The following is a 121896-nucleotide window of genomic DNA, read 5'->3' as shown; positions in this document are numbered from 1 at the left end:
CAATCCTAGAAGTAAAACAAACAACAAGAAAGTAAACAACAGAAGTAGACATAGCTGCTGACTTATGAAAAATCAGCAGGATGTGGCTCAGTAGAATTAGCAATGGACAGCAAACTGCAAACCATGGTTTCCAAAGGTGTGGTGCTGCTTTTGTGCCAAAACTTAAAACATGAGTAGAAATGAAATTTAATTATAATGAAAAGCATTTCTGGTTTCTGTTCTGCTTCTCAGCATTGTCATACTTCTCCCCCTCTGGTCCAGGCTGGGTACAGCACTCCCAGGAAATGTGGGAACTGATGGAACTCCTTGACCTGCTGTGGGACAGCGTGTTGCCAAGTCTCTGTAAAATCTGTTGGGTATTAACATACTGGTCAAAGGCGAAAGCTCCACCTTCTTACAGATATTCAGAGGATTTTGGCAGATGCACTCCTTACTCCTAAGGAACTCAGGCTGCAGTCAGGTGGTGAAGGGAAAAATCTGTGTGGGATGAGCAGTGGCTATTTGGAAAAAAACCAAACCTGTTGCTTCCGGCTAGAGGTTTTTTTTTTAATATGTATAAAGATATGAACTTGCTTCCAGTTAAATATTACAAAAATGTAAATACATAAAAATGTATTAATAGCATGTCCCCTGGAAAATTACAAAGGGTACTGGAGAATGAAATCTGACACTCTGTCCTCCTAAAAACGTTCAGATATTGCCGTGGCAGTGGTTTGGCCCAGACCAAAGAGGAGACGCCAGTTTGAGAACCAGCAGGAGCACAGGAGTATGCACTGCAGGCAGTGGGGATGTGGCCACCTTGCTTTGAAGGTGGAGCGGATTGTCCCGCCCCAGCTGAGCTCAGCACCACGTTTAATCTGTGGCTCCAGAGGCAGGCTGCAGTTCCAGGCCGGCTCCAGGGCAGGGTTTGTTAAAGCTGCCGTCAGATCTCTCGGGGCCGGGCAGGAGCTGCCCACGAACACGGGACTACTGCGTGTCCTGGTCCGTGATCCTTTCGTTGCTCTTAAGAATTTGACAGCCGAAACCACTGGTTTTCCTCACTTTGTTGGCACAAGGTGTAAGCAAGTTCGTATACATTTTTTTACGCTCTGAACTTCTTGCAAGATCATGAACCAAAATTAGCAAGTAAGTGGCGTTTTGTGGCAGGGGCATAAAACAACTTAAGCTGCAGCAAAATGGCCGACACAGCGGCAAAAATAGCAAATCCTGCCGTTCTCTTGGAAAAGGAACAAAATTATAAAACTGTAAAACAGCGGAGAACGTGCCAGTGCCGGAAGTGGCCGTGCCAGGAGTAGACACCTGCCAGCATCTCCCGGCTTGTGCCGGGACCGCCATGCCGGGTGTGGGCACTGCCAGCACCGCCCATGCCGGGTGTGGGCACTGCCGGCCCAGCCCCGCCCGTGCCGGGACCGCTATGCCGCGTGTGGGCGCTGCCGGCCCAGCCCCGCCCGTGCAAACACCGCCCAGGCCGGGTGTGGGCGCTGCCGGCCCAGCCCCGCCCGTGCCGGGACCGCCATGCCGGGTGTGGGCACTGCCAAGCGCCGCCCATGCCGCGTGTGGGCACTGCCGGCCAATGTGCCCCCGCTCACATGGCTGCAGCAGCCAATGGCCGCTCAGAGGGCGTGGCTATGTGCGGAAGTGGGCGGGGCCGGCGGAGCGCGGGAAGCCGGGACGCGGGACTGGGCGGGCTCTGGTCGGGGTCTCGCCGGGTCGCGTCGGGCGGAGCGGCGGGAGCGGGACTCGGGCGGTCGGGACAGGGCCAGAGGCGGCCCTGGGGCGAGGGAGATGGAGTTCTCCAGCCGAGCGAGGCAGAAGCATGCACGGCTGGCTGGAGACCGGCGGGAGCAGTACCCTCACAGCCTGCAGTTTTATCTGGAGCCCCCGATGGAAAGCATCTCCTTGGTGGAGTTTGAGAGCTTTGCCATTGACCGCCTGAAGCGTGAGTAGCGTCCCTCCTTCCCTCTACCTTCCTTCTCCTCCTCTTCCCCACCCCCCCCTTCTTTACCTTCTCCTTCCTCCTGTCTCTTCCTCGATGCTTTGAATCCTTCCTGCCATGGCTGTGTATATTTCTGTCAGGCCTGGATGCTCTGTTCGCCTGACACAAACGGGAGCTGGGCTGGCTGCCGGTGCTGCCGTGAGCTCCCGTTAAAGGAAAACGCGTTGCTCTGCGCCTTTCGGAGAGCTGAGCCAGATTCCGCTTATTGTAGCTGTCGGGACTGTGTAGTTTTGGTTTACACGGGAGGTTTCTATGAGCACGTTTCGCATTCTGTAGATGTTGTGACATGTTTGATGTCTCAGTACTGCATTTCAAGTCGTTGTGGCTGGCAGCCAGGGGACCCTGAAGTCCTGAAAACTGCTGGATCCAGGTTTCCATTAGAGTTGTAACCATAGTTCTGAGATGGATCCATCGGAGTTAGCTGTCTCTCTTCCCTTGTTGACAGTATGGATTCCAGATTTGGGCCAGCTGTTCAGGACTTACAGGCCACATTTTATCCTCCATATTTCTTACCCTTCTCCTCCTAATAACACTGAAAGCAGTTCCTGTGGCCTTACCCCATTTTGTGCCTTTCCCAAGCTGTCATACATTTAGTTTGATTTCAGCATGTTGTCTCTAACATGGACCTTTTCTTTTTTTGCTCAGTGCTTAAAGTAGTTGAAAATCTCGGTGTGAGTTACGTAAGAAGTAGTGATACATACAAAACTAAACTGGAGGGTGAGCTCCGGAAACTGAAGTTTCCATACAGAGTAAGTAAAGATCAAAACACTGAATTTTCTTGTAAAATAAACTCTCTTTATTTTCTTTATGCCATTCAAGAATAACAAATAAAAGCAGAGGTCATGAAATGCTATTTCTAAAACTTTAATTCTGTCATTTTGTTAGAGGTGTAGTTTTTTCTTTGAAGGTATACATTACTTTCTTTACAGTAACCCTGTTCCCCTATAAGTTGGCATTTGTTGTCTAAAAGATGACTGCAATGAACAGCAATGGTAAATTGATTGTGAATTTTTAATATGAGAGAGATAATTTCTCTGAAATAATTAGAATATGTTCTATAGGCTTTGGCTGAGGATGATTATGAGGCAAGAAGAAAAGATCATATCTCTCATTTCATACTACGCCTTGCCTACTGCCAGTCGTAAGTACTTTTTGGATTGTGCCGTACACTTACTATTAATTCTAAATGTATACAGATACTGCAGTGCTTTACTATAGACGTTACAGATGCTTCAGAGTTGCATGGCTACTAATGAGAGGCTTTTTTTGCTCAAAATGGATTTTTTGCTAGGGATCTGATTTCAGCTGTGATGAAAAAGGGATATGTGGAATCAATACCTGGATTTTATAATAACTAAAAATTTTACAAAATTTTGGCTTTTAAACACATACAATTGATTTCAGTCTCTTGATAGCTTTTTTTTTAAATGAAAGCATATCAGTATTAACTGTTTGTCAGGCATTTGCAGTGATTGATAACATAGTATAACTTCTGTATATGCTATGTTGATAACTGACCGAAGACCGGACTATTTAAATAGGCTTTATATTATTGTATAGAGAGCACTGTTTTCTGACCAACTAAAAATACCATCTGAGTTTGAGGTTTCATCTACTGCCTCTGTTTTCTGTCCGTATTCATTGCTGTGGCTGGTTGCACTGCAATTTTTTTGTTATGTGAAATTTCAATCAAAAAGTTGTTCCTGTAAACCACATTCTTTTTGTTTCCCCTGTAGTTTTTGGGTGAAATTAGAGGTTGTCAGTGCTTCATGTCTGCAAGTAGTTTTGTTATACATTTGTATGAAGTCTTTACTCCATACCACTGCAGTCTTTTTAGAATTAAAACTGGCAGATATGAAGCGTATTGAATTGTTAATTCGATAACCAAGCCACAATACAGTTAATTTTAATTAAGTGACTGTGATAGAATGCATATTATAATACTGTGATAGCTGACATGACTAAAGTGCTGCTATGGATATAGATTTGTGAACAAAAACAGGGAAGGTGAGTAGTTGGGATTGTGGTCTAGCCCAGGATATGGAGCTGGAATGGATGGGGCTTTTCTTTGAAATGGCTTTGGATTTCTGCTGTGGAACATCTGATCAGAGTAGGAAGTAGCAAAGGCCTCAAAAGCTTGCCTTCAGATGGATGAAACCTCACTGGAACAGGCCCTGGCTGACTTTTAAACACTCTGAAATCTTCCAGATCATTCACATCCCATCCTGTTCTTTCAAGAGACATCTGGGCTGTGCTGAAGACAGTTTGTCAGTGTGTGTGATCAGTGAGACTGCTAGATCCATGATGCATGTACAATGAGGAACAAGTTGTGGATGTGGAGATCCATACCAGCTTTCACTGCAGTGACTCTGATAGTGTAACTCGAGATACTGAAAGAAGGGAGCAGATTGAATAATAGAATTGCAACTGAAATCCTTTCTCTGTTTTACATACATAATTTATGATTGTGAATGACACGTTTAATATTGCCTTCTTTCTAGTGTCCAGGTTTGTTGTATTTTTATAAACTCCCTTAATCATACTAGTCCTGCATTGTATTGTAAGTTTACCAAAACCCCTAAAAGGTAGTATCCTCAAGTAGTCTGGGGTCTAAAAGGCCCCTGAAAGCCTAGTGGTTTGTATTAGTAGCATTTTGAATGATCAGTTTGGCTTAATTCCAAAGCCAACACTTTAAACATTGAGTTATTATTTAGATTATTCAGACCATTACTTTTTTTGTGGGAGATGAGATGCTTTGAGGGTGTTGGTAGTTAATAAAAATTTTGCTCTTGTGGAAGGTAAGAATTTGACTGAAGTTCTTGCTTCATAATAAACTGGAGATACTGTTCAAACCCTGTGTTTCAGGGAAGTATCTTAAACATTAGACTATAGGCAGGGCAGAAATGGGCAGCTTGTTGAAGGTGAACTGTTGTGCACAAATGAATACAAGCTATTGTGGGCCATAGAAGCAGCAGGAAAGAGCCTGGCTTTGTAATCCTGGTGGGGGAAAAGACCTCTTTAGAGGGAGGAGGGGTTTTGGATAAAGCTCTGGGATGCCCTTTGGACAGCTTGCAGATGCCGTTTTTTGTTCCGAATTTATATGCACTTGCTGCATTTTGATGAAGTAACTTTTAGTTTCTGCTTGTACTTTCAAAAGGTGGATTTAGTGCTTACTCATAACATGGAAAATAGCATTCTAAGAACTGTGAGGTGAGCCTGTACCCAGTGTTCCCTATTCACTCTTGAAAAGCAACTACTTTGGGGTTATTTCTATCATCTACAACTGGCAAGTTACCAAAAGATAAAATTGGAAGGCAGAGAGAGTATACTGTACTTCAAGTTTTTATCATACTAGGTCAGAAAAAATAAGGCTGACAGAAATCATTAGGTTAATTGAAGAAAGTTGTTAAGGTAGGAGTGATTGAAAAAATACACTTAAATAGACATAACTGCAAACTAGGTTGAATTCAGTTCCTGAGGCAGCTGGGTGTACATGTGTTTACATTTTCCTGGGATAGTGGTTTTCAGTTTTTAGTTGGCCAACAGTGCCATCCAGGGGTAAAAGTTTATATTGATTTCTCTTTCCTAATCTCTTATCAGTCCTCACCTGTAAATTGGATTGTTTTGATTTGGTTTTCATATGATCTGAAGTGGCCAGCTCCACCATTCTGGTCAGTTGAATTTGTAAGGTAGTCATCATCTCTTGACTTTCCTTCTTCTGCCTTCTGATAGCCAAGACTTTGAAGCCTATTCCTGTTTGATAGGGTACTTACAGTCTTGAGAGAACAGTTTCACACCTCTTCTAATGTCAGTTAGATCTGTCAAGACCAGGAAATAGAATAATCTTGTTTCATTTGCTTTCATGGCAGATGCAGATTTAAAGATAATTTCATTTGCTATGAATGGGGGATTTTGCTTTTGTCTACTGCATCTCTTGTCACTTTAGCAAATCAGCTACTAAGAACCTTGAAAGTCACAGGAGCATAATTTTCACTTTACTTTCTTAAGATGGAAGAAATTAATTTTACCTCTGCTCTGACAGCTAAACTCTTCTTTCCAGGAAACTTACAAACATACTTTTGTGCCTTTTAAAAGTTTTTTTGTGTTTGATTTGTGTCTGTGTCACATAACAAGGACATAAATTCTATTTCAAACTTAGCAAGGCCTGTTCACTACTCCCTGACATTTCTTTCTGTATGATAAATTAGATTTCACTGCTAAAATTGCTGCCTCTTTATGTTGAGTAGCATTTCCTTTTGTGTGTTATCTGTACCCATGTTCCCCTTGCTGTCTAGTCTTCAAAACTGAAACTCTGAGTTTTCCATTGGTGTTGGTTGCCTAGTAAAGCAGTGATTTGGCCCATGCCCAGAGTTTTCATAAATCAGTGGTAAGTTGTTGGAACTTTTGCATTAATTGTGTAATGTGAGCTACTAGCCTTAAATTCCAGATTTACAAGTATCTGCCTTTCCTGAAGTACTTCTTTGTTCATGCTTCCTAACAAGTATGCTGATTTTTCCTACCCCTTCTTGGGGTGAAGAGTATTTCTGTTCCAAACCCAGCCCCTCAAGTGCTGTTCCCTATATGAAAAAGATTTTTTTTTTAATATTATTTTTATAATTGGGTATCTATGAACAGGTTTAAACTGTTGGCTAATCTGCACACCAGGAAGTTAAGTGGCAAAAAATGAGGAGATATTCTTAACATATACACTTCAATGATCTGCAACTCTCAGCTTCAGCAGCAGCTTGGTTAGTTATCTAATGACAGTGATGTTGCTTTTCAGTTAAGCCTGGGGTTTTGATAATAAATATTATTACTTTGTATGAGTTTGAGATGAGATTGTACAATTCTTTCTGTGTGAATAGTGAGTATAAAATATGGTTTAGTTTTAGAAGTGATGTAAATAATGCCCTAATGATGATGATCCTAGGAAAGTCAGTTTAAAAGTATTTGCTGGACATACACAGTAGTGTGAAGTAGCTTGTCAGCTATTTTGTCAGCTGCAGGAAGAATCCACATAGATGTGTGTTTAACAGAGAAAGTAGTATTTTTCTTGTTATGGTAACTTAAGTGGGTAGGTGGGATTACAGCCTTTGATCTGCCTTCCTGAAGGAAAGGAACAACAGACTGGCTGGTCTCCAAAGCAATTATATATAATTGTGTTTGTGGTTTGTTTGTTTTTTATGTGTGTGTTTGGTGGTGTTGTTGTTTTGTTTGGTTCCCTCCACAGGAAAACAAATGCACTGTAAATCAAGGAAAACGGAAAAAATTGCCACATCCCAGGATTTAACTATAGTCCAGGATGGCCAGAGAAGAACTGCAACAGATCAGTCATTAAAGCATTAACTTCTATTTTAGGTTTCACTGATTATTATTACATCCCAAGCACTGGCACTGTCCACAGGATTATATTTTACAAAGCACCTTAACAGCCTTTCTGTTTGGCTGTTTTATGTAATAATTACTTTTCTTCAAGCCATATTTCAAGCAGAGGTTTTGTCCACAAAACCACAAACAGCTCTGTTGTGATTCACGTGTTCCCTATGGGAAAAGATGCTTAAGTATTGTAAAGAGAACGTGTAAGAGTGCAGTATTTCTGTGCTCCATGAATTCCACTGGTAGTGGTGCCCAGGGTAGTTCTCAAAGGACAGTTCAGGAGAGTGCCCTGTGGTAGTGAGATACAGCATTATTTGCATTCTGTGCTTGCACATAAAGGGTTTGCACATAAAGACTGGCACTCTGGTACCTACTTGCTGTGGCTTTGAGTAACATGCTGATGCCTGAGAATCTGAGCACTAGGATGTGAAGAGTTCCATGAGTACTTGGATTGGCATCAGTGTTCTTTTATTTTGTCTTCTGACTCCTGTCCTTGTGTTCCTGTTTGTTCTACTTGTTCAGATGCAGTTGCTAAGCCCCTTTTTCTCTTTTGTCAAGAGTTAAATGTTCTGTTTGTGTTCCTCACCCAACTTCATTGCCATATATTTTCCTTTTGCCTGTTTCCAGGCTATTTGTTGCCTAGAATAGAGTGCACTATTGTCATGTTTTCTGAGATGCATGCATATTTCTTCAGCTGAAGATACACCAAAAGTGACAATTAAAAGAAGTAGCCTTCAAAATATATTTGACTCATCACATTATTTGTGATGTTAATTGTACAAAGAAGAAATATTGTGCCATGTTGTAGAAAAAAACTGTCCTTTAAATACCAAGGGAGAATGTTACCTACAACTGAGTATTTTTATCCAAAACAAGTAAAAAGTATTGTCTCTCCACAAGTCTTTTCTGATTGAGTGTGCATTGCTGAAGGTCTCCTGCCTTCACTTCCAAGCTTCTCTGTGGGTCACATGCCCCAGTCAGCATTACTGTTGTGTTGACTAGGTTTGCAGTCTAGTTCTCAAGCAAAGAAATAATGTATATTCAGAAATTTTTTTGTATATATTTTTTTTACAGCGAGGATCTCAGGCGTTGGTTTCTTCAACAAGAAATGGATCTCTTTCGATATCGCTTCAATCAACTAACTGAAAGTTTAATGCAGAAATTCCTGGAACATGTTAACTTATCATTTGAAGCTGTAAGTGTGTTACTCTCTGTATTTATATCTGTTGTTTTTTAAAATGCTAATTAAGATAGTTTTAGCAATTGTGTTTAAAAAAACAGAGAGTGCAGTTATGGTTTACAAAAGCCTAATCACAAAGAACTTCTAAACTTGGGGAATAGTGTGCGTGAGGATAAATTGATGTAATTTTGTGCTACAGTAAGAGAAGCTCGGTCTGCTTCAGTCTACAAACACAGCTGAAAAAATGTGTAATTACACAGGTAAGTTAACAAGGTTTGCTAAAGCTAAGAAGTATTTTTGAACCAAATTTTTGAGTGGATTTGATCATAGGTTATAAAATGGTTTGGGTTGGAAGGGACCTTAAATATCATCTATTTCTGACTCCCTGCTGTGGAAAGGAACATTTTCTGGCAGACCAGCTTGTTCAGAGTCCCATCCAACCTTGCCTTGAACACTTCCAGCAAGGGGACATCCATGACTCCTCTGGGCAACCAATTCTAGGACATCACTGCCCTCACAGTAAAGAATTTTTTTCTTGTTTAAATTTACTTCTAGTCTAAACCTACTCTCCTTCAGTTTGAAGCCATTCCCCCTTTTCCTGTCACCACATGGCTGTTGTGAAAAGTCCCTCTCCATCTTGTGGGTTCCCTTCAAGTGCTGGAGGCTGCAATTAGGTCATCCCAAAGCCTTTCTCTACTGGTTGGTAGTTCACAGGGTTTTCTCTAAGCTTTTTTAAAGATGGGTACAATGTTTGCCTTTTTCCATTCACCTGGGACTTCTGACTGCCATGACTTTTCAAATATCATGGGGGAGTGGCTTGGCAACTACATCATCCAAGTCTCTCAGGACTCTGGGATGCATCTTACAGGGTCCCTAGTTAGTGTTATTCAGATAAGAGCATAGTTTGTGTTCTTCAGATAGTTTGTGTTCTTCTTATCTGGCCATCTGGGCCAAATAACACTAATGTTAAAATTACCTTGGTTTCATGGTGAATTGTTTGATAATTCGCCCTAAATGTTTCAGTAATAAGAAAAGCAGTGTCTGTGTTTGATTCTTACATGAATCGTATGTGCAGTCTGTTCTCATCACATTGACTTCAGTTGAAAAATAATGGTGGTCAGAATATGTTTTTATTCATAAACTTTGCCCTAGAATCTTTGCAATCTACTAATTAATTTTAAGATGTGGTTTCTTGCTACAGAAACCTCAGAAAACTACAGTGACCTGGGGACTTTGTACATTGTTCCATTTGTGAGCACTGACATCTGGAAAACTATGGGCAAAGGAAAAATAAGTGCATTCAATGTCTGCTTATGATAGCTGTTGAGGATGTAGTTAAAATTTAATAATCCAAGTATGAAAATCCTGTATGGATTGCACAAAAGTGTAGCTTTCTGTGTTCCTGTCTCCATGGGGACACAAGGTTACATGTTTGTGCTTGCTAAAAACCATTTTGACTCTTCTTGTTTGTGCATATTATATGAGTTACTGGAGCTATAGGTGTATAACCAAGACCCTGATTTAGCTTAAATAACAAAAAGTTAGAGGCTGGTGTCAAATACTGTAGCTACAAGTTGTGGTTAAGGATTTGTTTATAATTTTAAGAGAAATTATGTCCCATGAAATAAGTTTCATTGTAACTTAGACTTGCACTTACATGTAAATTATCCTATTTTCTTTTAATAGACAATCTGGTTTTTGCCCATTAAGTACATGCTATGGAAAATGCAGAATATAAGTTGTCCAAAATTCTGTAAATGCTCTTATTCCACAGTTGTTTTCTCATTATAACTTAAATTCAAAACCTTTTCTATTTTGACTTAAATTCATTCTATTTCTTTTGATGAAAAACCTTGAAAATGCAATACCTGTTGAGACAAACAACTGTTGGTGTTTTAGGGATATTACAAAAGAGTAACTGCTGTTATAAACTGTTTTGTTTAATCTGTCTGAGTGGATTAAAGCAAAATGTCTATTGCAGTGTCTACATTAATGAGTCTAACAGTATTTCTCACTGCTGCTATGAACTGTTGGGAAGCTCCAGCTTTGCCTGTAGCTCTTACTGTAAATTTGAGTGAATAAAAATTAACATTCAATCATCACTCCATTGAGAAAGCCTTTCTCTTAAAATACCTCTTACTAGAATAACTTAAATATTCTAAGATATGTGGCTGATGTACATTATATGTTGCTGGACTGAAATACCTGGTATCATTGCAGGTTGGTAAAATAGGATTTGTGCAGTGTTACTCTCAACACAGACTTTCCTGTGTCTTTGACAGACTATTAGAAATGCCATTCTCTGGTTCAACAGACCTTTCAGTGAAAGGGGTGTTTGTGGAGCTGTATTTTTGTTGCTTATTCCCCAGCTTCATATTCTCCTGTCACAGTTTCAGCATTCAGACTTGTAAGAATAAATTAATGTTTGCAGGTTGTTGGAAATAGCTAGGAGTATGGCTTGGTTTGGTGCTGCTGAATGTGCCTTCAATATGTCAAAATGATTAAGAACCTTACCTCTGTTGAGGCAAAAAAAAGCATCACTTCATTGAAAATATCCTTCCCTGCTATTGCTTTCACCCCCTGCTTCCAGTTCTCCTGGGAATTTAGGCAAAACTAATCCTTCCTTGCACTACCATGTATAAAACATTTGAATATTACTAATGAATTCCATATGTATTTGTCAAAGGTCTAAATGCTATGGAGCTATGTAGAGGCCACTACAAAAGTAAGGCCACTCTAAAAGCAGTATTCTTTCAGTGTTCTATTTGTAAAAGGAAATGCTTCCTTTGAAAAGGAAATCAGGGTGAACAATTCTCCTCATGTTTCCTTGTTAGAAGTTACAATGTTTTCATGCCTTACTGTGCATGAAACAAGATGGAAATCAAACTTTGTGCTCTACCTGTTAGAAAAAGAGATTGTCTTCAGAAAAAGGAAGTAAGTTCTGATGTTCCGTTTTCTATATGGGTAAATGGATAGAAATTCTATTACAAAGCTTTTGATTGCTTATGATGCACTAAGAAACTCCTAGTTAAATTTCTTTAACAAGAGGAGAGGTCCCTTGCATTTTCTGCATACTGATTCTGCTTTTAGAATCTGAGAAAGGCCAGGGTTGTTAAAGCTTGACCGTGGCATAGTCTGGCATAGCAATGTTAGCAATTCTAAGAACCACTGTAAAATGTGATGCTCAGTATTTATTGAAAGAGCTGGTCAACTCTTTTGTGGGGAGGAGGAATAAATGGATTGTCTTCTACAGTTTTTTCACAGTTGTCTTCATTTACAGCACCAACAAAGTGAACCTAAATTTGGGAATTCAATAACTCTCACCTCTTACCTTTTCTTGCTTGCATGCATGAGAAAGTGATACTTACATATATATTTTGCAGGGGTTTTGCAGACAAAATTCTGAGATTTTGTGAATTGTGGATTGAGGATTATTGCTTAATAGAATCAATAAATCTTCAATCCCACTAATGGATAATATTTAAGAAGTTATAAAGATCTTTCCGTATTTAAGATATTTGAATACTTAATAAAAAGATCATATTTAGCAAATTCTGAAAAGACTGAAGATAACTAGAGGAAAAAATACCAGGTTTCCAAAGGTTTTTTATATGATGGTCAGCTGTAGGGAGTTGGATATGATAGTTCTCTTCTCATGGTTCAAGAAATTTGTAATCAAAGAACAAGAGCTTTCTGTAGTTAAAAATAGAAATGGAATTTAAGGAAAACTATGTTTTAATTTTTTTAATAGGATTTCTTATGTCTAGTGACTGACATTTGTATTGCTGATAGAGCAAAATATGCGGCACAGTGTTTATTGCAGTTAGTAAATGCCTGCTCTGGGGAGTTTTGCCTGATAATACAGATGCCTTTCACTTGAAAAAGGAAGACTGTAAACTTAACAATATTCAAGCTAAACATGAGGACTTCAGTATGATGAATATGTCTGAACATGCACAGGATTATTGAAATTCAAAATTTTTACAATGTTTGTGTAAATAAGCTGTAATTATTTTTGTACTAGGTGTTGGTAAAGCAGTATAAAGATGACATAGCATGTCCTCATCTGCTTGGAAGCCTTCCCAAATATTTTTGAACAAGCAAAATTTAGTCATGCATTTTTTTTCACCAAAATGCCAAGCACTTATGCAAATGTTTCATATTTCTAAAGATCAAGCAAAAGCAATCATCAGTGCTTGTCCTGATTGTCAACTTGTGCAGCTCCTGCATCTACAAGAACTGTCAATCCACAAAGATTGCAGTCTGTAATTACAGCAAACAAATATCACCAAATATCCATCTTCTAAGAAATTAAAAAACATTCATGTATTCGTAAACACCTTTTCAAGTGTAGTTTTTGAATCCTTACATACAAGAGAAATATCCAAACATGCTTGTCAATGTTTTTGCAAACATTTGCTTCATTAAAAATACGTCAGAAAATAAAAAACAATAGTCCTGCTTACACAGCTCAAAAGTTAGCCACATTTTTAATAAATTAGTGTTTGCCATACATTTACCATTCCTTATTCACCCACAAGTCAAGCAATAATAAAAAAAAACACATCACACTTAAAAATCTCTCTTAAGTAAAGAATTTTGTCTGCTTGGAATTCCCATATCTACATTTAATACAAATCATGGGAATTTGAGGGTTACATAAGTTCTTCCTTGGAAAGTTTTTACAAAGCTGGCACTGGATTAAGTTAGTCCCTCTTTAGTATTCTGTAAGAAGCTTCTGGGACTTGGATTTCTTGGGGAAAGATCCTTTTTGAACTACTAACATGCAGATTGCATGTTAATCACTTGTAGGAGTAGCTTTGGCTAGTCTCTTCTCTGACAAGTGTGGAAGATGCCTGGGCAGGTGCTGCCCAGCCTAGTGGAACATTGCTTTGGTGCTCAAAATTTTACAGTACTCTGAAATCTTATTGTTTATACCTACCAATTTATGCTCAGCATGAGCAAGAGGTACAGTGCATGATATTGAATAAAATGTGGAGAAAGGATGAGGGTAAAAGGAATGCAAGAATACATCTGTGCTTTAAGAGTATTTTCCCCTGATACCTTTATTGGTTTTCTGTCACAATAAAAGGGGAATAATGGAATGGTTCTGAAGGTCTTTCAGAATGTTTTTAGTCTGTTCTATACTTTAAATATTTTAAAAAATGAAAGATTAAGCTATTTAAGGGACAGTACTACCATCATCCAGATAAATATGGAAGCTTTTTATGTATGGCAGGTAATTTTCAGCACTCAAGGCATATTAAATAATCTATGTGCAAAGTCAGTCACGTAGGGAGCATCAGAAATCCTTAAGCAGCACTCAAGAGGAGTAAATACTGACATTTAAGGTGACAGAGCCCATCAAAGAGAATATGGAAACACAGGTGTGCAGTTGAGATTTACATCAATTTGGGAGATTAAAGTATTAAAATCTTGCTGTAAATGAGTAATTACATCAATGATGCCTGACAGTTTCTGGCAGTAAAGGCACTAACAGATTTAAAGATATTTAAAGGGAAATTTGTGAATATTTAGTAGTCATTGTAGGAAATATTTTAATCTCAAAGTACGTTTTTCAGGATATGAAGGAATTATATAAAATAAATGATTTTACAGGTAAGTGATATTTAGGCTTCAACTACAAAGCTGTTCTTGACATGGTTAGAAACACCTCCTTTGAAGCCCTCAATCTGGGTTTCAGCCTTTTGTCTCCTCTGCCTTGCATAATTTTTTAAGTCTCCAAGTCCTGCCACTTGTTCTTAGGCATCAAATGGAAGATTAGTCCTTTTAGCAGCTGCAGCTGTAGGGCTGTGATACATCTTGTGCTGATTTGGAACATTTAATGAACTTCTGAGTCCATTTCACTTGGTTCTTGTGAAAACTTGCCACAAAACCTGTTCACCTTAACCAGTCACACTTTCTCTCCCTGAGGATGGTCTTAGGGTGTCTTCTGTTCAGGTGGACAAATTGTTCTGTGGTTACTTTCTAATTGCTGTGTGGGGTTACTTTGTTCTATTTTTTCTTTTTTTTTTTTTTTTTCTTTTTTTCCTTCAACACTCTAAGCAGCATTTTGAAGATGACAGTAGTTCCATTTGCCTTGCCTGTGAAAATGTTGCAGCTTTGCTTGCAAAATTCTCTGCATCTGTGTATTCAAGTCTCACAGTGGTGGTTATCGTTCTGCTGCTTTACTTTCCTTTTAGCTTTTTTAAAAATAACGTCAAACCAAACATATTTCTTCTTATTCTATCCACAAGTTGAGAAAGGTAGGGCTTTTTTTTTCCTGTTTGTTTGTTTTTTTCCATCTCTTTGTATTTGCCTTCTATCCATCATTATACTTTCTTTCTTTAAGCCTTGCTTTGTGTGTTGTTTTGTCATTTCTGTGAGTGTCCTTTGCCGTTTTTACAGCCTTCAATTTTAGATCAGATTTTCTTCTCTATCCCGTTCTCTAGAGCTCTTGCAGTGCCCCCAGCCTCATGGCATTTTAGTATGTGATCTGTTCCTGTTTTAATATACAGGTTAGGAACTGAAGTATTAAATTTTACTTGGATTGTGGAATGTGGTTTAAGACATCCTTCTGTTTTGAGTTCAGTTCTTCCACAGGTGGCTTTTCCAGTGGGTTTTGAACCCAGGTTATAGAAGATTCAGTGGAACTGTTTGGTCATTTGCATGTGAAAGTGTCTTTTGGTGACTTCAAGGGTGTTTGACACAATATGACACCTGCTTTTCTTATGCCCCTGAGGTCTGTGCACTGTGATAATGGCCGTGAAATCAGCTTAACACAGTTGGGTTTTTTTACACAGGTGGATTGCTGCTTGTCTCATGGTTTTTTCCTAAGTACTGTTGGATGCTTTGATTTTTTTGCTGTACCTGTCCAGGAATTTAACTTGCATACTGGAATATGGAGTGAAGTAGAATGCAAAATTGAATTATGAATTTATTTTTTGGTGCTATTCTGGTCGTCATTTTGACTGCTCCGGTTTCTTTATCTTCAGACTCTTGGTACCTCTTTGTTGCTTCCAGAAGAAATGAAGATTAATAGTCATTACCATGTCTTCATCTGTGGTGTAAGGATGTTATATAGTTGGATTTATATTTCCTGCAATGCTTCTGTTCACAATTATCTTTCTGCATTGTGCAGAAGAAATAAACTTCTAAGTGTAGTGTATTTCATCTTGAATGCATGTTTTGCTATTTTCACTCCACAGAGCAGAAAAAAAATCATGTTTAGATTAAACTTTCTTACCTCTGGACAGCCTCTTGAAATTTAAAACATATTATGACCTTTTAAATAACTTTTACGTTAGATACCTTATTTTTTGGGTAACAGCCAGTTATTTCAGAATCAGATGTCCTGATTTTTAGATGCTACTATAAAGCACATTATTTTAATAAATGCTTTGGATCATAGTAACGGGGAAGGAATGGCAGATGGGAATAGTCAGTTGGGGGAGCTCAAGGTCTTTAGTGCATCTGCAGACATTTGAAGGAAGGAATAAGAACTGCAAAATAAAATGGAAAGAGCAAAATGCATTAGAGATGGATTTTTTTTTCCACAGTAGCTCTTTGATGATGCAGTTGAAGTGCATTTTAGTTGCTTTAAGCAGTAGAAATTAAACTTCTTTAATTTCCATTTTTATGATCAGAGTAGTCCTATGAGAGACTTTCTGATATCACTGTTATGCTTTCTTCAAAAACATTTATCTTGGCAGCTGGGCAGTTGTATAAATATTTGTAGTTCAGCTTCTTGAAAAAACACTTAATGACTGCCTTTATTTGGTACAGAAGATCCTAAAGTCAGATGTGGATTAATGGGAATGGGGACTAGTTTGTGTCCCTGTTAAGGACATACATTTGAAAGAATATTCAATGTCATGTCTAGCCACTAAAGGGCTCTGACTATAATTATTCATTTTGGAACAGGTGTTAATCCAGAATGTCCTTCTGATAAGGTTTATGGCTTTTCATTTCAGGGCCATCAAATTATATTTCTTCCTTTCCCAAACAGGATAGGGATAAGTAGAAACTGTCTGGAATCTGTATTACTGTGTGGAAAGTTATGCCAAACTAAGATAATAACTATGCAAGTAGGCTATGGTTTGCATTTGCTAAGGAAATGGTTCTGAATTATATCTTGCTTTTCCACTAAAATATTGTATTTGCCCCTTTGCTTGAAAACCAGTGATGCTTATCTTACAGTTGACAGCAAAGGTCGTAAGTGATGCATGCCTAAGTGGGAAATGTACCTTATTGCCAAATATATAAGTATTCTGTCATTTAACTCCATGCTTAGAGTCATAACAGAAACAGAATTGTGTGTGGAAAGGTTTGGGAATAGGGTGTTTTTTTTAAGTGCTAGAGTTTGTTAAATAAGACAGTGAAACATGTACTATTAATACTTGAAAAAACGTAGTGAGTTATTCTCATCTAAAGGTAATTGGGTTGATTGCCAAGCAGCCTGGATATTCTAGTGAGCTAACATTCTGAGGGGTGGGTAGATGGGATAAGGTTTGATTAAAATATTTAAGCTTAAAATGAGTAAATGAGTGGTAATATTCTCTGACAGACTTCTAAAATAAAGCTTTATTTTAATTTTTTTTTTTTTTTTTTTTTTTTTTTGGGTGCACTGGCAGGATGTATGGGGTGCCTCTTTATTTACTCTTCTCTAACAGATCCCTGAGCTGTAAGCATTACTTTGTTATTAATTATGGAGAAAACTGGTGCATTTTGCTGCAGTAATTCTAGTTGCATATATTTATTTGCGCATATGGTATTGGTGATAGTCTATGAAATTGTAGAATTGAGTAATAGATGTGATTAAAAAATATATAGCTACTGGGGATTTCCTTTTTCACCTTCATAAGCATAATGAACAACAGTTTGTAAATGATGCAAAATGCTAATTAAAAGTTTTAATTTGGCAATCATCTCAGTTTGATTAGAAGCAGATGCTGATTATCTGCGGAAATCTAAATGGACCCTTAGAAAGTCTTTCTTATTGCTTAAAATTGACTTGTGGAAGTAAAGTCAAACTACAGCACCAAATGTACAGTTACTTATACCCCTTTAGAGCACTGGGGCACTATGATTCTTACTAAATGCTTTTGTGTACTTCATCATTTGAGTTAATTAGGAGCTTTACAGTCCACAGTAAGTCTGAGTCCTAGGTACTATATGTGCTCTTTCTGGATGAAGTACATTCTCTTTACTGCTTTGAGAAAGTTATTTGCTTTGAAACAAAAGTTGTGGGAAAGGCTGCAGTAAAGATACGATGAATAAAAACATTCTTCTTCTTAATCTAGCTGAAAGCACCTAGACAACAATTGGAATACAGTCTGAATCCTGAGGCAGATGTTCTGCTGTAACTCTGGATTTCTAAAATAAAATTGAAATGGCAGCTGTGCCAAAAATGTAGTGGAAAATAGGATCTTGTACACCAGGATCATCAGCTTAAGGTAGAAGGAGTGGAAAGGGGACCCACGCTGCTTGTGTGATAATGTACTCTAGCACTTAGTCATTGACCAGGTCATACCTGACTGCCATTCATCTAAAGACTTGGAAAAGGTGAAAAAACAGCAAATCCTCACCTCATCCTTATAGATTTTCAGTTCTTAGCAGTTGGTAATTTTGGATTTTGGAAGAAACTTAGTATGGACAAGCAGAAAGGTGTCATCAAATGACACCTTTTTTTATATAAGTATTTTAGACAGTCTTATGGGGAATGAGAAAAGAGAAAATTGGGAAATCAATAGTGTATTTTTAATAATTATACCCATATCTTGTACAAGAAGAAATTTTTTTTTAATAACCAAGTTAAGTTCTTTTATAGTGGTTGAGGTTAATAATGTTTGAAAAATGAATTTATTTTTTACATAGCAGTGAATGCAGTAGCTTTGGAGTTGTTTATATTGTTCCTTAATACAGCAGCATAAAAGCTGGTAGGATGGTTTCTGCAGGATGTAATTACTCTCCAAGTAGAATTTACTAGCTGCTGTTTTTGGCATAAACTTCAGAAAATGATCTGCCAACTTTGAAACACTCTTCCAGGCTAATCCTGTGATTGAATCTAGAGAAACATTTGTTAACAAGTTTCTTTAAAATTGCATCTGATGTTATTATCCTGATTTGTAAATGAAAGAATCTTGTTGATGCATTTATCAGAAGGGTCTTCTGATAGCTCTTTAGTCATGTGTGACTAACATGATTGTGTTAGTGTTTCTAGGTAATCCTGTAGTAATTGTTTTGTTCAGCTTTTCTTTAAATTGATATAGGGAAATGTTTGTGAGGGATGTGGGAGTCTGAACCTGTATCACTGAGTTTCTCTGTGATTATGGCAAGCTGCAGTACGTCGGAAGATAAAATTTCCTTCTTAATTAATTGTGCTTGGCCAAAATGAAATTGATAATCATCAGGTTTTTGAATGACAGATTTATGAGCCTTTGGAATGTTTTCTTTAAGGCTCAATCCTTTTAATTGGTAGGAGAGTTGGGAATGGTGTCCTTTGTTAATCAAGCCAGTATTCATTAACTGGCTGATTACACTTTAAATTTATATTCTCAAATTTAATGGTATCTAGGTTAATACTTTGGTATTCTAGTACTAGCTTAGTTTGTAGTGTGATGAGTGGCAATGGAGAAGATTGATTAGGAAATGGTTATTTTTTCTGCTTTATGCCTAGAGTCACAATTAGCAAAGTATCGGTTGACACCACCTGTTTTTGGGAAGGATGTTGTGCTATTAGAGTACTAGCTGGTCTGCAACTAAAAGCAAATTTTAGAAAGTTAACTTTCTAAGGACATCAGTGCACATAAATACCTGAAGATGAATTTTGGAAAAGGAAAGGACTTGTGTGTGGAGTTCTGGTTCCTTACTGGGAGACTTAGAGACAGTAAAACTAAGTAGTTGCACATATATAGCACTATAATATGTGCATGCATCTTTGTCTCTTCATTAAAACAGAGTGGGGATATGAAATTTATTTTGAAGTTTTTGGACTACCTCACTGACTGTGTTTGTTTAACCAAGCCCTGCATATTAAATTATTCATATTTTAATCTAAATTTATGTGTCTTTGTGTTTCCAGGACAGTTCTGTGATTAAAAGTCAATGAATAAACTGCAGGTAGAAAGCAAGAAAATTAGAAATAATGCAGCTTCTCCTGAGTACTTGCTTCTTTCACTTCCTCTCTTTTTGAGTCTATTATTTCTAAGTCTCAGGAATTTACAATGAGTTGTTGAATTGTTTCAAGCTATGCTACCTGACCTATGTCAGGAGAGATCCTTTTCCTGGTGTTCTTTGCTTGTGCAAAGCAGTCTGACATAGTGATAAGTGGATTATTAAACTGGCTGCAAATGAACGAGGCAAAACGAGTGAATTGTTTTCTTTGAGGAGAGTTTAATCAGTTCTGTGTGGTGGAAGGTCAGATGGTCATCAGGTGAGACCCTCAGAAGAATTCTATACTTACTTATTTATTTTTTAATATTTTGAGCAACACATTGTTTTATCTGGTGAAGATCACCAAGTTTGGTCAGAAGTTAAGCAGCCTGTTTATCTATCCAATCTCAGAATCCTAAAAGCTGTATTTAATTGTATCTCATTTTTTAATGATTACTGGAATGTGTTTTTGCAGGTGCTATTTTAGGATGAAATTATTAAATATACAAACTGTAGTACTCTTATTTAAATAATTAAAAACACCCAAAACAACAGTAAAAAATAAACTTTTCTAGCTTCTGTGAACCAAGAAAAATTGTGATACATGTTTCACGGTGCTCTGGATGCAGTGATACAGGCATGGCCTCACTGAAAGCTTGAGTCTGACTTTGGTCTATGAGTAGTGCATTTCTTTGCATTGCAGCTTCAGTTGATTTGATGAGAAAATGGTGAAATCATTAGTGCCAATGGAAGGTTATTAAAAAATAAAATTGGCTTTCCATTTGCCAATGGAAGCCAATTTTATTTTTTAATGCATTCTGGAGTAATTTTCCAGCTTTAGTTAGGGGTTAGGATTATCCTTGTTTCCTCTTTCTCTCTATTAGCTGAAAACATGGAGGTCATGTGAATTTGGTAAAAAGGCAAGGAGCAAGGTGTTTGTGGGGCTGCTGAATGTTTGCTTAACCTATAAGATACTTGAGGCTGTAAGAAGGAAATTATTTAACAGCTTTATGTATATTATTTATGTATACAATAAATAGTGCTTTGCAATAATGTCTGTGTTTGCTTAAAAAATACGATTTCTGATAAAACTGGATTTTTGGTCATACTGTCCACAGTCTTACCTAAATCTTTAGTCATGGTCCATTAACCTGTTTTTTTGAGGGTTCACCAGGATCACTTTTACCCCAACAATGTTAAATTTTTTCTAATGACATGCAGGAAAACCTAAGATGACTGTCATTACATCTGTACAAAATTGAGATGGTCAAATTACTAATAAAGGAGGAAGTAGACAACTTGTGAAGTTTGGAATAAATTCCCCTTGAAATAAAGTGTAATACTTAAAAAAAGGGTTTTGTTGATGAAATTGAACTAATTTGTTTTGGAAGAACAAATAAGGAATCCTTGCCTTTCCCTCTTCTTGTTCTCCTCCCAGTATTGCTGGCCTGTCTGTTAAACAGTTTCTGGACTTCTTTAATAGCTCCCCAGGAAAAAGCTCCACTCTGTCCTTGGCTTGGCTTGATGGAGTTATTTTTAGTAAGATATCCTAGAAGAAATAATGGAATTGTAACCATCATTGCTATACAACGTATTGTGCTGTTTCTATATGGTCAGTGAGGGTTTGGAATGCCCTAGTGCACAGATTCTCCAAAGGAAATTCTACTAAGAATGCATAAAATGATTACATTTAAAAATTGAAGTCACTGTTTTGGAATTAAAATGAAAACTTACGTCTCTGGTAGGTGAAAGGCAAGCTTGCAGGCTGTTGCAGTGACTTAGATTTATACTTACTTAGACAAGAAATAGATCCTCTGGAAGGAATAATGGAGTGTTGTTACCACTGTGTGAAATTTGCATATGGTTTCAGTGTGTCATGTTTGAAAAGCAGGAATTTTTCAAAGTCTAACAAGAATGAGATTGTTAATGAGAGTATTTTCTTGTTTCATTTATAGAAACACATTTAATTGTTTTGATACAGGTACTTTGTTAAAGAAGAATGCTTTCTTTTACAGGCTGCTGAGCTTTACATTTTTACATGCAGAAATACAATACTGTTGTGTATTTCCTCCCTCTTCAAAGCTACATTCTTCTGCCTAGCTGGCATCTTTATTATTATTTTTTAAAGCTGATTTTCCTGAGAGAGTACTACAGATTACATCAAGATGCAGACAGGGTAACCATAAACATTCTCAACATTGCTGCCTTGGCTGTTTCATATTCATACATCAAATCCCTGTTTTTCTCTAAGCTACTCCTTCAAGTTTGAAGTTAAATGGTTTATGACTTCCAGGAGAAGTGTGTTTTTTGGGTTTTTTTTAGTTTTCTTGGGTTTTTCAATTGAGAAGGAAAAAAGTCTTGTTTAAATGCCCATTTAACTGCATATCAGTGTTGGTCAACAGATTAGATATTCTGCTCCATTCAGAGAAGAAAACTAGAAAACTGCTTAAGCTCATCCCTTTCCTATGGAGAGGAAAGACATTGGGTGACTTCATTTTGCATTTGGAGTCTGTATATTTATTGAATGTGATGGCCTGGGTTTGGTTCCTGACTATTCCCTTAGATCTACCTTGACTGCAACCTTGTATCAGCTCACTTGTAGGTATTGGAGCACACATCCAGTTTGTGGAGAGCAGTGTCATGTGTTGTGCTTTGGTGACACTTCTGTCCCTTTGTATTTTGAGAAAGTATTCTGCCTTCCTTAACATTTTAATTCCTTTCTGTCAGAGACTACTCCCATTATACTTCATCAAAAGCATGTTATGCAAATGTGTGCAGATTTGGGTGCCACAATATAAGAAAGACATAAAGTTATTAGAGAGTGTCCAAAGGAGGGCAATAAAGACGGTGAAGGGCCTTGAGGGGAAGCTGTATGGGGAGCAGCTGAGGGCACTTGGTCTGTTCAGCCTGGAGGAGACTGAGGGGAGACCTCACTGCAGTTACAGCTTCTTGTGAGGGGAGGAGGAGGGGCAGGCACTGATCTCTTCTCTGTGGTGACAGTGACAGGGCCTGAGGGAATGGCCTGAAGTTGTGCCAGGGGAGGTGTAGGTTGGATATCAGGAGAAGGTTCTTCACCCAGAGGGTGGCTGGGCACTGGAACAGGCTCCCCAGGGAAGTGGTCACAGCACCAAGCCTGACAGAGTTCAGGAAATGCTTGGACAATGCTCTTGGACACGTGGGGTGACTCTTGGGGTGTCCTGTGCAGGGCCAGGAAGTGGACGATCCTGATGGGTTCCTTCCAACTCAGCATATTCTATGATTCTATGAATTCTATGGATCCTGAATATAAGATTAGATATAATTTTGTTAAATATTTTGTTAAATATGTATTTAAAAATAAGCTGAAACTGTTCTTTTTGTTAAAATCTGATGAGGTCAAGTTCTTGCCAGCTGTAATTTATTCATCTTGCTTTGTTTTAATGCATATCTAGAGACAAGCAAAGATTGTCACAAGTTTTATTTTAGAGATGTTGGCTTCTAAAAACTATGTTTTGCAGTTCTTGCTAATGCTTAAAATTATTGTAATTTAAAATCTGCCCTTTTGCTTCAGAGGGAGGATTGCTTAACACCATTGACCACTTGTGTTTTGCTGGTTTTTGCTTAATTAATTGGTAGTGATCGCTTGCAGTATATATAGCTCCTTTTCTCTTTTCAGCTGAACTGATAATATTACAAGTTAAGTAATATTTTAGGTCATGCTAATAAAATAAAAAAGCCTTATCTTAATGTATTTCTATTTTTAAAACAAATTCTTAATTTTAGATTGGTGAAGACCTGAAAAATGAATTGGCTTATGAGTTGAGTGTGTCAACCCCTGGCTTCAGTCTGCCTAAAGTAAAAGAACAAATGTTCTATAAGGTAAGTAAAAACTGCTGAGTCCCACAGATCTTTGTTTATTCTCTGTCAGTTAAATGCAAAGTTACTAATTTTACCTAAGAGTCACAGTAAATCCAAGTATGTAAAAGACTAATGAGAGTTCCTCTACTTCATGTGAGTATAGGGGTGGAGGGAGAGACTGGGAAAAAAAAGGAAGCTTTGAACTACTAAGAATGTCTTCTGTCCTCTTACTGTCATCCCTTACTTTTGCCACAAAAATGATGTTGAGTTTTAATGTTTCCCAGACAAATGATTTAATTTAGCTGGCTGTCGTATTGTTCAGGATGGAGACATTCTCAAACATCTGTTGCTGAAATCAGGTTTGGTCTGATTTTATTAGTCAGAAATTGTTTTGCAAGAGAAAGGGAGAGGAAAAAAAATTGTAATGTGGCCCACTGATTATTTGAAGTAAAGTTGGTTGGGTTCCAGATCTGTTCGCAAAACCTTTTGTATGTAGCTTACATGAATCACATATTTCCAGACATTTGAAAAAGAAATTAATTTTCAAATAACAAATCAGTCAGTCATGCAAAGCTACATAATTGGGTCAATAGTTGTAGACACAAACTTTGAAGTAGCTTATTTTACCTAGTTGCATGACTTTCTGTAAGTAAGCAATATTTTCCCACCAAAATAATGATTAGCTATTCCAAAGTCAACATTTAATTTCACAGTCTTTGAGTTTTGTCTCGAGTGTTAAAAGAGAGAAAATGACTTAAAGTTTTACTGGTCCACCTTGAATCTTAGGGCTGTAAACATTGTTGCTGTGTTATTTTGCTTTTCCACAATGTGGGTTTTTCTTCTTTCTCAGGTTGGACTTGCAGATGCTGTGGATTTATTTAGAGCCAGAAAAGTATTTATTAAAGATGGCTTTGCATATGTGCCATTTAAGGAGATTGATGTCATTGTTTTGAATAACTATAGGACAAAACTGTCTAAAGCACTGGCGGTAAGTCAGATAAAGTCTGATTTTTATAACTCTTAATGTATTGTTTGGTGACACTCTTGGACAATAGCCTTTTTGGGTTCTAAATTTATATGCTTCTATCTGGAGAATACCAGAAACCTTATTCCAAGTACTGGCTGCACTAAAAAACATTCATTGTGAGCTGAGTGTTCATTAATTTCAAATGGTATTTAGCATATAATGTGAATTCTAAAGAAATTTGTGCTAGAGGATTTTAGAAATTGTTTCTCACAGAGATAGTAATGTGCCCTTTCGTTTAACATGTTACCCCTATGCACACAACTGTTTCTTCTACTCATATTTATCTTTTCTCCTATGATATTTCGCAACAGTTTTTTTGTTGGAACAAGTGAAATAGTTGTGGGTTTTTACTTATGTTCTGTTGGTAAGAACTGAGATTAACTCACTTGGTTAGAGCATGGTGCTAATAATGCCAAGGTCATGAGTTCAGTCTCTGTACAGGTCACCCACTGAAGACTTGGGGTTGATGGTCCTTGTGGGTCCCTTTTAACACTGAATATTCTATGAACTCAAATGAGGATGAGCCAGAATATGTCAGGTAAAGGTAAAGTTCTTGTTGTATGAGTATTTGAGTTATCATACCTGGTTAGGATATCTGAGATAAACATGGTATGTGAATGTCCTTCTGTTAGTAATTTGGTGATCAGTTCAGGAATTGCTTGTTTTACAATATGAGACTCTTCACAGGGTTTAAAAGTGGGTGGTCATGTCTAACACACAAAACTTTTGTCCTAGAAAATGCAGCATTGAATTACATGAAGGCAGTTTGGATTGCTTTTCACAAATGTTTTCAAAGCCTTGTATTGTTATGTTACATTAATGCCAAGGTTGACCGTGAGCTTTTAGTAAACAAACAGTGGGAAGCAAAAATGCTTTCCTTTATCAAATTAAAAAAAGCCCCTTGTCTTTTCCAAGGTGCTCTGAAATTGTACACCTTATGGGAACGTGCTTGTGTTGAAGATGCTATACCTAAGTCTCCAAAGCATTGAATGATTTGGGTGGTTGCCTAGCCTTGTTACATTGGTCACAACATTGCAGATGCATGTCACCATCCTGCATGTTAGAGTGATTCTAGTTGAGGTTGTAAGGGAGGAATGGAGTGAGAGCAAATTGATGTGTTGGCACTGAGCTTTGAAAGAACAGTGAATAATTCATAGCACTGACTTTTAAAAAAAGTTTCATGTTGACAGTGGCAGAAATTCAGTTCAGTCAGTTATGCTTTAATCACTTACTAGTCAAGCCCATGAAGCATTCAGATGTTCTCTTTCATCATTTAAAAACAAGTTTGACATCCCAACTGTGGCTATTTCTTAAGGCTTTATAATAAGAGGAGTTGGTATTAGTCAAGCCTTCTTGGCAGTTCGAAGTACAACTGAAGATGTTAATTTTATGTGCAAAATCAATACTGCAAAGGCCTTCTTTATGTATTCTCTGACCCATTTGATAGTAAATAATTTCCTTGTGCCATTAATAATGATTAAATTGTAGAAAGCTTGAACATTTTCTGTAACATGTGAGCTGTAATGTTAGCTCAACAATTGTTTTATAATGGAACACCATTTAAATTCATAGAAGTTTGCTTAATGTTTTATTCATGAGGGTTTCACAGTGTTTACAGTAACATACAAAATTATGCATCTCATATTTGAGGAATGTAGTTTAAAATTCTGATTTTTTAAAAAAAAAATATCAGAAGATTCAGCTTAGTGTCATGGCTCAGACCCACAGACCCATATCAGAGCTATGCTGGACCCAGTACTGCACAGAAGAGGATTGCTTCAGAGAAATCTGAAGTGGGACAAAATGGGGAGAGGATAGAAGAAGGATCTGATGCATGGATACAGTATGGAAGGATGAACCCTGAAGCAGATGGAGAGTTCCTGAAGGATCCACAGCCTGTGGAGAACTGATGCTTAAGGATTTTTGTTTTCCTGGAGTGCATGCCATGGGAGAAAGCCCATGCCCGAGCAGGGGGAATCGTGAGCAGCAGGAGCTGTGGAGAGGAGCTGTTCTGGACCGAGCACTGCTGTGCCTGCTGTCCACCTGCTGCCCTGGGTGGAAGCTGTGGGAATCTCAGGTGGAGGAGCACAGTGCAGCTGATCAGAGAGGGAAGCAAAGGCATTGTCTTGTTTTTCTCTGCTCCTCACTACCTGAGTCTTATTGACAGTAAATTACATTAATTTCCCTCACGTTGAGTCTGTTTTGCTTGCAGTGGTAACTGTTTATCAATCTCCCTGCCTTCATCAGCATCTGTAGTAATTTGGCCCTTAGGTTGGGGTGAGTTATCTGTGGCTGTTCTAATATTTTGTCATGAGGCTTGTAGTTCTGCTGAGGTTGGAGGAAAGGAGGTTCAGCACTCTGGTTCCAGCTCACACAGCTATGTTAGCTTCTGTGTTTCCTGGTCTCTTTCTCTAAAGCAGCTCTCTGATAAATTCAAGGTGTGGGGTTCCTAGATACCTAAAAACCTAACTCTGACTGGGATGCCTCCCAGTAGTGTTTGAATCAAATACATTGAATCTTTATGTCACTTTACCTTAATGAACATTACATTCAGAAAATGCTTTGTCCTAAAGCTTTAGTGTTTTTTGAACAATATATTTTAAAGCCATAAACTGATGCTTGAGAATGTGTAAATATTCCTGCTGTGTGAGTGCTTTTATGGTGTGCTGACAAGTTTATTTTACAAAGACTTGTAATTATCCATGCATAACTGAGCCATAGATTTATTATACTTTTTTAAAATACTTCCCCTTTTTTTTGCCTAGCAATTGAAGTAATAACTGGGCTGGTCTCTGAATTGTTGCTTTTGTGAGCACTCTTTGTCAGAACATCATATAAGATCTTACTGTCTGCAAATTAAAATATAACCTTGAAATAGCACTAATTGGTGCCACAAGAATTTGATTTCAGTATTAATACATACAATCTTGATAGAGCATTTTTTTTTCTTAATACCAGCACTTTTTTACTTTGAATTGCTATCTTGTGTAATCTGAAAAAATGTCTACAAATAAAATTGTTGGTTTTGAGGACTCACTGCAAAAGGAAGACCTCACTGGTACTTTCTAATTTTGTGTATTTTTTTCTTGATTCCTTTCCTGATTTGGCATGTAATATTTTAAACAGTTAGAAATGGGAATCAAATAAGTTGCATTACTAATATTTGTAATGATTTATCTTTTAAAATGAAATATTAGTCAAATAAATACGCTATTTTGGTTGACTTATGCTATAGGTACAAAGAGCCTCCTAATTCAGAAAAGTATTGGTATACATAGCACCATCTGTGAAACATTTTCTTCCTAAAACACCTAAGTTTTTAAGCAGTGGAGCAGAAGGCTTTATGTGGTGGCATTAATGGGGAGAAAGTATGATTGATGATGGTCTTGTCACTTGAAATTCATTTCAGGTGTTGTGTTCCCAGTGTTAACTCAAAGTAATTCACTGTAACATAAATGGATGATTTTTATAATATGCACATACAAGGTTAGTAAGGTAATAACTTAGGCAGTGTAAGGTAAAACGTGATTACAGTGACTTTGAATCTCTCAGGTGAAGTTTGCAGTGAGAATTTTGCAGAGGAGCAGCTGGTCTTCATTTCTGAGTATTACAAGGTCATTGTCTAAGGCACAGGTCACCTGAATAAAATGGTGATATTCTGAGTGGGAGAAGTAATATTCAGGGAAATTATTTAGAGTGCGTGTGTTAAGAGAAGACTGAAACTTGTATGTTGACTTGTTACTGGACTTTCCTTTATGGCTTTTTTTTGGCTGTTGTCTCATTGCTGTCTGTTTTCTAAAATCCATCCTTCAGTGTTTTATCTCCTCTGCTAATTGAAGTACATGTGTTCCTTTTAGAGACCACATAGATTGCTAGCATAAAGTAATTATAAATAAAGTTAGGAGGCTAAATTAAATTTGACTGTATTCAGTATTTTTTTCTTTCTATTTCTTCTCATGTCTTCTTGCATCTTTCATACAGAGTTTAAGAGTTTAAGTACAGAATTTGCAGCATATGCAATTGGTGTGGTCTCTACATAGTCCTGTCTGGTTTGATTTGTATGAAAGTGCTTCAATCTTCACATCGATATTTCATGGTAGTCAAGCCAACAAAACAAGATTTGCAGTATTTGAAGCACGTGGAAGGCTTGCCTAACTAAGTTGTTCAGAAAATTTCAGAAAAAAAAAAAGGAACTGAATATATTAGTTGAAAGTACAATTTTATTTCTTTGTTGTGTGGTAAATGTGATAACCTGAAAATTCAGTTAATATGGCACCTGTTAAATGTCATTTATTAATATGCTGGTAACAGTGATTTGCAAACAATGGACTTTAGTCAGTGAAAAAGAATTGTAATAGCATATGCAGTTGGTGAGTAAACAAAAGTCTGCATCTCAGGATGACACTGTTACACATTTGCATTTTTCCTGATTATTTTCTCTTGGTGGCCTGTGACCCATAGCCATTTGCAATGTGATAGCTGTAGCAGTATCTATCTGGAGTTAATTTCATCCACTGTACTCTGGCTTAGCAAGTTTATGGAGCAGGCAAAAAGAAATGGCTTGAATCACTAAACATTGTGATGACAACCTCTCCAATTACATGATATTTTTTTCACACATTTTGCATTAAAATATGGAGAATGGCTGTTCTCCTTAGTAAAGTGTTATGGTGTCCTAAGCCAAGGCATGCACATTGCACATATGACATTAATTTCTTCTTGGCATTGTGGCTAATGAAAAACATTGTCTGACCTTTGGGGAAGGGCTAAATCTTAAATCCCTTTTTTAGGCAGAAGGAAAAATGGGAGATGACTGTCAGTAGATCAAAATCAGACACGATATAAATTGAACACCTGGTAGTCATATCAGGTCTTGGCAGATTAACGTATACAATCTTTTTAGAGTTTGGAGCACTCCTTTAAGCTGTGAGTGTCACAGTAAAGTATGCACAAGTTTTATCTCAGCAATGCCTTTGCCAAGAGGTGTAAAACTAATTTTAAAAAATCCCACTAATTTTGCCGATACACAACTCAAGTGTTTTGAACTCTTTTAAGAAAAAGCTAGCAATATGCTTTTTGAACTTACTGAATATTTATTTTCAGATTTTTAAATATAGATGAAGTAAATATTTTTAGAAATGCTTGTCACTGTTAGTATTGCTGCAGCTAATTTCTGGGTGGCCTCCTTGTATGACTTTCCATCTTACTGCAGTTTCCCAAAGGGTATTTAATCTGTTAATGTATTACTCCTTCAATTAATTGCTCATTTGCCTACCTATGCTACAGAAGAAGTGGGCTTTTTTTTGTAGCTCTTGTAAATGAAAATTATTTGTCAGAACAACTTTTTCCTAGTATTAGGAAAGCAGGCACTATATTTGAACATAATTCTTACAATAAAATCACCCCCTGGTGTCTTATGGACAGCCTGTACAGGCTATCACTAGAATTCTTGGAGTGCTTTCTTCCTGATAAATATTTGAAACATGATTTAATTAGGCTGCAGATATGAGCTGGAGTACTTAAAATTTGGCTGTAGTAGCATTGGGCCTGTTGGTGAACCCTATCCAGCTGTGCCTTCGTTTTCACCTCTGGCTTGAAAAGAAGCAGGTCCCTGCTTGGATAATGACTCGTCTCCAGGAAAGCATCAGGTGCCTGTGCACTGCCTGTGCTCTGCTGCCAGGCTCCTACTGGATCATCACTTTCCTTCTAGTGGCCATCGACATACCTGCCCCACGAGTCTACTGCTGTACCCCTGAATGTTTTGACTGCAGGGATGTTTTAAAGGAGGGTAATCAGTGTCTTTTGCTCAACTGATTCTGAATGGTCGGTTCATTTGGGGTTTCTTTTGACTGGATTTCCTGTTGAATTATTGCATAGATCCTATGTGAGTTATGTACGTTTGGTAGTGTCAACATACATAAGTGTTTTGTATCATCTCATTGGTCTGATGATAGCTCATTTGTGTGAGGGAGCAGGCAGTAAAGTACTATAATATAGATATTTTGTTGTAAAAATGGATTTTGGAAGGTGATGGTGTATTTGGAATTCTCCAGTTCTATGTGAAATTTTGTAAAATCTTGCACGTGCTCTGTAGATTTTTACCGGGACACTGAATTAGCTGTCCACTGTTTGAGTTGTAGAAAGGCAGAAAATAAGGTGAAGTATCAGGGAAAAACAGACCAATGAAGATACTCAGTTTCAATTTACATGGAGCTTGTGAAAGCTTTCTTTAGCTATAATTTTTTTCTGTATTTATGTAAACAAATTCCTTTTCATGTAAATACTAGTATTTCTCTGTTTGTAAGGATTGATGTTTAATTTAAATAATCTGTGTTCTTGAACAAATATCAGAAGGCAAGGGTCTCTTTATTACCATCTGTCACAAGTTAAGCAAAATGACATGGTTTATTAATGATTGCAGTCTTTGTTATATATGTACACATGAAAAAAAATGGATTAAATTTGGATGTACTCCTTAGGGCTTTTTCAGTAACAGAAAAACCCATGAGTTTTCCCTGTTGTTTTTGTAGTTACGATGGCAAAGTGAGGTGAAGGTTGTTCTGTGACTGTATTTCTTAATCCCAAACATTGTTTATGTTTCTTTTTACTCCACCCTTTTCATTTATAGACAGTGAAAATAAACCTAAATATGTGGAAATCCCAACACACTGCCCCCCAGCCTCTCTGTTTAAAACTAAAGTGTGAATCAGGGGAATCTTCTTTGAGGATGGTGGAAATATAGAATTACTTTTTTTTCAAAGTGAGTAGAATGCCACCAGGTGTCAAAGTGAATGAATAAAACCATTAATCACTTCTTACTCCAGATGACAGGCTTTTAAAGTAATTTTTTGAAGAGTTGAGTCTCCCAGGCACTATTGTAGAGTGCTAGGCATGTGACACCCCTTCTTGACAGAAACCAAATATCTGTTTTTCAATAAAAGTTAATGATAGCTCATATTGCATGAGAAAATAAATAAAAGAAATGTAATAGGTGGATGTAAATGAAAAAATAAGGACTATAAATTATGATATATTTAAATTTAAAATCAGTCTCTTATCTGTCACACACAATACATTTTTCTGTGTTAGATATTTTAATAAGTGTGATTTCAAAGGCAAATTACCTATTTATTTTGAAATATAATTCTAAACTTTACTGAAATTTACTCTAGATTGTTGTTACTGAACAAATTAAAAATCTTGGGGTGAATCTGCTTTTAAATTTGATATGTTCTCTGATGTTCCTCTCTATGAAAAAAAAGGCTTTGGAGAGAAGGCATCTTCATGCCTGTAGTTACGTTTTCTTTCTCCCCTCTCAGTGCTTTTATTGCTCATAAAACTAGCCAGTTTTAGACTAACAGTTTTAAATAGCAAATCCAGTTGGACTTTTGATCTTAACTTATTTCACCAGGTATGAAGGTGGGGGGAGTGTAAGTGGATCATCTGATGATGTGGTTTTGCCAAAATTTAGGCTGGGGAATAATCCTGAGTTTTCATTATCAGTCCCCTTTCTAGAGGAAAACTAGACAATTCTATTAATTATATTTTTTTCTTATGTCATAGGATAATGCTGTTAGAGCCTGCAATAGGAGCAGAGATGATTGAACTAATAATTAGAGAGGCAATAATAAAAAAGTTTTTCCAAGGTGCATATTTTTCAAACCATCACTGTGTTTAGATCTGTGACTTTGGGATTTTATAATGGTTCCAAGACAATGGGTAATTATTATGAAATTAGGTCCACAGCCTAGTACTTGGCTCTTAAGAAAGTTAGGTTTTTTTCAGGCACGGATGTGGGATACTTGAGTTCAGTTGGTGCAAGGGAGAATACATCAGACAGGGCACAGCCTGTGCTCTGCTGCTGAGGGATTAATAAGTAGGTGTGGGCTAGTGGCAAAGGAATGCCCCTGTGCTGCTCGGTGCAGGGTGCTCTGCCAGCACTGCTGGCAAATCTGTGCAGAAGCTGTGTGAAGGTCATTGTGAGCACTTCTTTCAGGTGAACAACTTTTCCTCAGGCATGAATGCTACTACGAGGAAGAGAAGGATATGAGATATTTGAAGAAGAGAAATCCATTTTATTTTCTTTCATAACGTCCTTTGCCTTTGTGACAGTGTCTCGAAGCCACAGATAATCTCTCAGGAAAAGAAGCAGCTTTTGTTTTAGTGTGTGTTGGTTTTTTGTTATTTTTAAGACATGGTTACCACTGAAGCATAATACTTCGTATAGCAAATGGTAACATACTCTCATCAAGTAATTACTCTGAGCTCAGGATTAGTTCTTCTTTTTTCCTTACATTTTTTTTCTGAATATTGGCTAGCACTATAGAAATCTAAGTCACCAAGATTTTCCCTGGCCACTGATGTGTGTTCCCTAAGCCACTTAAACAGTGTAGCGAAAGCAACCACAATGGGATTATGTGGTGCTGTTGCTTAAATTTTCAGTACAAGTGCTGCAGTTTGGATTGAGTGTAGTTCACATCTAAACAAACAGTAGGCTCAGCAAGGTGCCCTGGCAGCAGGGAAGGTTGACAGTACCTTGGGCTTTATCAGCAGAAGTGTAGTTAGGTAGGTGGAGAGAGCTAATTCCCCCTTTACTTTATACTTAATACACCACATTTAGAATATTATGTCTAATTTAGGGGCTCACAGCATAAGAAAAATTTTGATAAACTGGGGCAAGTTTTGTAAAATTTTGCCCTCTGTGTTTTCTGCCTGTCTTTACTGCTGAAGTTGAACCTACTGCTTACTAGACTGTCAGCTCTTTTCTGGAAGAGCTATTCTCCAGTGAGTTGGCCATCATCCTGCACCATTCTGTCCAGAATGGTACCAGACTTGTCAGTTGTGCTTGGTGAATTTCAATTACAATTAGTCACCTAAATTGCTTCTGCAGCCAAAGAATAAGAGTGGCACAACACAAGCCCAGGCAACATGTGCGGTGTAGCACAGTCCACAGTGCAGCAGAGGCTTAGGCTCAATGTAAATGGGATCCTTAGCTGCTTGCGTTTTACAGCGAGCAGTGAGCTGGTTAGTATCACTCCAACCTTCTAAAAGTTTTTCAGCCATCTAATTTAACCTGGACTATAAAGTTGCAGCTTAGATACAGGGATCTGGTATCAAAAGTCTTATCAAAGCCAAGGCAAATGACACCTGCTGTTCCTTACTCACAGATGTACTTGTTTTTGTGACAGAAGGAAGCCGTTGGTTAAAAACAAAGAAATTAGAAGCGCATTTCAAGAATACTAACTTTATGGCTTTCCTGGGGTGTGAAGTAAGACTGCCTGGCCTTGTTCCCCACTCATCCTTATTGCTCCATCAGAAGATGGATGGAGGACTTGCCTTAAAGCCATCAGGAGCCTCTCCTGATCAGAATAGCCTTCCAGCAATGGTGGAGAGTGGGTTCACAAGTTCAGGTCTCAGTACCCTCAGTTACCTCCTGGAAGGTTTCACATGAAACCTGCATGAAACCTTGCATGAGAGGTCATTTCTTGGTAGATCTCTTACTGAATCCTTTTTGACTACTTGGTAGTTCTTTGCTTCCTTAAATAATATTTATAATGTGCAAATGTCTGGAAGTTTATCAGTAGAGATGAGCGAAAAACATGAAGGTTAGAATTGCTCTCAAACTTGCATTCGTCTCTAATTTGTGGCGTTACTCTTAGAAGCTAAAATACTTAAGATCTAATTAATTTCTGTTTACTTTTGGAAATTTGGGAAGTCATTATGTAATACTCCTTTCTTTGTTTACTATGTCCTGTCACTTAGCAAACATAATTAAACTGTGCACTTTTAATATTATGTGGAAATGCTATAGCAATTGCATTTCAGTGACTGCATAATTGGACTCAAAATTTTCCTGTGTTTGCAGGCTTCAATAGGCAAAGTGGGAATTTCAAAATAGTTTTGGGTAATTCTGTCAGTTTTCAAGTTAGATTGTTTTGCCTTCTGACAGTCTTTATTCATCTCTTTAAAGTGAGCTCTGTGAATGCACTGTTTTCTGGGTTGGGCTCGAATTTAAGGAAACTTTCAGAAAAGCAAGCTCAGTACTAGAAATACTAGAAAAGTACTAGAAATCCAATTCTTTGTATGAATTTTCAGTCCAGGCTGCTGCAGTTCCACAAGTTACATCATGTGGTCCAATTGGACATTTGACCCAGCAAGCGTGGCGTTTGGAGTAGATTTCTCAGTTTTGTGTTTTGTGAGCTGACTCTGTTTATGAGCTGCGGTGGCAGGTTTAGTTGTGGTCAGCACATGGGAGATGCAGTGAGGTCTGGGAGTGCCACTGAGCCTGGCTTAGGCAGGAGGCAGGACCTGCCAGAGTGTTTTCCTGTTTTCCCTGCAGGCCTGGGAGCTCCCTGTGGCTGCACCTCCTGGGCACAGCCAGCACTGGGATGCTGTTCCTGGGGCCTCTGTGTGTTTGTGATCTGGAGCTCAACCTTTTACACCGGGTGCATTCAGAGTTTTCAGTGCCTTAGGTAATATTTTGTTTTGCCCCTGATGTTAAGACTATACAGGTTAATCTTTCAGTCATTAAACTTCATTCCATAAGATTTAGCATCAACTAAACCAAGCATCTGACCATAAATGAGCAATTACATTTTTCTTGTTAATTATTGTTGAGGCTGCTTACAAATGATTTCTAGGTCAATTCCTTGTACTTATTTTCTTTCCCTAGTGTTTTAGTTAATTTTCTTCCTGATGTCATTGTATTCTTAATAAATGGACGTATGTTCCTTTTTAATAATCTCTGTTAAAACTTCCTGTCATCTTTAAAAGATGAGTGGTCCTTTCTCTCTGAATATTTTTTACCAAATAGTGTTGATTCTGGAAAATAATGCTATCTGGATTTACCAAAAAAGCAGAAAACTGTGTTACTAATTAACTGGCTACTCATTTGTTTTGAAAACTGCTTGTGTTTGCCTGTCTTTTCAGCTTTCTGAGGTCATTGCTTGGGCATTTTCCCTCAAGTCCTCTATAACCTGAAATACTGCAGATGTATCATCATCAGTGGACAGCTGGCTGTAAAAGTCACCTGTGTTTAGAGCTTTGTTTGTGCCTCAGTGTGGTTATATTCATCACACCTTACCTTAATATGACCAGTATTCTAGTTTAACATCTGTGTGTTTGATCTTTTTCTGCAAATATTGTGTATTGGATCTCTGTAGATACCATTTTACCATCTGGATATTTAAAGCATTGTCCTGCATTCAATACTGGAAGAAGAGAACAGCCTATGCCTGGTACTCTGGAGCCACAGTGTCACAGATTTTTATTCTTGTCAGCACTGCTATGAAATTGTGTATCAAGTTCCTTTTAGAAAAGACGTATTCTAGGTTTTAGCTAGTATCTCAAGGTTATGTCTAAAGCTTTTCAAGGAGAGGATGTAGCATCTTACAATCTTATTTCTTCCAGACTTGTGTTCTAGTTGAATTATCTTCATTGTCAGATCTAGCTTATGTTGAGTTGTGTGTTCCCTGCCTGGCAACAAATCCGATTCTTCAGCAAGCTTAAAAAAAACAAACCACAATTCTACTATAGGCTGCTATAAAAGTAAATAGACAAACCATGTTAGTTACTCTTTGTAGAGCCACAGCCTTAAAAATAGTTATGCTAGGTGCTAACTGTGCAGCTTACTGCAGAGGTAACAGAATTATTGACATGTGGCTCTGTTGTTACCTTCCACAGCATACCTGTGTTACACCAAGCTATGACTGAGAAGTAGATGAAAGCAGCAACAGAGTACTATGCTAACAGGATGATTTTATCCTTGGGACTTGTGGTGATATCTTTAGTGAAAGCTGTATGCGTTTAGCACATGTGGGGGGGAGTACATTCTGAAAATCATTCTACATATTGTGGCTTTTTCTGCGTGTGAACTTAAATAGAGTGCAAACATAGTTCAGATTTGTTCCTACTTCAGCTCACATCTACCTGATTTAAATGGCTATATAAATTTAGGTTGTCTCACACATCAGGAACAAGCTGAAACCCTCTTACTGTCTATGTTCTAGCTGGTAAACCAATGAAGAAATAGAGTCTTGATAAAAAAAATATATTAGTTTGGAATGCTTCTGCAGTTGCCTGCTCTTGCAGCAAGATAAAGCAATAAAATAGCTTTGAAAAATATTTGACACATTTTCTGACATAATTTATCTGTAAGCAGCAATCCCTATATAGCTCAGTTTTGCTGTTTTCCTCCTGTAACAACATTTCCTCCTGCAGTTTACAATGGTCTTTCTCAAAATAGTAGAAGTAATAAGAGGTATAGTACTTCCTGAGTAGTAGAGATCTGACTTTATAAATCCTAACCCTGTTGGTGATACCTTTGTGATAAAAATTCTTTTCTGAGTTTTCCTGGACTTGCAATTTTAAGCCTTGTTTGTGAAATTTCAGTCAGAATAGCAGTGTTGTATACACTTTTGTGCTGTGTTGAATTAAAAATATAGTTTAATCAACTCTTATGATCTGGTTATGCAGCATTAAGTTAGCAGGCCCCACAAGTGTTTAGAAACAGGCATAGGTTTAAAAAAACACAGCTGGAGATACTTTGAGCACTTGTAAAGATTTTTTCATGCCTCTTGCTGGCCACAGACCCATGAAACTGCAGGTCTATAAAGAAGAAGAGCAGTGTCAGGTATGCTTACTTACTTTTCTTTTTTGAAAGATTCTGTTTATTTGCAAGATGAAATAAAAGATCTTTGGTATATGAAGTGATTCTAAACCACCCTTAGAATTGCACTGTATGAGTTAAAACAGGTATTCTAAGTTTCTCAAGCTAGTCCTAATAAATTACATTTTTCTTACAAAAAGGTTTATTGCTGTTTGTTGGTGTATCTTACAATGCATTTAAGTGCTTGTAATGACTAACTAATGGAGTGTGTATATATATATATATATATACACAAATAGAATGTTTTTATTCTTGTGTGTAATTATTTAAAACTTGAATCAAAAGAATATGTAAATTTAGGAAAATAAAACAGACCTATCAGTAGTCAGTAAATTTAATTCACTGTTAATTAAAGCAGAAGATACATTTCACTGCTGTGGTCAAACAGTCATGGAGAAGACATATTCACTTTGTGTTTGAATATTGAAATTCTGAATGTGTCATTCCTAAAACAAGATTTGCCTCATTAGTGAACAAAGTGAATGGTGAGAATGGTTTATGTTTTTGTTGGCTTATTTTACCTTTTCAAGTTGCCCATCAGTCCTGAGTACTTTTCTCAAAAAGGGTGAAGATTTATTCAGTCTCTGTTGTATCAACTGAGTCATTAAAAATTCTCAGGAGCACATAAGGAAGATTAAATCAAAGCAGAGTATTTCAAATTTTCAACTATTTCAACTAAACAACTTTTCCAATGTAGATCATTCTATGATTTTGTGAACTTAAAGTTTATGGGGTTTTGTTAGAGATTCCTGGGTTTTTTTGTGCATAATAGACTGTTATGTAAAGCTCCTTTTGTTTTGAGTGGAGGGGTTTTTGGTTGGGTTTTTGGTGGATATGTTTAAGTGTACTTGGTTAACCATTAGGACTATGAAAAACAGTTGTGTTTTTATTGAAAATACACATGGGAATCGACAGAATCTTGTTTCTGAGTATTTGGTGATATGCAAAAATTTAACATGCTATTTTAAACATCTTTGCTGGTTTTGGTTCAAAAAGAACTTGAGATGTTTTTTGGATTTGAAATGTAATATTTGAGTTAAGCAATGATGTTTTATGGAAACTGTCTTGGTTTATATTTTAAATTTTGTTGTGTCTAGACTTGACTGTTTAGGTTGCATAACTTGTGTTCTATCACCGTTTCTACCCAGAAGCCCTGATCGGATTCTGTGACTTTCCTTGTATGTTGCTTCTGACCTCTCTGATCTCTTTTGGTCTCTTTGATACTTGTTTGGTGCAAGGTCTTACTATCCAGTTGTATTTCCATAGTGGTGATAGTCTTGAAAAATCTGTTGAAAATTGCTTTAGCAATTGTCAGCTCAAGAGCAAGGCAAATGCTCCCATACAATATCACTTTGTGCTGTAGATGAAGGGGGACTAGTTTGGTGAAAATTGTCATCCTTGTCTTTATCCAAGCTTCAGACTGTCTCAGGCAAACAAAATGATACAGTCCTTGTACACATTGCCTTCTTCATCTGGAGTACTTTATAGATATGACATTCAGTGGAGAGCAACTGAAGTGGCCATGGTTGTCAGAGACAGAGCTGAAGTGGCTCTTTCTGAAAATAAGAGGTATTTGGCCTTACTTGGCCGAAAACAACCTCTTGCTAGATGTTACAAAAGAGACGGTCATCTTTAGTACTGCTTCACTGGTAGGAAGTTTTCTGTACTTTTTGTTTATAAATAGATTATTTCATTGAAAAAATATGGTAAAAGATAAATTAATTGGCGAATTAAAAACAAAAAACACACTTGAAAAACCTGCATGACAATTTAGTGTGTCTTTTAGAGCATATGGTTAAGAACATTGTAGTCTCCTAAAGGACTGCACACTGGTTTTGATTTACTCTTTTCATTTTCATTTCACCCTATACCATTTGTTAGGCCTGGGTGATGAAATTGGGAATACTGAATTGGAGTGAAACTGAGCCTTGAAAGAAGTGGAGGGTCACAGCAAGGTTGCATTTTGGTTTTTTGTCTTTGTTTCCCGCCACCCAAATCTATTTTTCTTGCGAATACATGGACTTTTCCCCAGGTTAAGTCTGTTTTTCCCATAATGGCAATTGATAAGTAATCCATGGACTTGTAGATCTAGTCTACCACCTTCCCATTGAGGAGGGGAAGTATCCAAATGGTTGGGTGGGAGTCTGGCCCTTTGCCAAGGTCTACCCACCAAATGGTTTTATGACCAGCTCTCACATCCTTTGAAGAAAAGACAGTTACATCAAACAAATCTCCTCTTGTCAAGCTGTGACTGGTTCCATGCACTCCCAACAGGGCACTTCCAGCAAGGGTCAGGTCTTGGCTGGTGGCTTGGCTTCTCTGCATAGTGGTTCCCTCTTGGGCTCAGCCTTCTGCGTGTTGAATGTTCATGAGTGAGTCACCGCCTCCTTTTCAGGGCTATCATTTTTTATTTATTTGTTGCATTCTAATTTAGGCACTTAGCATAAACTCTCACTGGCCTCCTTGGTGATGTTGTTTCTTTGACCTTTTCTATATCTAAAGACCACCTGCTGTTGTTCCTCTGGGGTGCTATCATTGTTTCGCATTTTGCCTCAAATGTAAGAATGCAAACTCTTATGAGTTCATCCATTCTTGTTTTTGTGCTGCTCATACCTAAACCATTAGAACAAGGCACATGTTTTTTGGGCCAGCTTATACCAGTCATCTGTGCTTTCTTCACTTTACTAGTGTATATTGGTATGATCTAAAGAGCTAGAGCTGGACGAATGTAGTCAAATTCTTATCTTCTGAATGATCCTTCTACTTGGACAATATACAGTTGTTTCTGCCACTTCTTGAAGACATTAGGGACAGAAGGATTGAATAAAGGAAAATAAGGATGATGTGTTGCATGTGTTCCTCTATTTTGACTTACTGACTTTAAAGAAGAGATAATATTTTAGACATATAATTTCTCATTTAACTTCACTTTCTGGAACAACGTTCATATAGGCTGAGGAGTGACTGTGATTGCTTTGGCATTTCCTAACCTCTTCCATTATCTCTTGCACATAGAGCAAAGCAGTATGATTTTCTTGACTTTGGTAACCTTACTGTCCCAAATAATTTTTCTCCTGCTTGAGTGTTCTGTACAGGCTTAGTCATGGTAAAATCACAAGTTGTGTGGAAAAGAAGCTAATTTTCTTATGCAAAATGGACAATGGCCTTTCACATGATTTTCAGTAACCATTAGATAAAGTGTGGTAAAAAGCAAAATTAAAGAACTGTGCAGGTTTGCAATCTGTGTTTTTACGGTCATAAGGATGATGTGATGCTGAGTGCTGTAGGAAGTATGCTTAGTAGGACTTGCAAACACTTTCAAGAAATACGAAAGTAGCTAATGGGTGTATATACAAAAAAGGTGTCACTGAGTTCACCTGGTCCCAGTTTAGTGAGGGCTTTGGAGCTGTTTTGGTGTCCAAGAGTTGTGCCAAACCAATCTGCAAAAGAATTAGTAAGGTGACTCTCACTGCTAAGTGACTTTTAAAATTTTTATTTGCTGTTGTTGTGTTGATAAACTACCCAGAACATGACTGATGTGATATGTATTTGGATCTGGTAGCTTCTAACTTTGAATTGTGTATAGACCTTATTTTTATACTATATTTAACAATGGCTTTGCTGAACTATGTAGAAAGGAGCTTTTTATGTGCTTTATGTACTCTTCCTCTACACGGGTTATTTTCTGTTATGAGAGCGTGCTGCAAGTAATTGTGAGCAGCTTAGAGATCCTTTAGGGCTTTATAATTACTCAGCAGCCATGGTGAAACAGATTTGATGCTAGCAGCAAGAGTTCCTTGGCTAATATAAATACTTGAACTACTGATTACAGCCACTGATCCTCTGCCAGTAGTAATTACATCCTCTCTTTCTCCACCCTGAGGGTGCTGAACTGCTGTAACTTAGGAAAAACCAAACCTCTGCAGTCTGTTGCCAGACACTTGGCCAATACCATTGTATATTTTCATGCCTCCCGATGGATCATAAACTGTGGTTTGAAGAATGTTAGAATGATTCAAGAATACAAAGGATATTTGCTAATAGGTTTTGCTTAACAATATGTTGTTCTTGCTTCATAATATTGATACCAGATCCGTTCAAAGACTAATGTTTGGAGAGTACATGCTTCATAAAAACTCTTTTTTAGTGCTTCATGTATTTGAAGGCATTATTGTAAAGTAGCTTACCTTATCTTCTGAAATGCACTTGCAGTACCTGATTTAGTATTTATTTGGATTGGTTTTCCTTTGCACGTTCATCTGGCTTCAAACAACTTCTGTCTTTCAGTCCTGTACTTTTGGTTGCTGGACTCCATAGTCTCTTGGTGCTGTTTTTGTGTGTGGAGTTCCTGAGGTGGCCAGCAGTGTCTGCACAGTGTGTGTGCATGAGGAGTACATGGTCAGCCTGGCTGGGGTCAGGGGCAGGCTGGCTGCGAGGGACAGCATCCCTGGGGCCTGAAGCCACCAGCTTCACCTTCGCTCTAGCAGCTTGCTGTGTGCACTTCTGCTCTGAAAGCACTGAGCCACAGGCCTTCATAAGGGTCAAACCGAGGTCACACTTCCATAGTTAAGTTCTAAGGCAGCAATATTTATGTTTTATAAATAAGTAGCTTTTTTGAAAGCTTTGTTTTCTGCCTTGTGAAATTTACTCCTGGGGGAAGTGTTCTTATGTCAGAGTGTATTTGTTTATTCAGAAGTCAAATATTTGTAATAACTGTAAATGCAAATAATAGTTAAAAAAAAATAAATAGAGCATTGCATGTTGTTTGAGTTTCTAGTAGTTTTCCTTGATACAAGTGTCCTTTTCTGCTTTTTCAAGAAAATACTTAAGCATTAACTCTTACTCATGTCTGAGTAGTGTCATTGCTGTTACTGGCAATTGAGAGTTGACATGAAATAAAATGTTGGAAAATGATGATAAGTAGGCTCAGATTAATGCTAGGTTTTAGCCTTATGAAATTTGAGTGCCTGTCATGTTTTCAGCTCTACACACTAAAGATAAGAATGTAATCACTGGTACTTGAACATCTGGGAAACTGGGGCTTAAAACTCTATCAAAGGCTGGCAAGATTTGATTTTCCTTCTTAATAAAAGATAATCAGTATTGTAAAATATGCACAAAGGAGCAAAAGTGTTCCGAATGCCTTTTTACTTTTAAAAGATGGATATTTTTCCAAGTTTTAGCAACAAAATGATGATTTTCAAGCTGTGCCACATATTGAGAGAATAAAGCAATTGAAATTCAAATGCTGCCTTCTGAGTTTTGAAAGTAAGAGATTGGTGTCATGCAGGCTGTTGTAATAAATCTTTTCTGTGTTGTTCATTACTAAAGATCAGGTATGGAATTCCTAAGGATTATTTAAACTTCTTTGAAATTGTATCAAGGGAAAAAAGTAAATATATGAAGATTTGAGAAGCTCATTAAACACAGAAAAATGTTTTGCAATTGTATCCTTTTACCTTAGATGTTAGTGTATCTATTTTATAGTTTAAGGATTGAATAAGAGCATAGCTATGATAAATGTCAACTTCAGTAAGTAATCCTGGTCTCTAAGAACAAGTGATTTTAAGATCTTTTGTTATTAATTTTTCCTTGAAGGAAATCTGAGAGTAAAATGATCTTGTTTCCCCTTCATTTCATCCTCCTGAAAAAGGACTTAGCAATCTTTTTAGAATTTGTTAATAAAATCATGAGTAATTTAAAAAATTTCTCTACCATGCAGATGAAAATGTTGACTTTTGAGGGTTCTTAGAGAACGGAATCTCTTGCATGCAAAACAGAAAGGCTTAGTAGTTCAGAAATATTTGGTACTGTATTATGTATGGGTTGTATTATGTATTGTGTATTTGGTTTCAACAGGTTACCCAGGGAGATTGCAAAATCTCCATCCTTGGAGATATTGCTGAACAGTCCTGGTCAAAGAGCTCTAGATGACCCTGTTCTATCTGAGGGTTTGGACCAGATGATCTTCAGAGGTGCATTCAAACCTCGGCCACATTGAGAATCACAGTTGTTGAAAACCAAATACACAACATACAGTACAGACAGTGTTTCTTGATGTTCAGATGGGATCTCCTGTGTTTCAGTTTGCTGTCCACATTTCATCTGGTCCTGTCACTGGTAACCCATGGAAAGAGCCTGGCTCTGTCCTGTTTGCCCTCCCTTAAGTTAGGTATATGCATTGGTGGAATCCTCCAGAGCCTCCTTCCTCCATGCTGAACTGATCCAACTCTCCCAGTCTTTCCTCATAACAGATGCTCCAGTCCCTTCCTTCATCTTTGTGGTCCTGTGTTGGTCTTTCTCTGATATGTCCATCTCTCTTGTAGAGGGGAGCCTAGAACTTGGACAGATAATTGATTCCCAGTAGTAAAATCTTGTTACTAATAAAATCTAAATATCTCTTCTGAAGTTCTGTAATAAAACTGATTTATAGTAACTGATTTTTATACAGTAGCAGACATTTATTTCCTGTAGTGCATAGGGCTTTAGTAATAGGGTTTGTAAAGATAAAATACATCACAGTTTTTAACTGAAGGTTTTTATGAATGTCTACATTGATGAAGCCGTGTAGTAGTAATGATGACTGTGGAAAATGAGCTTTTAATCAAGTGTATTGGATGGGTATATAGAGACTAGTTTCTTCTCTTTTTGACTATATAGTCTTTAGCATCAGAGAGCTTTTACCAGTGTGTGGTTGTTTTTAAAGCAGTTTTGAAACACAGTGCTAGACTGATGAAGTTTGTGATGGATTGATGACCACAAACCATGGTTTGTGACTGACTTTGAGGGTCTTTAAATAATAATCTTTCATACATTCTAACTAACTGCTTCTTGTGTGATACTGGCTAGTAGCTTCTACCAAGAAGAGATTTTATGAAGAGATTTTGGCTTTCTCACAAATGAAGCGCAAGGGGCTGTGTGTGTATGTGTGTGTGTAACTTTAAAATCATAACATTAAGACCTTGGGGAAATCAGTGCTGTCTGAGTTACCTTCTCCCACTTCAGTAATGCTCCATGGATGCAAGTTAAAACATCATTGTATAGTTGAACTGAGGGCTCCAGGTTATGTTGGAGTACTGGAATGACCATTTAGTCTGTGAACCTGGGAGAAGGACTGGAGAAGCAACAAACTGTACATAAATAATGCCAGAAAAAGAAACAAAAGATCTGCATGCAGCCAAAGAAAAGTAAACAGTACTGAAGAGATGAAGAATGGTTTGCATGAATCAGAAGTTCATAGTGAAATAAAGTGAAATAAAAGAAACTATCTCATTTTCCATGCTTGCTGTGAGGGTGAGTGTTCCATTAGTGTACTTGGTTTGAAAATTACTAGGTATCTGGAGGTTGATTAAAAAAAAAAAAGAACTGAGGACTAAAATAAGAGTTGTGAAAGCTCTCTGTAAAGGTTGAGTCAGTTGTGAAACAGTTGATAAAATCACTGAAGAACCTTCACAACTATGGGAAGCAGTATTATTTAACAGAAGATTTGGATTTTGCTGACAAGGTAGCTTCTTAAATGTCTACTTCAGTCTACATATAATTAAAGCCTGAAACACACATACACTGTTGTAAGATGGAATCAGTAACTTATTTCTAGGGGAAAATATCTATTAAGTATCTTCAGAACTGTCAACTTCAGCTTTATTTTAGTATGCAAAATAGTAGAAGAGATGAGTCCATGTACATGCTGTCATCCTCACATGCTGGTAAAATGATTATATGCACAAGTAATAATTTTGCAAAACCCAGCAACAGTTTGTTTAGCAATTAACAAAGTTTAAGGATTGAAAAATTTTGCTTTAAAGACTAAATATGAGACTCCAATCCAGGTGTTATTTATACCTCAGTGCAAATATGAAAGCCTAGACATTTCCAAATGGCAAAAATAAATCAATTACTTTCAGAAGCAAGTGCCCGAGGAAAACATTAATTATTATTCTGAGTGCATTTGACAAATGCTGAGCTGAAATTAGTGGACTTTGGTTTCTTCAGAGTTCTTAAAGTATTAGATAAGTATCTAGGACATGCTAGCAAGGACACTGCACAACTCTTGTTTCTTCTCTTATGAAAAATTTGTCCTTTGGCAGCTTGAATTAACTGGCAAAATGAAAAAAGACATTATTTATATAATATTTAGAATATATATTTTGGAACATAATGTATATTTTATTATACTTGTGTATAGGTTTTAAGGTTTTAGGTAAAGCATCTAAGCAACGTTGGTAACTATTGTGCCTTGCCTTTTTGAGTCCAAAAAGAAAATGACAGTGCTAATAATATAACTAATTCATTTGTTTGTTTTTAAATAAGTTAGTTGCTGCCTTTGATTTGCTTTCCTTAGACATAAAAGGCCACTTTATGTTCTGTATGATTTTCTTTTGGCTAGCTTGTGTTACTGTGAAGAGGTGTGTGTGTGTGTGAGGAGTTGGTCTGGAGTTTTATGTAATTAAATAGCAAAACAAAAGCAAACCCACAAAACCAAGTTCAGCCTTATATTGACACTTATATCATCCACTAGTGATTCAGGAGGGAAAGTTTTTCCTGTGCTTTAGAAATGTCAGGTTTGTTACATTTGTACTAGAAGCCCAGTAATGGCAATCTGTATTATTTATTTCCTTTCTTCCATAAATTTGGTGGTACTAGATGGAAATAATCTAAATGCTTTATGTATTAAATTATATTGATCCATTTAAAAAAAATGTTAGATAATGTCAAAAGCATTTTTTGCATAGTTTTGTTAGTTTTGAAGACTGCTATTTGCTGTTATATAGGTTGTGTGTTATGGAATAGATGTAACATTAATTGTTTGGTGTAGTATTTATTGATCATATTTCACTGTAAGTGCTGCTGAAATAACTTCTAGTAGCTGAAGAAGCCTTGGCAAAAATTACTTATTAATTTTGTACAGTGCTTGGGATTTGTAAGATGCTGTGAAAGGTTAAACCCCAACTTTTTTCAAAAGAAAATTGATCAGTGTTAAAATGTCAGCTGTCTAGGTACAGCAGCATACTGGCATGCAAACACTGCTCTCTTATTCCAGGTTCCCCAGCTGCATAGCATTTGCATTGTGACATTTTTTAACAACATTAGCACCATAGCTGATGTTTCAAAATCAATCAGTTTTTGTTGGTATGAGACAGCCTGCAGCTTAGTTGGATGTTGAAGGTGTTTCTCTGGAGCGTAATTAGCTTGAATTCTTGGGTTCTGGCAGTATCTGCGTCTCTTAACTCTTAGTGCAAAGTCATACAAACCAGGTAATATAATTCTGAAATGTCTTTTAAAAAAATAAATAAAGGCAAACCAAAGTAATATTAAGGCTTTCTCAGAAGTACAATATCTTTCTAGATGTTGTGTCTGAAATTCAATCTAAAACAAGTATTTTGGTGCTTGGTGCATTAAAATGCCTTACTGGAGAATTCATATCCTTTAAAAAAACATTTTAGAGAACAGCCAGCTAAAATTCAGATTGTGGTGAAAATGAAGTTGTTTTAAAGTTTTAGAGCTTCTGTTCTTTAACAATGCTTCTAATCAGAGAGAAATGCATTAAGAAGTCTTTTGCGACTATTACTTTGTGAGGCTGAATTCTAGAATAAAATGTACATGAAAACTAGTTTTTGTTGCTGAAGACAGATTGCAGTGGGAAAGAAATTTTACGTGAACGATTTATGTTTGAAATGTCATTGTTTCGTAGAGTTTCCCTTTTTATATGAAAGCATGGCCTTTTAGTTGGACTCTGTGTAAGTGGAACTGACACTTAAAGACATGCTATTTATCGTAATCTTGCTGGATATTTGTGCAGTTCAAGTTCAAGACCAGCCTGGATGGGGCTCTGCTCTAGAGGAAGATGTCACTGTCCATGACAGAGAGTTTGGAACTCGATGAGCTTTAAGGCCCCTTCCAGCCCAGATCAGCCTGTGATTCTCTGTTGATCCTATAAATATGTAAAGAGTACTCTGAGATGTGTGTAGTGTATCTATAATAATATAGTGAATTATTTTTAACCTGTTCCTTATCTTAAAATGGGAATGAGAAGAAGAAAGCTTCCCAAAGGCTTTTGTAGCATCTCCTGAAGATTGTTTTTTCTTTTCATCAAATGTGTACTCCAGAAGGGTAGCTAATCTAGATAAACTAGGGTTAAGGAAAAAAAAAAACAACCCAGAATTAAGGTAAAAAATTTCATAGAAACTGTATTCTCCTTTTCTCTGGTATTTCTGGTGAAGGGGGAAAGCTGGGATCTGTTGCTCTGACTTTGAGATATGGCATGGCTACAGTATTGTCAATAAAAAGAAACATGAATGGTTTGGTTAAATAAAATTGATAGTTCTGTTAGATTGATTACCAAACAGATTTTGAATAAAGTTTGTTTGGTGTTAATGAGTTAGTTGGAACAAGTGTAGTGCCTGTTAATGTTAAATAGTTATTGCTAAAGGCAGTCTCTGTTTCAAAAAGTTGAAAAGACCTGAATAGGTATAGTAGCGTTGGATTAGTAGAGCAAAAAGTAATTTTTTTTAATTCCACAAAAGATAATTTCTAGTTGTGTACTATTCCTTTAGATGAGTTACTGCTGCAGGTGCTATTATGATGTCATATTTTACTCATTGTTTACATTTTTATGGAAAGAAGCTTTTACCTTCTTTCCCTCTTGCACTTTGCTGCTGTGCAGGCTCATACTGTACCTGGGTGGTGCATTTAATGGTAACAAATAGACCATAGTGTATTTGGGCACAGATAGATCAGGCAGTAAGCTGGGCACAGGCCCTGCAGGGAGACCTTGACAAATTAGAGGGCCGGGCAGTCACCAGCCATGTGCAGTTTAACAAGGGGAAGTGCCAGATTCTACACCTGGGATGGGGCAACCCTGGTTGTGGGCATAGACTGGGGAATGAGAGGCTGGAGAGCAGCGCTGTGGAATGGGGCTTGGGAGTCCTGGAGGATGGAAAGGCACATTGAGCCAGCAGTGCCCTGGCAGCCCGAGCAGGGCCAGCCCTGTCCTGGGGACACCAGGCCCAGCATGGCCAACTGGGCAAGGGAGGGGATTGTCCTGCTCTGCTCTGCACTGGGGCAGCCTCACTTCGAGTGCTGAGGGCAGGTTTGGGTGCCACACTGTAAAAAAGACATTAAGCTAGCTGGAAGAGTCCAAAGGAGGACAACAAAGATGGTGAAGGGCCTTGAGAAGAAGCCATATGAGGAGCAGCTGAGACCACTTGGTCTGTTCAGCCTGGAGGAGACTGAGAGGAGACCTCACTGCAGTCTCCAGCATCCTCATAAGGGGAAGTGGAGGGACCAGACACTGATCTCTTCAGTTTTATGACCTGTGACATGGCTGGATTGAGGTAAAAACAGTTTATTAAACAAAAAAGAAAACAAAACCAAAAAAACCCACAATCAATGCTTACTAGCAGCAGACTGATGCCCAACCAGGTCTTGAGTGATGGTAACTTTGGAAAAACTACCCCTCAGCCTTATTGCTGAACTTGAGGTTATGAGGTCACTATCTCAGTTTAGCTTTGAGGTGTCTGCATGTGCCAGTCTGCAGCTCACCCTGCCCTCTCCTCTGATCATACAGGCCTTGGCACTTGAATTATCTTAAGTCACCAATGTTTTATATTCTCTGTAAATTAAACTGCTTCAACATGATTAGAGTATGGAGCTCTTTACTTGACAACATTTTAATGTCTTTCATGTATCAAAAATGTCAAATGCCATGTTTTTGCTTTTTTTTTTCCTTTGGTATGATGATCTTTATGTTGAGTATTGTATAGAGGTGAAAGCAAGGCTGTGCTTTCAGGAATTGGTCTAAATTTCATTTCAGAGTGGTTGGAAAAAGTCTTCACAATCTCAATTTGGAATGTGTAATAGGAATCATCTTTTAGAAAAATGCTGTTTAAAAAGCTCATAAAACTTAGCTGTTTAAAAACACTAGCAATTATTTACCATGATCTTTGTAAAAGCTGCTTTTGTTTACAATGTGGCTCTGTTAATAAAAACGTAAGGTTATAAGAAGAAACCTTTTACTTGAAAATGTTACCTTTTTTTTATAATCCAGGCAAGGGTTATGGATATATAAAAGGAAAATGTACTCTTTCAGTTAAAGTCATTCAAATATTTTGATGAGGTCTCCTCAACTATGTTTAAAGAAAGCTATCCTTAGTGTTAGATAGAAAAGAGCAGTGTCATGAGGATCCCACATCTTCCTGAAAATAAACATTAGAAATAACTGGGAAAAGTGTTTGTTCTAAGATTTGAAAAGTGTTAGATCTTATTTTCACAACACTGTGGTCTGTAGAGAACATTACCTTGTCCAGGCAACATAATAGAGGAAAATGGGGAGTCATTTTTCTTCTAAGATTTGCGGATTCAGAAAAATATTTGCCATGTGGATTCTCCTTTGACTTCAACCAACCAAGGGATTGGTTTTTTGCTCTTTAATGGTGGATCCTGAAACTGCCAAGCATAGGCCACCCCTTCCATAGTCTTTCATTGTAGCATCAAGAAAAACCTTGGTTAAAGATCATTAAGTCTTGGTTCTGCCTCAATTACTACAAGTCTCCTAAATTAGTTTTAAACCAGTGTTTCAGTTAATTGATAGTGCTTACACAAAAATAGAGTGTATGGTATATACAACTTTGACAATAATGTTGATACTTTTTTAGGTTTAGAATGTTACCTTTTTTTTTTTTTCTGATTGCATCATTGTTCAGTCAGACTTTCATAAACATCCTCTCATAAATGCATGTTTTTTTTCTGATTAAATGCAGTATTTCAAGTACTGCATAGAGGAAAATACAGTATGCTTTTCATATGTAAAATTATACCTATGTATTTGTGTGCACACAAATAATGTTTTCTGTATCTGTTAATAATGGAGAAAGAAGCATATGGTGTTTTAGGTGGTTCAATCTTTGTTCTCATAACTTTGGTTGGTGTTTAGAAGGCTTCCAAGATTTTTTCAGAAATAGTTTCAGATTTTCTGGTTGTGTTTAAAACAGAATTAAAGGGTTACTTTAGAGGGGATGTGAATGTAAAACATACTTTAAAACTCAATGGCAGGAAAATGAGTGGTGGTTTTTTTTTAATTAAAAGAAACTTCTGAATAAATGAGGTTTACTGAAGTTTTAGTGTATCATATGCATCTCAGTCTAGTTCCATAAAACAAGGGAACGTGGATCATGCTGTAACTGCAAGATAGCTGTTTACTTTAAAAGGAGGATGAATGGGTTGCTGAGAGTGCCAGGTTCACATTTTCTGCAGCAGTCAGATCGGATGAGTACACTTGGGTTACCTGGGACTGAGAAGAATCATGTTGTGGAGCAGTGATTGCTGCAGTCCAGGGCTCCCTCAGCAGCAGAAACAGCCCCTTCCTCCTTCCCTGCTGTCCCTGTGTTCAGTGGCTTCCACCTTCCCTTGGCAGACAGCTGCTTTGAACACCCTCTCATTTATTCAATGGATGGTTTGAGAGCTTGAGGTGCCTATTTCAAATTTGATCCCAGTCTGACTTCTGCCTAGCAGCAAAGGCTGTGAAATGGATGTAATGAATGGGTGTAAGAAATTACTTATTTTTAATGAATATGTATACTAATTAAGTTAATTAATACTGCATACTATTTTTGAGTTACCTGTAAAATATTTAAGAACTTGTGCTTATTTATACAGTGTGAAATACCTTGAAATTTGTTGAATATGTTCAAAGGTAGTTTTCAAAATACAGCCTAACTTGGCTGCCACAGAATCTTGAAATGCATTTTTATGTTCAATATTTTATGTTAGATATATGTCAGAATTATCCAAAGTGCTACATTTGTAGCTTTTATAGGTGAAGGTAGCCACCTTTTATACAGATACTAAGCAAATTTAATACATGTATTTTTCCAGTTATTTTAGTTAATACACTAATTAACTAATATTCTACTGATAGTGCAACATGTATTTGTTGATCTAGAGATTGATAGGTTTATTTTTGCAAAAAAATTTGAATGTTTTAACTAGAAGATTAGAAGAATAAAAATACATATTTTAGAACAATCGAATTCCAAAACAGGTTGTGCCCATTTAAAAAGAAAAGTGTACACAGAAGCATGTTTATATAAAAGTCATGTGGTGTTAAATACTATGTAAATTGCTTTTATACAAATCTAAATTATATATAATATGGCTTCATGGATTATATTTACATTGGTAGAGGCACAATATGACTTCAAATATGTTTTGAAAAACATATACCACTTTCAGTGATGTCTTGCTATTTAATTCTAATAGTATTGCAATTGTAGAAAAATTATTTTTCACTGTTTGTTAACTTGTAAATATTTCTGCTAGCTTCAGATTCTGGAAGGCTTAGTTATTTTTGGTAGGAGAAATTATGTCTTATCCGCTGTTGTATAAAGCTGTAACAGCGCAGTGTGACTTCTAACATAATTCTGGCCTTGTGTTATCAATATTTTTAAGCTAATATTTTATTAACTGTACTTTTTTCTTCCAGCTGACAGCACGATCACTTCCTTCCATACAATCTGATGAGAGACTCCAACCTCTGCTTAATCACCTCAGGTAGTATAAAATGAAAGCATATTACCTCATACAGATTAAAGTAATTGTTGTGGTAGAATGCCTTAGGTACAGGTTTTTTACAGACCTCATCTGCATGATTTGCTTTGAAAAAAAAACCCCAAAAGTTATTCTTCCAACTTAACAAAAGCTTTATGAATGTCATGGAACATAATGTATAGAACTAGTGTTACTTCTGAGTAACAAAAAATAGTTGTAGCTTTTATACAGTGGTGTTTTTTTATAGCAACTGCAAAGTTGTTAAGCTCCTTTACAAACAAAACAGATTCCAAACTGCAGTGCTCAGAGCATGTGCTTTCCTTGTTGCAAATATTCTATGCTCTCTCCTCTTCTTGGAAGATTTTGCTGTCATTGATGAATGGAGTACTAATTTGTTCTTTTAGTGGACCTATGTAGATTACTGAAAATTGAACCATTAGAGTAAATAGTTTGCCTCCCTCTTAGTTGTGTGTGTGTGTATAGATAAATATCTTTATGTAGGTTTTCTACTTTATTTGTAGAAGAGGATAAGCAGAGAACTCTGGTCTCTTGTATTAATGATTGCTTTTTGCCACTTTATATGGGAGACTTTACTTCTTACTTTGGCCATATGCAGGAGGACAAATTCCATACAATTAGAGCGAGCTGGTTTAGAATCATGGGATAATTTAGCTTAAAGTGAACCTCTGGTGATGATTTAATCTAGCCTGTGCTCAATGCAGATCTGGTTAGATCAGGTTGCTCAGGTGTTAGTTTTTGTAGAATTTTTAATGTCTCTAAGGATAGAAATTTACTTCAATACTGGATGTCAGCAATGAAAGGTGTTTTTGAACACATGCATCTTAGCATTAAGATCATTGAAATGATGTTGGCTGAATTAGAAATGGAAGTGTTGAGGTTCCATCATGGCAGCACTGCATGGGGAATTGAGATGCAGATCTGGTTTGCTGGATCATGCTCCTTATTTTCTACTCTTGTGCTCTACTGCTTGAGTTATCTGTTCCCAAAACCTGGCATTTTGTTTTGATTTAAAAAAAAACTCATAATTTTTATTATATAGAAAGAGTTTTATGTTTTGTTTTCAGTTTAAATGAGAATAAGAAAAATAGCTTTCATTGTATCTGTGCTTATTTACATATGATTGAACATTGTTCAAGAGCAATGAATGAAATGAATGAGAACAAGGATTTCAGTGTTATTGTTACTGTTACATAGCTGGGGGTACTTCTGAATGCCAATAACCTTCTGTGATTTTATTACCCTACATCTTACTGGCATTGTAAAAAATGCACCTCAGTGGCATACCTTTCTCAATTTGAAGATCAAGAGCAATTAAGTTAGCTTTTTATGAATTGTGCTCTCTAGGAGTAATCACTGAGAAACTGAAAATTTCTTTTGATGTGTGCTCTGTTCTGTGTAAGCGTAACAGTACTTCAGTATCACAATCAGTCCTGTCTGTGCATTTTTTTTTTAAATAAGGGGAAGGGAAAGGTTACAAAATAAGTTACTTTAACAGGGAGACTATACCCCACATTTATGCCAGCTGGTATTTTTGTACGTTCTTGTGTTACCTTGGACATGTATGTTATACAGCTGGTAAATCACTTCCATTTTGCTTTTGTGAAAATGGAGGGACTGTTTCCAGTTTATATTTTGTCACCAACCAAAACAATGATATAAATGCTTCCAAGTTGCCTGTTTGGAAGTTTCTTTAAAATGAAGAAAATATATCCGACCTTGCAATTTGAAGAGCAACCTCTGGCAGCTGAATAGGCAGGTGACCAAATAGATCATCTTGGTTATTTATTTCTGTGAATCTGTGATCTATTTTGCTTCATCTTGCTCATGAGAAAGGAGAATATTAGCTAGTTGTAGACTTTTTTACCTTCATTATCTGAATTTATAAAGCAGTATTTTATTTTCGGCATACATCAGTAGACCTCTGTGAGGGAAGCAAAAGCTTAGAAATGAATGAAAAGAGCATAGAATTGTAGGTTACAGAGCATTGTTTAGTTTTTAATGCCCCACACATGCTTTGCCACCTATTAAAATCTGCTTGTGACTTAGAAATTATCTAGTCCTCAAAAAAGGTTATTTTACTTTGGATTATGCCTTCATAGATATTTTAACCCATGGTCATTATTTTTTAAAAAGGAAATAACATGTATTTTGTAATTGGATTGTTCAGAACTAGATATGTATTTTGTCTGTGATTTAGTTCTCTTTTTATCCTGTTCTGTTTCATTGGCTCTTTTTAGTACTATTTGTACTAGACCAAAAAAAAAGAGAACATTTTTAGTTAAAATGTTAAAGTATTTGGTGCAAGATTGTGTTCAGGGATTTCACATGCTCACAGTAGGCTACAAAGAGATTGAACTTGCTGAAACATTAACAACTTAATAGAGATGGAACCTTAATATATAAATGTGTGAGAAGAACACTTTTTCAGCTCCTGCTTTGTATGAGGCGTACAGGCTTGTAACTCTACTGTTTAAAATATTCATCAGGAGTAATTTAAAATGGACAAAACCCCTTGTATGTAATCCCAGCACACTACTATAGGATTGGGCCTATGAATGAGTTGTAGGGAGAAGCTGAGTTGTCTTAGTTTAGTCCAGTGAAAAAGAAGCTTAGGGAAGATCAAATAGCAGCCTACAAGTGTTTGGAGGACAAACATTGTAGTATTGGAATTTTCAATTGTAGCAGAGGATTTAACAAATTACAGTGATCACACTTAGCAGCTTGGGAGGTTTAGATCAAACATTAAGAAAAATGTCTATGCTAGAAAGGTAGTGCAGCAAATTGCCCAGATGTAGGTAGTCTTAGTTCATTGAAATTTTTAGGATTCAGATGGAAAAGCCGATGGTTTACCTGACTAATATTGGCAGTAATCCCATTTTAAGTGGGGTGTGGTACTAAATGGTCTTCTAACATCCTTTACAAACAACGTTTTGATGTTTTTGTTAATTCTGTCTTCAAATGATACTTTGTAAGGGTGATAGAGAAACCAAGTTCTTCGCAAGACTGGATTTTTTAAAACGGATAACACAGTACTCATGCAGACATATTCACCCTCCTTCACACTTATGTTCATCTCACTAGCAAGTAAAGAAGGATACACAGCTTGAGATACTGCAATCATTCACTATTCTCAACATCTACAAAGTGCCCTTCATATCCTTACTAAATCTTGTGATGCACAAACACATCTGTGACTAACAAAACATTTATCAGAACTGTCCTACAGCTGTTTATTTGAAAGTCATAGGTCTCATTCTTGGAAACGTTGATGCAGTGGAGATTTTTTTCTTGGTCAACAGTTGTGTGGATGTATGTACTGATCAATGGTTACAAGATGTGTTTAGAAAACATCTAGAAAAAAATCTTAGTAACTAAGATTTTGGGTTTTAGAAAAAACAGTTTCTAAGTGATTGAGTCAGGCTGAATGGAGAGAGGAATTTATATATGGAGGTAAAAGAAAACTTTTTAAAGTGAAAAGTGAAGACATTGCTGCTTGCATTCCAGTAAATCACAAAAATACATTATGAGGAACTGCAGATATTTCTAGGTAAGAACACAGCTTGGTCAGGAAGTAATCTCAATAGCTGTGTCACATAGAAGAAAGCATGAGTCCGTATAAGAGCTAAAACTGAAAGCAAAAAATATGGGAAGAAAGTGAGAATGATCACAAACCTGATTAGTTTGTGTTGTAATGTGTTTTTAACCTGGCATCATTTTTGAAGGTAGCTTGTAGATGTCAGGTATCAAGAAAATTGGACCTTGTGAAATGTCATACACTATTTTTTAATGTAACAAATTAATAACTTCTCCTGTTTGCTTACCATGATAAGAATATTCGACCTTTTCAGAATCTGAAAAGTAGAATTATTCTTTTCCCTCCTGGCCCCTCTTAGCTTTGAGTTTTCTGTTCTCACAGTAGATTTTCCTACCAAGTCCAGATACAGTGGTCAGCAAGATTCAGAGAGAATGTCCTATTTTTAACAGTAACTTCTGAAGGCTTTCTTCATTCACTTGCAGGAAAACTTCTGTGTCTTCTCTTTGGACCTTTTCTCTCCAGGCCAGTCCTTTCTATGGATTCAAGGAAAAAGTAGTTTTCTTTACCTTACCAATTTTTTTTCAGTATTGGTATGATTCTGATAAATACTGTAGGATACAAATGGATGACCTAAAGTGATTGTGGTAGAGCTTAAGAAGTTACCGACACTCATTCTGTGATTGCTTCCTGCAAGGTTTCCCAAACTGTTTTTTTACAAACAAAGCAAATCAAACAGAACCCTCCAAAAAAATGAAGTTGCCTAAGAAACAATTGTTATCTGTTTTGTGCTTCAGTTGTAATATTTTCGTGAGTATAATTTCTGTTTTGTTCATAGTTTACTTAAAGTGATGCAGGTCTGTTTCTACAAGGGAATTTAGATGCTTCTGTAGTAGAATTAGTGATAATAGACACACATGGTTTAAATACTTTAAATTATTTATACCTTTTGTGTAATGGAAAGAAAATCTATTAAGTATGGTAAGTTTGTCTAATGTTCCAGGGCATCCCAGAAACAAGACTAAGGAACAAATAAATGTACATATAATTAAACACTGTTTACACTGTAATAAAATCAACTGTTAGTTATATGCTTTTTATATTTCACAGTATTGAAGTGTCACAGAATAATGTGTAGCACTTGGTATTGTCATTTAGCAAAATGCCTTTTTTCCTGGAGTTAAATTCTGCATGCCTTCAAAGACTTAAGGTATGGGCCTTGTAAGTTACTTACAAAACCCCTCTTGCACAAAGAAATTTCTTCTTACTCAGACTTTGCAACCTGCTTTTTGGACCAATAATCAAAAAAGCCCCTGTTTACTTTATTTCCTGTAATACTGCCAGGTTTTGAGTTCATTCGGGTTCTGGGTTCTGCTGTAAGAATTTCCCTGGGTGTGTTCTGCAGCCCTGCAAATATCTGCATGGAAAAAGTATCTAAAAGCAAAAGCTGGGCATTAAATGCTTTTGTTTGATTTGAAATTACTTGACAATGTGACAATGTCTGTGTGACTGTCTCTGCTGCAGTGTACGGTTACCCTGAACTTAGCTCAGCTTTCAAAAGCTATATACTCATACTGTATGCAGTATGAGTGAAAGATAAGACAGCACATGTAAATAAATTTCTGTGCTATTTTGGCTAGGACTTAAACTGTGTTGATATGTCAGAAATGCAGGAAAAGCCATCCCAGATTTACTGTTACTCTTCAATTTTTGAGTTTTTACTTTTTTCCAGTAGGAATCCACAGTGATACATCAGGGGGGGTTTAAATTTGTTTTTGTGGTACACAAATGGCAAAGTAGAAAGATTTTTTTTTTTTACTGGAAGAAAGCAAAAAGTGACCCTGGCTTCACAAAGAGTAAGAAGAGCCCTCATCTCAGTTGCAGATATAGAAAGAAAGTAACCATTGGTGGTCAGTGTAGAAGTGTGAATGGTAAATTTATTCTTGACTAGCCTCATAGGTGGTCATTTTTTCATAGAAGACTCAATAGATGGGTTGGGGGAATCAGTGGATGCTGTTTATCTTGACTTTAGCAAGGTTTTTGACAGCTCATTGACAGCTGATGAAGTATGGGCTAAGTAGATGGACAGTGAGCTGGACTAAAAACTCTTAAATGCACTGTTCAAAGGTTTGTGATACGGGACATTAGGACCAGCTGGAGGCCAATCCCTAGTGGAGTACCTAGGGCCCTTATCTTCTTTAGCTTCTGCTTTATTGCCTTGGGTGATGGAGTTGAGTGTGTACTCAGCAAGTCTCACATGATGTAAGACTGGGAAGAATGTTTTGCACCAGATGGATGCTCTGCCTTTCAGATGGACTTGGGCAGGAGGGAGAAATGGGCTGCCAGGAGCCCTGTGAAGTTAAACAAAGGGGAATAGCAAGGCTTGCAGCTGGGGAGGATTACCCCATGTGCCAGTATAAGTTGAGGGTTGAATGGCTGTGAATGCAGAAGACCTTGGGGTGTCTGTGCACCACCAGGGTACCTGTGAAACAAAGAAAGCAAACAGTCCTCTTGCATGGCATTAGGAATGACACCTGCAGCAGGTCAGGGGAGATGATCCTTCTGCTCTGCTTACCAGAACTGAGTGAGACCTACTGGTGAGACCATGTCTGCAGGGCTGTGTCCAATCCAGGGCTCCTCAGTACATATGAGAAGAGACTGAGAGAACTGAGCTTGTTTGGCCTGGAGCAGATAAATTTCAGGAAGTGTGTGTGTGTGTGCATTTTATCAGTGCATGTAAACAGATGTCTGATAAGGAGGAGTAAAGAAAGAATGAGAGTCTTCTCAGTGGTATCCAGTGATTGGCCAGGAGGCAATGGGCAGAGACTGATATACAGGAAATTCTGCCTAAACATAAGAAAACACTTTTTGATTGTCTGGATGGGAGAACACTGGAACAGGTTGCTCAGAAGGGTATGAGTCTCTGTCCTTGGATATGCTCAAAACCCAGCTTTATGAGATCCTAAGCAACCTGCTGTAGCAAACACCATTTTGAACAGGGGTTAGATTAGATGATCTTCAGTGATCTCTCTGATCTAAATCCTGTATGATCCCTCACCTCTTCTTTCAGATATAAGGGAAAGAGGGTTTCTTTGCCACGTTTGCTCTAATGTTGGCTTTAAGAGTCCTCATTACTTGGTTTCTTGTTTTTGCCTGATATGAAATATTTGCAGCCCATAATTGATAAATTATTTTCTTTCTAAATTTGTAAGCTTAAAAATATTTTGGAACTGCTTTAAATGATGCCATACTGTTTGCTTTCTTTTTCAGCCATTCTTATGTTGGCCCAGATTACAGCATCCAAAAGAACACTGGAAAAATTTCTCTGGAGCAAATTGATGCTGTAAGTTGTATTTCTGGAGTTATATAGGATGTGAAGTATAACTTTTTTAATGCAAGTTCTCTATATACAAACTAAATATATGGTCTTTATCTTCTTTTTGTTCATCTTTGCTTTGTAACTGTTGAATGAAATTGTGTAGAAGTTCAAAACAAAGCAGAATTAGCTGAAAATGCATCTAATCAGGATTCAGATTCAGAGTGAGGTTGCAGTGAAATGCTTAATTTGCTGTTCAGTTTTGTGTACTTGCACAAATGCCTAACATAATTATAAGTAGAATTTACCAAAATTTTCTTAACAATCTTGCAAACCGTGTTGTTTAGTTTGTGATTACTGTGTTGCAGTATTAGTCTTTTTCACTGCTTCTTTTTGATTTTTGACTTACAGGAGGGGTTTTGAAGACAAGGAAGTAAATAAAATGAAAGTAAAACACGTGATGTGAAATACTGTGCATAAATTTCACAGAGTTGATTAAAAACATTATAACTCCTTTATCCAAATTTTAGGAATCATATGTTTTCAGTGTCCATCTTAATCCTGATAAGTGTTTCTCTGGCAGTGAGTTAAAATCCTCTCCCCTTCCCTAACCCCCCAAAACTCTATCAAAGGTAATTTTGCCATTCCAGATGCTAAAATACAGCAGAGTCAAGAAATATTGCAATGCAAGTGCGCAAATATTTTTCCTGACAGCAATTAAACCTGTGTTACTTCAGAGCTGGAGACAATCTGATACTACCACCTGTATAACTGTGTCCTTGGGACAGAGTTCTTGAGATGGATATTGAATTGGATAGTTTATGGACTCACTTGTGTTATGACTTCAGTCCCAAGGCTCTCTGTACATGCATATCTTTTCTTCCAGCCATTGGCATTTTCAAATGGAGCTAATGAATAATCACACTGAACACATATCCTACAAATTAAATTATCAGTCCTAAAATTAAATGCCCTAAACAGAAATTCTTCTCTTGTCAGCTGTCTGTGAAGTCATTCCCTCTCTGCATGCGGCAGTTGCACAGAGCCCTCCGTGACAACCACCACCTCCGTCACGGAGGCCGGATGCAGTACGGCCTCTTCCTAAAAGGCATCGGCCTGACTCTGGAGCAGGCACTGGAATTTTGGAAGAAAGAATTTATCAGAGGAAAAGTGGATGCAGATAAGGTAATTCAGCAAATAAAATGTATGTCAGTATGTAGATGTGGGGATGGAATTAATGTCTACATTGTGCTTACAGATTTGAATAGATGCTTTTTGAAGTAGAAAACTGGGAAAAAGGTACAGTAATTTATTTTAAAGGTTTTTATTTTAAAGGTTTTTTATTTTTTGCTCTCTTTGCTTGTAATTTTAGTCATTTTGTTGGGTATTGACCTGAACTATCAGTAAAAAGGCAACCCATAAAGAGGGTTTTATAAATGTGGACTAGAAAAATCTTACCAGCAAATTGCTAGGAAACCACTGTTCTTTACAAAATACAGGTACTACGTAACTAAATTAATTCACCAAGCGGATAAGTGACCAAACCCAGTACTGTCTGAGATACAAGGTTAACCTTTTTTGTTGTTTAATAAAAAAAAATTAGTTGGACAGCTCTATGTGAAGTAGTCTTGCCTTACCAAATTTACAGTTGAAGAATGAAAGAAGAAACTGGGGACAGAAGACAGAAAAATACGTTCCAGGAAATAGTGAGAAAATACTGTTCAGTGCAGTGGGATGTTTTACTGACATATTAGTCATTGGCATCACTCTTGCCAATATTTTTGAGAGTATTGTGGGTGAGGAAGATGTAATATCTTAATTTTTGGAGGATTGTGAGCTGCTCCTTATCTTGAACAGCTCAGGTACAATGAAGCAGGCTTCCTCTCTCATCCTTCTCTGCCTGGCCTGTAGTACGTGTTAGAGCAGAGTTTCGGACCTTATCTCAGCTTTGTGTGGAGTGTGATGCTTTAATATTGTGAGATCTCAGCCTTCTGGATTACCATGAAGTATTTTGGAGTGCTTGGTAGACAGTCTTTAGTTACCTAAGGTTCTCTGGGCCATGGCTATTTATACAAAGTTGGCTAAAATGAATTATGGTACATACGCCTCTTCCAAGACATAGAAGATAGATCAACTTGTCTGCAAATTTTTTGAGAAGGAGGAAGGGATTTAAAGGTATGATTTGAATGATTATCTACTCATACTAAACATCTGTTTATCTAGTTCCTTAAATGTGATATGATTTAAAAGGATTAGGTAGTTTGTTGAAACAATCTTCAAAATGCATTTTTTTACCTAGGTCTCAACAACATCTCTAAAAAATGGCAGTAAATTTTGAAGTTAATGCCAGTTTATTGCTAGTTGTATTGGGTTTATGTGGCCAGGTTCTGGTAGTGGATGGGGCTATAGGGTTAGGTTCTGTGAGAAGCTGCCAGAAGCTTCTGCCATTATCAGACAGAGCTAATGCCAACTGGCTCCAGGAGGGATGCCCTGCTGCCCGGGGCTGAGCCCATCAGCAGTGGTGGGTAGTACCTCTGAGATAACATTCAAGAAAAGGGGGTAAAAAAAAGCCTTCACAATAGCAGCTTCAGCCAGTGAGAGTGAGAATATGTGAGATCAACACAGCTCTGCAGACACTAAGGTCAGTGCAAAAGAAGGAGGCGGACGTGCACCAGGTGCCAGAGCTGAGATTCCCCTGAAGCCTGTGATGCAGCCCATGGTGAAGCAGCTGTGCCCCTGCAGCCCATGAAGGACCAAGGTGGAAAAGAGATCCACTGGCATCCCCTGGAGGACCTCATGCCAGAGCTATTAGAAACAATAATAGTATAAAGATGTATTTGTTATTTCTGTTTTCCTAAAATATTGGGAGAACACATCTGATTCTACCTGCTTGTGCTTTGACCAAATATGTACATGCATATGTATGAAGACATGTATTCACTTTGGATCCTGTTTTCAGTAACAGGGTTATGACTTTCTATTATAGCATCTCTTGATAGGCCCTAGAAATAAGTGAAGGTTTGTGATCCTGTGTTTAGCTTCAAGAGTTAGAAAGCATATTGTGAATCAAACAAGGAGTTTGGTTACTGCATTTTTCACAAGCAGGTTACTACTTCCATGTAATTCTGGTCCTTTTCAAGTTCTAGATAACCAGCTTCAGTCTGGGATAAAAAATAAAACTAATTTTTCATGCCTCTAACTGAGGTTGGTGGCCTGTGATTTTTCACAGTAGTGTCATACAATGTTTAATGTCCTGAAAAAAAGGAAGATTAATACTACTTATTGCTATTTTCTTCTTTTGATATTTTTATTTTCTGGCATTTGTGCCACTATTCCTTTCCTGTAGAGTGGAGATAATTAATTACACTATTTCATTTTACTGGAGCATTGTGAAGATGTATGATACTTTTAAAGATTAAGGTTAATGATGTATTACCTACTGACTCTTGTATTGCAAAGAGGGAGTGTTCAATTTGCTGGAAATGGTTATGATTTCAAAATTGTTGGTTCGTTTTTGTCTTTAATAGCTGCGACGTCTATGCCAATTTCCAATCCTAAGAATTCTTGTCACACAACTTCAGTCTTCAGCAGGAAGGAAGTTACTGTGAGCACATTAGCAGTGAACTGGCTAAGCATTGTCTCCAGGCTAAGCATAGGATATGGACAATTTGTGCCAAAAAGAACTCCTCCTGTGCTCTGAGTAACTGATTCAGGCATACCTCAGGGCTCGTTGATAAAAACACTGTAGAAAAGCTTTTAAGAAATTATATTTTACCTTTAGAGAAGAATCCATGACGTATGAAGGGTGAAGCCATGTAGTCAGTGGAGAAAAGAAATCAAGTAACATGATTTCTACAAAGAAAGTTCTGATAGAGATGTAGAGATGCTCTGTGGATGAGGTGGGGGAGGGAATGGTCATGTATTGGCATGTTCACAACAGGGACAAATGCAGAATGCAAAATAAAACACTTTCTAATTTAGGCACTGCAATTAAAATTACTTTGCAAATTTCTAGGTTAAGAGTGCCTAAATTGTAAATGGTTGTTTTTCAGATGAAAGGATCAACTGCCAAATGTAGTTGATGGAGTAGATGCATTACTTTTGAATGAATGGTTGTGCCAGTTGGCTTCATAATTTTAGTGTTATTTTAAGACTCTTTTTTTTTTTTCCTATAAATTGTATTTTTACTCTAAACAGGTATTGATTCTCATAGATTTTTTTCACTGTTCTTGCCTAAAAAGTAACTCCTGACCCTGTAAAAAAAAAAAAAAAAAGGTGTGGGAGATGTGACTCCAGTGTGATTTCTGTTTTCAGATATTTTTGTATGATTAACCTGTGAATGTGAAAAGGAGGAGTTGGAAGATAATGCAGTATTTTGAACAAAGAAAAAAAGGACTGCAAAATCAGTTTCTTTAAGGTTTTATGCAGTTACTTCTTTAGCTAACAGCCTGGATCTGAGATTTTGATACAGATGGAAGGCTTTAAGGCAGCCCCTCACTTCTTGCTTTTCACTACTACATATACTTGATACATGTTCCTTTTCTTAGCAGTAATTGGTGTATGGTAGTACAAAATGCCCTCTTGTAGTACTGTGATTTTTTACCACTTTGTGCAGAAGTAAGAGTTGCTGGTTATACACTCCTGTACTGAAAAGTAATTACTTTGGTACTGCACTTTGATACTTCACTAGTTTTAATTATTGTTGCATATGCTACTGAAGCACATCTTAAAATTGTGCAAGAGTGTGGGGGTTTATTTTTTCAATAAATCTCCAAAACTGAAGTATTACTATGTTGAGAAAATTATCTTTGTGACAGAGCAGCTTTATTGCCCTTGTGACTTCTTATGGAAAATGAGACACAGCTCTTTAGCCCCTGTGTTCTAGGACTCTTTCTTCAGAGATGTGATGGCACTCAGGCTAGCAAAGCCTCTTATTCAACCTGACTCAGCCTTCCAGGTTAATTTACTGTAGTTTCATTGGGCATGTTGTTTTGTATCACAGTTGATTGCAAATGGCATGGAGCAGGTTGTTTTCTAGTTGTCTGAGGTATGCCTCTTCATCCCTTTTGCTAGTGAATGACAGGTGTTTTGCTGGAAGAAAGAAAAGGAAAGTTCACTCAAATTCAACCTTGCTCAGAGTCTGTTATTAGTAAAGAAGCAAACCCTTCACAATGAAGCTTTTGAACTTCAGTTGATCATTGATATATTCTGGTTCCTTCCACACGTGGTGATCCTGTATGAAGCTGAGGACTGATAATGTGACAGCCATATACTGCATCCATATGCAAAGAAATATGTCTCCTACTCTGTTAAGAAACAATGAAACTAAGCCAAATGATAGTTCCAGTGACTTTATTTTCCTGGCTCTTTCATTTCTTTTCCAAATGATCTTAGCAGGTTCTGGAAGTCTGGATTCAAGAGTGAGTCTTTATCTTGATTGCAAAAAGCTGGTGATGATTGTTTCTACCAAGGCAACCAGAAATTCCTTGATGGGGAGCTTGGACTAGGGACCTTCTGAGGTCATTTCCAGCCTGAATTACCGTGATTCTGCAGACAGGGCCCAATCCGGGTGGAAACCCATGTTTGTGAGAGCCAGCCACTAGAGGGAGACAAGATAGTATGGAATAAACAAATGTAATGTATAGATGCAAATTAGAACTGTTTATGCTCTAGTGCTTTGTAAGTCTATACACTTAGGTTATTTTAAAAGCCCTGTGTATTTAAACAAAAGTAGAAGTAGGCACTTGGCAGTCTTCAGGTCAGTGCTTTTAAGCATGGTACAACTATCCCCGGTACATTTTATAATGCACAGATGATGTAGTGGTTCTTTAAAGCAACCTCCACCTGCTCAAATCCTCAGGAATATTTTCTCAGTCAGTTGGTTATGTTTGGGTTTGGTATTTTACTTTCTCATTTCTTAGAGATTTGTGGGTTTTTTTTGCTCTTAGATTTAATTATTTTCTTACTTTCCCCCTTCATATTGGGTATTGGTGGCTACTATTTTAGGAGCTACTATTTTTGATTCATAAATCTGAAAAGGATCTTTATTCTGTCACATTTTTAATTATGATTCTCTAATTGAATGTTATCTGCTATTTTTTTTCTTGAATTATTTAAACTTTACAAATCTGCAGGCTAGAGAGACAGTTTGGACCAAACCTCAGTATTTAACATCTAAGAGATAAAGATAAAAGTGAAGTCCCTCTATATGGATTAAAATCTCATTTAAAAAAAAACCTGTACATCAGTAGTACTGTAATATGTAAATGTAAATAGGTGGCCAGGCTTGAATTCTCCTGAGATGTATTAACACTGAAACAGAACTTTAAGAAGATGTTGTTTTCTCTTCTAGGATATATAAAACAAAATTGTAATAAAAGTGCTGCATATATTGGCTGTAAGGTATTCTTTCCTGAATTCTGCAGTGGAGGACTATGTCATGGTAGCAAAGTGTTGATAAAGGAAAGAATATGGTTGTTGCTTTCATTGGTTATCAGGGTTCTAGATACTCACATTATTGATTAAATTGTATTTTTGTGTTAAACTTTACTTAAAATCACAAAGTTTTTTTTTTTCCTTCCACCAATGACTAAAAATTAGCTTCAGTAGAACTACTTACTATTTGTATTTGTCTTCAATAATTTGGAATTTATGGTTTCATACACTAGTTGTAGTGAAATAGAACAAGTGAATTTTAAAGATTTTGAGTGAATAATTTTTATTATGTTTTTGGCAAAATTACATTCTATTCATAATGTTATTATATGTTGAATGGCAGTACTTCCATAGTATAACTGTATGTTTCAGGCAGTATGTTTCAAAATGTGTTTTGTATTCTACGAAGTTAGCTCTCGAAATTTCTTTAATAACTAGCTAAAAGTGATTTAATTGTCAGAAGAAACGTGAAAATGCATTTTTCATTTCCATTTTTCATTTTTATTCCCAAACTTACTGTTTAATTTACATTAAACCTTTTCTTTCAATGCAAGTTCAAAATAAAATACAGTAATCTGCAGTTTTTAGGGGACTCAAGGCAGGCCTACATCCTAGGCCTGTGGGCCTGAAGTAAAAATTAATATTTAATTTGAATTTTAACCCTTAAAGCTAAAGAAAAGAGCCAGGTAAAGAAAATCCAAGTCTATGAAATCAAAGTATTTGTGCATAACTGCAAAGTGACTCAACCAAGATGTTGAGTTACAGGTTGAAATGGTTGTTAGGAGCTAAATAGCCTCTGTGACAGTGGTACACTCAATAATACCAAGTTAAAAAGTTATTCTTGTTAGTTTCCAGAAATCAGCTTAGTATCAGCGAGTCAAACATCAGGAGATCTGCTCCTTTTTTGTATAACTTCCTTAGTGGTCTTTTTGCATTCAGATTGAAGCCTGGAGGACAACAGGTGTGTTGTTCAAATGGGACATAACTGTTCCTGAAGGTGATACTCACCTGAAGACAGATGGCTGTTGAGATCGATTAACTGCCTTGATCCTGGCTGAAGAGAATAGTCTGGAGTCCCTTTAGTATTTTAATAAGCAATATGCAGAAGAGGCTTTTTGAGTCAATTTGTTTTATAGTAAAAATTTATACAACCAGGCATGAGAATTAAAGGCATGACCTCAAGCTACAAATACATGGATTACTGGTGTTGCATTTCAGTCAAGCTGAATTATTAGTATTCTTGTTGGTTGTATATGGAAAAAGATTCTGTTTTATTTTCCTTTGGCTATGGTAGTTTGCTAATAAGCAGTAAGCACTTATTTTAGTAAGACTAAATTAAGTGAAAATCCTGAGGATTTATGTTGGGGGCAGCTGTTATTCTTCACTATTTGGTTCCATACGAATAGCTGGAGCTGAGCCTGACAACTAAGATTTTCTTGAAAAACCTCTTGTCATCTGGCCATGGAGTTTGGAATCATAAAATCATAATATCCTTCTTTAGCTGAATGAAAATAAGCTTCAATTGCCATTAAAATTGGGTTAGTTTTGGCTTTATGGCTATCACAGGATGTGTGATAAGTCCACGCAAGATTCTTGCTGTCATGTATTGTTATTTAAAGTTGTGTTTTATAGGTGGGAATTTGTCCTTTGTTTCCTTCATGTCCTGTGTGTCCTGTGCACATTTGCTTATGCTTGTTAACATTCTGTTCCTTTCTCTTGTGGAGTGCTTCAGAATTTTGAAAGCTTGTTGGAGTGCTGTTGGTGGATTACTGGTCTGCATGGTTTGGTTTTGTCAATTTGTTTTGTGTGCCTATTGACTACAGCAGTAGGAAGGAGATTTACAATGGATTCTGGAAGAGAGAGGACTGAGAGAGCACACTCACAGGGGTTGCATTTGATTGTATTCCAAAAAGGAGGGTACTTAGGGACATGTGGTGGATTTGGCAGTGTTAAATTTATAGTTGGACTCAATCTTGAGGGTACTTTCTAAACATAAATGACACTATGTTTTTGTGATTATACTTGAATAACTTATTGCAGAGTGCTGTTAAATTCTACCAAATCATAGGAGGGAATTGGGACAAGATTCCTTATTTGCTGTATCAGAAGTAGAGATGATTAGCAATGCCTGTAAAGATATAACTGTGGCTAGAGGGGAGTCCCTATTAGCGTTGTCAGTGTTACTTGTGTTTAATCTTGTGTACACAGTGGTTCTGGGAAGACTGCAGAAAATTAGCTCATCTAATCAGGGCTAGAGATAGCTGGTTTTTTCCTGTTTAATTAAGCATCGTGAGATGAAATCAAAATTGTTTAAAGTTGTTTGCATCAGATAATGATTTTTATTAGGACTTAGATATAAATAATAGTATGGAATTGCTGTCATTAAAATAACATGCCATGTTGCATTTGTGGATGTTGCTGCCTGATGTGATTAACAGTACAAGTTTTACAGAACAGTTGATACCATTTCTGCTTTCCTGATGGATAAAAAATTCTGACTTTGCTGCAGAGATTTACCAGTAACATCAACATTGTTCACATTTCTCACACAAATATGTTTGTAGGTATTGCTGCTCTAACTTCTTTACTAAACAAAAAAATGTAGGCTTGTTGTGTGGCTGTTTGTTTCTCTTCTAGTTTGTTTTACTTTTGGTTCCAAATTAGACAAGTAAACAAAGCACATCATAATTCCAGTTTACACATAAGAAGTCAGATGATAAAAAATCAGATGTGAATATAAGATTATATGTTCCACTTAATTTAGGAAAGTAAGATGAAAGTAACTTTTTTTTTTGCATTTCTGCCCATACGCTATATAAGTAAACAACACTGAAAAGGTACTGTTAACTTACAACTTCATGTAAACATAAATACATAAATACACATGCACACCCTTTCCAAGGGTAGATACTGCACCAGTTCTTTTTAGCAGGGGAATAATCTGTAACTTCACTTGATACTGTTTTCTTACAGTTTGCATATAATTTGTTTTTTGACTGACAAACTCGAAGTTCTGAGCACTATAAGGAATAAAAACAAAGCAAACCCTTTTTTACCTTTTACTTGTAAGAACTTGTAAGCAGTATTGCCTGACCTTTTAAACCCAAGGTGCTTGCAGGTTTATCAGTGAAGTTAAGGATTCTAAGGAGGAAATGTCTTTGGGACATAATTATGTTTTAATTATGCCCTTAGCTAATGTAGACTCATAGGAAACCCAGCCACATTTCTGTGTATTTCCCTCTGAAACTTTCCTTTCTCAAGCCTTAAATTAAAAATCAGCACATCAGTGTCTCTTACAGTTATCTAAGCTTAAGAATATTGACAAAAATCTGTTTCACTTTTATTTAATAACTTTTTCATAAGAAAGTATTTTTGTTACAGAAACTTCTCATTAAAAAACACACTAGTTTTTGCATAATAGATTCAAAGTCTTAAAGCAGTATTTCTTAAATGAAATGGATCTGGAATAGACTTTATTTTTCATCATTTTTTTGTTTCATGGGTGTTATTCCAGTGGACCCCAGCTGAAGATGAAATACTAGAAAACATTAAAGAGTAATGTACATGAAGGCTATAGTGTGCACATAAATACTTGAGGAATCATAGATAAGTGGTAAAATGTGTTTTCTTTCAGTCCAAACAGTCCCTTTTTCAATTTTTCCAATTCTTCTAGTTGAAACTGGAATTCTGCAGTCTTTCTTGTAACACGGATGTCACGATGGTATTTGCCTGTGATGCACTTTAAAGTGTTATAATTTGTTCAGCATTTTTTAACCTGTTAAAAATGTATGATTTTCAGTTCTCATCTTCCAAATTACATTAAAAGGGAAAATTTTGGGCATGCCTGTGGCATGTTTTACTGATAGAGAAGAGCTCTAGGTATAATCTCTCTTCCAGGGCATTAACAGTGCTAGCATAGTTTTAGTGATGTTTAGCTGTGATAGCTACCATAAAAAGAAATAGGATCACTTTTTGAAGTTGTTACATATTAGACACAGAAATCTGTATTTCATAATATAATGTATGAGCTGGTTGGTGATATGGTTCTTGCAGTGAAGAGAGTGAAAGCAATAATTATCTTTCCTGTACAAAAACTAATTTAGATCAGAATCTTCTCTCTTATGACTTGTTTTATTCTCAGCAACACACATTACTGTAGATATTCCATGATGTAGTGTCTTGTTAGAACTGCATGTATAAAAATGAATGTTGAAGCCTTGTTGAAGACCTTTAATTTTCTAAGATTCCTTTTGTAGTCTTGAATTACTTGTCAGTCCTTGCACTTCATTATCAGTGTAGAAGGACTGTACTTGTCAGAAGAGGTTTCTGTTTTATTGGCCCTTGCAGCAGCAGCAGCAGTAAGGAAATCATTCCATGACATTTTAAGAAAAGTAATAGATGTATTTGCCTATGTGGCTGATAAATTTTTAAGTTTAGGGATATTGAAGTATCTGAGTGCCACTAAATATAGAACTTTTAGTAGACTCTTTTGAATACCCTCTTAACCATACAGCTCTCTCTAACCATCTGCTGAAGAATACCTGCTGCACATTGCTGCACACACCACTGGTAATGCATTTAAGCTCTTTGGCTATTTACCCCAAGTTCTGAGATAGGGGGTTAGCTGTTTTGGAGATGCAAATCCTTTCATCCATACCTTTTTATTACCTTCCAGGGCAAGCTGAATGACACAGCAGGTATCTTCCAGTTTTGTTCCTGTGCTTTTTAACAGAAAAGTTTTGATAGAAATTTTTAAAATCTTGATACTCTTAGTTGAAATAATACTTTAAACTAATTTTATCAAACATTCAGATACCCTGTAATTGTGTAAACTGTTTTCAAAAACAAACCCCAAAATTCTGAATACTTTTGTTTGAGAATGTCCGTGTAATTGCTGTAACATCGTATAGCCATCATATTAAGTCTATATTCAGCCAGTAGATCATAGCTATGTTTATATTCAGTCATCCAGAAAAGCAGCGTATTGTATCAAATGTGCACTCTGCTGAAATATCACAATAGGCAAGATGTAAATAAAAATGTACTTTTGCTTTCAGAATTGATTTGACATTCTGCTTCATGTCTTTGAAATCTGTTGAATCTCATGAATAAAAACGGAACAGCTCTTCATACATTATTTGTTCTATGCGCAGTTTATGTTTCAGAAATTTAATATACTGATTTAGGAATGGGAAATGATGATGATAGGGCTTAAGTATTTCAACTTTTTAGGTATTACTGCTTCTTGAAAGAAGAAAACTAATTTTGTATGAAATGTACAATATTATTTAGCTGTGAAACTGAATTCCATAGAATGTGGTATGTGTTAGGCTTTTACTTCTCCTTGCATCCTTTCTTAAGTCCACTTAGAAAGAAGAAAAACAAATGTCCTCAAATATGGTTTCTTTGTGTTTTTTTGGGGCTTTGGATGGTTTTGTTTGTTTGTTTTCTGTTTCCCTGTTGCTCTTTTGGTCACCTGCTGTACATGTAGGTGTGGAAGCATGTGGTCTTTATGGCAAGTTTTCCTGTTAAAATTCCAATTTATTTTGTTTTTTATTTCATGTACTTACTTAATGGAGTTGAATTTGGGGCATGAGAACTGGGGCAATGCTAGTGAATTCTAACAAACTTTTTTTTAAAAAAACAACAATTGGAATAGTTTATCTCCTTGTAATTTGTTACCACAGTTATTTCCCTGTTTTCAGAAGTTTACATCAGGCGCTGAAAATGAGATGTGTGTTACTTCTTCTGAAACAGTTCAGAGCCGTCTGGTAGTAGAGCTTCTTTATTCTTCTGTTCCCATTTTCCCTGCAGTCAAGTCATCTTTTAGTGAGAAAAAAAAAAAAAGATAGGAAAATAAAGCTTTCTTTTGTCAAGTGCAGAAAGGCTCTTGTCATAATTGCAGTCTAGAGTTGAAATATGTCTTGATTATAGTGCACTTTGCATATGATAGAATATAAAATGCTCTTTTTATATAAGCAGTTATCTTTATTGTGACAGCAAGGGCTGATACCTGCTTTCCTGCACTTCTGTTTGGTCATTAGATTAAAATGTGATTTTGTCTTTTATTGTACTGTTAATAAATAAAAAAATCTGGTTTTACAGCAGAGTTTTTAGAGAGAGAATGCCAGTGATTGTGAGCCAAACTACGTTATTAGGAGAGCTCCAATATCTAGTTTACTCTGTGTTCAAAAGGGTTAAACATCAGCTATCCATGTACAACATGTTTAGTGTTTCATTGCCTTGGTTTTGTCATTCTTTTATGACTGCCTCAAAAAAGTTAAGTGTATATGTTTCTAGAGTAGACATAAGGAATACTTATCACCTGAGGAATTTTATTCATTACACAGTCTCCTTATAATTTTAAGAATTATTGGATTTTTTTTTCCAATGAGCAATTTATCTAGAAAATAAATAATTTTTTTTAAATCTGCACTTACACTGAGGATTTACTGACATCTTGAAACATGTGATTGGGACTTAATGTCCTTTTGTTCTGTCACTGATCCTTGTCCAAGAGGTTTAACCATATCTCAGTAAATGGCAGGGGGTTTTGTCACAGTTGTATCAAATTTTGATAACTTTGTGACTTTGGTTGAAAGGATGTTTTTCAGTTTTTCGGTCACTGAATCTCTTTGAGTGATGCTGCCACATTTGAAAATCTGAGGCTTAGGGTAAAATTCAAATAAAATTAAAGAACATCATATGAGAGCATTCTTGTTTAGGGAATTGGTAGAGCTTGAACTAGCAGTAGGAAATTAGTTTTTGGACTTTGGGTCCCTGGCCAGTCTTCATCCATCTTCCCTGTGAATGTGTAATACACAGTGCTGTTGTATACATACAAGTATGGATTTCTCTCAGTTTTGATACAGACGTACTGAATTTCTTTTCTCCTTGATACACATTCTCTTTACACTTGGATTATACACTACCATTATGACTAATAGAAATCTAGCCTATATAGTCAATAGTGTCTAGAGAATGATTTATTCAATGAGCCTCGAGGGCAAATGGAATTGCTCCCCAGACTCCTCTGATTGCATTGACCACCATTGATGATAATGGTCATAATGATGATAATGCCTGGATGTATATGTCTGGAGTGGAATCTTATTTCTGCATTTGCAGTTAGTAACTGTTCTTCTTCTGTTGAGCTTTCTTAATTATCAAAATAAAAATAGGGAGAGGACTGCCCCCCCAAATCACAAGACACCCCCCCCACCCCAACAAGCAACAAGTGATACACAATAAATTTGCTCCCTGTGTGCTGACCAATGCCCCCCAGTCCCCAAGCAGTGACCAGCAGCACCCACAGAACTTAGAGCAGTTTATGTACCAAGCATGATTTCTATGGTATGGAATATCCCTTAGCCAGCTGTCCCATCAGTTCTTCCTCCCAGCTTCTGGTGCAGCTCCTCAGTGGCAGTGCATGGGAAACTGAGAAGTCCTTGACTCAGAGTCAGTGCTAATTATAAACAACCAAAACATCAATGTGTAAACAACATCGTTCTCATATGAAATCCAAAATACAGCATGGTACCATCTACTGGAGAGAAAATTAATTTTATCCCAACTGAAACCATCGGAATAATTTAGATACAAAAAGAAATATAGCAATGTTTTGAAGTAGCTAATAAAATCTTTTGCAGGTGACCAATCATGTGCCTAAGAAAAATGAAGGTGTTAGAGAGACGCTTTAAGATGTGTTGTGCTGATAATTTGATGCAATATTTTTAGGCAGAAGACAGACTCCTGTGGTTTGTATTTTACTTTTCCTGGTTCGAAGTCTTGGTGCATGTAAATGTGTGAAGAAATTGTGTACATAAATTGTGTATTTAGCTAAATTATACTAAGGCAAGCTTAGACTGCTGAAAATAAAAGCCTACTGTATCAGATTTTTGCTAGTTCATCAGCCACACACTTTATGCTCATATGGGTAGTATACAATGTGTTTGACTGATACAAAAAAAAATTCTGATTTTCTTACAGCACATGAAACCATTTCCAGAGCTAAGTGGTTCTTGCATCGTGTAGTTTGATAATCCTGGAAGTGGAGGGGAAAAGGTTTTTTTATACCGCTGTGAATTGGTCTGTGCTGAGTGATACACAATGTAGTAGTTGTCCAGCTCGGTTTTAGGTGATGTCTCTGATCTGTACCTTTGAGGTAGAAATTGGGCTACAGGATGGTAATTTAGGACAAATTTTTGTTCTTGGCAGATAGAGAAGCATTTATTTGTGCTCCTAAATGCAAATGTGCCTGCAAAAAAGATAATCTGAAGTCGAGGTTATTTTAAGAATGAGCTTAAAAGAGGAAAAGTTGCTTGGATAAAGATATGCCAACTAAGCAGTGTCAACAGTAATGATTTGAGTGACTGCCTAGTAAGTGGATGAAAAAGAGAACCAATTATTTCAGCAGATACACAACTGTGTGTGATAAATTTATGAATTTGAAGCTATATAGGCTCAACAATTTTAGACAGGAAATTGACCAACAACTGTTTAAAAAAAGGTGTTAAGCCATTACTTCTTTGAATTTTGCAGACTTGGAACTAATCAGGTGGTCAGCCAAGAAGCTAGACAAAGTTAGTGCACCATTTTGTTTAGTTGATAGACTTTAAATAAATAAATTTCCCAGTACTGTTAGGAATAGATGTATAAAATCTTACAGGAATATATAAAAGTAGTTTTAACTGGAATATGAAAGTTTTGTGGAAGTGCGAACCTGAGCATACAGGGTTTGCAAGACCTTTCAAGAAACTTTTTTCCATCCTACTACGCATCCTGAATATCAGATTTGATGAATTTTATGGGGAACCTAGTTCTGTTTACAGATACTAATATAAAAATATGGCAAGTGATATAAGGAAGGTAACTGTCAGTGATGACATGATGCCTATTGTTCAGTGACTGGAGTGGGTAAGCATTGTCATTTCTTGTAGCTCTCTTTTGGAAGTGTGCTCTGTTATATCAAACTGATAATCATGGGGCAAACATGAGCCATGATCTCCTGCTTTGTCTGTTGAAAACTTTCCTTCAAAGGAGAACATACACCTAGCAAATGGTCCTTTTGAGGTGCATCCTCATTCCATATCTAAAGATCTTGTATGTGTTTCTGTGATCAGAACTTGTTGAAAAAAGCTTTACCTGAAATTTCTATCTGGAATATGGTAATCCGATATTAGGCTATGCCAGTTGCAAATTTATAGCTTCTAGATGTCTGTATCTATATCTATCCCATTTTATTTATACTATAATTTATAACTTTTATATCTTCTGATGAAGGCTATCTAGTACAGTACATATGTCTTAACTAAAATTTATTAGACAAATTAATCTGCATTACCCTGATACTCATATGAATGTACCACATAAAAGGTAAGTTCCTTGCTGCAGGACACTTATCTGTACTAAGTAAACTTTCTCCCAAGCCTCCTTATTTCTGGCTTTGGACTATTGATTTTGTCCCCTTTATCAGTACTAAGAGTTTTGTTTCTTATAGGGAGAAGTTGTCTAAGAAAGCCTCAGTGTCACCAGGGTACCCAATATCACTGTTAGCACATTCACTATCATACAATGGACATGTCAGTTCATTACAACATGCACTGGTGCATAAAACCTCAAAACTACCCATTTGTCTGGTCTGAAGTGCTCTGCTGATGGCATCATGTGCATCCTACAGCCATGAAGGCCCTAAAAACCTTTGTCTTTAGTGATCAAGTTAAAGTTTGGAGAGTTGACTTGCATTTTTTTTTTTTTAAACAAAAATTCACACTGCTTCTAATGCCTAGACTTGAACATTCCAAGATCCAAGTGGCAACTTTTGGTAGGGCTGCCTTTTCCTTAGTTTCTTGGCCTCAGCGTCAGTCATTGCTTAAATGAGACATATTTCTTGATCTCTTTCTCCCTTGCCAAACCCATGGCCCATTCACCTCACACATAAATTATAAATGTGTTGCAGATTTTAGAAAGCTCAGAGAGCTAAACAGAGGCACAGTGAGATAGTCCTGATGTGAGCCATACAGTTAAAAAGTTGCAGAGGATCCTTGCTGTCATGTGTGACCAGCAGTAGGTCATCTCAAGAGTGTAATGATGTTGCTTCACTATTACTGTTTCATAGTAACTTAAGCAGTTTCTGTTGATATTCAGCACAACTGTGGTGGGATGTGTAGAACATACCCAGCTTTTCTATGAATCATTTTTTCTTTTTGTTTTTGTTTTGTTTCATCTCAATGGAAACTCACACAGAGTACAAGGGAAATGTACTTGCTCCTGCAGCATCATTACTATTGAGCAAGTTCATATCTCGGTTCAGTAAGACCCTCAAAGTTCTTAGAAAAATCACCAAAAATTTTTTGGTGATTTTTCAAAATCACTTAATTTGAGTCTGACGTTTTACAGGTTGTTGCCATAATGGTCTTTTAATAGATTGATGTTAATATAGATGGTAATTGTAGTTTTGTGCATTTTCAAGCTGTTTCTCTAAAATAGTTTAAAGCCAAGCAATTTATAAGCAATTAGAATGACCTTGCAAACAGCTACATACATATGTGATGTCTATAATTTATTTTGTTCAAGGAACTTTAATTGAACCACTTCAATTTGGAGCATTAGAATAAATAGGAAGGAACAGGTCTCTCTGCCTTCTTGTTTCTGCAGATTTCAAACACGTCTAAGTTTACTTCAGTGCTTCTTCTAGCAAAACAAGTTGCTTCTTGTGGGATTTTTTTTTTCTTCAACTTTAAGCACATCCTAGAGTAATGTTATTAGGAAAGAATGAAGCTGACCATGGAGTTCATTCCCCAGTGTACAAAGAAACCTGTTCTGCAGGTGTGTTTTCTGTAATGAAATGCCCTAGTTCATGTTTTCCTCCTGTTGAGGATGGCCACACAGCCTGTCAGATACTGACCCTATTGCTAGGTTGGATTGCTAAAATCCTGTTTCCTTGATCAATGATAAGAAAAGCTGAATCACAAGGATGAGAGAGCTCTCAGTGATGCATGTAAGTGTACATGTGCCAACTTGTGCCATATAGCTGTGTTATTCTCTGCCATCTGCCACTGCAAAAAAAAGAAAAAGAACCAAACAGGATTACAGGAAAGCAACAAGAAAACATCCAACCTGTCCCAAGGCCGTGTTGTGTTATTGTGTACCTGTTGTTTCTATTTGCTGCAAGAGCTGCTTCTCAGCATAAAGTAATGAGTTAGGTACTGAAAGTAATTTCTGTGGACATTAAGGCAAATGATGTGAAAAATACAGCTCAAGATTTTAGTACACAGAACTGTTAAAGAGGAGTGTTAATTTTCTAGGAAACTAAGCAGTACATCCTGAAGCATTCACAATTTGCTTTACCCTTGAAAAAAATTTAGTCTAACTTAATTGATTGCTGAAATATCCTTTGTTAAGAAGATGAAATGTGCTTTAATTCATCTTTTGAAAAGGAGGAAAGATTCCAGAACTTCTGGGTAAAAGAATAGGTGGCTTACAGGATCACAGATTCCATCTTCAGTTTAATAGGTTCATGCAGAGATTGGAAATTAAAATGCAGACATCTTTGTATTTGATCCTTGGTGGTTTTCAGGAGTAACCAGACCATTTGCAGCTCCAACAGGAGCAGCAGCAGGGCTTGGCCAGCAGCTGCTGGTGCCCTGTGAAGGGATGGGGAGCTGTTCCCTGGCCCTTCCGAGTGTGAGCACACCCCTAGAGAATTCTTTCTAACGATGAGTTGGTAAGCCCGACTCTATTGCTAGAAAAAGCAGTGTTCATTTGCTATTCAACCAACCAGTTCTTTTATCTCCTGAGCAAAAAAGTTGACTAGATAGGAAGGACTGTTCCCACCTGCTTCATCCTGCATTCGTCTACGCTGGAAAACAAAATGCCGTTTTCTTCCCTTTTCTTCCCTTTTCTTCCCTTTTCTTCCCTTTTCTTCCCTTTTCTTCCCTTTTCTTCCCTTTTCTTCCCTTTTCTTCCCTTTTCTTCCCGCTTTTTAAAAAGACCTGTAAAGTCACTTTGTCAAATGTACCTTATGTATTAATTAGTCAATGTTTGTTCTGAGCTTTGGATGTCTTCAAGCCTTATTAATGATGAGTGCTGAATTTTAGTCTTCTTGTATTGACTTGATTATGAGCAGCATATTGATGGAGAAGTTTCTTTTTTACTGCTAGAGTCAGGTGCAATTTAGGATTTTATTCTCAAAGTTTGTGTATATTTTTGTACACATTTATCATGTATATTTATCATATATATCATATTATGTTATAGAGTTTCAAGTAACTATATTTTCAAAATCATTGAAGTGTTTTATATGAAAAAAAATACGTTTATGTTTCTATTTTGTTTTTATTGTATTTAGGCCAGTCAAGAGATTTCATAAGTATATGAATATTCTGATGTACTATTTGGACATACACAGGCCAAACATCAGTAGAAATGAGAATATCCTTGCAGTAGTAGTGTTAGCAGTGATATGTTAGAATGATTTTTCTCAGTATATTACATTCTATTAGTAAAGTACCAGAGTAAAAAATTAATTTAAAATGGTTTTTGAGAAGAAAACTTACATTCTTCTGGAAACTGTGTATATTTAGATGTAGAATTTGAGATTAATGCTGTAATTTTGAATTGAGCAAGAGCAGTTGTTCCTCTTATGTATTTTCATAGTTCTTTTTTGAGCCAAAGAGAGAGAGAAGAGGTATAATTCTAAATATGATGCTTCATTATTTTATCATATTTGTGGTTTTTTAGAACTTGAAGTATGTTATTTGAACAAATGTTCTTTTATGTCTTATAGTATCTAATGCAATTTAATGGAATCTGTATATTAAGTAATCTGATTTCTCTACAGATTTTATGTCACCTATTACCACATAAAACATGACATGAACTCATCTAATTGAATGGTTTCCACAGGTCTTACCTAAAATGATATATTGACAGCTTTTTGCTCGGCTGTAAAGACAAATGTTTGATTACATCTATATACTTTGGAAGATTTAATTTTATTGGAGGAGTTGGCAGTCTGTTGGTAGACAAAAGAGAAAATATTTTCTATTCAAGCAAAGTATACTTCATTTTAGAATCTGAAGAATTAAACTTCAGTGCTGAAGAAACGAATAGGTGTAGCATTATACTTTGGGAGGACAAGAACATGAACCAGAGTAAAGAAATCTGTATGTCCGGGTTTTTTTAAACTGATCAGGCAATCAATTTATGGACACTTGTGAAAGATTTTAAATTACCACATTTCTCCATTTACTGATATTGTGGGGTCCAAAATTTTGATCTTTATGTCATCTTCAAAGCCATTACAGAATTAACTGAAGAGACCTTAAACCAGTGCAGTTACATACTTCTCTTGTGTCTGTAAAGCATGTATATGTACAAATGCAAGTTTGTGTAATATAAAACCCAAAGCTAGCAGTGAGCAACTGGGTTTTTATTTTCCTCAGTTTGAGTATGTTTGGAAAATTTTTTTTGTTATTCCGTATTTCTTTTTGCAGAGAAGGTAGAATTACTGACCCAGTATGTAAGAATTTATTCTTCTGGTTTTTTTTCAGTTTGACAAAGGATATGCTTACAGCATTCGTCACAACTATGGGAAAGAAGGAAAGAGGACTGATTATACCCCATACAGCTGCATGAAGATTATCATGTCCAATCCACCAAGTCAAGGGGATTATCATGGTGAGTTCCTTAAGGGGAAAAAATCCCAAGCATTTACAAACAGCAGAATCCCTTGGCCAGAGAAGTTATTCCTGTAGTCTCTTTAAATTGTGTATTTAATCTCCAGACAAGTAGTGGTCTTGAACTGTTATCTTTAGATCAGACTTGGTAACTGCAGGTTTTATGTACGTTGTGATATGCAGTTCAAGGAGACTTTAAATGTGCAGATGCTTTAAGAAATGACCAATTCAAGGTGTTCTGAGTTATGAATTCAGTTGTACAGGAAGTCTGAAGTTTGCTTAGGTATTTTAAAAGCTCCCACAGCTGTATGACTAAACATGAAAAATACGCACTTGCTTCACTGTTGTTATGCTAATACTAAGTCATTAATTCAATTGTGTCTCAGAACTCACTCTAGGACAAAAAAAAATCTACTTAGGTGGTGGAATTTTCTAAGGTACTTATAAAGTTATATTTTTACAATGGACTATGCTTTTAAAGACCAATTGTCTCTCATTCCTTTTATTTTCTTGGTTTTTTCCACAGCTATTAAATATACCAACAGTGTCGTTATTAAAAAGGAACTAACTTAAACTCTTTTCCTGTCAGTGAATAGGAACTGTGGCCTGTTTATGGTGTGATGTTTTATGTGACTCTTGAGCCTGTGGTGCACTGATAACTCTGCAGTAGAGTAATTATTTAAAGAGAAAAAAAAAAAAAAAGGCAATTGTACACATGGGTAATTAACTTTCCTATTAATAAGCTGTTAGACAATTAGGAACAGCTTAGCTGGTCTCATGAGTGCCATACTGCACTAACTCCTGAGTAAACAGCCTTGTTTGTGAGCTTGCTTATTTTTTACTGTCAGGGTGCCCATTCCGCCACAGTGATCCTGAGCTACTGAAGCAAAAGCTGCAGTCATGCAAGATCCCTCCCAGTGGAATAAGTCAGGTAAGGCATATTTTCCTTGACACTTTCATTAACAAGGCATTGCTTTTCAGTTTTACTTTCTGTTTGTGTAGGAATGCCATATGCAATTTGTCAGTATGTATTGTGAAATATCTCTTCTTATAAAAGGTTTAGACCAGAATTTTGGCTTTCTGGCTGCAGTGTTCCCACTGATGTGATGATTATTTATTGTTTAATATTATGAGTAGGTTTATTACAATAGTGGATACAATCCAGAATTTTTTTATACTTTGTTTTACTGCACTGTGATTAAAAGACGTTTAAATTTGCGGATGACTGCTATGTAGTCAGTACGCAAATGTAATTCTTTGCTGTAATAAATTTCTAAAACCCAAACATATTCCTCATTATCTGTTGTGCTAACTTCCTCTGAACAACAAAAGCACATAAAACACCTAATGAAATTAAGCAGAATTTTTTATCAGCTTTTAAAAACTGTAAGCTTAAATTGAAAATCTATCTTACATAGCAAAAACAATGTAGGAATTGGAACTTGGAGATGTGTCCTGAAGAACTTGGAGTTCCACTGCTTGCTCTAGCAAGAGCTTAAGGCAATGAGAGGTTTTCATCATTTTCATTGGAAGAAATGTACTGGTGAGATTTAAGCTGAGGCCAAACAGTTCTGTGTAGGTCCATAGGAAAAAGCTGCTTTCAGCTGTAGTCTTCAGTTCATATGGAATGTCACCATTGCTTGTCATGCATTAACAAACTGTTGTACTGGCTGGAAAAGAACGGAAAAGTTCCATTCAAAGCAGTCTCCCTTGGAAGGATTAATTAAGATACAAATTAAAAGATAATTGTTTTAGAGAGTTCATTGTTCACTATAGTAATTCTTCACAAATTCCTGAAATACTTGTACTTTTTCCTAGGAATGTTTTTTCTTTTTTATTTTTTCCCCCCTGTTCTCTTCTGGTTCATATTAAGAAGCATCTATATATCTGACAGGCCCTAGAGATACTTTCCTTTGGCTATTTTTCCTTATACATACAGCATGAATTGATGCTGGTCTGGAATTTTTATCCTGCTAATCATTGGAAAGATTGGTGAGGATTTACTGGCTTAGATGGCTTGCTGTATGTGTGGGTAGGATTTAGTACAGGTTATTTCTTCAGTGAATTTGCACAGTAAGACAGTATCTTCATATTTAATGTAGTTCCTTATTTAATGTGAATTATGATTTTATTTTTGTGTGTGTGTATGTGTTTAGGGTTTTTTTGGTCTTTTTGTTTTGTTGTTTGTAAAGTAGAATTTGTATTCACTAGAATAGAAGTCTTACATTTTCTTATCAAAAGTGACTAAGAAAAATTGTCTTCATCAGCATCTTTTTTGTCCAGAAATGGATGTTGTCCTGTCTGTGACTTTAGTGGTGTTTAAGTGCAATTAGGGAAAAGGGCTCTTCAGTCTCCAATGCTAGTATTAAAGAGAAAAACCCACAAAATCATATATTGTCCATGTGAAACCTCTAATTAAAATAAAATAAAATAATGTGAAATAAAAGGTTGGCTGTGCCTGGATTCTCAGAAATTAATCTCTTAAATCAGACAGTCTTTCAGATAGCCAGTAAGAGAAGAGGAAGAAAAATAAAAAAATAAAATAAAAGTTCCCATCTGTCTCCAAGTTGTCATTATTGCTACCCTTCCTTTTTGCTCCATTTTCATGGCCCAGTAATGTTTGTGTGACTAATAACAGTTCAGGATCCTTCAGTACAGACAGTGGCTTTTAGGAGTCTCCTCTGATGTTGATGACAGTTGCTAAGTATCAGAAATGTTTGTTTTCCTTTAGCTCTGTGAATAAATATGTGGGGTGGATGGTTTACCAATCATTCAATGGGCTCATGTAGCTACATTTCCAGTAGCTTGGTCTCAAGACTGGCATTCATTCATAACATACCCTTTGACTCTTAGACTTCCTTTTAACTCCAGGTCCAGTGAGAGCTCCCTTATAAACTGTTAGACACCTATTTTTAATGAATGGTTTGGAGCTTGAGCTTTTAGCTATGTATTTCAATAAATGGTATGTTTTTTCTGGAGCTCAGGACCTCTTATGCTTGTTATTTGCTCTGTTCCAGACTTCTGGGAATGATGCATAATTTTTCAAACATCGGTTTTGAATTTAGCTATGCACTGATGAATTGGTCCCCCACTGGGATTTTCATCCTTTGTTTTAGAGAACTCACATCTTCCCTCCAAACCCATAAACAAGGCCCTTCCTTGTTGTGGAAGCTTGTTCCTCAGGGATATTGTGTGAGCCACAATGGAGTTGTGGTCTTTTTACCCAAGATGCTCAGTTTTCTAGTGTTGTTCTCTTTTGTTTCTGGGGCTGTCCATACTCTTAACATGCATGCACCCTCTCCTTTAAAGTTTATAAGAGTTTCTGAGTTTTCCAGTACAGATAAAGCATTTGGCTGCTGTCTGGTAGTAAAAAAAACCATCCTAAAGGGCTTTTTCACAAGACTGGGTGTGAAAAGTGAAAGCTGGACCTTGTGATGGTGGTACAGAGCAAATACTGCAACACCACATGTAACTTCAGTTGTCAGTCTGAGCATTAGACTGCTTTCATTGCATTCATTTTGTAGTACTGTCAGTAATGAAAAAAGTGATCAAAGCATTTGAACATGTAAATCTGCTCACTATGAAGTATTTGGATCCAATCTCTTATTTTAGTCTAGATTTTCTGAGGCTGTGTCTTGTCTAGCATTGTATCTGCTGAAGTAATTGCCTCAAAATAATGCAGCAGGTGACTTACAGGTCTTGCCTAGTTACCGTAGTGCTTAAAGCAGAGAGCTAATCCTGATGTTTATTCCAAGAACTTGTATTATTTAACTTGTATTAATTTCATATTTTCCTTAGGTTAGCCTATATTTGTGATAGTAGCTTAAAAAAAAAAACCCAACAACACAAAAGAACCTGCTTGGAGAAAGATGCATTAGCTGAGCATCTAATGTGTGAATGTGTAAATATGTATAGCATTTGAATTTATAGTATATAATTTTTCATTTGTCTCTTTCTGGTATACTGCTGATGAGGTAAAATCTTAATGAAATCAGGTTTGATAACTGCTAATTAATTTGAAGAATATAAAGATTAAAGTATATATTAAGATATGTTTTTACATATGAGACATTGAACAAGTGCATATAATGACAGGACAAGGGGGAATGACTTCAAGCTGAAAGAGAGGGAGGTTTAGATTAGATAAAAGGAAGAAAGTCTTTACTGTGAGGGTGGTGAGTCATTGAGACATGTTGTCCAAAGGATTTGTAGATGTTCTATCCCTGAAAATGTTCAAAGCCAGGTTGGATGGGACATTGAGCAATCAGGTCTAGTGAAAGGTGTCCCCATCCATGACAAGTGGGTTTGTATTAGATGATCTTTTAGGTCCCTTTCAACTCAAACCATTTTATAATTATGTGATAAATACATCTGTTGTGATGCTGTACTAAATGCACTGTAATGTGTTGTCTGCACATCTTACATATAGGGAGTTAGAAATTATAGGCTTCGAATTATTTCAAAATATCTATTATTTTTTTCAGAAAGTTTTCTTGTAGAAATTGCCTTTTTTCCAAATCATGTCAATAACAATACCAAAAGCAAAAAGTAGTGAAAATTTCTGGTTCTACAAACAGAAGAAACAGAGTTTAGACTAGTTATTTCTGCTTGTCTATGAGTAATAAATTTCTTTAGGGAAAAATACTCATGTCGATGAACAGCAGATAACTTCAGAAGAAGGCTTGTTCTTTCTACTAGAATTTTTGTCTTAATTTAAATATCTCTTTTTTTCCTTATAACTGGGTTAAATTAAAGGTCTTGATAAAGTCACTTACTGAACTTTGTGTAATATTCTTCAACAGATTTAGTGTTTTGGTGGGTTGAAGATGCTTCAGAGAGATGGAAATAAATAAGCCAGTCTGTGCCTAGCTTTGTGAGATAGATATATGTTTCTATGGATGAAAAAACATGCCATCAAAACACTGAACAAAAAACTGCCAAACCTGCAAAAAAACCCCATCAGAAGACCACCACAGTGAAAAATACCCCCAACATAGGCTCCCTGTTGATCTAATGTTTAAAAAGTTTTAGGTTATTGCTGTCCATAAAAATATTTTCCCTTGCAGCTAAAGAAATTTTCCAGGAAAAGCTAAAAATTAATTGTACATAACTGAGTCTGTAGTAAAAAGATTTTCATGATAAGTTAATTCTGCAATGTAAAAAACCCAAACTCACTTTGAGTAAGTTGAAAATAACAGTGGATAATTCTAGAACCCCAACTATCCTGCTATGCAACATCTTTACTTTGAGTGCTGAGGATCTGTAAAAAAAGCAGGTGGCTGCATACATCTGCCAAACATCATCTTAGCCTCATTAGCAGTCAGTAGAGCTACATCAGAAAAGCAAGTTGCAGATGGCAGTGAAGAAAAAGGCACATAATGACAAACAGGAGAAGTCCTTGAGTATGTACCTCTACTTACAAAATAAAGCAATGCAGTGTAAATGGCTTAATATATGTAGAGGCAAAAGAATGCTGTTGTGAATTAAGCTTTGAGTGGAGGTCTGTTTCTGGGAAATACTGGGGAAAAACAGCTGCAAGCTTGCTTTCATTATGGACACAAATGTAGTTGAAAAGATAATATTTATTAGGGATGGTAAATCTGTTTCATTTTAATAGAGGATTGTTAGTTTCTCTTACAGAGAGGACTCCTTTCTAGTTGGGCTCCATTCTATTGTCTTGTTTAACCTTTTCTGTTTCCTCTTAGCAACTTCTTCCCTGATATAGCAAGTTAATGTACTAAAGCTATTAATCTTTAAATATGTTAAATATGCCCCTTATTCCCCCTCCCTTTCATATACGCAGAAGGTGAACCTGGTCTCCCATGATGTGGCCAGTTGAAACTTATATATATACCCTAACTTTTTTAATCTCTTGGGGTTTATACTAAGAATTTTTCCATCCCTGAGTTTGTTTGCTCACTTAAGGTTCTGAGGTTTAAAATGTATTTACACCTAAATTTAGAAAACTTATCATTTATATAATTTTTTACATGTAATCTTGATTAAATAAAGAAGAATTTTGAGAAAACCTTAAGTATTTATGAACTAGGTTGAATTAGCTGACTTATTTCAACTGGAACATTCAGGTTAGACAGGTCTGAATGCTACAGAATATCGTGTATATTTTCTTTTAACTAACCAGTGGACAAATAGGTCTTCTGATAATTGCTCTGTATTAGGCAAGAAATACTTTTTAATAAAGTATTTATAACATGGTTAGCATTTTCTTTAAAATAGATATGGCTCTTTTGTATGGTAGATTATATTGTAAGGAACAAACAAGCAACTGTAAGGCAATATGAAATTATTTAGAACAGATGAATTTTTTCAGTCATTAACTACTAATTTTTTCAGTCAATTTCAAGGAGAGAGGAGAAAAGAAATGGAAATGTATGTATTTTTATATCACTTCATTGCCTAGCTGGCCTTGGCCTTTCTGTTTTACAGAAGGTTTAACAGGAGGTGGCAAGAGGGATAGAAATGTAATCAGTTGGGCTATTACAGAGAAATAATGGGGCTAAGTACTTTCCTGGCAGTGTGTTGCTGTTTTTATCCATTCAGCAAATGTAATTTATTTATATATCTGTCAATAAATACGAGGCAGCATCCGATAATGAGTACAGCAGGGATTTAAGCTGTATATTGCTGTGTTTGACACAAAGGTCAACCTTGGGAAATGACTTGAAATTAACATTTCTTGAAAACTATTTTTCCTTCCACTGAGGCTATCTCTTAATTCCAGCAATTTTCTCTGTTTGATAAGCAGAGAGAGCATACATTTTGATTATATAAAGGAGGGAGGAGGTAATGAAACTTTAAAATATTTCAACCAGCATTGCATTCTGGTGATAAGAATGGGACTTTGTGCAGCACAGAAGAGATTACCTGAAGTAGAATTGGAAAGCAAATTGTATTTACAAAAGATGGCATGATTTTCCTAATACATGTTCAAAACAACCTATTCACTCACATATTCTGCTGAGCTTCACTAGAAATAGCTTCATTTCAAAAAGAACAAATCTGATTGAGGTAAAAGCATTCCCCTCTCACAGATACTTATCTAAAAGATTTGCATTAAATTTTCTTTATGGGAACACAGTAGTATTTTACTGTGCATCTGCATGAACTGGTAATATGGAAAATAAAAATACAAATCGTGTCCTTGATTGCTTCATGCTTCAACCACTTGAATTGCTAGATTTATGTCAGCAATTATGGAAGAGATGTTGCAATATGATAGTTTGACAATAACTGTCACAACTATATTACCAAAATATAGATTCAACTTATTCTTGAAGTTAAGAATATTGAAATTACATTTTAAGGGTCAGGTATACCTTCTTGTGGTTTTATCTTCTTTTTAACCTAGCCAGGGCATTTTAAATTGTCATTTATTAATAGGATTCACAAGGTGTCATGTGCTGCAAATGTCCATGAGCTGTTGTGCAAGGCTGTCATGGAGTACCTTGTTGAAAGTATCAATAAGTTACTTGTGAATCTGTCACATTTCTCTGCCCCCACATAGGTCCTGGAGCTGGTGAAGGGCATGCATTACCAACTGGCCTGTCAGAAGTACTTCGAGTTGACACATGATGTGAGTAGCTACTATTCTTTGTTCAGCTCTTATCACCCACTTTGCCTTGAGGAAAGCCTTGGAAATCGTGAATGAATCCCAGAGACTATTTTCAGTTTGGACATCCATCATTAGCTGTTTTGCCTTGCTAGTTTTCTTTTCAGTAATTTCAAATATTCTTTTGTAATTTTCTGCATTTATATGTTGATGTTATGAATACCCTCAACATTACTAGATGTAGTAAAATATTACATTGTCTTCCTGAAAAGGTCAATATTGTTGAATCTTATATATTTCAAGTCAGTTACATTTTTCTGTATCCTGCTTTTAATCCAATCTCTAGGCTTTAATACATTGAGCAAGTTTGATGTGTTTAGATACATCTTAAAAAATATAGTATCTAAAACCTCTTAATTTAATCTCCCAGCATCTGCATGGTTCCTTTTGTTAATTTTTATTTGGTATTTTTTCACATTTGTAGTCATGTGATTATTTTTTTAAACCAAGATGAGCATTCGCAGAGCTTTCCCATTTGCTTAATTGTAAACAAAGTTATTTTAAAACTTTCTCCAAAAACTTTTAAATCAAAAAATGATCACACTCCCATCTCCTGTGTGATTTCATGATTCAAAGAAGCAGCTTTAGCACCGGTTCAAGATTCCTTGTCATCAAAAACAACCCCAGTGAAGCACAGCTCTTCTTACAGCTTAGCTCTCTTCACAAATATGGATGAGCATTAGATGGCCCACCCAGAGGCATTTACCACTGACTTTCCTGTTCTTTCAGTTTTCACAACTGATTTACGAGGAGCTGTTTGTCTTCACATATTTCCAGCAGTCATATGTATGAATGTATAGCAAAGGTGTACCCTGAGCCTGTGTCTAGTGTTCTTCTGGTAGCTGTATTTTGAGAGGAACACTTTGTTTTATGATCTTAGAAAATGTGAAAACAAGTCTAACAGTCTGGAAGGAAATTCAAAATAACATGCAATTTAAAATTTAGGTAACACTTGCTCTGTGTAAGCTCATGTCAGTAGAAATAATATTTTCTCAAGATGACTGTAGACCCTGAGGTCAATATTCATCAAAAAACAAATCAGTACTGTGCATTTTAGGAAAGCTGTCCTTCCATTCTTCTATAGGAAATTCCAGAAAAGCATTGTTTTTTATCAATTTTGTGGTAATATAAATATCTGTATTTGCTGCTTACATTCACAGTCTTTCTGCTTTGCTATTTATACTGTTTCAGTGAGAGAAAACGGAATACACAGACACTGTAGTTTGAATGGCACATGCTTATGATGGCTATTTTTTTTACAGCATTTAGCTGCTCAACTTGTTACCAGCCTGCTTGGACTGCTTTTTCTATTCTACAGCTATATGTTTTATTAATTTTTAATTTTTTTCTATGTGTCTCTGGAGCTGGTTACCTTGACTTTCAGTCAAACTATTGCTTTCCTGTATATCACCTTTCAGTGAAGGAAATTTCAGAAGAATCAGTAACTTTGATTGTTTCTTTGAGCGGGGGAACAATCTTAAGTAAATTTTCGTAGAAGTAATGGATTTGCTCACATGGAGAATTGTAACTAAAATTATGTAAAAATTTTGCCAAGAAAGTTTTTGATAAGTGTTGGGAAGAGCTGTTGGTGTTGCCTCAATTCTTAAAAGTTATGGTGTATGTGAGAAAGGTTGTCTGTGAATGACTTTGTAACAGAGACTTGTCAAAGATTTTATTTCTCTAAGTTCACAGGGTCAGCTTCAGTAGTGTAGTGCTTAGCACCAAGACTGTGCTAATACATGCAGCTGGACTAGAGTGAGAATGATTAGAAACATTTTTTGGGGGGTGGGTGACAGGGGTTGTGTCCTTGCACTTCAGTGCTCCAGGTTCAAATAGCATGGGCTAAGAAAAAAAGCTGATGCTCTGTGTATTCTGTGTAACCTGGGTTTATTAACTTCAGTGCTCCTCTCCTAAGCTTTGGTTTCACTTTTTCACAGCCACAGACCAAAGGCAGACATAATTTGTGTGGTCCAGTGCATTGTCTTCAGGCAGGAGCTAAGATACACCTATGCAATTTGTTAACTCTTCAATAAGTGTGCAAAAGGAAAGCTGTAGCACCATGATTGCTCCACATGATTTTTCTGTAATATCAACTGCAGCATTATCAGCTGTCATTTTAAAGTTCTTGGTTAAAACCCAAAGATGTTATGGCTTCAAAATTATTATTTCAGGATTTTAAAAAAATTGTGTGAATTGGCAAAACTGCTAGAGAAATCTACTTCCTCTATTTCCTGCTGTAAGTTTCAGCTAACTTACAGCTAAGTTAATGATGAGGCTTTTAAAATTAATGTGCTTTGGTCTGTATTACTTAAAAACATTGTAAAACTTGTGTAAAGTTGCGTGAGCAGTCTAATGTAAAAAAATACTTCCATTTTTGTGTTCAAATTTCTTGTGAATCCAGCCAGAGCAGAATATCTTTATTCAGAGAAATGATTATTCAACCCTGTTGAAAATTACAGAGAACAGAATTCTTTCTATATCACTGTATCACAAATTAAGATAGTGAAAAAATCTTGCCCTTTCTCTTTTAAGGCTCTCACAAAAAGTTGATGGTTTGAATGGGTGAAATTCTTTTAATTAAGAGTTATTTAAGCTTCATCTGATAGAGTTTTATTTAAGGAGCATTCAAGTTTGAAAAGGAAAAAATGGTACATGGAATCATACAATTTTAACTAACAACCTGTAAATACCTTCTAAAAACCCTGAAATTGGAAGTCACAAATACCATCAATCACCTCTGAAAACAGAGTTTTAGGCTGCATTCATACAATGAGCTGCTTCCACAGCTTATTCCAGACTGTTAGGGAGAGAAGAGTTTAGAATAAAATTAAGAGTTACAAAGTGACTCTTAAATTGGTCTGAAGAGAACTAAGATTTTAAGGTTAAAAGAACCAGAGCTCATTAAGAGCTTCTAAAAGGAAAGCCAGTTTTTCACTGTATCACTTCTTTTTAAGCCTCTTTCCTGTAAAGAAGTAATTTATTTCTGGTGTAATGAAAATAGGAGCATGGATGAAAGCTGTCTGGATGAAAATCATCCAGATAAGACTAAAATCAAATTCAGTGATGACTTTGGGTTAAATTTTTTGGGTTTTTTTTTTTTTTTTTTCATTATGCCTTTGAGTACTAAATTAGAGTGCTAGGACTGTTATTTACTTTTAAGATTTTTCAAGCAAGGTCACTCACTACAGTCTGAATTAGATTTTGTTATCCATGTCACCATTTTCTAATGGAGCTAAGCTAGGCAGTGGTAATGCATTTAATCAGGGTTCTATTTAGAGCACACACTGATCCTCTGCTTTATGATTATTCACAAGTGGCTGAAATTTAAATTGATGGGGTTTGGCATATTAAATTAGCCCCAGGATGTCCTCAGGAGAATCTATGTGTGTGCAAAGTTACTTATGTCTGAATTGGCCCCTCCTTTCAGGGAAAAAAGGAATGTAGTGGGAGCAGAAATTTACAGGTATATGACTCTTAGTCTTCCATGGTGTGTTGTACCCCATATTTAGCAAGTCTTCCAATGTATTTTAAAAGCAGTATTTTAAAAAATGTTCCTAGAAGTCACATGAACTGACAGGCAGATGAAAGGTGCAGATTGCCTTGAATAGGAGGTGGAAGCACTTTCTGAAGTAAGCATTTCCAACTTCTGAGCCTCCCAAAAGAAATACAAAAGTTATAACTCTGGTCTGTCTATACATCAGAATAGCTTCCTTTTAAAGCTGAAAGCTTTGTTGATTTGAAATATTTGATAAGTATTGACTGAATGTTCATTTATCCAATAATTCCAGAGCTGAAAGAACGCACCTGCTAAGTAAAAAGTAGTAATACAAACGTGCTGCACCTTATTCTAGTTTTAAGGTGTAGGTTCAGTAGTCCTACATCTCTAAAGAGATTTTTTTTTACTTTTGTGTTTTTAGATGTTTTTTTATAGATGGGTAGTATTTTTCTTTATTATGTTATGACAGGGAAATAACACTGTCTCATTCCAACAAAATTGGAACTTAATTGTTAATTAATCTGTTCTTGAATATGAAAAAGATGATTTTTAGATATAAGTGTGATAACTTGGTGTTCCTTTCCTTCTATGTGCAGGTTGATGACATTGGGTTTTCTTTGAATCATCCTAATCAGTACTTCACAGAGAGTCAGAAGCTGTTAAATGGTGGTAGAGAAGTGAAGAAGGAATCCAGTAACTTGGGAAATGTTCAACAAAAAAATAATAGTCAGGAAAGTATAAATTCAAGTTCTACTCCCACCTCTTCAAATGCAAAAGCTGATACAGAACTGGAAGGACTGGAAGCATACTTCACTGAAGACTAAGCAGCTGTGTTATTTGTGTTATTTTTTTCTTTCTTTCATTCTTTCCCTTCTCTAGCTGGAATTTTTCCCTGTATTGAGGAATATGCACTTCACCACCTGGAAGACAGAAGCATTTAGTGCTCTGAGTAGGCTAAAAAAAAAAAAAAAAAAATGGAAGACAGAAGCATTTAGTGCTCTGAGTAGGCTAAAAAAAAAAAAAAAAAAGATTAATATTAAAGTTGTAATTGCATCCAGTATTTATTCTTACTGCCTTAGGAAGCTGTTTTATAGGGTGTGTTTAAGGATGGGAAATGAAACTGTCTTCACAATTATTTGGTAATTTTTGTCTGACTTAACCTTTTTTGGTTTTCTTCAAAAAGATATTTTTATCCTCTTTTGTGATCACTTTTCTATGTATTGTCTTAATAAAAAGATTGCAAAGCAAAAGTTTTCTGTATTTTCTTTTTAGCTATATTGGAATGGTAATTAAGTTGGAGCTCTTACGATCAAAATTACCCTCTGGAGGAGTCTGTCTGTCTCCTCTATATGATGAGCTGAGGGAAATCAGCTTCCTAATTTGTACCTTGACACTAAATTTAGAGAGCAGGTTTTGATACTTGGAAGAGAACATAATCAGAGTTTAGACACCTGTATGTAAGAAAGTAATAAAGAAAAGATACTCTACCAACTGACTCATCATGAAGAAGCTAAAAGCTTATTAACATATATTTCTTTTAAATTTCCTCAATGTCTGAGTGTGGTTGGAGCCTCCCTTGTCCTGCTAAGCTGAGCAGCCACGTGAATGAAGCTTTGAGTCACCTAAATTCCAGCCATTCTCCCAAAGCCCAGGTTGCCCAACACACAAAGTGCTTCCAGTCCAGCAGCAACCATCGTGCGGTGGATGGGGGCTCCAAGCAGAGCTGGTATTTTCTAGCACGCTTTTTTGGATTTTAAAGACTTCACTTTTATTGTACCTCATGCTTAAGGAGTTTCAGGACAACATTATGCCCTCCCTGGAGGCTGACCTTGCTACCAGGGCAGCCTTTATCCACATAAACACAGTACTGTCATTGCTAGGGCCTTGGACCAACTCTGTGGGGCCTGGACAGGAAGACTCACTGTCCTCCATTTCTCTGAGCTTGCCTTGCCCCACCTGAAGCTTTGTTTTAGCTGTAACTTTGTCTCTCAAATGACAGCCTTGCTTTGTGCAGTTGTGTGCTGTGATGCCTATGTTTATCATCATTCTGATATAATTCTGTGGCTCATGGCTAGAAAGCAGTAAGTAGTTACTTTGTGTAGAATTAATTAATATCTGAATTTAGGTGCCAGAGTCTCCACAGATATAAATAAATCATCTAAGAGCCAAGCACTATGCAAGGATGGTTTCTCCTGTTGGTTAAGCTCCTGGCATTACCCCATCTGATGTGTGGAAGTCCTTGGGATGTAATAGATTGTTAAAAAATTTGGGGTTTTGAATTTTTGTTGGCAGTGGTAACTGTCCTCTGATTTAGCATTACTGAATACCTGAGGTGGAGGTGCCTAAATGGACATCATGGGTTCCTTCAATAGAAGTGAAACTCTTTCAGACATGCTGTGAGATTTATGGTCTTAAATGAAACATCTGGGAGTAGAATGATCTCATCAAGGCAGGTGGATGCAGGTGATCCAAGGGAAAATGTAATTTCTGGTTCAGTCGTAACTTGCTCACATGGACATTAAACTTCAGCTCTTCCTTTCTGAGCTTCGCTTGGGCTTTGAAATCTGTGTTGGTAATGGGCTGTTTGTACACAAATTATGTAGTGGATTGCTACATTAGAAGAAGTTAATTTGTAGAAATTCAAGCATAAAATTTTTTGAAAAATAAGTCTACGTTGCAACAAAGATAATATAACCACACAAATCCTCTGTATGAAGAAATCTTAAGTGCAAGAAACAAGGGTATGGGGCAAAGCCTTTGTGCTTTATTGGCTTACTTTGTTATTGTGGTTTTACATCACTTGATAAATAGCATTACAAATGGCCTTAAACTACATTTTCCTTCCTTTTATTAGTCAGGAGGGCTATAATTAAGTGGCAGAAAAATGTACAGATTACGGCGTACAGTTGCTAGTAACTAACAAAAGATTGAAATTAATGCTTTTGTTGTTATTTGAAGAAAATGGCAATTTACTTTCATATTTCACACACTTTGACTGTTTTGTGTTTCCTTTGAAAGCTGAATATTTTGAAAATGATGATACGGAAAAATCTAAAAGAGAAGCCTCTTTGTGAGCTGTTGGCCACTGAGGGGCTTAAAACTTGTACTGCTTTGTAAATTCAGTAAGAATCACTTGTCCTAAGATTAAGGAGCTGTTTGAGATTAGAAAGGCAGAATCACTGAGAATATGTAAATCATTCATTTGAAAACATTTCCTGTGTTGTAGTAGTGCTATTAAAGTTATACTTAGGAAATAAGGATTCTGAAAATAAAATACACCCTGATAGAATTATGTGGAAGTCAAAAATAGCAACAAACCAAATTACCAGATAAACCAATAACCAGAGTCCCTCAAAATTCCAATTCCTGTTTTACAAGTTGAAAACAAAATGTGTTTCTGCGGTAAAGCATTTCAGATGGATCTCTTTGCAAGTATCAACTCTTCTAAGAGGGTCTTTAAAGTGAATTATATTTTGCTACTTGAATAAAAACAAGACAAACACCTAAAATTTGGAATTGCGCTGTAGAAGATGCTTCAGTATTCTGCATCAGTAAAGGAGATACTAAGATAATACTTGATTGCATCTCTAAGGGGTTGCATTTTGCCAGAACATAGCCCTGTGCAGCAGCCATGCTGATGTAGGAAGTAGTTTTCTTTCCATCCAACATCTGATCTCAAATGTACCACAGTTCAGTTTGGCGTTGGATGTTTCAAAAGGAATGCTGGCCCAAAGCTTGTGAGGTGCTAGCATCAAAGACAATAAAACAGTCTCTGACTTCAAAGCCTTTCAAGATCTAATGATGAGGAGAACATCACTGTTGGGTGTTCAGCAGAAGGAAGGGTGAGGAGCTCCCAAGCTGAGTGTGGCTCTGAGTGCTCTGCTGAGGTGAGGAGTGCTGCCCTGGCAAGGGGAAGGGCAGGAGCTGCCACCACCGTCACGGCACCGTAGGAGCTGATCCGCGCAGCCGTGCACCTGGTGCTGAGTGAGCTGCGTTCCTCCTCTGCATGTTCTGGGAGGGTCACTTCGGGCTAGTTTTTGTCTTGCACTGTGGCTGGAGTGGTCAGTAGCAGGTAGAGAAATGTGCAGAATGTGCCTTTTGTGTGAATTTCTTCCAGAAGGGGCAGCGTGAGCCAAAGCAGAGCAAATGGAGGTGACTTGAGAGCTTGCCTTGAAAATGGTGAACATTTCAGACAGTCCTAAATCCATGTAATTTATCTTGGTTTTGGCTGGGATAGAGTCAATTTTCTTCCTGTAGCTGTTACTGTGCTGTGTTTTAGACGCAATATAAGAATAACGTTGGCAACACACAGATGTTTTAGATGTTGCTGAGCAGGGTGGACTCTAAATCAAGGACTTTTCGGTGTTCCATGCTCTGCCAGTGAGCAGGTGCATAAGAAACTGGGAGGAAGCACAATTAGGACAGCTGACCCAGACTGGCCAGAGGGATATTCCATACTGCAGAATGTCATGGTCAGTGTATAAACTGAGGGGAGTTATTTGAGAGTCACCAATTGCTTCTCAGACAGGCTGAGCACCAGTCAGTGTGTGGTGAACAGTTGTTTTGTGCATCGCTTCTTTCTCTTGGGTTTTATTCCTCTCTGTCCTTTTGATTACTATTATTATAATAATAGTTTTTTAAATTTTTGTTTCAGTTATTAAACAGTTCTTATCACAACCCATGAGGCGTGGGTTTTTTTTGTTTTCAGTGGGGTTTTTGTTGTTGTTGTTTTTCTTATGTTTTTGGGATTTTTTTGCTTTGATTCTCGCCCCTTCCCCTCATCCCTCCCCAGGAGTCTGTGGTGTGTGTGAGCTTTCAGGTGAGCTTACTGATTGCAAGCAATTAGAGATGGTTTCCTTGTTTTCCCCAAGTACATACCAGGGAAATCCAGTGAATTACAGATGGAAAGATGTATTTAAGGTCTCCATATTTGAGTAGTTCTTTTGGGTGTATTTTGCATCATGATACTTCAGTTGTTATTTTTTTTAAAGCGTATATAACATATTCTAAAATCCATATCCATTTGAAGTCCTTTAAAAACCCACAGAAGAATCCTTTTTTTTTCTGCTTGTACTCATGAAGTACTCTTGGTAATGGTATTATCTCAACATCATAACTTCTAGCTGTGGTATCTAATTGACAGAAAACTAAAGACTTTCACCCTTTAGCACACTTATTTGCTGAGATTTGTTTAAATCCCTCAGATGTTGAAGGATTTATGGTGTGTGAATTGGACAAAGGTTATGATCAATGGGTGTAATTCAATCCCACAAGGAACCTGAAGTGTTTATATAGGTAAATGGATTGGAAAACAGGTGTAAGAGGGGTTGGGATAACATCAAGAGTGAATTATAGCTGTGAAATACTGGGAATATATGCCTAAATATAAATATAAAATACTAACTAATTAACAGAGGAAGCACTGGAAGCCTTTAGAAGTGGGTTAGGATGGGTGAGAAGTGGATCAGTAGCTGGAGATTTGAAGGTGTTATCAGCGTGTATCAGTTGGGGGAGAGCAGGACTGGGTGATTAGGCTGCAAAAAAACAAAGTGTATGAACTCTGAATTTCTCTTAGGATAAAAATTACAACCACAATGAAAGCATCATGAGAAGCTGTGTTTCTAGCTGAAAGTTTTCAGCCAAGTTGAGGATGTTTTGTCATGTGATCATAAATTTTAATTAAGATGGTTCATGACCATGGGATAATGAAAATGACATCAGTATAGTGGAAGAAGATATGGCAGAATGTTTGTTTTTTCAGAAGAATATTGCATTCTAGTCAGGATCAGAGTTGTATTGTAGGATGTGTTATACAAACAAAAAGTCTCTGCCATGCTCAGTGGCCAGACTCAAAGCAAACTTCAGTAAGAATCAGTTTAGATCAAGAGGGTCTTTGCTCAGACTGAATGAGTCAAATGGATGCATGCACTGGATGAAATGTAATGGTCTCTGTTGTGCTGTTCAAAGTAGTTGGCCTAGCTGGCCCTTTGGCCACTAAAGCATATGACTTGGATTTATTTTTATGATTAATATGAATTTAATATTCTAAGCTGAAAGTGTCCCTGGTTCAGGCAGCTACTGTAGTGCTTTTGGGTGGGATGTAGAGGGAGATCCAATCTAAGAGAGATGGAAGAGTCAGAAATGTGTGATTCACCCACTCAGTGTTCAGGTCTTTGAATTGTCAGTGGTTTGGCCAGCTACAGTTTTCAGAGAAATGGTTGGCTGTAGAAAAATACCAGGAAGCCTACTGAATTACTTTAATTCTGATCTGATCTTTGGTATTGGACCATAATTAAAAATATGTAAAATTCTTAATGTGCTGTAGGTAAAAACCAGTAATAATTGCAGTTACTGTATGACTTTGAATGGAAGAAAAGGAGAATCCTTGTCAACTGTGGATTAGGAAGGAGGTGAAGGTTTTCTTATATTGTCTCTCAGTTAAATCCAGAGGCAATGTTGAAGAGTGGTTTTATCTACATTGATCCAATTTTTCTCTCTATTATGATATCCTAAGGAGTGGTTGTAAAACTTCCTTTTCCAGGACATAGCATTAATAGAAATAAAATTTTCACAGTTTGGGAAACTTTTCATCTGGATTTATGTATCCACCTATGGTCTTACTTCTCTGTTTCATCACTACATTAGTACATCAAGAATAACAAGTACAAATATCTGAATCAACATACAAATAAGAAAAATAAGAAGAGAATAATTTAAATACACATATCAGTTGTAGCGTGTGTAATCAGAGTTACAATAATCAAATATGTTGGTAATGCAGCCATAGTAATCTGGTGAGTGCAAGCTTACCTGAAAGAGCTGCAGTACTCCTTTCCCAGGTTATTTCTACTTGGTGTGTTTAGAAGTGAGCCTTAAAAAGTACATTTCTCCCTTTTTTACCATTCATTTAAAGATTGCTTTAATTTTGTTTTGTAAAAATTTCAAATTTATTATGCATTGGAAACATACATTGTTTCCAATGCATAATGTCCTTTTAAAATTCATCACTGATACTCACAGATTTTCTGTCTCTTGCCTCTAAGTTTTGGCTTAAGCTTCCTCTTAGGAGCCATATAAGGCCTTACCTTGAAACCTCAGGATTTTGTTGGTTTGGATTAAAGAATCCACCTTCGTTCAGTTGTTTTTTTCGTGCACCACCTAGGAAAAAATGAATATATACAATGAAAATTCTGAAAACCTTCAGAGGCCATATGAAATAAACTGTTCTCTTTGCCCTTCTAAAGTTTACATCAAATGAAATGATAAGTAAAGAAATTAAGTAAATTTTCTTCTAAACAGGGGGGGCTGTAATTACACCGAGGAAGCCTTATGACTATATTTATTCCAGTTCTAGAGGCAAAGCTTTTCTTTTGATTTTTGAATTATTTTGGGGCATGTGTAAATGGGACTTCAATTGTGAGGGAAAATGAAACCAACCCCAATATCCTTATCAGAAATAGTAGAATATTCAGCCTGCTGAACTGCTTCCAACCTGAAGGCCAAAACTATCTGAAGCACAGCCATCAAGCTGGAATATCTAAATTGGCTGTCAAGCATGTTTGATGGGATATTCACTTTTTCTAACTACAATGTGTGCTCCCAGCGTGTATTGAATTAGATGGCAGAGGAGAGCCACTTGTTTCCTGCAGGTAGCTGGAACTTAAGCCAGTTTGCCTGTGTGACACTTACTTAGGGTGCTTGAATGCCTATCTGGGAGAGGAAAATCATATCTCTGTGTATGCCATCCAGCTGTATAACTGGTTCTGCCAAAGTACTTTCTATAAATGGGTTTTATGTCGGAATAACAATAGCTGTACCATAACAGACTTGTCATATTTTTGCAAGAAGTGTTCTTAGCACATGATTGTTTAATAACTTGGTGAGTTCAATATTTATTAAATTGTCTACTGTGCAGATTTAGAGTACTAAACCCAGTTCTATGCAGTAATGCCAGCCACCTGCACTCTCAGTTCACAGTTTAGACTCACTTTCTCTAGGGCAGTTGGTAGTTGGTCTTATTTTTTACCAAGTAGCAAACTCTAGAAATGCTTCTTTCCTAAATAGAATTTAATGCTGTTTCAAAAATTTCACTTGCACTCTTCAGCTGTAGTGATTCAGTACTTTCTGGTAATCTTATTAAGAAAGAATTGTTAAAAAAAAGTTTTAATTACATCTAAACTGAAAAAGAAAAAATGCTACATTTCTTAATTGCAGTCTGTTACTGAAATTTTTTTTAATTCAGTGGAGCTTATTGCCAGCAAAGTTTGTTCCTTATAAGTTATTTTTTAACCCTTCATGTTAGTAAACCTAAACCTGTCTGACTCTTCCTCAATAAGAATGACTGCAATAACCATTTTCACTGACAAAAATTACCTGAGGAGCTTTCTGTAGCTTGAAACAACAAAATCTTAGAACAGAAAGGAAAGTAGTGCTCCTGTATACAGTGTTATTCTTCCAGTTGTCCTCTTCTTAATCATCATAACTGTAGAGAACATTTAATTACTAAGAGCTGATGTTGTTCATAAATCTAAATAAGGGCATCTCAAGCTTCGATAAGGACCACTTTTAACAGCTATTAAATTGACATTATAAAGAAGTGAATAGACCCCTTTTACTGAGCAAGGTTTATCCTGTAATTGGTATTAACTTATGTCTCAACAGGGCTGAGATTCCTAGTATCAGACTGAACTGTTCTTCATGACTTTCTTCATCTGAGGACAGAAATTTGAGTCTAACAGGCAGGTGGGCTGTACTGTGTGCATTGAACAGCTGCTTGGAAAACTCAGAGCTCACATGCTGAATTCATGTGAGAATTCATTCACAAGTTGAATGCTCAGTTTATAGCTGCATAAGGAGTTTAGCAAGTTGGTTTGGACTCATGTTTTTAATACTGTGAACTAAAATGAAATGGTAGAAATATTACAGAAATATCCTACGTCCTCTCTCTACCAGTAAGTTGGAGGTTCCTGGCATTCATTTAAAATTCAAGTGCCTAAATATTTCAATTAAAATCAAACAAACAACACCAACATATGCTATTCCTGGGTACATTAGAAGAGTCTTAATTTTTTAACAGTTGCTGAGTGACTGTTTAGGGAATGAAAAATTGGCTCTTTTCTGTGCTCTAAGTAAATAAATGCAGTTGGTGTATCTAATGTATCATGGTGTTAACGTGGTGAAAGTCTTGCATGCAAACCCTTTGAATGTTGCTTAACCTAAATCTACCCCCTGGAAGTGTGTTTTTTGGGTTTTTTTGGTTTTTTTTTTTTTTTTTTTTGCTTGTGTGGATAATTTGTGGTGCTTCACTGAGCAGAATCTACAGTATGAATTAGCTGTGTGACCAAATTGCAGTTGCAGAGGGTAAATTATTAAAGCCATGGGTTACTTTGCATGTTTGTTCTGCCAGGTGGAAGACTACACTCTAATAATTAAAGATATACTTCTGAACTAGTCTCAGTGGGACGTTTGTAAGTGACTGGTAAAATCATAACTTCCCAGTGTAAAGAAGGTTTCTGTTGGCCATCAGTCCTGCTTTGCTCATGTTTCAGAACAGTTGTTATCACTGAAAGGAGTCCAGCATGGCCCTTGGGGTCACAGGGTGGCTTTGGAATAGAAAAGGGAATCAATATGTTTGTTTTCTGAATGGGTGAACTGACTGCACAGTAAATGGGACATGGGCTGTGGGCTCTGTGTGGCAACAGCCACCAGGTAACTAGGAAAGCTGGAGGTCTTGTAGGTGACACCTGAGGGACTTTATTTAATACTCATGGTTGTTAGAATACAAATACCTCCAAAAAATCCCCCAAGCTGTATAGATTTTTCACTTCTATGAATGCACAGAATCCCACTATCCAAAGAATTGTGACGTTACACCTGCCCATAAACCAAATATTATGAAGTGATCATTTCAGTGTTAGTGTTCCATTATTACAGGAAAACGCTGCTGTTCCTATTCCCTGTTATTAACAAGGGGGTGATTCAGTGCCACAAGCATTTCCCCTTGGTAGGCAGGAGACCTTTTTTGTGCATGTGCTCTCTGAGTAGGTTTTCAGTTGAAAACACTCCCCAGACAGGGCTTTATTGTCAGGTTTGCTCTTAGAAATAGCTTTGGCTTAATGGAAGCATTCCGGCTAACTTCATTTTGCCATCGTCTCTTCTTGTGTGTTCTGTGTTCAATGAACTGGAAAGAGGGAAACTATGTACCAGGAATGTCTGAAGATCCACCTGCTTCCTCCATCAGGCTGTGGGAACCTGGAAGTTGCCAAAATGCTAATGAGCCACCTGAGTTGCAGCACTTTGGTCAATGGATGTAGTGTGAAAGATTGCTTTTTCCAAAAGAATACAATTTCCATTCCTGATCTCCACCACAATACTGAGGTGCTGTGTACTGTGGATTGCTGTCCTGTGACTTTAGAGCACCACAAAAACATGGAGTGTGACAAAAATGAAGGCATCTTCCCCTGAAGGACAAACCCTGTCTGAAATCACTTTCTCTGCTGCTGCAACACACTTTTCTCCTGGAAGATATGTTTTGTAAGGGGCACATCGTACAAAATGCAAAGAGGTGCAAATCACATCAGCTCCCATTGCTACTCCTAAAAAAGATACAGCAAAAAATAGTACTTCAAAATGATAAAAAAAAGGTTGGAAGGATAGAATAATATTGTTACATGTATTAATTTTTAAATGAGATATTGCAGCAGGGTCTCATCCTTCATGGTATTACTGTGCAAGAATATGGAAGACAGAGTATTTTTTGTCCCAAGCAGTTTACAGTTTAAATTATAAGATGATGTAACAAGAAATGTAAGAAATATGAGAGACAGATGATTAAAATATTAAGTGGCAAGGAGTGTGATTGGTAATATCTTTAAATTTTTTTGTTATTGTATAAATTGAAGGTTTGAGGTGGGTTGTTAAAATAGTCTTCTCTGGCCACTTGCCTGTCCAATATGAGCAGCTGGGTACTGAGGAAGGATTTGAAGTCAATGAATACAAAGAAAATACTTGAAATAAAATTATATGCAAAGTAACCCTGAGATGAAGTCTGTGCCTCCCTTACCATCTGTGTTCTCTTGCTGTCCACAAACCACTTCAGGATCTTTGAAAATGCAGAAGCTCTTGTATGAACACAGGGTTTTGCTTTCTGACTCTTAATTCTGGATCATTCATGTGGCATTGCAATGACAACAAAAGACACAGGAACGTGCCTGTATGTGTATGTCTGTGAGAAGAATGCTTTTGTGTCTGACAAGGCCTTCAGTCATGCTGTTCCTGTTCTCAGTGTTCAGAAATATTTACTTGTTTCTTTGCCTGGGACTTTTGGAGACACAACAATCCAGGTCTTGTTTCTGATGTTGTCCAAATCTCTCTCATTCAGCTTTTAGTCTGGATTTTTTTCCAAAGCAAAACTTACACCACAGAAGCATTTTGACATGCAGCAGCTGTGCTCCCATGTCCAACATTAATGGCACATTCAGAAAGGTTTGTAGATTGCTCCAAATGGAGTATGGGTTTCTCTTGGCAGGCCTTTCAGCTGTACCTTGTTCAAGGAAAGAAAAGGCAACAGTAGTTGTCAATTCTAATTTGATATGAGTTAAAATACTGGTTTTGAGTGACACTGGGCTAATGCACATCAAGAGATGACAATTTGTCATTTCATCCATGTTAGCTCTTAGGAGTTAGCTCATAATTATTTATAAAGATTATATATATATATTAATATATCAGGGTTTAGTGCACTCAATTGCATTTATGAGTGATCACAAGGGCATCTAAAGGCTGGATTTCTTTGCTTGTTTCAGTCAAAAATAAAAATAAGTAAATATTATGTACACAAGCTAGTGATGATAGCTTCTGTTTTTAAAGACCTTTGGTTAGAAAGTAGCTCTGTAACTCAGGTGATGAATACTGCAGCTACTTGTAATCTCTTAATCCCAGCTCTAATTCTCATAGCATAGAATGGCAACAAGCAGTTTGATATATGTTTATTGCCTATTCTGTATATTGCTTATTCTGATGGGTAAATCTTAAATCTTCATTGCTAATGCTGCTGCTTTTTACTCCCTGAGGATTTGAATTTGAATTAATTTTTTACCTAACCTGATGAAGCTGAGTGAGTCCTATAACTTTCTAGTCCATACGTCATCTCTGGCAGCTGCAACTCCTTGGATGCTTAGGAGAGGAAGGAAATGAGTGGGCAGTGATCCTTATCTGGGTAGTCCATGAACTTTAAAGCAGTTTTTTGAAGTTACTTACATTTTTTATCTTTGCATTCTTGTGTTTCCATAATGTGATTTTTGTATTATATAAAAAAAAATGTTTATTTTTTTTCAAATTGGGTGCCCGATCCTATCATTATATTGTATGATGAGAAATAACAGCTACCTGTTGTTTTTACCTACTCAAAATAGCAGGTTCTAGATGTCCTGGTTTTTGTGAACAGAAGAGTCTTAATGTGCTTGATATTTCTGCACACAGATGTTCTTCTGTGCCTCTCATATTTCTTCTTCTTGTGTCTTTTTCTGTAGGTGGTTTATTTCTACCCCGGACTCCAGGTTGTGTTTTCAGTCCCAGGGCTCCAGAGCCTCGTCTGGTCACTGTTGCAGTGCAGCTGATGAGTCTCACTGCACATCTTGTGCTCAGAGACACAAGTTCACCTCTCATGTTGAACCTGCATGAATGCTTCTGTCTACCTGGTAATTTTGGCTGTGGGCAACCAGAAGTGGCTGGACATGATGCAGAGAAAATTACTCTCCTGTGTTTTCTTAGCTCCAGAAACATCATCTGCCTGGTAAGCAGCTGTGTTTGAGGCTGACCTGCTTGAATATTTATCAGGATTATATAGATCAGTAGTGTATCTAGGAGATCTAGTGGAAACAATTCTGTAACTAAGAACTCACAACAGCACATATTTTTTCTCATTTAAAATATCATATTGTGTTAATATTTACCAATAAAGAAAACAAACATGTCTTGTAACTAGAATATATGTGTAGAAGGAGGTAGTAAATTAAACAGATATAATAGGAAGGATTTTTCATTATATCGTTTTTCATAAAAAATCCAAGACATCTTAACCTTTTTTATGCTTCCTGATGAATGCTGAGATTAATAACTTCATTTTTATTAAATATAGTCTAGACCACTACATGAAGCCCCAAGTGCTATTTCAGACATTTCAAATAGCTTCTGCCTCAAGCAGAAGCTTCAGCTGTAGTAAGAAATCTAGCTCTAAAAAAGGCTCTATTTAAAAAAATGCTCATTAAAAAAAAAAAAAAAAAGAGAGATGTGTTCTGTCTTCACTTCTGGCTTTCAGGGAAAGAATAAGTATAGGGCATATAGGCTTCTCTAAATTGTTAGATTTTTTTTTTTTTTTCTTCCCAGAAAATTGGTTGTAGGTGTGACAAACATGATTTATCATCCCTCTGGACTGCATACAGGTACTTGATTGATTTCAGTGTTGTGAAAGCCAAAGCCAGACCCATGTTTTATCATCATACTCCTCTGTGAGAGATCTTAAATGCTGGATGAAATACTCCAAATATAAACTATTTTTGTTATTACAGACTGACCAAAGAATAGAACTGTGTATATTTTGTAAACACTTCCTCTTGTTCTAAGCATTGCTGGTCTCATATTCTCTAAACAAAGGTAGTTAAGGTTCATAAATGTCTTTGTATTTGAATGGTCTGTTTTGTATTCTAGTCTTGTGATTTTATAGCTGGAGTGAAACCCTGGGTTCAGCAAATTTCATATACTAGCTTATGTGCTGCAGCAAATGGTTTTGGGTTGATGCCATAAAATGGATCTCATATTTTAGTAATTATTTTATAATCATAACTGACAAACATTTGTAATATACAAAATAACACACATCAAAAAATTAACAAAAGTATCTTTTGCTTAACAGATTTGACTGACTAGGGAATAAGAGAACTTTTTCTGTTAATTTAACTCTTTACGCAGCCTAATAATCAACAACAAACAGCATTTCAATACTTGAATATTCAAAATGTATACCTTGATATTTCATTCATCTTTGACATGATGACAGAGCTGTCTTCCACACTCTAGATAATTTCCCCTAATGTGTTAGGCTTAAGAGACGTGTCTGGAGTGAAACAACCAGCAAATTCTGTTTCCTGCTCTGCTCTTTCTAGCCCTAGTTTTTTTATTTCCAGAGCTACCAGTTGAACACATTCAAGAAACTTCATGACGAGCACTTGAAACGTGTTCAGAACAGAATTCTGGTGGCTTAATTATTTTCTGACATCCCAGAATTCCTTTAAAGATTTTTTTTTTCCAGGTTTAAATAGTACTTTCAGGAAAAGAAGCTTGTTAGAGAAATGGACTCACATAAAGAAATCTATGAACCCTGAGCAGGTGCCAAGTTGTTTGGCTTTTACCTTTTGTTTTTCATTTGGAATGGATATGTGAAGTATTGCTTTGTGTTTCTCTACAGACAGATAAGTAAGCAAATGCTTTTGTTCCTGGCAAAAGGCCAAAGAAGAAGAAAAAGAAAATTCTGTTTCTGCAGTCACATTTGAGCTTTTAGTTCCAAGGACATAGCATCCAAAAGCCTGAGAGGTACCAACCAAAAAAGTCAGAATGGCAATTTTTAAATTTTTTTTTTTTTTTTTTTTACTTTTTCCCTTAAAGCAATGCCTATGATGAAGATGAACAGAGTGTTTCCATCATCCACAAACCTCAGCCTTTGTGGGAAAGCAAGCATTTCCTCTGCCTGCTGAGCAGTATCAAGGCTGGGGAGCTACCTTGCCTTTGACAGGGTGCTCTTGTATGCAGAGTCAGTCACTTGCTTTTCCTTTTCAGAGTAAGCTTAGGTGCTTATATTATCTCCTGATGTGGAGGAAGTCAATTTTCTATTTTTAGAACATGGTCTATTTGCTCTCCACTGCTGATCAACATACAAAATATCCTGTTCTCTGGCAGGTGTTCTGTCTCTTTTCTCATCCCTAGAATTTGAGTTGCAGGGAGAGGTGCTCATTTGGGAGCTGTTCCATAGTAATTTCCTTTTGTGAAATGATAGGCTAAGAAACTGTACTAATGAGGACTGCTCAGGAGGTCACACACCAGTGGCAGCTGTCAGGATGCACTGTGAGCTACTGGGGGTGGCTGAATACAGCCAGAAATAAATGCTTTATAACAATCCACTGTGGGTGAAGCTTAGTGATTCTTTGTTCTGGCATACATATTTCTTATTAATGCACCACAAAACAGCATATCTTCGGTAAAAATAGCAGTAAAAAGAGTCACTTAATATGATTTTTTATTTGCTTTACTCAAGATTTGAAAAATTAAAATGCTATAGGGCCTGGTGGGAGAGAACAGTTTTATCTACCTGCATTACAAAAGGATACAGAAAGGTTTTGAGAAAAACTGCAGAGTCATGTCTTCAGGATGTGCAAGCAGGTACAGTATCCAGCTTGACTATGAGGGATGGTAAATAGGGACTAGCAGGGCAATCCTGGCAGAAAGAGAAGGTTCACATGCTGCCAGAATTAGGAAGAATAGGGTTTTGCCTTGGTGAACTGGAAGACGATGGGAAGATCAGTAAGTTATGATGAGAAAAATATAGTGTTGCCTGCTTACCAGAAACTGTCACATTTTAATGTCAGATATGAGCCTAAGGCCAAATATTTCCAGGTTTACAAGCTGATTGCAAACCCCTCTCTCCATCTACAGTGAAGTTTTGGCAGGGCTGAGCCTGTATCTGGACTTTGTTCATTGTGTTCTTAGTGTGGTCTCCCTGGGAAATTGTGGGGAAGGGGGCAAATAACAAATTTGTAGTTTAATGCTCTGGAGGGGTACAGCTGCAGTAACAGACTTTGCTGTTGACACCATCTTTTTCTGCTCGATTAATCTCTTAATCTCTCATGATATGCCAACAGTGGGCAGAGACACGTTCCTATGGGGAAAGCCTCGTATGTTGGGACAACAATGAATTTATTCACTATTTTCCCTTCCTAATAAATGTATCAGATTCACGTTGTCTTAGCAGGCACAGCTCTTAGGGCTGTCCCACTGACCATCTCCTTTCTTGCCACTCAGAAACCATGCTGCAGAGCCTGGGACAGTCTATGTTCAGTTTGAGACATGGCCCTGAATTTCCCTGTTGTTTTGTGGCAAATTGTCTACTTGCCTCACCTGCAAGCTGGAGGGAACTATTCCTCCTTAGCCCAGTTCTGGCCCATTTGCATCAGTCTATACCAGATGTATTGTATCTCCTCCTGTAACATATGGAGAAGACTGTCTCACCTGCCTGAAATGACAATGAGCAATGATGAAAATTCTCTTTTCATGCACATGATATGTAAAAGTGTATTTTACATTAACAATAACTTTGGATTTCAATGGGAACAAATATTTCAGGGAGTCTCCTCTGGCATCCTGATACTAAAAGTTCTGGGTGTTTGGGACACTCCTACTTGCTAATTCTGTCATGTTCTGGATTTCATGTTGATCCAGTGATGCTAGATTTCCATCTGCCCTCAAATCTTTGTGCTTCCAGCAAATGGAGAGAGGGGTTTACAATCAGCTTGTAAACCTGGAACTGTTCCCACTCCTCTATCACAAAATATCTTCTTCAGCCGTCAGGGCTGGGCATGGTTGTGTGTAAGAGGATACATAAGGTAGGAAATGAAATCTTCCTTCTGACTGCATGGATGGTGCAGGCTGCTCCTGCTTTGAGTTCAATCTTCTGTTCTGCTGTTTGCTATAATAGTCAGTTCAGATGCAGCCACAAAAAATCTGCCATGAACAGCTCCATCCCACTCTTCAGAGTGTGAAAACCCCTATTTAAGTTATTTGCAGTGTTGTGGGTATCTAATTATTCTGAATGTTGTGTTTATCCGTGCTTGTGTTCCCTCCCAGTGCAGCTGGCACGGCTGTGTCTGAGCTGACGATTACAGCAAACAGAACAGAAGACTGAGCTCACATCAGGAGCAGCATCATCCATGCAGTCAGAAGGAGCTGGAACACTGCATCAGCTCTGGGCTCCCCAGCACAGGAAGGACAAGGACCTGTTGGAGTGAGTCCAGAGGAGGCCACCAAGATGATCAGAGGGCTGGAGCACCTCTCCTGTGAGGAAAGGCTAATCAGGTTTGTTCAGCCTGGAAAAGAGAAGGCTTTGGGGTGACCTCCTTGTGGCCCTCTGTATCTTAAGGGAACCTACAGAAAAGGAGAGAGACTTTTTAGAGGACACATAGTAACAGGACAGTGGGGAACCTCAAACTGAAAGAGGGTAGTTTAGATTGGATATTGGGGAGAAATTCTTTACTGTGAGGGTGGTCAGGCACTGGCACAGGTTGCTCAGAGAACCTGTGGATGCCCATGCCTGGGAATGTTCAAGGCCATGCTGAATTCAACTCTGAGCAGCCTGGTACAGTGAAAGGCGTCCCAGTGCAGCAAAGGGGCTGGAATTAGAAGATCTTTAAGGACCCTTCCAACCCTGGTCATTCTATAACTGCTTATGATCTTAAAACTGGTTCACCTTGCTTCCCCCTGCCCCATGGGCACTTGGTAAGTTTTAGAGGTTTAATTTGATTTGCATTTATCTTTGGTGGCTCCTGAGCCCTGTAGATATGGCATCAGTTTGTCTTTTTTTCTGCAGTCCTGCTGGACATCTGTTCTGCTCAGTGGGACAACAGGAGGATTCAAATGGGTTAAAGTTGGGTAAGGTGCTAATAAAAAATACAGGAAAGAAGAAAATTTCACATATAATTCATTAAAGGGTGGTATGGCAAAGAGGGAAGCACAACCATATTTTTGGATGGAAATCCTAAAAGGTCTATCAGTCAAGATGAAATCTCACATTACACATTACAGCATCTGTAGTCCAGAAATTCCCCTAATTGCTTTGCTGAAATCCCTGCAAATCATTTTGTAGATTACATTGAAATAGTTTCTCTCCCTACCAAAGCATCATTTCTGCTAATAATGGACACTTTTAAACTGGAAATGAGTAATGTACAATCCACTTGACATTTTTAAAGCTGAGTTCACGGAGGCAGGATGTCTGCCAAGGAAAAGTGAGATTGTTACCTGCACTCCTCTGATAAATGTCATGGGGTGTTTACCAAGTGTGATGGCAGGTCTTTGCAGTGAACTCTTCCTTGTGGATTCAAATCAGTTTTGAAGTATTTGCACCAATGTTTGTCATATTACAGATGGAAAATCATTGCCCAATGTCTTTGGGCAGGCTTTACTTGTCCCTGTCAGGATTTGCTAACATCAAGCTAATTGCTTTCTTACTGTTGGAATAGGGAGAATGATGTTTTCTTGGGGGTATTTTCACAGTTTCCTGGAGCAGGGCCTGCTGTGTGGAATCTGAAAGGACCTATTGCTCTCCAGCCATCACCAAAGATTTTCACAGAAGTCCTATGGGAAGTAAACTCAGTCAGTAATGATTTTTCAAACATCCAGATATTTTTAAAGCATGTGTACTAAGCTATTGGCACCTATTGAAAATATGCTACTTTACAAAATGCATTTCAGGAGACCAAACAATTTTTCACAATTTCTGGTATACAATTAGAAAACTGCCTATGCCACTTAACTAGGCCACAAAATGTTTCAAATTTAATAAAATGGACGTGTAAAAGCCTCAGATACTGGTTGCAATAAAGAGATGGACTGCTGAGCTTTACAATAACTGCAGAATCAACAAGACTCAAAATATAAATAATTAGTTGAATTTGCAGCCACTTGGCTGAATTGCAAATTTAATATAATTGCATTGATTCTCTGCATAGCTAACACACATTAATATTTACTTGAGCAGAGAAGGGGGAAAGAAAGCAGAGATGGGAAGCCCTTACCTTAAAGTTAATCAGATTGCTTTTGACTTAAATTCCTCCAGGAATGCTGAATAGGTTAACAGGCATTGTACCCCAGTAATTACCATAGAAGAAGTGTTGCACTATTAAAAATAATCAGTGCCTGGGATTTCTTTCTGAGCATTTGCCTTATGTGTTCATATAAAATGATCTGAACAATAGTAAGTAACATATAATTATAGGCATTTAAAAGCCATTATAATGAAACAATAGCTTAAATGTGAACTCAGACTTTACAATTTTTTAAATGAATACACATTTATTCTCATTTTAGTTTATGATAATTCTGGCTAATCTCTCTCTACACTGAAGCTTCTTTCCAATTTTCCAGTTGATTCTAAGCTTATGAAACCCAAGTACTGAAGTACTTTGTGCAAACTGTGTATGCCTCTGATTATTATTATTATTATTATTGAAAAGTTATTGATATAGGGACATTCTCATCTGTTGAAATTGCAAGTTTTGGACACACCTTTTAATGAGATATCTCTTACAAAGGCTTCTCAGGTTCTTGCTTGGTGCTTGCAGCAGAAAGGCTGAGGGGTCCTCTAATGCACAGTAATTTGTGCTGTCTTATGAGACCATAGGTCCTGCCATGTGATTCTGGTTATCACTCCCATTAGCCAGTTTAAAAGCTTTACTCAGAGAATTTAAAATTCTAGCAATTGTGGGCCAAAAAACTCCCTTTCCAACCTATACAGAGAGTACAGGAGCTTCCATTTTTAATCCCCTTTCATAGACATCTTAAAATCACTCCATGGACTCCTTGTGGGTTTGGAGGCTGCAAATTGGAAGCCCATCATTTCATTTATACATGCAGTGTGGAGTATTGATAGGACAGTATTGCACCTGGGGAACTTCTGGGAAATCAGGCACCTCAAGGAATGGTGGTTTAACACTGGATATTGGCAGCAATTATCTCATCACTGTGCTTTTCTCCTGCCCTCTCCCAAAGCTGTGCAGAGTTGTTCCAGCTCATGCTTCTAGTAGACAAAACTCTGTGGTGAAATATAAAACATTTAATTTAGTTTTGTTTTCTTTTCTGGCCAGACTCATTATAAAAGTAAGATGGTGCTTATGTTACCCAGTAACAGGTATATAAGGCAGTTCTCATAAATAGATGTGTTTATTTTCATGGCACAGCAGCTGGGCAATTAATACAGCTTGTTTTCACAGGGTGACACTGAGGTCACAATTCTAACCTAAGGGACATTATCTCTTACTTGCTAATATATATATATATGTCTATATGTATATATATTATATATCTATATCTGTAATCCATATATCTATATATCTAATCTATATATCTATATATCTATATATTTATTTTTTTAAACTGAAAAATTTTACAACTTAAGCCTAAAGTGACAGACAAAATATTTTTTTAATATATGAATTTGGAAACAATTATGTCTGGAAATGAGCATAACAGATGTGAAACTTCTTGAATTTCAAAAGAAAGCTTCTTTTGAAAGCAGCCCTCTATGGATCACATTTGAGGTGATTAAATCATTAGCAGGCAGCAGGGACACTGTAATACTGCTTTTCTTCAGCCTAACCATTCCACTGTGCAGCCCCTTTTCTCCTCACGTTGCCACTTCTACTTGAGCTGATTACCAACGTGATCTTTGAATAAACCTACTGGTTATACAAGAAAAAATGAGCATCTGAGTAAAGTTGTTAAATCTACATTTATAAAATTATCTCCCTGGACTTAATTATCACTATCCTGCTGCATGCTCTGACTCTACTCTTGCTTATCCCTTGACTTCATTCTCTTGTTTGATAATACAGCATCTCATAATCCACACAAGCCTTGCAATATATTTCACTCACTTGCTGACATTTCACTTTGTTGTTGATATTCATCCTTAGGTATCACAAATGCCTGTCAATTAATCAGTCATAAGTCTGCAGAGTGTTATTGCAGCCAGAGACTAAGCACCCAGCTTTCAAATGAGGCAGCATTTATCAATTCATGTGACTCTTACTAGGGAAAAAGAGAAACTGCACTCTGCCATTGCCAGCAGGCTTTAGGATGATTAGACTACAAGGCAAATTCTGGACCAAATCCTTTTAGATCTACAGGAGACATCTGAAAACTTCAGTGAGTTTTGGCTCCTTCTAGCTTTTTCTCTTGTCATCTGCTGATTTTTCTCTCTTGTGATTAAAAAAAGTTTGGATTCCCTGTGTGGCCTTTAAATGCTCTTTCAAAAATTATTATTTCCATGAGTTCTAAGAACAAGAGCTGGCTGAAGCAACTGCAGAGATAATGTGGGTTAGCTTCAGACTGTGGAAGAAATTAAAAACTGAAAAACACTTTTGGTAATCATCCCCCTACTTTTCCATGCACAATTTCATGCTTTCCATCTGTTCAACACACAGTAGAGGTTTTATTAATGGAAATGGACTGTTTCTTCAAGAATGTGCAAGCTTCTGAAAACTAATAGCAATGATGGCCATGGGTGGAGTGTGAGCTGCACAGCACAGCATGACACCTGAGGCAGGGTTTTCCCTCTACTGTTTGCTTCCACCAGGCTTACCTGTGTCAAAGGCAAAGCCAAGAAAGCATTTCTGTCTCCTGTAAGAAATACTGGTGTATTCTGCTTAAGAGAGCAGCTTCCCAGGCAGTGGTTAATTTTCTGACCCCACTCTCCACTCACCCATTTGCTATCAAAGCCTCAAACTCAGGAAAAATTTCTGGCTATAACTGAACAAGGGTGTCCATGTGTAGCAAATTTGGATTTTTTAGTCATCTAAACATTGCTGTTCTCTGTCCTTTTTCCTGAGCAGTGTCATAATTAGTGGTGAAATATTTACTTCCCCAGAATTCATTCCAACGGTGCTTCATCCAAGGAGTCTTACGGCTCTGTGTAACATGCATTTCATGAAAGAAATTCTGTGCTGGGTCCATCTAAATGTGAGGTAGAGTTTAAGGGGTACTGAGAATTACACAGGCCCTCAGATTTATGAGCCCAGGAGAGACTGTAAAGCTTTTGTTGAACCAGTAGCTTGCAGTGTCTGAAGAGGTGGAGTGACAGATGTGTGAATACTCTGATGAGGTTTCCTTATTGCTCCTTAGCATATACAAGGCCCACATACATGCTGCTGACATAACAAGCAGGAGAAATATCTCCAGTTTTTAATTTATTAGTGTTTCAGCAAAATTCCTGGCAGGCTGAAGGTCTGCCTGGCCGGTTGGGAGGCAGGGCTGGCTCTGAGCTGCTCGGCAGTAGAAGCTGACATCAGCATTATCATTCAGGGGAGGAACAGTGAGATTTTGGATTCAGAGAAGGCTCAAGTGGTATGGGAGGGGAGGTTGAGGCTTTTAAGAGCTTCATTCTTGTGCTGCTGTTTGAGGGACAGGAATGGAGAGGTTTTAGGCCATCCACCTTCACATATACATGAGTGCAGGCAGGTGATGAAATGGTCAGCTCTGTCTGCACTCAGGGCTGAGTCTTCTTTCAGTGAAAGATTAGTTTAAATATAGATGTTTCTAAGCCAAGTGTGAATTGCTATAATTTTCTTCCTTGTCTAGTAGCCCAGAGCTAAATTTTTTTGTCAGAAATACAAGAAACATCCAAACTTATTTTTTAAACTTATTTGTAAAATGTCTTCCTCAGAGGGAATGGCTTTTGAAGGAAATTCCTGTTCTGAAAAAAGCAAAAGGGGGATTTAATTTACATCTTTCTAATTTGGGATAAGTATTCTGACTGGTATAGCAGTAATTTCTGAGAAATATATGATATCTAGTTTTTTTTCCAAATCACTTTTCATCCAGGTGCATAAAAAAACCCAAACCTGAGACCTTTGAAATTTTTTGCAAGACAAGAAAGTCATTCCATGCAGACTTATTTGGCCAGTCTACATGATTTATACATTTAATCTCCATGGTATTTGATGAGTAATGGTACTCAATGAATACTTGAACACTGGCTGCTGTAGGGGTGGAAGATCAGTGCAGAAATCAGAGGCAAAGAAATGTCAGTCATGAAGTTGTCAGGGTGAGAAAAAACTAGATGTATCATTAAGAGAAATGTGATCCAGATCTCTGGAAAAATCTTGAGTGTCAAATTTGTGCCTAAGAACTTTTTATCAGCTTTGTACTTGCTCGATCTGGTTTTAGGCAGGCCAGAAGTGCAGCCTGAAGGGAAGTGGCAGTGGGCTGACTGTCAACACTGCCAACAGCTGCTGAGGACTGGGTGTGCTCCAGAAACAGTTGAAGGCCACAGCTGGAACCAGGCTCGAGAGTCAGGATATGTCCGTGCAGACACACATTATCTGTGTGTACACACACACATGCAGCTTGTGCTGGGGCTGGTTGATTGTGGAAGCAGCAGCTGTGCTGGCACCATGTGTCTGCTGAGCCCTGCAGCAGAGATACTCACAGAGATTCTGCTTTTGTTACACTGCTTCCTCAAACAGCCTGGCTAATCTGATAAAAGCATATCTCTACCCGCTCTAGGGGTTAGCAGAACTAAACTTTGAGATATGATTTGTATTTACTTATTTATTTAACATTCATAACCAACACGCTGTTGCAGTAAAGCTTTGTAGGACAACCTGAACTTGATAAAATGATCACTGCACTGCTAACCTTTGCACAGTGTGGTGCCATATTTTAGGCAAGGCTCACTCTGTTTTTATTGGGATGTTCAATGTAACGTAGTACCACAATCTGTCAGTCAATAAAAATGATATTTCCTCCCCAGGCTGTATGTGTTCTCACCTGTTACAGCAATATTGAAATGATGCCAGTTGCATCGTGTTTGTAAACAGTGCCAGATTGGAACTGCATGCTCCATTCTGTAGGATCATGTCTGTTGTGTGAGGTGAGCATCACTCAATTAACCAGCTCCCTTTGTTTTCCCTGGATTTCTCCTTGACATTTATTTCTGGGAAGGCAGATCCTGCAGGCAGCTTTATTTGTGGTTCAGGAAAAAGACACACTTTAATGCCCTCACACCGTATTTATCATCATCTCGCCTGCCTTGCAAAGGTAGCGGCAGATGTTGTGATGGATAGAGGATGACTTGACCAGTTCTGCTGTGGTTTCTGTAAATGTTGTTCTTCATCTTTGGACAAAGACACGTAGTGTCATTTCTTGTGGCTGTGCCACACCAGCAGAGCTCTGATCTCTCAGCTCTTCACTGTTGCTGTAAGTAACTATTGCCTTTTAAAAGTGGTTTTGCCTGATCAGGTACTGAAGTTGCTGTGCTGTGGTGTTTGGCTATGGTTCGATAGAGAACCTGCTTCTCACCCTCCCACCTCTCTGGGGGTACAAGCACTGCAGCATTGGGAGGGGTCATTTGTAGCTAAAATCCCCAAAATGATGTAGTTGCAAGTTAGATGTACACATCCAGGGAAGGAGATAGTAAGGATTTCACATTAATAGAGAGCTTTGTGATTTAAACTGAAGGTAAGAACTTATTTTCTATATTAATGTGATTTTGAACTGTTTCCAGTGTATTATCATTAAAGGGACATACTATTAGGAAAGAATGTAGTTGTGCTCCCTGGAGAACAGAGTTCAGTGTTGTCATCTTATTTGTTATCCCACTTCATTTCTTAGTGCAGATTTATTCTGTCTCTATCTGCCTTGAGCTCCTTTTAAACAAAACTTCAAACAAATGAGTCCAGGTAGACATGATTTTCCTCCTTATTGTCAGTAGCAATGTTTCCTTGGTGCCTGTGGCAAGGACCACCTTCTCAGGCCCTTCTTTCCTTGTGTCTCTTTGGGAACAGAGCTCACCACGGGACTGGAGCAGCTGCCAGTGTCAGCAGCTGTATGTCACCACTCTGTGCTGGGGGTGGCACAGCAGAAATGGGGGTGCAGGGGTGCAGGACTGTGCCATGCAGCTCCCTGCTTGAAGGGTGAGAGACTGATGGAGCACAGGTATGGCCCTGATGACTCAGACTGAAGTAATTAATTCATCTAATCCCCTGCTACATGCATGGCACAAGAAACTGACTTTTTCTCCTTAATCAGATGAATGAACACAAAATATGACTGTTCCCTACTGGTTGTGTTGTATTAAGAGCTGCAAACCCCCCAGAGATTAAATAACATTTCCAGAAATCAATCTCACTAGCTACTTACTGGGGTTTTCTTCCTCCTAATATGCAGTGAAGATATAAAAGCCTAAAACTGGAGTAAATAAAATCAGAATATGAATATTATGGTTTCAGATACTGGATTCCATTTGTTTTTTAGAAGAAGGAGGAAATAGTTATAAAATTACAATGAAGCAACTTCAATAGTAGGAAAATAACGGGTGCATTTTGTTTGTTCTTAACTGCTCTTGGTTAGGGAATGAATCTTCTCTTTTCACTGTAAGGCTTTGTCATAGGTTTTAACAAAAATAGTTTGGGATCAGCTCAAATGCAGCAATGTCTGCTTGCAGCCAGGAAATATCTCCTAATCAAGAGACATAGCCATGGAAGAAATTCTGATCTCTCTCAGGTAGCAGCTTTAGAAAACTTACCTTTCAAGGTGTTTGATAATATAGGAGGGTGTGTGGAGTAAATTAAATAAGATTATAGATTTGGATTAGAATAGCCTCCAAGATTGATCTAAGCTGCCCCAGAACTGAGCACAGCCTCTTTCTTCCCAAAGGAAGGCTTCATAGCCAGCCTTTTGTCATCTTTGTGCCCCAGTGTTCCAGGCAGGTCAGGTCTGATGGAGAACATCAAAGCCAAGCTTGCTCCCATCACTTTTGAAAGGTTACTCCCTACCTCCTGTCCCCCATATGTTGCCTAATGTGCCTGATGACTGTTAAAGAAGTTATTTTTACTTCTTGCTCACTCAACAAAAACAAAGAAACAACCCCCAAATCCCCTTCCCCCACAATCAACAAAACCCAAGCTTGTCTAAAGAAAAGCAGCAAGATGTCAGTGTTCTTAGGCAGAGAGTACCTGCTCTTGTGGTGGGTTTGTCCCCCTGTGTAGAGGCAGGCTGGTGGCTGCGTGCGGGCGCTGGGCTCATCCAGGCGGATATCCATTAGCTTCATCTGTTTCATGTAGGCAGAAACTCGTGCCCTCAACAGGGGCTTGTTGTGCTGAGGCTGTCACTGTGAGTAATGGTTGCTCCTGTGATAACTCAATGTAACTGCTGGATAGCGAATGACTTACTGAGGCTTTTTGTAGAACAACTGTACAGCACAAATTCGAGTTTTTATAAATGGGGACTGGTGTCTGTTGTGATAAATCAGATTACTTGTTTTGCCCTGTACTTCCAGCATATTCAATTTGCACCACAATAAGACAAACTTATTGTGATTACAGACTTATTTTTGCTGTTGAAGGTGGCAATGGTGAAATGCACATCTAATGATCTTGCTTTCAAGATTCTCCAAAATTTCTCCCAGCTGTTATGGGAGAAGCCAACTGGCCAGCATGCTGCAGGGCACGGGCTGAACCCTGCTGTCTTCAGGAACCACACACCCTCTGCTGCAGAAGGACTGCCAGGGTCTTCTTGTTACGGGTAAGGGCTGAGTCTCGCCTTGCACGGGTGCGTAGTCCTTTGCACTATGTAAAGCAATAGGTTGCACTGCTGATTCTGGAGCTTTCTCCCTGAGGGCCTTTTTTTGGCCTTTGGGACCCCAAAAACAATGAAAAGAGACTTAAAATAAAGTGATCAGACAATTTCAGCAGCTCTAGACAAAATATTTTCTCTTCCCACACACATAACCCTTCTGCCTTACCTATTTTGCTCTAGGTGTCCCATAGGGGTAAAGCACTGGTTCTCTTCAGCTCCATCTCTGAGGACTCATGCACTCAAGTGGTTTGGTATGCAGTACAAAGTGTGAAGACTGCATGTACAGTTCATTGATATTTCTGAAACTTACTGTTGACTGCCTGATTCCCAGCCCTTTATTTGGCACAGGTAGCATGTGGTGAATGACAGCACAATATATTGCAAACCAGCTTCCATATTTTAATCTGCTTTTTTTCTGCAAGGAGAGGGAGATTTTTTTCCTGGCACTCCTCCACAGCTCTGCACAGCCTGAAATTAAATTGCTAGAGCACTGCCCTAAGAGATTTTAATTTACATTTCAGCAGTACAAAGTAGCAGTTACTAAATCTCCTAGTTGGAGTAAGCTTAAGGTTCTGGTTAGTCACTGAAGTTTTTGATATTGGGGAGAAATAGGCATTTAACTGTAAGGATTAAGGTATAATTTTTTTTTTTTTGCTGTGGAAGGGTAAGAGTGCAGGAACTCTATCCCTCTGTTAGAAGGGTTTAAAAAGTACCAACCCACAGTTTTTAGTTCCACCTCAGCTGAGGACTGAGACAGGAGAGACTTGTCTAACCTGATGCTGCTCATCCTAGGTGAAGAGGAGCATGCAGTTCCTCTGCCCCTCCTGTACCCTATTGTGTGTGATTTATTAACTTACTGGAGACAAAATAAAAGGGGCCAGAAAAGGTCAGGAAGTGTAGTTTGATGCATAGGTAAAGGAGGCATTTTCCTAGAAAATCAGGGATGTAAGAATGACCTTGTTTCCAAACTCTGTCTCTGGAAGAGGCTGGAGAGCTGCTGCGTCCTGCGAGAGGACACAGCCTTAAGCTGTGCCAAGGGGAATTATAGGCTGGCTATTAGGAAAAAGTTTTTTACAGAAAGGGTGATAAAATACTGGAATAGTCTGTCCAGGGAGGTGGTGGACTCACCATCCCTGGATGTGTTTAAAAAAGACTGGATGTGCCATGGCTGAGGTCTTAGAGCTGGGTTGGACTCTCTGATCTTGGAGATCTCTTCCAATCTACTACTTCTGTGATTCTGTGTGATTGACCCCTGGGCTGTGGGTGAGAGGGACAGCCCTGGCACCCCTTCTTTTCCTACAACTCCCTTATCCTCTGTCCCTGTGCTGAGACCATATCAAGCTCTCCAAGGTTGCTCCTGGGCTGGCCAGCTGCTTTCCATCCTGCCCTGTCCCCAGCTACTCCTCTGTCCTATGGGACTGGATTGCCTGTGTCACTGAGGCAGCTCGGCAGCTCCACACTTGATGGCTTGGACAACCTTAAACAGTGTGTTTTATTCTGAGGTAATTGCAAGGGAAGACACAGCAGCTGGTGGAAAATTCTGGTATGTGTTCATCATCACCAGCATGGGTGGCACAAGGCATTCCACCCTGTCCTCTGCCTGGGCAGCTGCGAAAGGCAGTGCTGCAGTCAGGAAGTGGGTCTGGCAGGCAGAGTGAAAACCAAGTAATGGGGAGGGAAATCTCTTCCTGGCTCGCTGATGCTTAAAAGAAGCCAGACTTCTGGCTTCTGGAGTTATTTTTCTGTGTTGATAATTTCCTTTCACAAGGAAATCTTTCCCTCCCTTCCCTCACCTCTCTGGTGCGCAGAGGGTGATGGGGAGAGTTATGTTCTTACCTGGCAGTGGCTTTTCCAGATTGCAGCTTCCATGCCAAGGGAGAAGGAGATGTGGCCCTGACCACCTGATGAGGGGCCCCTAGACTATAGGGCACTGCTGTAGTGTATGAAGCTGCTTCACCTTTATTTTTAAGTCTCTTTCTTGGACTGTGGCTCATCTGTGACTTGCTCCTGTGGTGCAACAGATGTCTGACCCATTGCAATGCCAAAATCTAGAGGCACATCCTAAAAAACCCTGAAAAATAAGAGGGTGGACATCCCAATACAAAATTCTTTTTAATAAGGTTAGTCTGAAGAATCCCATTGCACAGCCATTCTGCGGAGTTACTCTCTTTCTACATTTGTTACATTGTTGTTTTTTTCTTTTGGTATGAAAAATTTATTTCTGTACTGGGGAAAAGCAACCCTTCCAATGAAACAATGCTGAGCAATGCTGATTTGACATCAAAATGACTTTTGATATGAGCAGTTGAAATGCTAAAGGTTGTATTTCCAGAAACTGAAAGCACATATTAAGTGGAGGAACATTCATCTGAGCATTAGCAGAGTTTCCTGAAGCAGAACAAAGAGGTAAGCTCCAAGCATCCATCTGATTAGAAGCTAAAAGGATCTGATTTTACCACTGAGCATGCTGTGTAAACATGTAAGCATGCCCTTATCTCCCTTTATATTTTCTGTGTTGCAATCTCTTGTTCTTCTTAAGATGTTTTCTGTGTCTTTTCTGGAAAATAGAAGCCTAAGTCCCATTACCCAGATCCCCCTCTGTACCACCTGCTCTGTGAAACCCACAGGATGTTTCTCTGTGTGTTGGAAAAATCAGTTGGGATAACAAGTACAGTATACTTATTTTAAACCTATACCCCAAAGCCCCCAAACCTAAGCTGTTTGTTGACCAGGACCACTATTCCTTGAGGGTCACCTTCCAGATTAGCCTGGGAGCAGCTACAAATGCCATAAGTGCTATATGACATTACAGAGAAAGGAGACAGGAACCAAGGGCAGGTTACTGCAAAAAAATGACTTGGTTGCTTAAAAAAAGAAAAATTATAGCAAATGAAGGTATGAGGCAGTCAATGACCTCTGATATTGTGTATCTGACTCCCTTAATGCTTAACAAATGGTTTTATCTCCGTGGCTGGCTTTGGAGGAATGGAGCATGTACTCAGTACAAGCATAAGCATTTTTTCCAGAATAACACAGAAGTTAATGTGCTACAATAAAAGCATCTGCTTTATTTAATGACCCATTTCATCATGTGATTCCTGTCTTTAGCTATGAAATGCCAGCAGTTTTCAAGTAGGCTGGGAGTGTCCCAGCACTGATGTGCCTGTTATCTTATTTATGAGAAGGAAAGAAGCAAATGAGAGCTGTAAATTATTTCTGTCAATTCTGGAGTCTTCCTCTTCTGACTGGGTCTGGCATGGTGGCCCCTGGGGAAACTTCTTCTCAGGCCAAGCAGAAATCTTCTCCTTTCCCCTTTTTCTGCTCTCTACTGTTCAAAAAACATTGTGTATTTACAGGCAAAATGCCAAAAATGTTTTGGAAGGGCCCTGGTGTTGGACTACAGACTCTGCAAGGCAGCAATGGAGCTTCCCTCATGCAATGCAGATGGGACTGGGCCATTCAGAGATGCTGCTCTAACACTTGCCACTCCTCTTTGCTGCGTGCTCGACCATGAGAATAAAAACAGATGAGTTCTGCTCTTACTGTCCAGAAACTAATCTGGTTAATAATAAATGGTGATTATAAATTATTCTACTTTATGGAATATACTGGAGCAGATGAGGTCAGCTGCCTACAATCACACATTCTCCTAATTTCTCTAGAAATGTTATATTTAAAGAGTGAGGTACAGTAAAATATAATTATTCAGCCAGTGTTGCTAACTGGAAGATAATGCAATGCACTTGTACATTTTGTATTTAAAGGTGAGAAGAATTTTCCACGTATTTCTCTAGCTTGTTCCTTCAGACACTCCTTTATAGTCCTTTTTGGTATGGACTCAGTTCAGAATAGCCACAGCAGAATTCCCAGCAGGTGTGTGCAAAGCTACATGAAAAGCATAATATCCACAAAGTTAATTTTCAAGCTGCAGTCTGCTTACACAAGCACTACAGCTCTGCTGTGGGGAAAAACAGGAAATAAAGGTTTTCAGCAGACAGTTGGAAGTAAAGCTCATGACACCATTGCTTCTCCTACCTCATCTGAGGGTAATCAATTGATTTAAATTAATTATATATTATTTAAATAATTATTATATTATTTAAATAATAAATTAATTCAATCCAGATAATTTTTTAAATCCATTTCCTAGCACAGTTCCGTGACTGGCTGTGCTGCCTGGATGGAGGAGGAGCAATGGGAAGAGGGGATGGCCTTTTTCTCCCAGTGTCACCAGCGATGCTGGGTTGAGTGACCCAGGCACCAGTGGTCTCCAGCCAGAGGGGGCCCCTGGGGACCTTTTTGGCAGTGGGAAGTGTTCTGCAGCTGATCCATGAAATGACAAGTAGACAAACACAGACTCTTCCCAGGTGAGTGTGTTAATGTGACATAAGGTGAAGGTTGGCTCAAAACATAAAGTAACATCTAGCCTAGCTAAGCATAAACATTCTTTCTGGTTAGTTTTTTTACAGTTTAACATTTTCTCTGGAAGTTTTTATGATGTCCTTTCTTTACGTCTTGAGGAACTGAACTCCTTTTTTCCCTCCATTATTGCATTTCTATCAATTTCCTGTATGCTTTGCTTACATGTAATGTCTTCCTTTTAATTTGTTTTTCAACATGCTTCAGTCCTTGTGAAAGTCTCTTGTGACCATTGCATTGGACCAAAGTTCAGAGCTGGTTGCTTTCCATCAGAGACTTCCATTGGCCTCTGTTCATATGCTCACTTGCTACATTAAGTAGATAAAAGCTTTTTTTTCTTGAGTCATTGCTTATCTGTTTCCCAGGTTCCCAGAGCATGGTAATAAAGCTATATTAGGTTACTTGTTGTTTTTAATAGCAACATGCCCTGTTCAGCAGTGACTGGAAGTGGAATAGCCTCAAGATAAAGGAAAACCAAAATGCAAAACATTATGGTGACATTAATGTTATAATGTTATGAAGGGGATCCCCTCTATCACAAATTCTCTCTGCCCCTTGTGTATGAGTAGGGCTGCTAGGACCAGTAGAAATGGTGTGTTTATTTTCTGAGTTTTTCTCATAGTGCCCAAGGCGAGTAATTGGAATTTCATTCTCTCATTGTTAACCGTGATACCCAGAATTCATGTCCTAAAGGGCAGTTTATCTCTGGAGAGCTAATACATAAAAATGTGGTAAATTCTTACAGCACATTTTCATTTCCTGTGTGTAAACAGATTTGGATTTAGTTTTGCCTATTGCAGATGAATTTCCTATTTTTCCCCCTGCATATTTTCTTCTTTCTCTTGCCCTCTCCAGGGCAGCTGGAGAGGACTAAAGTGGATTTTTTTTCTCACTTGCGCTACACAAAAGAATCATTAAATTAGATCTGGATTGTGGTGCCCAGTTGAGTCCCCACTTACATCTGTGGAAGAACACTAAAGGCACAGAGAAAGGATGTAGCCTGTGGAAACTTCAGTGATGGAGGCTGGATTGTCTCAGAGGGAGCTCTGGGTTAGCTGGAGTCAGAAACCCATCTTCCCATTTGTGAAATGACAATCTCATGTAAATCACAAAGACATGACCAACCCTTTGATGCTGCTCGTGCAGAATTGGTCTGTGAAGCTGAGTTGTTTTTGAAATAAGATTTTGTT

At 37.3% G+C, this 121896-nt stretch overlaps 1 protein-coding gene and 1 long non-coding RNA gene across 6 annotated transcripts in view; both read left to right on the top strand.

Annotated features, from left to right (window-relative positions):
* The first annotated feature begins 1691 nt into the window (after positions 1 to 1691).
* Positions 1692 to 90865, top strand: PRIM2 (DNA primase subunit 2). 3 transcript variants are annotated; one of them, XM_015622953.3, is made up of 13 exons: positions 1698 to 1939; positions 2642 to 2745; positions 3058 to 3137; positions 8447 to 8567; positions 23469 to 23564; positions 24394 to 24531; positions 51717 to 51784; positions 58605 to 58677; positions 59650 to 59835; positions 78639 to 78765; positions 79613 to 79695; positions 86290 to 86358; positions 90487 to 90865. In XM_015622953.3, the coding sequence occupies exons 1-13, from the start codon at positions 1786 to 1788 to the stop codon at positions 90712 to 90714; spliced, it is 1527 nt and encodes a 508-aa protein (XP_015478439.1). In that variant the 5' UTR covers positions 1698 to 1785; the 3' UTR covers positions 90715 to 90865. The 3 variants fall into 3 exon arrangements, 1 of the variants encoding a protein (XP_015478439.1); XR_004496492.1 differs by lacking the exons at positions 58605 to 58677; positions 59650 to 59835; positions 78639 to 78765; ... (1 more) ...; positions 86290 to 86358; positions 90487 to 90865 and adding an exon at positions 25012 to 25108 and having other exon boundaries at positions 1692 to 1939; positions 51717 to 51770; XR_004496493.1 differs by lacking the exons at positions 51717 to 51784; positions 58605 to 58677; positions 59650 to 59835; ... (2 more) ...; positions 86290 to 86358; positions 90487 to 90865 and adding exons at positions 25012 to 25108; positions 26291 to 31211 and having other exon boundaries at positions 1692 to 1939.
* Positions 90866 to 120263: 29398 nt separating this feature from the next.
* Positions 120264 to 121896, top strand: part of LOC107201682 — a 173056-nt gene continuing 171423 nt past the window's right edge. For all 3 annotated transcript variants that reach the window (XR_001520344.2, XR_001520340.2, XR_001520339.2), the window contains exons 1-2: positions 120264 to 120333; positions 120438 to 120654. This is a non-coding gene — a long non-coding RNA (uncharacterized LOC107201682). The remainder of the gene's footprint in view (positions 120334 to 120437; positions 120655 to 121896) is intronic.

The sequence above is a fragment of the Parus major genome, chromosome 3 (genome assembly GCF_001522545.3).
Source record: "Parus major isolate Abel chromosome 3, Parus_major1.1, whole genome shotgun sequence".
NCBI classification, from domain to species: domain Eukaryota; kingdom Metazoa; phylum Chordata; class Aves; order Passeriformes; family Paridae; genus Parus; species Parus major.
This window is presented reverse-complemented; position numbering and strand designations above follow the sequence as displayed.

Coding starts and splice junctions, on each gene's coding strand:
- PRIM2 (XM_015622953.3), top strand. CDS start 1,786: ATGGAGTTCTCCAGCCGAGCGAGGCAGAAGCATGCACGGCTGGCTGGA. Junction 3,138..8,446: donor CGCCTTGCCTACTGCCAGTC/GTAAGTACTTTT, acceptor TTTTTTTTACAG/CGAGGATCTCAGGCGTTGGT. Junction 8,568..23,468: donor TTAACTTATCATTTGAAGCT/GTAAGTGTGTTA, acceptor TCTTAATTTTAG/ATTGGTGAAGACCTGAAAAA.